The sequence below is a fragment of the Zingiber officinale genome, chromosome 4B, assembly GCF_018446385.1.
Source record: "Zingiber officinale cultivar Zhangliang chromosome 4B, Zo_v1.1, whole genome shotgun sequence".
In the NCBI taxonomy this organism is placed as follows: domain Eukaryota; kingdom Viridiplantae; phylum Streptophyta; class Magnoliopsida; order Zingiberales; family Zingiberaceae; genus Zingiber; species Zingiber officinale.
In genome coordinates, this window is record NC_055993.1 from 111,268,951 (window position 1) to 111,385,485 (window position 116,535).

The window sequence follows — 116,535 nt, forward strand, 5'->3', positions numbered from 1 at the left end:
GCGAACCTTCGGTCTTTGACTCTTCTTTCTGGTCAATAATCGTGAGCTTGGTTTGTAGAGTCTGCTCCATAGGCTCTCTCCGTCTTCGCATTCTTGCTTCATGAGCTTGTAGAGAGCTTAATAGTTCTTGCACATTCATTTCTTTCATATCTTTTGATTCTTTTATAGCCGCAACTACATAGTCATACGTTGGCTCCAACGAGCGTAGAATTTTCTCTACAACGCGACTATCTTCAATGTCATCGTCATTTCTTTTCAATTGGTTGACAATTACCAATACCCTTGTAAAATAGTCTGATACACTTTCGGACTCTTTCATCTCCAACGATTCAAATTCCCCTTTCAAGATTTGAAGGCGAATACTTTTTGCCCTTTCATCGCCTTTGTATGCTACTTGTAGGATCTTCCATGCCTTTTTGGAAGTTGTAGCTTCGGCTACTTTCTCAAAAGTAGCTTCATCAAGAGCTTTATAAATAAAGAAATAGCTTTATTATCTTTTCTCTTTTGTTCCGCCATTGCCGTCCTATGTGCCTCCGTTTGGTTGACTCATTCTTGAGGCTCTTTATAGTCTTTTTCAACAATATCCCACAAGCCTTCGCTCTCTAATAAGACATTCATTTGGATACTCCAATTACCATACTTCAAATCAACAAGATGAGGGATAGGAAGTATCGACATGACTCTGATACTATTTTGTTGGACAAGGAATTATGGGAGAAGAAATAAAAGGATTATAGAAGAAAAAATGTGGAAGAGGAGGAGAATTTTTACGTGGAAGAGAAGGAGAATAAAACAAAAAACTCAACTTCCTTCGTTCATAAAAAAAATACATATTTATAGATTTATTGGATAAACATCAATCTCAGATAATCATGACTCTTATTTTTTTTATTATTATTTTATCTCTACAAAACTCTTGTTCCTATCATGATTATCACCTGATCCATTCTATCTTTATCCACTACCATCTCATTTATTCTATTCTATCTATAATTAAGTTTATTTTTTAACATACTCTATGATATTGTCTACATTGAGGCAACTAAGTAGGACTATATTCAAGTGATTTTCGTACGACAATACCTTCCACTTGTAATTTTATAATCTGTTGCATATATTTTAAATACGAGACTTTAATTATAATTAATCATAATAATTCTCCATGTGAAATACCTAAGCATCACCTCAAGAGTTTATCAAGTTCCCCATGCGACCACATCTTAACCATAGCTCTGATATTGTTGACCGATGAAATTTATATTCGTAAAATTTCAATCTCCGTTGGTGTATCTTTTTCACTGTGTTGGGATATATAAAATAAAATTTTATCTCTTTCTGTATTTATTTTTCCAAATCAATCAGTCAGTTGGTTGTTAAGTAAAGTAATGCATGTAGTTGCAAAAAAAAAAAACACAAAAAGTTCTCTGAATAACACTTCTTGTGCAATTTAGAATTCTTTCTACTAAGATTTTTTTTACAATCATAGATCATTATCAAATATTTATTGATAGTAAATTAATTAAATGTGCATGCATAGGTGACTCATTTTCAGTGTGGTGGATTTATTGTCGGATTCAAATTCAATCACTTGGTGTTCGATGGCCTCGGTTTTGGACAATTCTTAAAAGCTATCGGTGAGATTGCTTGCGGCCAAACTCATCCCTCTGTCAATCCGATCTGGCATAGAGAGGTCTTCTCAGTCCCTCCAATGCTCTCGAAGTCAGATTCATCATTTATCACAACTAAGTTTGGCATTGTGAATTCCACATATGATTTCTCAATTCAAACAATTAGAAGACTGAAGGAACAAATCGCAAAAGAGACATCCAATATTCAATTCACCACCTTTGAAATCGTGACTGCAATTATATGGAAATGTCGAACACAAGCAATCGATGTCATAGGAGATGTTTCTCTTGGCTTTGTAGCTGACGTTCGTCATTTATTAGATCGGTTGCCAGAGGCGCGGGGCTACTATGGAAATTGCATCTATTTATTAACAGTCACAGCAACTAGTGAGCAAATCATGAAGGCATCACTTGCAGAATTGGTGAGGTTGATTAGAGATGCTAAAGAAAGTTTACCCACAAAGTTTAAGGAATGGGCTTCAGGCAACTTCAAGGAAGATCCAAATAAGATGTCAATTAGCTACAATACTTTGATTTTATCAGACTGGAGATGTATAGAGTTTTATGAAACTAACTATGGATGGGGAAGACCCCATTCTATTTGGCCTATAATACATGACTCTCCCTTTGCTAGCGGCATCATTCTAAAGCAGCCTTTGCCTAAGGACGGTGTGCGTTTTGAAGGACCATCAGTCATGAAGGAGCATGAGCAAAGATTTATGAATGAGATTAATAAATGCATAAACTTTAGCTAATGTTATGTTGGAAATTATCTCATAATTATGGACAAATAATGATTTACCACTGAGTAGTGGATCACCCTACCAAAGATTGTTGCAACTGGTTTTACTTTGAATAATGTAATAAAATGACTATCATATACATATTTGCATTCTATGTAATAAGTTACTTGAGTGTACTGTCAAAAAAATCATGTTTAGCAAAGGTAAAATGTTATGGCCATTTTTGAAATTGTTACGTGTACATTTATAACTAACACTTGCTTCTAATATTGACTCGATGGTTCCAAACTAAAGTTAGGTATTAATGTTAGTGTCATCCTACCTTGAGTAGTCGTGTTCGAGCATATTATTTGATAGGTTTGGCAAATGAGTTAAATTAGGTCTGTCTATATGTTTAATGCATGTGTGTTAAGTTGCATAAGGACTTGATAGAACAAACACAAAGCTTGTCGATCGTAACATGGCGTGGTGAGTTTGTGTGCTTCGATGGCTAAAGATATGTTAGAGATTAAAGAAGGATGGAATGATATGATGTTTTTGAGATTCAATAAATGGTACGCATGCAAGGAGCGGAAACGGAATTGAATTTGAACTTAGAAGCAAGTAACATCCTTCCTAATATTTTAAATTTATAACAATGTATGTCTAGAAGCAAGTAACATCCACTATCAAAAAAATCCGTCTTCACAACGGCGCTATTTAGTCGCTATATTGATTTAGTGATGAAATTATGATGAAAAATATGGTAGTCGAAATATATATATTATATCATAGATAGTTTTACTAACGGAATTTACATTATGTCACTATCTAATAATGGAATAAATTTTCATAACTAAATATACCGACAGAATTTAGCTACCGAATTAATTTTCCATTTATATATTTAGCTAAAGAATTAGATTTCCGTTGGTAATTATCAATGGAAGTTATAATTCCGTCGGTAATTTTTGAACAGAAACTTGTTCTGTAATGTTAATTACCAACGGAATCATAAATTTTGTTGGAAATTAGTAACGGAAACATGAATTCCGTCGATAATCTATTCTTGAAAATTTATTTTAATTACGATACTTACAGATGGAATTGTGATTTTCATCGGTACATATCGACAAAATCATGGTTTCCGTCGGTACCTATTGATGGAATTACGATTTCCTCCTGTACCTATTGACAGAATTATAGTTTTTGTCGATATTTACCGATAGAATCTTGGTTTCGATCCGTCTGTAGTTATCGATAAAATCATGGTTTTCATCAGTAAGTTATCGAAATTCTGTAGTTCCGTCGATAATTACTAACGGAAGTTATAATTCCGTCGGTAATTAGTGAACAGAAATTTGTTCTGTAATGCTAATTACCAACGGAATCATAAATTTTGTTGGAAATTAGTGACGGAAACATAAATTCCGTCGATAATCTATTCTTGAAAATTTATTTTAATTATGATACTTACCGATAGAATTGTGATTTTCGTGGGTACATATCGACAAAATCATGGTTTCCGTCAATACCTATCGACGAAATTGCAGTTTCCTCCAATACCTATCGACAGAATTATAGTTTTTGTTAATATCTACCGACGTAATCTTGATTTCCATCCGACTGTAGTTACCGATAAAATCATGGTTTTCATCAATAAGTTATCGAAATTATGTATCGATAATTATCGACGAAATCATGGTTTCCGTCGATAATTACGGCTGGAAATCAAGTTTTCCATTGGTAAAAAAAAAAGACAACTCGGTGTACGAAATTCCCGCCATGCAGGGTCCCGGGGAAAGATCCATTGTACGCAGCCTTGCCTTGCTTTTTGCAAGAGGTTGTTTATAAGATTCGAATCCGTGACCTTTTGGTCACATGACAATAACTTTACCGTTGCGTCAAGGCTCCCCTTTAAGGTTTCCATCGGTAATTATAAAAAAAATTACATAAACATTTTTATATTTAGAATTTAACCTATTTACGTTTTTCATATCAATAGAAACCATCACAAATGATAGCGATACAAACACGATCCATACATAAAATAATCAAATAAAAAATCACATACAAAGATATCCATACAAACAATTGCTATTCATACACAAACTAATCACAATCCATACAAACATTCAGAATAAATACAAACAATTGCACTTATACACAAACAAACTAATCTCATAAACATTCACGAAAGTCAATAACATACTATCCAAATATCAACAATAAAGTATCCAAATCCAATAGATATAAAAAAAAAAAATCTAAGACATTCATACCATGATAGAAATCCACTACAAACGCATCCAAGTATAATCCTATGAGATAGTATTATGAAATCCTGCAGAAAGAAAATTTACAAGTGATTATGATCAAAATTATACGATATAAATGTAATATATGTATAACTAAAAAATTGTAATGTATAACTAGTTTTTCATGTAAAAAAAATACATAGATCATATTTTGGATATCTGATGTTAATGATGATGAATATATCAATCATAGGGACAAAATCTTCCTAAGAAAATGTAATACAATTAGAAATAACCAGATTATAATATCAAATCTCAAAATAGCTAAGTTGTAGTTGAATATACCTCAGAATAAGATCATCAACATGGTCCTGTGGGTCTTGAGTCTCCTATGACTCAAGATGTTATTGTGAATTGTGATTGGGTCCATTGAGCAATGAATGCATGCATCTCGGCTAAGGCAACATCATCTCTTGCAGCCCAAGCGGGCATCGTCTACTCCATTATGGATAGTCAATCCCTCAGTTCTTGATTTTCTTATCTTAACAACTGTACCTCAGTAGAAGAAGTAGAGCTAGGATTCCCCCTAAGAGTTCTCAAATGATCATAGACCACTTTAGCCCATGAGCTAAGGTCGTAAAGGGTAGAGTTATTTATCCTTCCACCAACAACATCATAACATATGTCATTCATGGCCTAGGTTTTGCAACTTGAGTTAAAGTTCCAACTTGAACTTGGTCAGTTGATTGACTCAAGTTAATTTGCTCCTTAAGGTGATCTATTTCTTTAAGTAGTAAATTATTTTGTTCCTCGGATTTAGTTAACTTTTTAAACAAACATTTTATAATTTTAAATAAGTTGACTTGGAAGAAAATTTTACCATATCGGGACCTTCGGAAACGGATACGGATCCGTGGCTTCTCTGGGACTCGATGTCAGACTCGGACTTGTACGCTTTCTCGGACTCCGATTCTTCATTTCTTGCCATAAAACAAGATGAACCGAGTTCTTCGGTTCTTCCATTTCGAATTCTTAGGAAGATTCGTCCCAAGTTGCTTAGAGAGCTTTCTTTCTTCTTATGGATTTTGGCTTCTCCTCTTTCTGATTTGGCCACTCGTATTTGTAGTGACCCTTCTTATTGCATACATAGCACGTTGCTTCTGATTTATTTTGATTTTGGTTGATTAGTACTTTCTTAGTCTTCTTTTGAACTTCCTCTTGGTGAACATTCTTTAAATCATGTTCATCAGTTTTTTTTCGTTTGTTGAGTCTAAATCTGACTCACTTTCAGGTTCACTTTTTATTCAGGATTTTATCACCTTGCTTGGTCCTGCATACAAGGCAATTCCTTTCTCGGCTTGACTCAAGTTAAACTATTTGTGCAATTCTAATTCACAAACGAGTTCATCTAACTTAATAATTGATAGATCCCTAGAGACTTTGTAAGCATTTACTATTGATGCCCACAAAGCGTTTCGAGGAAAGATATTCAAGGCATATCTTATCGTGTCGTGGTTTTCTACGTGATGCCTGATTAAGTGGAGGTCATTGAGAATATCTTTGAGTCGTGCATGGGGTTGGGTAATAGTTTCTCCGAGAAGCATTTTGATATTGAATAAGTTATTTAGCAGGAGATTTCTTTTCGTTGCCTTGGAGTCGTCTGTTCCTTCGTGTAATTTTACCAGGAAATCCCAAAGCCCTTTTGCATTCTCATAGGTCCTACTTGGTTTAATTCCTCCATGGTTAGGCTACACTGAATGTTTTTTATGGCCTTGTAGTTCATTTATGCCTTTTTGATCATTGGGGGAGTTCAATTTTCAGACTCTATAGGCTTTCCATCTGCCATTGGTGGTGTGCATCCCTTCAATATAGTAAACCAAAGCTCGATGTCGGACTTGAGGTAGCACTCCATTCTATTCTTCTAGTAATTAAAGTTATCTCTCTTGAATAGCCGAGGATGAACTGTGTTCTAGCCCCTTGGTATGAGTTCGACATTCTTGCCAAAAAAGAATTAAAAGGTTTTTAAGAATTTTATCTTGGGATTAGCAGTGCGAGATAAAGAATAAAAATATTATTTAAGATTAAATAAAAAACATCTTTAAAGAAAAAGAAAAAGTTTTGAAATTTGTTCAAAAAATTGTTAAGTTACTCAAAGCTACCTGTCTCTAATACCAATCAAATGATCAAAAAGAAATGATAGGGGGGGGGGGGGGGGGTAAATATCGTTCATTTTAAAAACTTTTATCTTTTATCAAAGTAAGCGATTTAATAGAAAAATAAAAACAATGTAAGTGACTTATTTGGTTACTTGGTTTGGAGTCTATGTCGACTCCTTCTCTAAGATCCGTGATTCTTGATCGCATCATTGGGTAATTTACTATAATTATTCTTTTCAAAACCTTCGAAAAAAAAAGTAATTCGTACAATGAAAAGAATGATAGTAACACACTATTATCTTCTTAGAAATAATGCAAACCAAATATAAAATATACTGACAAAGAATGGTTGACGAAGCATGTCGACACTTCTCGACGTAGTAGGCTTGCACGTGAAGTTGAAGCTCAGAATAGCAGAGGCATGAGCAGAATGCGACAGAGGATTACATGGAGAAAGTTGTATCATCAGCTCAGATCTCGAGGTCCATAAGTTAAGTTCGGTCGACCGAAAAGCTCAGTCTATTGATCCTTTTGGTCGACTAATCATCCTATTGGTCAACAAAACACGCTACCTTCCTTCTTTGCTGAGATCAGATCTTCACATAATAATGAGCATTTAATGATTGATCGTCCGATAAACTTGATCGATCGACTGATCCTCTAATTTCCTTTTCCCCAAAGATCTGATCGCTTGTGCCTTCCTATTTTATATTCAGTTGACTGATCCTTGGGTTCAATCAATCGATCTACCTTGAATACCAAATGTGCTCTGCTAAATCAGAACTTTGAGCTTAGTCAACTAGGTTCGATTAGTTGATCATTTTCTTCAGTCGACCGATCCCATTAATCTCTTTAAAACAAAGTTAGTTCCATAAGTATAAAAATACTCCTACAAAATAGAGTTAGCTCAGTATAATAATGCATGAGTAAGAATAGATAGCAAAATTTATCTTGATCTCAACTTGAAAACCTCCTGGTTTCTTCAGTTGGATCAGCAACCTAGGGTTTGTCTCTTCCTAGGACACGACCTCCCTATTACTCCTCTCCAATTGCTTACCTCAACATACCTGTCAAACATCGGGTCCTCCAAACCTGCTTGGACTTCGGCTTAGCATCAGATCGACTCACTAGGGGTTTCTCTTGATATCAGGTCCTCCAAACTTATCAACTCCAACTACCATGTGTTAGGTCCTCGACCCACCTGGACTTCCTGCCTAGCTTCCATGATCTGCTAAGACTTCCTTCCTAGCTACAACTAGGGCTTTTCTGGTTGAGTAAATAGCTTGCCCACGTAGTTAATTTATCAGATCATAACAAGACTTAACTTAAACCTTTAACAACATCAAAACTTAGGTTCAATTCTGGTGCACCTTGCACCAACACATAAGTTCGATTATATGGTTCTCTGCACTAATAATCTCCTCCTTTTTGATGTTTGACAATTCAAATTCAAAGTTAAGTTAAATATTTCAGAGTTAAGAATTCAGATTCAAAGTTAAATATTTTAGAGTTAAGTTTTAAGTGAACTCCCCCTCAAATTAAATGGGACAAACCTTACTACACTCCCTCTAGAAGTTTACCTTAACTCGTCTATCAAACATTGGGTCTCTAGACCTATTTAGACTTTAACCGCTCAGCATCAGATTAGCTTGCTAAGGCTTCCACTTGATTTAATATCAGGTCCTCCAGACCTATTGAATCCATCTGCTAAATATCGGATCCACTTAATCCATCTACACTTTCTGCCTAATTCCACGACTTGCTGAGACTTTGCTTGCTTAGTATCAGGTTCAACTGACCTACTGGACTTTCCAAGTTAAGCATCCTACACACTTGTTCAATTCATCATATAACAACAAGACTTAACTTGAATCTTTGACAACATCAAAACATAGATTTGATTATAGTGCTCCCTGCACTAATAATCTCCCCTTTTCAAGGTTTGGTAATTCAGATTCAAAGTTAAGTTAAATATTTTAGAGTTAAGAATTCAGATTCAAAGTTAAGTTAAATATTTTAGAGTTAAGTTTTAAGTGAACTCCCCCTCAAATTAAACTTTCCTCCTTCGACACACATCATAAATCAGGGTCATAACATATTTTAAAATTGGTTTTGAAATGTCCTAACTATTTTGCAAAAAATAACTTTCAAAAAAATAATCTAAGTCTTAAAAGTTTAAGAAGTTTTTTAAGTTATCTTTGAAGATGTTTGAAATGAACTTTAAATAACTTTGAAAACTTCTGAAGAATCTGAGAATTAAAAATTGAATATAATTTTTTAAAAATAATAATTTTGAAAGAATTAAAAGTAATTTTAAGAAGTAGAGATAGAATTATTTGAAAGACAATATAAATATTTTGAAAATACCTTATAAAAATTTAGAAATATTTTTAAAGTATTTAAAAGAATTTTTTTAAAAAAAATAACTTAGGTTGCTCCCCCTTAATTTGACATCTATTTTAAGAAGAATTCTCAATTATTGTAACCTAGAGTCCAAGCAAGATATGATATGCATAGATTTTGAAAATATATTTAACATAAGAAAAATCTTTAAAAAATTCCTTATTTAAAATGTCTAAGTTTAGTCTTTGGCTATATATCACGACATATCAGCTTTTGACTAAGATTAGTAAATTTGAGTGTTGGGTTTAGCTTCTACTCAAATTGATTAATATTTTATTTAAAGCTCAGATTTATATCGATGCATAGATATAAGAATCTAAAATCTTAAGCTATATCGAAAGCATCTCATCCCATTCTAAGTTTCACAATACATAAACAAGGAATCCTAGTATGTTTGTGAGATGCTGGCTACCTAAAACTATAGGTTCATATTGTCTTTGGTAAGACCTAGGCTAGTTCCGTGTAAATTTAAGATTTGAAAAACATAAGTTTTGAAAAACTATAGGTAAATAATTTTTTTAAAATATAAGTTTTGAAAACAATAAGTAAATAATTTTAAAAAATGAGTTTTGAAAAATAAATCCTATTCTAGAAGACACATTCCTAATTATCATCTTAGATTACTAAATTCATATTTAGGTAATGATTTAGTAAATATATCAACTTATGCATGAGTAAAATATGATAATAATAAAAAAATAATAATAAAGTTAAGTAGAACTTATGCATGAGTAAAATAATAAAAAAAATCTCCCTTATGCTCCCCTTAATCAAAAGTTATATGTTTAATTACTTAACTTTCACTTTCCATGCTAGTGTTGCTTGCGGTGAGAGAAGATCTCCTGGTCCACAAAAAAGTGGACCAGGGGATGGTCCACTCCCAATTACGGTTAGATCGTAATTATGATTCGACCTCAATTGGTTGTGATCCCTTCATGGGCTCACCGTCCCCACCAGGTTATAATTTGAGTCAGAGCGGGCGGCCGGAGACCGCTCGGAGGCAGCCAAAAGTGGGTAAGTGTCTAGGTTGTCGGGCGTTGAGCAGGGGGCGGCCTCCAACTGTCCACTCCTACCCAAACTATAACCTAATGGAGACGGTGAACCCATGAAGAGATCGCAACCAATTACGACATGATCACAGTTACGATTTGGCCGTAATTAGGAGTGGAACATCTCCTGGTCCACTTTTTTGTGGACCAGGAGATCTGGTCTCACTTGCGGCAGCCTCCTCGTGAGCGCAGCTCGTGGCGGCCTCCTCGCGAGCATTGCTCGCAGAGGCCTCCTTGTGAGCAGTGAGGCAGCAATGTCATTTGTCGATAGTGCAAAAAAAATCACAAATAAGTATATTAATGGACAAGAAGTTTACCTGCAACTTAGAAGAGGAAAGGGAAATGTCTTTAAGGCTCGCTAAAAAGAGGCGGCAAAGAAGAAGCAGCCTTGTTTCTAGGACAAATGGGAAAAATTGCATCTTTTATATTTTAGGTCAAGTAAAACCTCAAGTTTCGACCAAGTAAGCAGGGAAAAGATTGCAAACGAAAAAAAAATTGGCCAAATAAAAAATCAACTTAGAATTTTGACTCAATAAAAAAAATCAAAAACTAATAATGACAGAGGAAAAATTCTATAGTTAAAGGTCTTGCAATAACGATGGATAGAAATTTCATCGTTAAAGATATAACATTAACAATCAAAATAAAAAAATATAGTCATTGATGATAAAATATCAACGACGAGGGAAAATACAATTGTTAATATATGATACATCAACTACAGGCACTAGATGCAGTCGTTGTTGAACCACCAATAATGACAGTATTTGATACCGTCATAATATTTCGACATTAAAAGTAACTTTTCTAGAGTATTGAAGATAATTTGAGACAAAAACTTTTTTTACTGTCCTATTTGAATGTCTTATATAATTATATTTTTAGCCGTCTTTATTAGGGGTCTTATTAAATTGAATTTGAGACAAAATCTTAAATACTGTCTTAAATTTAATGTCTTCATGTAAAATTTTGAGACAACTATTATTATTGTCTTAATTGCTTAGTATTTGAGACAAATTTTATCACTGTCTTAAAAATTTTGTCTCAAAAACCTAGTTTTCTAGTAGTGTCGCCTGGACTTCCACTGCCGAGTGTCAGGTCCTCACGACCCACCTGGACTTCCTATCTGGCTTCCACAATCTATTAAGTTTTCCCTGTCTAGTCACGACTAGGGCTTTTCCGGTTGAGTAAATAGTCTGCACGCTTAGCAAGTTTATCATATCACAACAAGACTTAATTTGAACCTTTAACGACATCAAAACTCAGGTTAGATTCTGGTGCACCCTGCACCAACTGTTGGGACCGAATTAGAAATTCGATGATCGTGTTTCTACACTCCTATGCACAGCGGAAATTTAATATTTTATTTGTGATTTAACAATTAAATCAAAGGAGTGCTTGTATGATTTTTAAAACAAACATAAGCATGATCTTTATCTAAACATGCATTACAATCTAACCGTAAAAATAAGATCCTAAAAGCAAAACAAAGATACACTATCATGTGATTGATTCATATAATGCTAATTTAATCATTTTATTTATACATGCAAAACTATCTAAAATAAACATATTAGATCATTTAAGCATAATATAAATAAAACTATTAACATGTATTAAAATACATATGAATCATAGTACAAGCATAAACATACCTTCCAAATAGCCTGTGTTTGGGGATGACTCCAACTATTCCGGTTGTAGCGAAATAGCTCCTCGTTGTTGTCACGAGCATGTACTTCCTTCGTCTAATCCGGTCCACGATCAGAATCCTCTTTCCAACACTTGATCGCACTAGAGATCAAGTGTCGTTTTTCGTTGAGACGATCAAAATGACTTTCTCGAAAATGAGGAAGGGGTTGTCCAATTACCCTTCACAAGGGGTTGTCTAATAGCCCTCAACAAGGAGCTATGCCTTCCAAAATTCTGCAAGAAGGTGGGCACCGACAATGCTTCTCGAAGAGGAGAAGTAATAAACAAGGAGATCATAGTTTTCGATGGAAGAGAGTGAAGAAGATCTCTATCTTCTTCTCTTGAAGTGGCTGCTGAAAACTCTCAAGGAAAAGAGAAAAATGCTTGTTGTCCGAATTTTTGGCAAGACTCAAAAATTGGCTTCCGAATCTCTTCTCTCCACCGAAGACACTTCACGGAAGAAGCAACCTATTCTCACTATATTCAAAATTGTTGCTGTCGTATATCTTTTCTATCAAGCAATTAGCAAGCAAAAAGAGGAAAACAAAACGTGATGGAAGTGGGCTAGTGGATGAGTGGGAGAGAATGAGTGAGTGGCATGAGTGGAGAAATAGTGAACGTGCAAATGGTGGGAAAAGGGAAAAAAAACAACATTTTCTTTTCCTTTTCATGTCACGTTGAAAACCAAATCTCATTTCCTTTTTTTTTGTTAATGCAATATTTAATGTATTGCATTTCCCGTTAGGCTTAAACTTTTAAAGCCCAATATCTCTTTCATTTTTACCTATTAGATTTTTAGAACTTTTCTAGAACTCAATAATACAAGTCCATTGTAATCATATCAACGATCTAATATCGTTGACATGACAAACGCATTTACTCTCTATTACAATAATATAAATATAATTTATAGAGTTTATGTTGAACTCTTCCACTCTTCTTATTTTCTATTGATTGGAAATCGATCTAACATTTGATCATATCAAATTTTATTTGTCAATATATTGCTTGATCACATGAAACTTTATTCGCCAAATTCAACTACTTAATTTGACTTTCTCAACGGGAAATAGGGAAACCAATACTTGTGTGACCCTCAATGGTTCAGGGATACAACCAACCATGGGTTTACAACTCTTTGTGATTCAGGACTATACTTGTCCTTTATTCAGGCATACCCTTAATAGCCTCATCCTATGATTAACTCCTTAATTATAAGACGTCAGAACTAATTCTGATTAGCGCCCAATGAATGATGGTAAGAGCGTCTAGCAGCATCGTCCCATGATTCCCAAGGTATCACTGAATAGTGCCTGCAAGAACCAGTCGATTATGGTTAATGTACAGTCCAATCCCTTCATCTCATATATCCCGGTCGAATGTACAATCATTGGTACATCGAGGATTGTATATTGATTCGACAACCATGTGATATATCTTATAGTGATATCGCATGTGCAATTAGGAAACTCCTTTCCTAAAGTACATCTTACAGCTTTGATTAGAGACTTTATTCACTATAAAATAATATATTACATAGGATATCCACACCTGTAGGTGTGTGGTGAATCCCCGACTACAATACACTGACTCATATATGTTTCGTTACTACACCTATTACTTAGAGAGTCGACCCAATAGTAGATTTGGCCTTCCTTAGACATTTTAAAGACCAACTCCTATTGTAGTAAAAAATTATGTGTTTATATTTATTTCATATATAAATCTCTATATTATATGGAGGAAGATAAATTACGAAGTCAACTTATAACCGACTGTCAAATGACTAAGGGTGCATAAGAGAAGTTTTTATGAGAACATGTACCTATCAAAAATTGATCTCAATTTCATTGTACTAAATCTATCATCTTCTAAACTGAGACATCCTATGGGAACAAAGACCAACTCCCATTATCTTGGAGATGGTTCTAAAGATTAAAAAAAATGGAACTAGAACACTAGTAAATTGGATGAAGATGATTTATTAGATGAATTTTTATTTACCCAAACAAATACAGACAAATAAAATTTTATCTACATACAAATGCAATGATAATATTTAAATTTATACCGAAAAGATTTAAATCGAACCTAGACTTGTTTCGATTTCTAGAAAAAATTAGAGTTTGGATTTTTAGGTAAATTTTGTTCTCATCTCATGTGACTTAGTTTTAAGGAATTTCAACATGACAAATAGTTAATGAACCCAAAGATAGGAAAATTTATTTTGAACAAAAGGAAGATTGTATTGTACTCTCCTTTTAAGAAAGCTTCACTCCTGGCAAAAATAATACTAGTGCTTTTGTTTACGCCCCAACGCATGTCAATGATTTGCCTAGTTCTACTAATGGTTTGAGTGCTGAAAATTAACCGTAAAGGATATCTTGAAAGAATGTAATCATCTTTTACTTAGTAAAAATGATTGATAATTAACTTACATGGAATTACATGAACTAACTTGGTCTTCCTCTATATTGATTGAGTTCAAAAAATTCATCCTCATCTAAGGATGTAATCGAGTTGAGCCGAGCCGGACTCTTGAATATTTGAGTTTGGCTCGTTTATAATCAAGCCGAGTTCGAGCTTTATTTAACGAATATATTCATGACTCATGAATTTTTCGAACTTTTATCGAGCCTAAACAAGCTTAATAAATATAAATTATAAGTTTAAATATTCATTAAAAACTAAATTATATATTTAGAAAAAATTATAATATTCTTATTAAAATTTATGATTTTATTCTAATAAATAACTTTAATATATTTATCTATATTTTTCATAAGTAGAATATAAAATCTATAAATTCAATATCAAAACTATTATTTTTTTATTTAAAAGTTGATTTATGAGCTTAACGAACATGTTCACGCGCTAACGAGCTGAATATTGTGAAGCTTGAGTTTGGTTTGTTTATCTTAACGAGTCTTATTAAACGAGCTCAAACAAGTTTTTATCGAATTGAGCTTCGAATAGCTCATGAGCAACTTGATTCATTTACACCCCTATCCTCATCTATCTCATTCACTAATACTAGGGACTTGCAAACTCTCTCAAGTAAGATATCAAAGGAACCACATGAATAGACTCATTTATGAAGTCTATAATTAAAACATTAGGTGGAATTGGATTACCTTCCAACGCCATCCACCTCCATGAATTATATATACAAATTGCTTCCAACAATTGTTCGATCAAGATCTTAGGAGGTGATCAACTAACTAATTTGAAAATATCTAAAACTCCAATGAATTTGTATCTTCCTAGGGAGGGTTTTTCATGGTGCTCTCTTAAGAAATTTAGAAAGAACTTGTTGATAGTTTTCTTATCTATCAGTAGCTATTACAATCTAGTTTCGAAGGAGATTCTCTGATACATTGTCCAAGGGTTCATGTTATTTAGGATGCCATGGTATATGCTCTCCCACAAAATTCCTACCATACAAATAATGTCCGAGACTAATTCATACTAAACCTACATCACTAAAAGATTCAATAGGGGACGAAATGAACTCTTTTAATCAATATCTCATATCGAAAGATTTGGACTAGAAGAACCTTTTGATTTTTTCCATGATACTGTTTGAAAGCGAGAAGGTGAAAAATTAGGGATGTGGTAGCTCCGCTGACCGACTGTAGACCTCGCTCCGCTTTGCAAAACAAGTAACGTCAGTGCCGAGCCAGGGAATGGGTCCCCGACGTTGACTCTCCAACGCTCAAGTCAGTCACCAGAACTATAGAAGAAGATGAGCAACAGTAGAACTAGCACAAAACAATAATCACGCGTACCTCCGCCAGTGATAGACCTCCCTTATATAGAGCATTGGTGGGCGATGTGCATGCTTCTCGAGGCATGGGCGCATTCTCCAATACATCCTATGAAAGGACCTGTTCGAAAAGTACCTTTGACATCATACCTTAATAGGGCATGTATATCCCTGACAAGACAGTAGAAGCTTCTGTCGTACGATCCACCTATCGACCATGCCTCATGTCAACGACACTATCTCCCAAAAGGATGTCAAGAGATACTGTAGTTGTCTCATTGCTTGCCCGAGTGGGATAGTCGCTCGGCCAGGACTCCGCTCCATCCATAGCCATGTCTCGTTCCTTGGCCGAGTAGCCGCTCGGCCGGGACCCCTCCGTTCTGTCGACCTAAGTTCTTTCATGCGGTGGCCATATAGTAACATGCCCTCCTCCATTAGGACAAGTTATTCGGTTTCCTTTGGCGTCTTGTTGCTCCATACTCTGCGTCGACTGTCTTACGTATCATCCCAGCTAGACAAGTGGTCGGCTCGGACATGCCTCCCACTGGTCAGGCCCTGACTGTCCCAACTGGTCGTTGCAATTGTCCTCCGTTCAACCCTTTGACACCTGGGCGTCGACCACCTTGACTTTGACCTCCACTTTGACAGTTGACCCCGTGCCAAGTGGGCCTCCCTCTATTGTCGTATCACAAGTCTCCCCCTCAAGTCTAGTCGAAGGAGGCTGTAAATCCGACTGACTGTACCAATAGAGTCTTTGGCGGCTTCCACGGTTTCGCCATTCAGCTTCATATCGCCAGGCTAGGCCCGCAACTTTCAAAGAAGATTGTGCCTCGACCGTTTAGCTATATGCTAATCCTTTATCTGTGCCTGATCGGGACAATGAACGACAACACTTAGCGAATTGTCTTCTTTCCTTGCACCTCCTCGGCTGAACGTCTTGACGTCATCCAGATTTCTTGAATATCGTGCAAATTTATGATCATTATGACTGAGCACATGATCATACCTTTTAATTAAACCTCATTAATGACTCCTTGTGATGGAATGCCACGTGCCCCCCTTTTTGTTGCTGCACATTGATGTGACAGACGAATATCTTCTAGCGATGCAACAGGCACCTTTTCAAATTCAATGGCTGGATCTTCTCCTAGTTTTTCGCAACCCTAGATCGGATGACTGAGGTCGACCGACTGTGAGGCTTTTGAAAATGATCTTGTCTAAAAGCGGGAAGGTAGAAAACTGGGGATGTGGCAGCTTCGCTGACTAACTGTAGACCTCGCTCCGCTCTGCAAAACAAGTAATGTCAGTGCCGAATCAGGGAAGGGGTCTCCGGCGTTTGCCCTCCGACGCTCAAGTCAGTCACCGAAACTGTAGAAGAAGTGGAGCAATAGTAGAACTAGCACAAAATAGTAATCATGCGTACCTCCGTCGATAATGGACCTCCCTTTATATAAAGTCCTGATAGGCGACGTGCACACTTCTTGAGGCATGGGCACGTTCTTCAATACATCCTATGAAAGGAGCTATCAAGAAAATACCTCTGACACCATACCTTAATAGGGCATGCATATCCCTGACAAGACAATAGAAGCTTCTGTCGTATAATCCACCTGTCGACCATGCCTCGTGTCTGCAATACTATATCCCAAAAGGATGTCAAGAGATACTGTAGTGGTCCCGTTGCTTGGCATAGCGGGATAGTCGCTCGGTCGGAACTCCGCTCTGTCCATAGCCAGGTCCCGTTGCTTGGCCGAGTAGGGTAGCCGCTCGACGGGGATCCCTCCGCTCTGTCAACCTCAGTTCTTCAATGCAGTGACTGTATAGTAACATACCCTCCTCCGTTCGAATGAGCTATCTAGTCTCCTCTGGCGTCCTGCTCCTCCGTACTCGGCGTCAATTGTCTTACGTATCATGCCAAGTTGAACGAGTGGTTGGCTTGGACATGCCTCCCATCGGTCGAGCCCTAACTGTCCCGATACCGACCGTATTAATTGTACTTTGTTTGGCCTTTTGACACCTGGGTGTTGACCACCTTGACTTTGACCTCCATCGTGGTAGTTGACCTTGTGCCAGGTGAGCCTCCCTCTATCGCCGCATCACAAGCCTCCTCCTTAAGTCTAGTCGAAGGAGGTTATAAGTACGACTGACTGGACCAGTAGAGTCTTTGGCGGCTTCCATGGTTTCGCCGTTCGGCTTCATATCACCATGCTGGCCTACAACTGCCACTCGGATCACGCCTTTCAAAGAAGATTGTGCCTCGGTCATTTGGTTGTGTGCTAATCCTTTATCTGTGCTTGGTCAGGACGATGAACAACAACACTTGGCAAATTTTCTTCTTTCCATGCACCTCCTCAACTGAACGTCTTGACGTCATCCGGATTTCTTGAAGATCGTGTAAATCTTCGATCATTATGACCGAGCATGTGGTCATACCTTTTAATTAAGCCTTATTAATGACTCCTGGTGATTGAACACCACGTGTCCCCCTTTCTGCCATCGTACGTTTGATGTGACAAGTGGATATCCGTTAGTGACATGACAAGCACTTTTTTAAATTCAATGGTTGGATCTTCTCCTAGTTTTTTGCAACCCTAGATTGGATGGCTCAAGTCGATCGGTAGCGAGGCTTATAAACCCACGTGTGTCATTGTCTTCTTCCTTCCTCATGCTTTCATCTTCGAGCTTTCTCTGTGATGCTTTGCTTCTTCTTCTTCTCTGGCGATTTTTCCTGTAAGCTCTTTCACTTTTTCTCATTTGAATCTGTTCGTTGTTCTTCCTCGCCTCTATTTTCAATGGCCAGTTCCTCGCAATCTCCCATCCATGTCCTTGGGCTTTGATATACTTTGACCTAGTCCAGGTTCGACGGGGATAATATTGAAAGCCTGAAATCCATCTATGAGTTTCCATCCGACTACGAAGTTGTCATTCCTTCTGCGTACGATTGGTCGCACGCACCTCCACCAAGATTTTTGTGTTTCTTTAAAGACCAGTTTATCGTCAGTCTGCAGTTCCCTGTTCATCCGTTCTTTTCCGCAATCTATAAATATTTCTGTATTTCTCTTAATTAATTAGTGTTGAACTCCTTTCGGTTACTGTACGGGGTCGTAGTTTTGTTCCGCCTGCATGACATTTCTCTGACTACTTGGCTCTTCCATTACTTCTATTATCTAAAAATGTCCGAGCCGGGACCTTTCTATTCCAAGTCCAAGTGGGCTTGGTTTTCTTTGATAAAATGTCGCCCTCCAATATGCATTGGAGGAACCACTACTGCTTCATTCGCTTTCTCGATTGGCCAGATTTTCTGACTAGCTGGTAGCTAGAAGTGACGAACCCACCACCGCCCAAGAAGTACAAAAGCTGATCGGATTATCTCCATGTAGTCTCGAGCTTGGCTGGTTAGAAGTACCACATCCATAAGTTGATGCTGGAGGGTGTCCTCTACGTATTCGGCTTGAGTTTGATCCGCACGAAGCTTCCATCTAACCTAGGTATGCTCTTTCTTTCCCTAATCTTTGAAACTAACTGATTTTTCCTCCTCTTTTGCATCTCAAATTATGTTGCGAGCACGTCTGGCCGACAAGTGCAAGCTCACGGATGCAAAGATCAATGTTGCGGTCATGGCCGAGCTGGAGAGTCTTAGCCTGTAGCCGGTCAGCTCTTACGAGGATCTGCTCGGTAAAGAAGAGGGAACATAAGTGCTCAGGAGCAGAGTTGGGAGAAGTCAAACAGCGACAAGTGACGCAGTGACTGCAACAGCTGACCTTCCTCTCGAACGACCCTCCTTGTTGTTGATTGTTGTGGCTTCTGAGTCGACCACATCCAGCGAACCCATGTAAAGGTGCAAGAGACGCCGAGAGGAAGGGTCCTCCCGATCTGCAACTTCTGCCTTGCATACCCCAACACTAGGCATCTCCCAACCCTCCTCCGAGCGGGGCAAGACCTCCATTCCTCCTCTCAAGCAGGGAGTCACAGAGCTCCCTACTTCTATATCATCCGATCGGACACTCTCATTGTCCGTGTTGCCTCAAGGGATAATTTGTGCGTCGTCGGTCGCCTTCATGCCACCATCTTTGTCGACGACCTAAGTGTCCCAGATCCAATTAGTTCCGATGTCCTGATCTTCAAGCAGGGCGACTTCAGACCCCTCTAGCCCGAGTAGCTAGAGGCAAATAACGACGATTATCCATTGCCGGCCAACGAGTAACGCAGTGCAGACGACCTGGCATCCCTCACCCCTAAGTACCAAATAAGGATCCAAGGGTCGCTCGCACAGATATGGACCGATGACCGGGCCCGTGTGGCAGTCATCTCTCCGAGAGAGCTTGCCAACAGTCATACCCAGATGTCCACTGGGGTATGTACACTACTTTTGCATTTACTTTTTATCTATTCAGCACTTTACAATTTTCCTATTATTGCAGTTCTGGGTGGAGAGTCTGGTCATGTGTCATAGGCTCCCCTATTTGGAGCACGAAGTCCAATAGCTGCATGCTCTGAGCGGTCAATCGTTTGCTTCATAGGCACGCTTAGAGTAGATGAGCACCAAAGTGGCCCAATTAAAGGCCGACTTGCAAAGGAGCTCCAAGCTGCTAGAGGTAGAAAAGGGCAAGAGTGTCGAGCATGTAATGTAGCTGGCGAGGTTCAACAAGCAAGTCACCTCCTTCGAAGCGAAGATCCACTCGGCCAACACTAGGAAGCTCCGAGCTATCGAGGATTTGGAAATCAAGAACAAAGAGTTTCGGATGTTGGCTCAGAGTCTAAAGGAGGTGAAGGCCTTCCTGAATGCCAAGTTGGAGGGTCGGTCGGTCGAACGCTCCACCATTAAGACCTAGCTTGCCGCAAAGAATGAGGAGCTCGCCACATTGAAGGCGGACCTGGAAGCATCCCGAGCAGCTCTCGAGATTTATCAGGGTGCTGAGTCCAGCCGATTCGAGCTCATGAAGCGGGACTACCTCCGCTCAGACACCTTCAATGACTAGCTCACCGATCGAGCACTCTGTCCCTTCAACCTTCCCATCGATGGGATGCTCGACCAGCTAAAGGGCGGCGACTATATATATCCCGACCGCTCTGATAAACAAGGTCATCAACAGGGACAAGATGACTGAGTCACTTCCCAACGATGTACTGGATTACCTCGAGGGAACCCGCTCCTACGAATCTTATCACATTTTGTATTGCTCCTTAGAATTTTTCTAAGTGTTAATGGAAGATCGCTCGTTCGGCATACTTTTCCTTTTATGCATTTATCTCTACTTTGCTCGAGTAGGACTATGAGCCACTTACCATTTTACGTAAAATTTCTTAAGTGTGGCTCCATGGACTACTGATCAACGATGTTATATTCGTCGATCATCTTTATTTGTAGTAGGCTTAGCTTTAGAGCGGTCGATCAGCTATTTTTCGTTGTAGCCTCGGGTTTAAAGTCGTCGCTCGACTGTTGATGAAGATCGAGGTTTAAAGTCGCCACTCAATGGTTGAAATGCGTAGACATGAGTTTAAGGTCGTCGCTCGACCGTCGATGAAGACGAGGGTTTAAGGTTGTCGCTCGACCATCGATGAAGATAAGGGTTTAAGATCGCCGCTCGACTACTGAAGTAAACTAGGGTTTAAGGTCACTGCTCGACCACTGACGTAGACGAGGGTTTAAGGTCACTGCTCGACCATTGACGTAAACGAGGATTTAAGGTTACCGCTTGACCGTTGACATAGACGAGGGTTTAAGTGTAGGACATTGCGCTAGAGGGGGGGGTGAATAGTGCTCGTGGCTAATTCATTTATTTTAAAAAAAAAATCAAAACTTAGGTTCGATCGTCTGGTGCTCCCTGCACCAATATTAAGGTCGTCGCTCGATCGTTAACGCAGACGAGGGTTTAAGGTCACCGTTCGACCGCTGATGTAGACGAGGATTTAAGGTTGCCACTCGACCACTGATGTAAATGAGGGTTTAAGGTCGTCGCTCGACCGTTGATGTAGACGAGGGTTTATGGTCGTCACTCGACCGTTGACATAGATGAGGATTTAAGGTTGTTGCTCGACCATTGACGTAGATGAGTGTTTAAGGTTGTCGCTCGACCGCTGACGTAGACAAAGGTTTAAGGTCGTCGCTTGACCATCGGTGAAAATTAGGGTTTATAGTCGCCGCTCGACTTTTAACTTGGTCGATCGGCTCAAGAGTCTGGAACACTTGTGATTTTATTCATATTTGTCCTGCATTTAGAAGACATACATGTACTTATACAGGGTCATCTATATTTATTTACGCACCTCTCACCCAACCCTATAAGTTTGGAGATGGTTCGTGCTCCACGGCTGCTCAAGCTGTCTTCCGTCTTCATCCTCCAGATAGTAGGCTCCCGAGCGAAGCTTCTGCATGATTTGATAGGGTCCCACCCATGGGGCTTCGAGTTTGGTGACGTCATCGACCGACTTTATACTCTTTCACACCAAATCGCCAACCTAGAAGGACCTCAGGATTACCCTCCAATTGTAGTTCTACTTCATCCACTACCGGTACGCCATCAGCCGAACAACAGCCCTATCACATGCCTCATCCACCAAATCAAGCTCTATAACTCTTCACTCAACGTTTCCCTCATCGTAGAGATGCACCCGATTGGATTCTACGTAGACTTCCACCGGGACTAATGCCACCGCCGTTCACCAGATAAATGGAGTTATGCCAATCGCCTCCTTTGGAGTTGTGGGAAGGGCCCACAGGATGTTGGGGAGCTCGTCGACCCTGCTGTCTCTTGCGTGGTCGAGCCAAGCTCATAGACCTCTGAGGATCTCCCGATTGGTGACTTCCTCTTGGCCGTTGTTTTAGGGGTAACCCACTGAGGTGAAGGTTTGCTGAATGTCATAGCCTTCACACCACTCCTTGGTCCAGGTCTTCCGCTTTGGTTCTGCTCGCCTTGGTCCGGGTCTTCCGCTCCGGCTCCGCTCGCTTGGATGATCTCGGCCATCCAAAATAGGGCTCACCCGAACCTAACTTCCGACCTTCAAGCAATCTTCCGCTTCGACTTCTCGTCTCTCGGAAATGTCGCGCGCCTCCTTCTCGTCCGCTCGCGTACTCTTTCGCAGCACCTGGTCCTTCAAACACACGGATCCCATCGGCTCTCTTCCGTGCCGTCCTTCTCGCTAGTTGAGTCTTTCGCTCAACTTCCTGTGCTTCTAAGTTCCTACACACTTAGACACAGGGGCTAAATATCAATAGGACCTAACCTGACTTGGTTAATCACATCAAAACTATTTTGGAGTATTAACACAACCGACACCTCCCTTCTTTTAGCCGTTTGAGCTTCTTCCACATTTATGTACTCTGTGACCTTCCTTTGTAAGTGGTCGAACTCCCTCGGCGGCTTCCAAATTAGCGATCAGAAGAACTCCCCCTCGGTGAGCCCCTAGGTGAAGGTGTTCACCAATACATCTGAGGAGACCGTTGGGATGTCCATTGCCACCTGATTGAAGCGTTGAATGTAGGCCCTCAATGTATCTCTGGGCCCTTACTTTAATGAGAACAAGTTCACTCTCGTCTTTTGGTGTCGACAGCTGCTGGCGAAATGGTGCAGGAATGCTACCCGAAAGTCCTTGAAGTTATAGATAGAACTGATCGGCAGTCTCTTGAACTAACGTTACGTTGATCCAGAGAGGGTGGTAAGGAAGATCCGACATTTCATCCCGTCGGTGTACTGGTGAAGTGTGGCCGCGTTGTCAAATTTGGCCAGATGATCATCCGGGTCAGTAGATTCGTTGTATTCTCCGATCGCTAGCGAAGTATAATGTTGGGGTTATAATGCTGGGGCAGGGGATCGTTTAGAATCCCTTGTGAAAATTGCTGATTGATTCGCTCAGGTGAATCATCGTCCCTCGGTGCCTTCCCTTTCCTCGCGTCCCGAACGGGGCGCATCATCTGATGAAGATCCCCGCTCCCTGCTCGCTCAGCCCCGTTCCTCAGATGGGTCCTGAACAACGCTCGATGGAAGGGGATGGGCGCATTGGGCGTGTCATCATACGTGTCGGTCGACTTCTTGTTATTCCCTTGAGCGGATATTTGGTCCGCTTGGTCACCACATTCAGTCGGTCGACCAATGACTGATGCTGCGGGTTCTTGTGCTTAGTGTTCGGCCATCGCCTATTGTTGTTGTTGCTGCTCCAGTATCTTAGTCGCTCAGGCTTGTACCAACATGACGAGCTCCTCTTGTGTCAGCGTCACGGTGGTGAATCGTCCAGCGTCTTCCATCTTCTCGTTCGGATGCAGGCTACGTTCCCACAGACGATGCCAAAATGATCCTATCCGAAAGTAGGAAGGTAGAAAACTAGGGATGTGGCAGCTTCGCTGACCGACTATGGACCTCGCTCCACTATGTAAAACAAGTAACGTCAGTGTCGAGCCATGGAAGGGGTTCCCGGCGTTGGCCCTCCAACGCTCAAGTTAGTCATCGGAACTATAGAAGAAGCAGAGCAACAGTAGAACTAGTACAAAACAGTAATCATGCGTACCTCTGCCGATGATGGATCCCCTTTATATAGAGCTCTGGTGGGCAACGTGCACGCTTCCTAAGGCATGAGCGCATTCTCCAATACGTTCCATTCCTCGTTCCATCTAATTTTTTCTCTTATTTTCCTTTAAGGGTAAAAAAAAAATTTAGGTTCATTCTGATTAAAAATATTCAATTAACCAAATATTATTTTTAAGAATGATACCCAAACTTATACCTATTCCATTTCATAATACTATGATACTTATTTCTATTTCGATTCTTAGGAGAGAACTAAACGTCACCTTAGTATTTGTAAAATCATAAGAGTTGAATTGTCTGGATTATAAAAAAGAATTAATTTATTTAAATAAATAATTTTATTTTTTTATTTAACTAAAAAATCACATTGTCGAGTTTTCTTTGCAAGAAAAAAAAGGAAAACAACAAAGTGTAAATGTAATTCAAGTATTTAAGCACCAAACCCTTCCCCGACCCATTTCCATTTCCATATACCTGCACTTCCGAGAATGGCTTACTGCCGCCGGAGAACCCTCACTTCTAACTACAACCTTCTCTCCCGCCGTCTAACTCCCTCCTTTGCCCACATCCGCCGGGACGATCACGAACGCAACGAGCTTCCAAACCGCGTTCCTTTCCCCACTATCCCATTCCTCCGGAGCGGCCACGCTTCCGCGTTTCCATCACCAGTTTTCCCATTCCGCGGCAGTAGAGATCTCGGATTCTCTCTTCCTCTGGGACTCAGTCCGTGCCACCTCCGGAGCTACTCCTCTAGCAACGAACCGTCCAGCGAGACCGACGGCGTCGATGATGTCGCAGTGGTTTTGTCGGACAGCAGCGTAGAAATTGCTTCCGCAGCCGCTGTGTTGCCTCCGGTTCCTGTGCCTGGTGAGGTGGCTGCTGCAGCTGCTGACTCGTTCCTCCCGGTGGCGGCTCTTCAGCATTTGATCGATGCAGTCCATAGTTTTAGCGGTCTGAACTGGTTAGGTTCCTTGTTTATGTTGGTTGCATTGACAGTTTGCTTGTTTGGATCACAAAAATGGAATTTATTTTCATGATTTTGTGCGTTCTGATGAATTCATTTTTTCATTTCACTTGGAGATGGAACTACAAAGAAATTTACATACATGATCAAACAAAGGGAAAGACCTACAACCCTCATCCAGACAGTCCAAGGTGTTCCGTTCTTTCAGTGTTTCCTAGTACTCACTCCTCAAGTTAATCTATTATTGGTATTCAACGTGGGTGAAATTACCCACTCTCCTATGAATTTGTTGGATGTGCTCGTGTATGGAGCAGGATTTAATCAGTGTGAACGGAGCATGATTCAAGGAAGTGATCGGACTACAAGAGGAAACACATGACCAAGCAGAGAGATAGTGCTGCAAAAGGGAACAACTTAAAGGTCCATGCTTTGGGGTCTATAAAAGGGGAACTTGGACCTTCGAGGGCAAAACCTCAGGATCTCTTCATCCCAAAGCTCCGCTACAACTCGGGTTCCAACCTCTGAGGCTCTAGGGATTCAACAGTAGTGTACAGAGAAGTCTGAGAGAGGTAATAACTCATAATAGCTAAACATGATAACATGAATGTTAGGTAGGGCATTCCTGAAGTTGGAGAGAGACGGTAAAATTGCCAATGTCAGAGTTGAGAGTAATGGGGATGAAGTGAAATTATAGTGTTGAAGAATAAGATATAATTTGTGTGTCTAAGCAGTGGTTGAGTGCCTAGGTGGGAACATCAAAGATTGAATATTAACGACAAAATGATCTAAGCAACCTCCATCTTTTACCAATACCTTAAAATGTTTTTAGATGCCAAAGGTGGACGCATATGACAGATGCCAAATATTGACACATATGGCAGAAGCACAGATCCTTTAGAATATGTTCACGCCTTTTGACTCCTACATGTTCTTTAACAGGTTAGTGTCTAATGCTCTGATGTTTCAGAATTTCCTAACATTAGGGGAGCAACACATACATGGTTCTCTAAGTCACCCTTATGTGGAATAACAAGTTTCAAGGAGTTGATGTGGGATTTGAAGCCTACTTTATGTGAAGCAACAACATTTTCTGAAGTTCAGATAGCTTGACCTTGAGGATGGGAGTTGACAAATCATTCTCAAAATTTTAAGAAAGTTTATAAAAATGGACGACCTGAATCCTACATCTTTAATAATAAATCAAGCATCAAGATATTTTTTAACTTATGGGATCCCTTTCTATCATTGTTGGTAAGACATACACAGAAAGAATGACTGTCTCAGAGGGAGTTTTCCGCACCAATATAGAATGATAGAATGAATTGCTTTTTTAGTCAATCTTTTATTTTAGTTGTGGATTTTTTTTCCCAAACCATGTTCTACTGTCATGCTTCTACTCATAAATTGTGTACTTGCATACTTTAATCTCCACCTGAGAAACATATTCAAGGTTGCTCAATGTAGATCCCTCGAATCATATTGCAGAAAAGGAACATTTTTTACATCCATTTGAACGCCTACCATCTTCAATTAACAAAGTTGAGATTACTAAGTTGAGCTAGAAGTTAAAAGTCTCAACACAGTCAACCCTATAGGTGGGTTTGAGTGAACTCTTTGGGCAACAAAATATTCTTTGTATTGCTTAATTGTTCTATCTGAACGATAGCTATAGTCAAAACTCATCCACAAACAACTGGTTGGGGACATATAGGAGATGAAACTAACTCTTATTTTGCAAGTGATGAGGGTATCCATTCTTATCCATCACACTCTTCCAGGAAGCACAAATATAACCTTATAAAATATGTGTATGGAACAAAATAAAGGCAAGAAAAGCAAGATACATATGGGATGACCAATTATAATAAATAAACGAGCAAGAGGGAGATAAGTAAATGACTGTTTACCTTTGTATGGAGCAATAGGTAATTCTAGATGAAATAAGGATGGGGTGGTTGATTTGTAGATGGTTTTTGTCCTGTGAACAAATGGTCGCTACGTGTGATGAGTGCACACCTACAGAGGTTGGTATTAAGGTTGTAGTGTGCCTATGACAATGGGTGGAGCATGTGGTGGCTGTGGCATTGGCCCAAGAATAATTGAAGAAGTGTGGATATTTGTGAAAAAAAGGTAACATCGTCAAAGATAAGGCTATAATGTGTGGCAAAATCGTAAACAGATAGTCATTTTGAGTCCAGGAATACTTGAAGAAAGATCATATTGAATCAAGAGAGGACTTATTCCTGATACAGTACTAAATAATGCACAAAACTTGTGGGACAACTGGAAAAGACACTAGCAAATTCATCAACAGTTAAGAGAGTTTGTTTATTATGAAAACATGGGGTGATCTAAGCACGCCATAAAAACATCTCCATTAAGTGTATGGAAATGTGTATATGACACACTATCATTAATAACAATTATGTTCAACAATCCTGTTTTGCCAATACAAATGGCTATGTGTTCTCAAGCTTTCTGATGAAGAATACGCTGATGAGACTGATAAAAAAGGTATTGAAGGCGCGTTGCATGTATAGTAAAGTAATGAGGTTTTTATGAGAGTGCAACATTTTAATAACGATATGAAGTGTTATTATTTCATGATAGAAAACCTTGAGAACAAGAAAGATGCCACAACTTTAAAGTTGATAGAGTCATTCAGATATAATAGGGAACGGCGAGTAGAAAGCATCTAAAATTAGGCATTGATAGAGATTGGACTCAATCTAAACATCAGTGTATAAGAGCAAAGAGAGAAGAACTCTGTTTATTTGCTTTTGAGGTAAACCATGATGATGCTTGCCTTACAAGTCTCACACTAACATACATGTACATATGCTCAAAAGGCAAAAAAATGTACTTTCATGAACATTGACTCAATTAGCCAAGCAGACCCAAGAGATTGAAAGAGACAACACTGGATTATTAGTGAAATAATGGCTAAGCATGAGGAACTAGAATGTCTCACAACTGATATTTAATATCAGAAATAATGTCACTGGTGGGAGGACACTCAAGTGACTTAATGACAAGAGCAATGGCAACAATGCTATGAGAGATGATTGGTTGAACCCAAATGAATACACGGGGTAGAGAATTCAATCCCAACCACTATGAGTGCTGTTTGCAATATAGAGCATCAAGAATAGAGTCCTCTCCAAATTGTGATGGCAATAGGTAAATACGCTCGCTCCCAGTGCCCCGCCAACCTGTCCCAGGGCCAACACGGAGGAGGCCTCTCCAAATTGTGATATTAAAAGAAGTGGTTGGTTGTGAGTAGCACCGGAAGAATCATCTAATATGGAAGGAAGCTTGGGACAATAAGTTCTTCAATTGGTATTTTCAATTTGGATTTTGTCACTGTATGATAAGTTAATTCATACCTCTTCCATATGAGTGATGCAGAATATTCATGCATAAGTTGGGCATCTTGTAAATGAGTAAGAGATTTTTTATGTAACGTATAAATTTGAGAAACATTCTTTTGTAAGAAAATCCAAAATTTCTTTAATAGTAGATTGGAACTTCAAAATACATCCATGGTAGTCATAAGCCAAGCACATATCATGCAAGGGAAGCACTTCCGGATTTTATAAGAGGGATTCTTTTGGGTTAGAGAAGGATGGAGTTGTCCTTGCATTTCGATGAGGAAGAGAAACATTGATCACCATGAAATTTAGTTGGAATTCTTGAGAAGAATTATTGTTCCAAAAGGAGTGACTACCAACTTACAATTGAAAGCCGAGATGGAGATCACACACTTGCAAGAGAGAGAGAAGCGATGATGGTGCCATGTATCTATGTCAGGCGCACTGAGTGGATACTAGACATTCCTATTAGTCACTGGTAATAATATTTGGTAATAGTCCTGTGACACTTAGATTCACACCAATGTTGGATACTCACACCAAAAGTTCAATTAACATTTTTAACCATAGGGCCAATGGAATTCAAATTTCATATTTATGTAATTATGTTCCAAATACAAGAATACATATTAATTCTCAATAATTAGATTTCTTTCAAGTGATTTTCATTATTTTCTTTGCAAATTGGAACCTTAGATGTTGGTGGGAAATGGAAGTTCCAAATTTGTTGTTACTTTTCAATTTCAGGTGGGCTGCTATTGTTTTGACAACTGTATTAATTAGAGTGGCGACCATCCCACTTATATTGAATCAAATGAAATCCACCGTGAAGCTTAATGTGAGTTGCTATTGGTCAATGTTTATCTTTTTTCTCATAAATTTTGTTGAATAGTTTATCTATTTGACTGATATCATTTTGGTAAAGGAGTATTCTCCATAACGCTATAATCGTATTCAATATTAAGATTTTGATATTTGGCGGACATTCGGAGTTGTTCAAATTTTGCCTATTTTAATGTTTCTACATATTTATCCTTTCAATGTGTACCTTGCTTAATTACTCACTTTGAAAATGACCTACTATAAAATATTGAAAACTTTCAATTATGTCACTGTGATGCCATAATTTATTAATTTTGTTGATCATAGGTGTTAATAATCTGAGGATAGAGTAAGTGTTAGACTATAAAGAGATTGAATGAGCTAATTTAGTGTGAGTTGTCTTGTGGAGCAAGTGCGCATGAGCTAACTATCACTATACACATAAAGGATATACGGTAAAGTAACATTAATAGTAGAAGCCCACCATCATCGAGTTGGTAAGGCATTGGTGTTCTTGTCAAAATTCCATGGTTGGATCCCAATTCTGCACATGTGTGCAATTGCCATGTATAATGGCAAATTTTTTATTGAATACACTGGCTAGTACCAATGAGGGATGTATGCATGTTAAGTTTGGAGAATGATCAAATTGAAAGCCTGATTTGTTTTGGACTCGAGCTGATTGGGTGGGGTCAAATTGGGTTCTGTTTTCACCAAGTTGAGTGTTATTAGATGTTGAATTTTAGTTTATTCAGCTGATTTGTAGGTCTTTCCGCAAAGTTTTGGATTTTTCAAGTTCTTAGACTTGTAATTTGTTTGCTACTATTCACATAGTTTTATCTTGGCTATTGCCATAGTTTTATGTTGTGTTCGCAATTAGAGTTGATGCAACTCTCTATCCTTTGAGGTCTAACCGACCCTTGAAATTAGGGGTGTCAAGTTTGACAAGTGGATAGTATCTGACTCATGTCTAGACCTAGGCCACGTGTCAGAAAGTGATTTCCTTCCCTAGAAGGATAGTGAGGATGATGCATATTATGCTAAGTGAAGGCTGTGGAGGTGAGGTGAGATGAATGTTCTGCCATTCAGCATATTTAGGGGGCGTTTGGTACGCGCATTTTCCATTTTCATTTTCTGAAAAACGCGCGTTTTCTGAAAAACGGTGTTTGGTTTGTGTTTTTCGCGCGCGTTTTCTAAAAAATTGACTATCGTTTTCTAGAAAAACAGAGAATGACAAAAAGTCATTTTCTGTTTTCTAGAAAACGCGCGTTTTCCAGAAAATGAAAATGAAAACGGTGCAAACCAAACGCACCCTTACCTTTTGTCAACTTATTTGTTATGCCAGCAGTATATTCCTTCAAGCTATTCTATTCTAGTTCTTCCACACGACAGATCTTAAGCTTCTCGTCCACTAACTCACACCTGACATCTATTACTTTGGCTGTCGGAATTTTTTGTCATGGTCAATCTAGAGGTTTAATAAGTAATACAAATTATAAAATAAGCAACACAATCAATTTCATGAATATAGTGATTATGAGAAAGTGGTAAATGCATAAAAATTGTGGTATATTGGCTTAAATTAAACAAAAGAAATTTTCAATGAGAGAATGAAAATTATTTTGTTGCAAAGTTTGTACGATGTAGTCCTCAAACATGTTGAGTCCCATTGTAAAATTCCATTCCTTGGGGAAGGGACTCAAAGGAAAATAATTTTTTTTTTCCAGTTTCTGTTACTGCAATAATAATTTATCCTTTTGGAACAGGGACTATTCTGGAATTTCTGGGTTTTCTGTAAAATGCCTAAACCTTTAATGGAGGAATAGTAATGATAAATAAGATTTTTAATTTTAAAAGTCCAAAGCAAAAGTTTATTTTGGTATTCTTTTATTCAGGAGAATTAGTCAATGAAGGTAGTTGTTGAGTTGGAGTTTTTCTCATTTTGAGAACAGGAGATTTATTTCAAATTTTGATCTAGCCTTTTTGTACAGATTATTTTTTTTCTTGAATATTTTTAGTTTATTTCTTAATTTTATTTGAGTTGGAGCTGTTAGGAGAGAATCCCTAATGTTAATCATCTTCAGTTTAATAAATTTTCCTTCACAAATTTGGTTCACTGTTTGGGATGGTGTAATTTTGATGCTACATCACAAGGGCTGATTCTGCAACATATGAGCTTATATATATCAACTTACAAGCAATGATTCGACCATGATATCCATGCAATATTCTGCTGATTTCATGGGGTAGCGACAATAGTCACTCAATCATTTCTAGAATTTTCAGGTTAGGGTATTAATTGATCAATCATACTTGTGTAGATATTCTGCAATCTTCAATACCCACTTAGAAAACCAAATTAAGAAACCATTTTGAGTGAAAATCACTTTACAATATAAACAATGATGACATTGATCTTTCTTGTACATAATGACAATTTTGATGCATCTGGAACACCCTTTACTCCGCTGCATTTGACTATGAAATTTGGAGCAAGCATGGAAATCAGTTGGACCATGGACTTTGAATCATTCTCAGGAGGATAGTAGGTGACCAAGAGCGATGATGCAAACAAAATCAATGAAGTTACTAACGACTGATGATGGATTTATAGGTTTATGTTTGGCCATGGTGAGTAATGCATAAAATAGAAAGAAGCCTTCACATTTTAGTTTATTAGGTCTGGTTAGGTAACTCCAGCGTTTAGAAGGTTAACACACTGGCTCGTGGAGATGAAAACATGCAATAGTAAAGGATATTTTGAAAGGAAAGCATGAGGTTGAAATCTTAGATCATATCTTGTTAGGTCCACTGGATGATGAATGATAGGTGGTAGCGGTGGCTTGATGGTGCCAGTTATGGTTTATGACTGATTTGACTACAGAAATGGGGTTCGAGATACTAAAGGGAAGATCATCAGAGGAATCTCAAGCTACTGGTGCAAGCTATTTTTCTTTCTCTGAGTTTTATTGTATCAATGGATATCCTAAGTATACTTATTTCGAATGACAACCTGTTTCTTATTATCTTTTCATGTTTCTGTCTTGAGTCTATCCTTGTGGTCTTGTGGGTACTGAAAACTTCGTATTTGTTTTCACCTTTCTTTCGTTCTGTTTTTTTTTTTGCAGATGATGAGGCCAGAAATAGATCAAATTAAAGAACAGATGAATGTATGTTTCTTAGATTCCTCAACATGGCCTCACTATGAAAAGAGCCACCATTTTTAGCATATTTTGTGATGAGAATAGTTTAGTCATCATTGAATACTAGATTGTCAATGTGACAAATTCTCATGGTAAATTTCAAATTTGTTTTATTATGCTTATCTTCTGTTTTGTGTTGGATTTTCTGCTGCAGCCAATGGATCCTCAATCCGTGCAGGAGGGGCAACAACAAATGAAGGCATTGTTCCTCAAGTATGTTTTCGGTTATATCAGTCCTTATTGTGTCAATTGTTCTTGCTTTTGGTTTCTCTGCTGTTAGAAGAGTTTCTCTACTTGAACCTAAGTTGTCTAAGATTCATGATGCTCAGGAATATAGAGATGACCTTTTTCTTATTGAGTTGAATTTACCCATTTAGAAAGTGGCCACAGCGTCACATTCAAAGGCATTATTAAATTGAAAAAAATCAATTGAAATGTTTACTTTGTGAGAAACAACTCTTCTTACTTTGAGTTTGGACAAGTGATAATTCTTTGTTAAACTTGCATGATGTCCTGACTAATTGTGTAAATCTGCTGTATTCTTGCTTAAAGATTTTCCATCGTTACTTGGGTAGTCAGTACACAATGGCCTAACCCACCTCCTTATCTAGGATTTGGACTAGCTATAGGTCACAGGAATGAGTTTATGAGCTGTGTACGTATACATGTATACATATGTTTTTGTTTATCTTTATCTGTCTCTAGATATTATATTACATTTTTGTTATACAAATAGATTTTGGTTTCTTCAACATGCCAATCAAAATGAAACAAAACAAATTTCAGAAAAAAATTGAAAGTACATAGGCTTTTAATGAAGCTAATTTCTTATTAGAGATGTTTCAAGCAAATGGGTTCTAAAATCGTAGCATCATATTCATTTCAATTAAAATTCAGTTTTTTTTTTTGTTACTTTGTGAAGTTTTGAGGTTTAAAAGTCTTGAGTTGTATGAGGGTTCGGTCTATGACTAGAATAATACTATATTGTTACCAGATTGTACTATTTCAATATGTTTTTGATGCTAGTATTTTAGATGTGGTTGATTTATACTCGAGTAAATCATTCATGTCTATTGGAGGGTAGCCTTGGTGCAATGGTAAAGTTGTTGTCATGTGACCATAAGGTCACGAGTTCAAGTCGCAGAAACAACTTCTTGCAAAATATAAGGTAAGGTTGTGTACAATTAACCCAATGTGGTTTGATCTTTTCCCAGGACCTTGCAGTGGTGGGAGTTTCATGTGTTGCCCTTTTTTTAAATCAATCTCGTTGATTGATTAAACAATAATTGATTATGCTATTGATAGGATTGCTCAATAAAAGAATTAGATATTTGTAAGTATATTTATATACTTTATAAATTTATTTGTTATCTACTAAAATATTTATGTTATATAATAGTTGAAGGGAAGCTTTGACATAACGGTAAAGTTGCTGAAATAACTTGTTGCAAAATAGGGTAAGACTGTATACAAGAGACCCTTCCCCGAGATCTCACATTGATGGGAGCTTCGTGCTCTGGTTGTTTTTTTAAATAGTTGTAATATAAGTTACTTATAAATGTGTAATAAATCATCATAACTTAGTATTATTATATAATTTTATAATTAAATTATCATAACTTATTTGCTAAGCTATTATAACTAAGTTACTTATTTACTAAGTTATTATAGTATTAATTAAGTTATTACTAATTAATTATAATTATATCTTATAATTATATAAGTTATGTAGTTATAATTTCTATTCTAAATTATATAACATATAATTATTATTAAGTTATGTAATTAGTGCGTCCAAATCTCTAATTAGGGGTGAATATTTGGTTAAAATCGAACCGAATTAACCGAAATTGAGATTTTTCAAAAAAAAAACTGGATAATAAAATATCAGTCAATTCGGTCGAAAATGGAATTAATCGATTTTTTCTTAACAATGATAGAATCATGAGAGATTTAATCGAAACTGGATATTTTTAACGTGAGAGATTTACTGGTTTGATTTTTTATTTCGGATTATTTGGTTTCGGTTTAGTCTAATAAGGATTTTTAAAATCGAGACCAAACCGAATTAACTATAGTTCATTTGTTTGGTTTAACCACTTTTGCTGACTCCTATCTCTAATTATGTGAATGCATGACGACTGAAATCATCATGCATGTCATCGTGCGTTCGCTCCTTGATGCCTGAATGGAAGATAAGAGAAGATGCAAAGGAGGAGGAGAAGAAGCTCGGCAGAGTCTCATTGAACCCTATTTTGTTTTGTTTTTTTGCATACTCGCATGATCTCGTCTCTCCCAATGTCTCAGAAGTTGGAGCACGAAGAAGAAACCTTGTTGGCATTGGAAACCTCTCATATGATCTTCACTGTTGCTGTAGAGTTTTGGTATTAAAGCTGTTTTATGTGACAATCCACAAACAGAATTTACCATTTTACATATGTTGATTGGCTCGACTTGGCATTTAAAACCCCCGTGAAGTATTGATGTGCAATTGCTACTATGATTAGTCAGAAAATATGCATGGATGCACATAGGTGTATCAAGGAGGAATATCTCCTTTCTTCTTAATTAAAATCTTCTAACTTAATTAAACTGAATGGTAATAATTCCTTCTCTTTTCAAGATACCAGTTCAAAACAAATTTGGTCCAATAAAATATGGATGTATATAGAGAAAGGATGGATATCTCCTTTCTTTTCAATTAAACTCTTCTAAGTTAATTCAACTGAACAGTAAGAATCCCTTCTCTTTTCAATATACCACTTAAAAACAAATTTGGTTCAATAAAGCAAACTATTCCATTGTCTAAAATGCAATTTTTTATTATTTCTACTTTTACTATTTTTGATACATCTATTTTTTCTTGAGCTTTAATGAGATTAAGTTATTTTAAAAGCCAATAAAAGAAGCTCTCATCCCCCTGTTTCTGTTATTCAAGGCTCTAGCAGTGATACAATTTCTATTGTCATAATCTTTCTTCTTTCTCTCAAGATAGCCCACAGAGGCATGCGACACAATGAAATTGTCAACTAAGGCACATCTACATGCAACACTATGAGATTGTCAACTGTGCCTTATGTATCTATCTTGTGCACACCACATATTCCTTAGCCTTTCCAAAGATGAATATTTGGAGGGAAATTTAGTCATTATTATAACAGTAAAGAATTTGGACAAAGACAGCATATCCTTGCTGTTGTTCCTAATGCTAGTTTGAATTAACCCTTTTTCTAGTTGCAGCAAAAAGGTATAGTGAGAAAAAATAGACATTCTCTCTGTATTTATTAGATAGCATATATGTAGATATTGTCTGTAAGGCTGTCAATGATTTTGTGGCAATGTATGAGCTCGCTTGATTTGCCTCAACTTGTGTTGTGAGGAATATTGGACCTCATGCCCAACATGTGTCCAAGCATGACTAACTTGTGCTGTGCCCAGGCCAGCTTGGTGGTACATTACTTCATTTAAATTAACAATATTTCCTTTTAAAAAAACTCATCTTGCATAGAATAGGTACAAATAACTTGATATAGTTTTCTAGGTTTTAGATTAGTTGATTATTTTAGAACCTGCAAATACACTAATTGTAATCCAGTATAAAGCAACCCGGTGTACAAAGCTCCTGCTATGCGGAGTCGTGGGGAAGGATTCATTGTACGTAACCTTACCCTACTTTTTTGCAAGAGGATGTTTCCAGGATTCAAACCCGTGACCTTTTGGTCACAAAACAACAACTTCACTGTTGCGCCAAGGCTCCCCTTCACTAATTGTAATCCAGTTTGAGAAAAAAAAACATTAAGTTTCTTTTAACGTGATATTAGAGCCTATCTGTCTTCTGTGACCTTCCCAACAATGCCACGCTTCTCTTTGATGGAATCTTGCCCACATCTTCTAATCAATGTTCCTTACTCTCAATACTTAGTCAACACCATCACCCTTCCCCTAATACCAAGTCAACAATACTCCCTTTCCTGCCCAGACTTAGGCAAGCAGCTCTCAACATCAAGTCAGTATCGCACCCTCCTTGCCAACCAACTACTCTTGCTCACCAATGCAATTCAAACCCACCTTCCAACATAGTCCAAACCTCTGTTATGCCTTGCCTGAGGTCGATCTACCAAATGATAGAGCTCCTCCCTCGACGAGCATCATCTAGAGCCATGTTAGAGGAAGAAATCTATACCCTGATAAGCAATAATCATCATGAATATCTAGGGCAACCAACAATTACTTGAAACTATAAGCAACATGGGGATAGTGATCACAAATGTAAAAGGTAGGCATAAAAGGCATCATGAACATATGTGTAACATACGGCTAAACAATGCAATGAAATGAAACTAACTACAAATGAAAAGGTTAACCATAATGAATACAACCTCACGACTACAATACAAGCTGCTAAGCAAACTCACAATACAAAAGTGATAAACAATACAGTGATTAATTCAAAGAATTTATTTACTAATTGCAATCCACCAATTAATGAGCATGTTTGGACCCATCCAAAGTGTGTAATCCCTTGTACTTACCCTTTCTGCAGTACAGAGTGGTGCCCATGTGTATCACAATACCTGCACGCCTACTAAAGGTAGCTTGAGCATGCTGTGTCCAACACATCACACTTGCTGCTCACTCACGGGTAAGTTAAGTTTGATCAAGGTCAAAAGAAAGTTATATAAACTGTTATATGTTCTGAGATCATCACATTCATCTACTTTACATTAATTACAAACGAAAATTAAATTTCATGATACATCTAAGATTACACATCACAAACATCACATGTTCACTGCATAAAGAGGTGCATGAATAACTAACTACACAATGGAAAGTACAATGTGTTATTACTACATAACTGCATGAAAATAAATCAATGGATTTCGCATGTATGCATATGATGAAAATCAACAACATAATGGACAGAAGGTAATAAGAGTTGAGGGGTAGTAGAACAACATGAGCAATGAGCAGATACAATAATAAACTAAGGTTCTCTCTATGATCTGACATGTCGAGACCAACCTCTTAGTTAGTATGGTTATACACATCCAAGATCACCTCTCTATTGATATCACAAATAACCTTCATAAATTGCTTCAGATCCTCAAAGTTAGAACATCATTCATAAGCTAATTTCATCCTTAATATTGATTTAATATTGATCAGATTTCATCTTAATGTCCTCACACTTAAATGTCGTTATCAATCATTTAAATGGTTAAATAATTATCCTTAAAAATCCATATCTATTCATAATCATCATTATACTATCTAAGTTAACAACACTCCATAAAAGTTCATTTGGATTGGATCAACCTTACGATCAAACCCCTTAATTTCCACCAAATCATCCCACTATTATATGTTAGCTCCTCTACAACTCAATCACCTCTCTCAATCAAATATTCAACTAATATAACTTAATGTTATTGTCAATGTATTATCATCCCAGTATTTTGTCTCTTCTACAATATAAACCTCGACTACATATCAAAGGTAGACCCGTTACCTTAGTGGCTCCCCTAGTGCCGGCCCCACGGATATAGAGGGAGGTACATGCAGGTACACAGGCCATAGGCGCATGGTGGGTAAACCCCAGGTCATTAGTTCCTAAGAATCGACCCCTGGCCATTACGCCAGAGATGTCATGTGTCCACCGTCTGAGCTACGCCTTGGGGGTAACCTCGACTACATATCAAAGCTCCTGATTCAATTTGATCATAACTCACATTCTATGGCCTCCAACCATGTGACTGCCCTCAACAAAGAAATAGGGATAAGAGTCTACCTTTTGCAGCAGAAGATGACAACCCTCGGACCACCCCATGCAATCTGGAAAGGAGGCAAATCACGGGGAGCTTCGCCCAACACAATGACCCTTTGAATAGGGTCAGGTGACCAACGATACATTTCACACACACTGGGAATCAACCCCATGACCTATTGCAGCAACACCACATGCAAGTATCAACTGTGCCAGATCATGAGGGCAGGATAAGAGTCTACCTTAATTACGAGGTTTGTTGCACAAAATCACGGTTAACTTGGTACCTTAATAACTGCTCTAAGGTCTAATCCATCTATACACATGACAACCATCAATATTTAGTAACCATGACAATTAAGGTAGTGGGTTGTGCACTGTATCTTGTCAATGACTATTCACAATAAAGTGTCTTCTTAATGATTAACATGATCGTTATAAAGTAAGAGTAGTTGCCAAGTATACCCAAACTTATAGAGAGGATTAGTTTAAGATATTTTCATTTAGTCTTGTACTTTTTCCCCTTAATAATAAATTAGAGTTTATAAATAATTTTGTTGGATGTTAAAATGCATTCTTGTAACGATCGATGACCTTTTTGAAGTTCACATGAAACTTCCTCCATGTTTCATTGCCGGGTAGACTAAAATATGCACATTCAAAAAAGTAACTTAAGGTCTCAGATAAAATCCTTAAAAGTGGAAAGGATAGGTAGGAAGTTACTTAAGTCAGTCTCTAATGGAGCAAAGTAGGCCATTCTTTTTTATTTGAGGCAGATTTAGTATCCTAATTTTGATAGATCATGTTAGTGACATTCTTGTATCAAAAAGCAATGTCCATGTTTTATAAAAAATCCTTCGTGCCAATTAATTAAAGATTTGGGAAGCCTGCATTACTTTGTTGAAGTATAAGTTTCTTATAGATCTCAAGGAACATCCTTAAAGACAATGGATCTTTTGCAAGAAGTTCACATGCTTGAATGCAAACATACTAGGATGATTTTTCTTTTTATTGAACACTAGTAGACAAACTGATATATCTCATAATCTTTTGGTTGGGTTTATCCTTTTCAAGCAGTGTTGAGTCAGATATTCAACAATCCAAGAAGTTTTGTTAAATATTCAGTATATCAAATGATATCCATACTAATGATTGCTTTTCAAGAAGCATAACCATTTAAATACTAATATCTTTTCTAATGATGATTATGCTGTTTTAAATATTGATAAAAGATCCCATTCAAGACTACCTATGTTGGAGAGATCTTTATAACATGGAAAAACTAAAGATAACATGTGGTAGTATGATCTACTTCGAGCAAAACACAGGCCAATGACACATACAACCTTTGAGATTACATGAACTGATGATATCGGCTCTAACATTACTGAATTTAGATATCAATAGTGACTATATCTACATTACCAATAATCTAGTACATCGTAAATAATTTAGTGTTCCATAAACTCACCAGACACATTGAGGTAGACTATCATTGTATTTGTGATGTAGTTTTGTCTAAGAAAATGAATGTCTTTTGAGGAAAAATTTACCAATGTATTTACCTAGCTTGTTTTTTTTTGCTCAATTTATATCTTTATATAACTAGAAGTTGGACATGATAAATATCTATTCTCTAACTTGAGGGGATGGTAGAATAACTAAAAATAACTTAGTCTTATGTTTTCTTATCTAGTTTCTTAGTTTTAGATTAGTTATTTCTCATGAGATTGTAATCCATTTTGTGAAAAATATAATACTTCAATTTCTTTATTAACTAGACATAAAAAATGAAGAAAAATGATATGTTCAAGGAAAAAATCTCAAGGAAAAGCTCAAGGATAGACACATAAAATGATAGGACCACAAAAAGTGAAATGGTGGGCCATGAATTTATGTATCTATCCTTGAACTATTTCAGAATCTTTTAAAATAATTGAAGAATTAATTGTGATTTTTATAAAATCGAAATTACATATGTTAATGGTGAAATGAATTGCGTGATTTACATGTGGGGTTGGGTTAGGAGAATTTCTAGGAATATCTAAATAGGTAGTTTAAAATTTCATGGTGATAATTTTATAGTGAAATGATCATTTATACCCTTATTTTATATTTTATTATTTTTCTAGGGATAGAGGGTTTCTTAATGGAGTTTAAAGTCAAATCTTTGGTGGAGGAACATTATGGGCCTGTGTCAGGCCATGCTTAGTCCACCCTGCCCCTTTTATGCCTTGTTCTATGTGCAACACACTGATTTAATTTGCAATGCACAACATGGATCCATTTAGGGGATTGGGCTAGGCATGACCCAACCATTTATTCCTCTATCCAAAATCAACATACATAATTGACCATGATTAGTATGGTATGATGGGCAATTCTCACAGGACAGGTAAATTCAATCTACATATAAATCCAACATGTTTAAGGAGCATATATATCAGCTATACTTGGCTTGGTGGATCAAGTGAAAAGCTATCACAAATTTTGTCCCTCGAGCCGGAGAAGTATAAGTCTATCAATAGTTTTTTCCCCTCGAAATCTGGTCCTTGGGTTTGGCCCAAACTAATACCAATAAAGATGAACTGTGACTTAGTAATATGATTGACTCTCATTATTTTTTTCAAAAAAAAAATAAAATAGTGAGAATCAATTCTGAGATTCACAACGATGAAAATCAAAGGTCGAAAGTTTCCAAAGGGTCCTAAAAGACAATCCATTTTTCTCCAAGGATTGAAGAAAAGATTGTATGAAAGAGTATCAAGAATTCCTAATTATTTTTCACTACCACTATTAAAATTGTGTTTACTAACTCTATCTAGAATTAGATTGGATAGGCTGATGGAAAATCCATTTAGAACTTCTGTAAAGGATTGAAGAAACTTTCTATCCAGACTCACGAGGGTCTCTGAGTAATCAAACATTCAATCGGGATATTGGGTCTATCAACTTGTCGAGTTGTGTTTGTCCCAACTATTTGATGTTGGTTATATGGATCTTAAATCAACATTAAGCTCTATAACATGATGTGTCAAATTACATTAGGATAAATGGTTGTGCATTCCTAGAAGTATAACCCAAATGCCAAAATGACATTTTGTGTTGATATAGTGATATGATTATTGGTTACAAATGATTGAGGTCAATACATCTGTCTGTTTTTCTTTCTTTTTTTTTTTACAAGAGTTTGAGAGAACCTATGTGGTTCACTTATATTTAGATAAGAACTTATTATGCATTACATGAGCATGATTTGAGTGTTAAAGTTACAGGTAGGAGCAAGGTTTTAAAATTCGCTAGGCGCTAGTCAAACGCCAGATTAACGCCTAACGCCTAGGTTGCTTAAGCGGGGACTAGGCGCCGCTAGGCGAATTCCAAGTGTCAACATAAATTACATAATAAATCACATTCTATAACTCCAACACAATAACATTAAATTTAAAATGAGTATAAAATTACACAACTAATAAAATATCACAAATTTATTCTACTTCTCCATAATTTTCAACAACTTGTTCTTCATCGGACACAAACTCAATATTATCATTGTGATCCTCTTCTTCTTGTGATGCAAAATCATCCTCGCGAAGTTCTCTCACTCTAGAGCTTTTTTGGGATTGTCTGATAAAATGACGTTCCAAAGGATGAGACTTTTTTCAACCTTCAATTCAATCGCGTTCAAGTCACTAGAAAAGATCAGACAATAAATATTTCTTCAAATCAATTTTTCCAGCCTTTTAACTCTCTGATTCCTCATAAATGTGGGCTTCTTCATTCGCTCTAATTTCTCTAACCACTAGGGCAAGCCAACAAATCGATTTCCTTATTGGACTAAAGTTTAGGGCTTATAAAAAAAAGTTACATTTCAGTTTTTTTTTTTAAAATTGGGTTTTAAATTTAAAACCTTAAACTAAAAAAAAATCATGAAAACCGATGATTTGACAGATTAGTCAGCGCCTAGGGCCGCCTAATCCCGCCTAGGAGCCAAGGTCGCCTAGGCTGGCCGATTAGCATGTTTTCGACGCGGCTAGTTGACTCCTAGCACCTAGGCGGTGCCTAGGCAGCTGCCTAGACCAATTTTTAGAACACCGGGTAGGAGTAGAGTAGCCTGTATCAGCTGAAATTAATTAAGTTGCCTTGAGACTAAGTTTGTATAGCTTTGTTTATACTCCTCTCTGCAGTCTCCCAGGATGCAGTAGAAATCAGACTGAAATGAACTAGGAGCTCTAACCTGCCCCAGGCAAAGTAGATCTTGCCAAGTTGTGAGTTCGTCCAGTGGATCAGAAGCAAAACTGGTCGAGCATCTGAGCCTCCAAATAACATGCAGCCATGATTGAACTAAAGTGCAGAAGATGATTCACTTCCTCCTTGTCAAGAAATCGGCCACTTCGATCCAGATGAATGCTGTTAAAAATTCTCTCCAAGGCAATCACAGTGTGACGAAGATAATTCTCCAACCAAGCAATGCATGAGGACAAAAAAAAGAATAAATGGCTGGAAGTTTCCACCTCAGATCCATCACAGTTTATGAAAGAAACATCCTCAAGCAGAAGACGCTTCCTCCAAAGCATCGACCTTGTAGTGAGCCTCTCATGGATTAGTAGCCAAGTAAATACCTTGACACTGATAGGAGCAAAAGAGTTCAGATTATAGAGTGCTATAGATCAGTCCATCCTCCCTGAACCATAATTTGATTTGTGGAGCAAGTAGTGAAGTTTCTGTCTGCCTCCTGTCTTCATAATGCATCTTATTTAGGACCAATGCTTAATAGTTTAGTGCAGGGGCATTGATATCTGGTCTGAACGAGATATGATGGTGCTGAGTCTCTGTGTTGAGCCCTACCAACAAGAGAAGAACAACGAGGAGATAATAAGAACCTGGAGAGGGAAGAAAACATGTGTCATTTACCTTGATGTTGCCCCAAATGTGCTTTGGATGGAGAGCACGAGTCTTGTGAAGAAGACGAAGTTGTTCTGGACACAAGAAGATGAGTCATGTGAAGACAGAACGAGACTTGGGTACTTTTTCAGGGTTTCAACTGTTCCATGTTCTAATCGGCTGACAGAATGAAATGTTTCAGTCATGTAAACTGACATGCAACCATGCATTATAACAGTGTTTAGGACAATGATGGGTGCTTACTATGAGTAAAGTTTGACATGATTTGGTATTAAGGAAGATAGAATAACTTGAAGTAATATGATATTAGTAACAGTGTTATGAATGCTGTAGATGGATCTAGATGTATGTTGCAATGATTTATTTGGTAGTTTTGATGAGAACCCTTTACATCATGATTCCTTTGATATACAATGAATATACTCATATGAGTGTAAATTTGGAAAAGGATGTATGTGTACACAAAAATCTTAACCAGCATAAGTTGAAAGGATGCAGATCAGGAGGCACTTTGTCAAACTTGGCCCTCTAAAATAGGCAGAAGCAGAGTGTATTACCATAACCATTGCTGAGCTCCATTTTGTTTTTACAGTTTGTTTCTATTTCTTCTTTAGTTATATATCTCGTTATCTATTTTGCTAAAAGAATGTAAAAAAACACATCAAATATAAATTGAGAACTCTCTATTATGCTATAATTTAGTCACACATTTGGCGTGGATGTTATGGAGTGTGAAAGGGTTCCATAATAACACCTGTAATATTTTCCTGGTTTATCATCCATATACAGTGTGGAGAAATTTCTATTGTCTGAGCATTTTACAATCAACTATACTTAATTCAGAAATGGGCATTGTTCCCATTCTTAAATCTTTTTTATTTGCTTACCTGGTTTTTTTATATATATTTTGTGTGTGGGTGGTTCTAGGTATGGTGTCACTCCGTTCACACCATTGAAGGGGCTTTTTATCCAAGGGCCTATTTTCATCAGTTTCTTTTTAGCTGTAAGTTCATTGTCTCATTTTAGCTAATTTTAGCTATTTGGCCACGTTGACATCAGTCAACTTCTGGATGTCTGCTGACAGAGTTAGTTTCTGTTTTTATTTTTTAGATCTCAAACATGGTTGAGAAAGTTCCATCTTTTAAAGGAGGCGGTGCTTTTTGGTTTACTGATTTGACGACTCCTGATCCCCAGTACATGCTTCCAGTACTAGCAGCACTAACCTTTCTAGCAACTGTAGAGGTAACCTTCGTAACCTTAGATAAGGCATGTCATAACTATGGTATGTGGATTAACGCAGTTAAGTGTCTTGTGTCTTTTACTCAATATCTAATTGATAAAATCTATTCTTTCAAATTGTAAGGTGGACATACATCATGATTGGTGTGAACTGGATATTAATACTTCTCATAAGCTTTCAGGTGGTAGAGGAAATGTTGCTCAAATTTCTCATTTAAATGGGCTCGAATTACGATTCAACTTTTTTTGCTGCTTGTGTTTTATTTTTCATTTTTCATAAAATTTGATTATATTTTTTAAAATTTCATTGTCAATTACTTTTTGTTTTTTAGTTAAAATCAGTTCAAATTATAGCCAAATAGAACTGGTCAGAATTATAAAGGCATTTGCGTATAAGGATATATGGTTCCATTCATCATTTGGAGCTATGCTTGCAACGTCTTATCAACTGCCTTCTAATCCTATTCAAAAAATAGCGTGAACATTCAAATAAGATACTTATTAAAATCTGTTTCTTTTACATGGTTGTCAAATTGTATCAGACAACTCAAAAGCTCAAGTATTTGTTTTTCGATCAAGTATTGTCAGATTGAGATTAGCAAGAAATTTTTTTTAAAAAAAATCTTCATTTATTATATATTATACTAGTATCACACTTCATAATTATTATTGTTTTCAATGATATGAACTTACTTTGAAATTTTAATCTGATTCATGATGTGTTCTTTTATTACTATTTTATATTTAAAATATCATCATTACGTTTAATATGTTATTATTAATGAATCACTAAATAAAAATAAATAATTCTAATAAACGGTTAAATAACTACTATAAATAAATTATATAATTTAAGTCAATCAAGTATCAGAATTAATATCATGTGATCTAATATTATGAGACAATTCAGATAGTAAATAATGTGGTATTAAATTAGATCAATAGTAATTACTATATATTAATTAGTAAATATTTAATAATGTAACCCTAATTTAGTTCATTTTCTTGTTTATGTTAATACAAAATCATGATTGCTTATTGATACTGCTATTAATTGATTAAATTAATATTGCCTATTATTAATATGTATTTTTAATAATACTAGTAATAAATAGTCTTAATTATAGTAATAGATTAACGATTCATTTCTTTAGTTTAAATTAATAATTATTAAATATCTTTCATTAATGAAGAAATTAATAATAAATAATTAAACATCATAGTTACTAGCCATACTAAAATATACACTAATATAAGGACTTAGTTGTAAACTAATAATATGGTACATATAATGATGCAAAACCATTCACCCACATTTGAAGTTGTATCTCTTCTTCCTGTGGGACATGGATTAGTGAAATAAGCTTAGGAAGTCCAACTCAGTGGCTTTTCCTCTCATGGGTAAGATTTTTCCCATGCACTTTCTCTTTGGCAGGTGACAGGTGACAGGTGACAGGTGATAACATTGTCCTATTACATTTTTAGAGCTTGACAACAGAAAACCTTGTAGTTGTGGCAGCCTTGTCTCTTTGCTACCATGATTGATGCGGCGATAGAGGAAGGCCCACTTGGCATGAGTCAACTGCCAAGGTAGAGGTTAAAGTCAAGGTGGTCAACGCTCAGGTGGGCCTAACGAAGGACATTTGCAATAGCCGGTCGGGTTAGTGAGGGTCATACCGAAGGGAGACATGTCCGAGCAGACTGCTCGTCCAGCTCGGGATGATACGTAAGACAACCGACTCTCAGTACGGAGCAGCAGGACGTCAAAGGAAACCAGATAGTTTGTCCGATCGGAGGAGTGCATGTTACTACACAGTCAGAGGTCAATAGAGCGGAGGGGTCTTGGCTTAGCGGCTACCCTGCTCGGCCAAGTAGCGGGACCTGGCCATCAACGGAGCGGAGTCCCGGCCAAGCGGTTATCCCGCTCGGCCAAGCAATGAGACCACTACAGTCTCTCTTGACATCCTTTTGGGAGATAGTGTCATTGACACGAGACATGGACGACAGGCGGATCGTACGGTGACAGCTTTTACTGTCTTGTCAAGGATATGCACGTCCTGTTAAGGTATGATGTCAGAGGTATTTTCCTGATAGGTCCTTTCATATGATGTATTGGAGAACGCACCCATGTCTTGAGAAGCGTGCATGTCGCCCACCAGGGCTCTATATAAAGGGGGGTATATCACCAGTAGAGGTACGCACGATTACTGTTTGGTGCTAGTTCTACTGTTGCTCCACTTCTTCTACAAGTTCCGGTGACTGACTTGAGCGTCGGAGGGTCAACGTCGGGACCCCTTCCTGGCTCGGCACTGACGCTACTTCTTTTGCAGAGCAGAACGAGGTCAGCGAAACACCCACATCCCCAACTTTCCACCTTCCTACTTTCGGACAGGATCATTTTGGCGCCGTCTATGAGAGCGTAGCCTGCATCTGAACGAGAAAATGGAAGATGCTGATTTGGCTAATTTGCTACATTCCTTGGTCCCCAGTTTTGTAGACACAGGGATCCTTTTGATATTATAGTTGATTTTGGACTTTCATAGAGTTGCTCAGAGATCTCGACGTGCTGATTTTCTGGTTTGTTTTACTTTTGTTTCGCTGTATTTACATTTTGCAATTTTATTACAGATGTCGTTTATCTGTATAGTAATTGTAGTTTATGAAAACTATGACATATACATATAGTTGATACATGGTTATGTTGTTTCTATTTTATGTATGTTCCAGCCGTGTGGGCTGATGAATCTGTTGTTTATGTTCATATATTGTGATGTATGTATGTATGCTTCATATTGTCACCGGTACAGGGGAGATGTTGCCGGATTTTTATCTGGCAGGGACTCTTCTGGGGGCGTGACAATTTTATTGTTATTCACTACAGTGACGCTGACACAAGAGGAGCTTGACATGCTGGTACAAGCCCGAGCGACCAAGATAGTGGAGCAGCAACAACAACAGGTGTTGGCCAAATGCCAAGCGCAAGAGCCAGCAGCATCAGCCGTTGGTCGACTGGCTGAACACGGTGACCGAGTAGACCGAATATTCGCTCAGGGTAATAGCACGAAGCCGATTGACACGTATGGGGAAGCGCCCCTTATCCCCTTTCATTGAGTGTTGTTCAAGACCCTATTGGAGGAACGGGGCCGAGCGGACAAGGACTGGGGGTCTTCTTCAGATGATGTGCCTATTCGGGACGCAGGGAAAGGGAAGGCACCAAGGGAGAGTGATTCGCCCGAGCAGATCAATTAGCAATTTTCGCAGGGGATCCTGAACGACTCTCTGCCAAGGCACTACACGCCGCTAGCGATCGGAGAGTGTAACGGAACTACCGATCCAGACGATCACTTGGCCAAGTTCGACAACACGGCCACACTTCATCAGTACACCGATAGAGTGAAGTGTCGGGTCTTCCTCACCACTCTCTCCAGGTTAGCACAACGCTGTTCAAGAGGTTGTCGGACGGATCAATTCACAATTTCCAAGGACTTCCGAGCGGCGTTCCTACACTACTTCGCCAGCAGCCGTTGCCATCAGAAGACGAGCGTGAATTTGTTCTTGCTGAAGCAGGAGTCCAGGGAAGCATTGAGGACCTATATCCAACACTTCAATTAGGTGGCCATGGACATTCCAGACATTCCAGCGGTCTCCTCAGACGTTCTGATAAACGCCTTCACCCAAGGACTCATCGAGGGGGAGTTCTTTCGATCGCTCATTCGAAAGCCGCCAAGGGACTTCGGCCGCCTGTAAAAGAAGACCACCGAATACATCAACGTGGAAGAAGCCCAGGCGCCGAGGAGGGAGACGCCTGCCGAGCCCGCATGAGCATCTGAACGACGACAGCTGAGCAGCCATCAACCCCCTAAGGGGTCTCGATCTAGAGGAGCATAGCCACACCATGAGTCCAGGACGCATGCCATGCAGCATGTGGCAACCGGTCGCCCAAAGGCTGCAAAAGGCAAAATATGGACGTCAATATTTTGTTTCTTCCATCAATTGGCAACACACAACACCCGAGACTGCTATGACATGACGCCAATAGCTAGTAGACCTACCCCATGGGGTATCGCTGTCGATCACCATCTCCTGATCAGAGACATAGGCGTTGATTAGCTGGGCGAAGGGAAGAAGAAAGGACAACAGCCAAGCCTCGACACCACTAGCCCCAGCGAAGGAACAACCCAAGCCCAGTCCGAGCATCCGTTGAGCGGGGCAGGCCTTCGGCTCGAGAGGAGAACAGGAGCAACGCTGCTTGGGAAGAAATAGGAATGATCGTCGGAGGGCCAACCGGCAGTGATTCCAATCGAGCGAGGAAGTCACACGCTAGGCGACTTGAAATTCACGCTGTCGGTTATAGCAAGGAGAGGGCCGAAGGACTCGAAATCAGCTTCGGTCCGAGGGACCTAGAGGGAGTGGAGGTCCTTCGTGATGATGCGTTGATCATCCGAGCGGTAATCGCTAACTACGTTATTCACCGAATCTTTATTGACACAAAGAGCTTGGTGAATATTATATTCAAGAAGGTGTTTGATCAACTGTAAATCGATCGGAGTGATTTGCTGCGACTCCACTATACGGCTTCATAGGCAACGAAGTGTTGCTGATCGGCTAAGTCCACCTGGCTATCTCACTCGGGGAGGAGCCGCTAAAGAGGATAAGGACCATAAATTTCATTATGGTGGACGCGCAATCATACTGGGCCGACCAGCACTCAATGAGTTCCGAGCAGCAGTATCCACGTTCTGTCAGAAGATCAAATTCTCGGTGGACGATAAGGTGGGCGAAGTCAAAGGCGATCAGTTTATTGCTCGGCGATGCTACGTCGAGATGGTCAAATCTGAAGCAAGGGCCAGTCGGAAGAACCCGCGCCTGGAGGTGAACGCTATCACAGAGAAGCCTCCTACGCTGGATTATGACGAGAAGGAGGAGGTGCAAATTCACCCAAGCCGATCAGAGACAACCACCTTTGTAACTACCGACCTGGAGAATGACAAGAAGGCAGAGTTGGTCGCATGCCTTAGACAAAACTACGATATGTTCGCCTGGTCGACACATGAACTCCCTGGTATCTCGCCGAGTGTGGCTTAACACGAGCTTCACGCCCAACCGGATGTTAGGCCCGTGAAATAGAAAAAGAGGGACTTCAGCGCGGAGCAGAATCTGATCATCTGGGCGGAGATCGAAAAATTGCTGGAGGCTAGACACATCCGGAAAGTCCAATCCTGAGTTGGCTCGCTAATGTTCTGCTGGTCTCCAAGCCGGGCAACAAATTGAGGGTCTGTATCGACTTCCGCGACTTAAATAAGGCGCGCCCAAAGGATTTCTATCCGCTGTCAAGGATCGATCAAGTGGTAGACTCTACGGCAGGCTGCGAGCTGATTAGGGATGACAATGGGTCGTGTTCGGGTCGGATTCTATATCCTCCGTCCCCATACCCATCGGGTATAGGATCTTCGATGGCTATACCCATACCCATTAAATGATCGGATATCTTCTATAGTTATAATTTTTCTTCTTTCTATCCAACTATTATCATTCAATAAAAATATATTAAAATTAACAACCTATTAAAATATATATATATATATATAATTAAAAAAATAGATTAAATATTTATATAATATCCTCCTAATATCAACAAAAATAGTAAGTTGATTTTGGAAAAAGAAAATTTTCTTTAATATATGTATATATATTATTTAATCGGGTATTCGGGTCGGGTATTGGGTATTGATAGTCCCTCTATACCCTCCTCCATTCGGGTCGGATGTCGGATCCTCCAACGGGTTCGGGTGAAATTGCCATCCCTAGAGCTGATCTGCATGCTCGGCGCGTACCAAAGGTACCACCAAGTGCCGCTCGCCCGGGAGGATCAGGAGAAGGTTAGCTTCATCACGACCGATGGAACGTATTGCTACAACATGATGCCGTTCGGATTGAAGAACGCCGGCGTCACCTACCAGAGACTGATGAATAAAGTGTTCCGTCAGCAGATCGGTCGTAACATGGAGGTATATGTCGATGACATATTAATAAAATCCCTCCGAACTATTGATCTTTGTGCAAATATCGAAGAAACATGCCAAACCTTAAGGGCATATGGGATAAAACTGAACCCATGCAAATGTCTGTTCGGCGTGAAGAGTGGCCGCTTTCTCAAATACATCGTCACCGAACGAGGTGAAGGCGCAACAAGACATGCCCCCACCCCGCAGCTTGAAAGAGGCCCAGTGATTGATCGGACGGATCACCGCGCTATCAAGGTTCTTCTCCAAGTCATCCGACCGGAGTCATTCGTTCTTCAAGGTGCTGCGCCGAGCGACGAAATTCCAATGGGACGCAGAATGTGACAAGGCAGGAAGAGCTTAAGGAATATCTCAACACCTTGCCTGTATTGGCCAAGCCAAGTGCTGGCGAGTCGCTTTGGTTCTACCTGTCATCCACCGAGTATGCGGTTGGCTCGATATTAGTAAAACAGAACGATCATGAACAACAACTCGTGTATTTTTTGAGTCATATATTGAAAACCGCAGAGACCCGCTACACCTGTCTTGAAAAATTAGCAAACGCATTGGTGCTAGCCACTCGGAGACTCCGCCCATACTTCCTGGCGCACTCGATCATCGTGATGACCAACAATGCCCTGGGAAGAGTTCTTCTAAATCCAGAGGCGTCCGGGCGGCTAATCCAGTGGACGACTGAGCTCAGTGAGTTCGATGTTTAGTACCAGCCTCGAACGACGATTAAAGCCTAAGCCTTGGTTGATTTCATCACCGAGGTCCAGAACATCGAGCCAGATGTAACTTGGAAGATATACGTCGACGACTCATCCACTCGGCAAGGCAGCGAGATTGGCATTCTGTTGATTTCACCCCGGGAGGACTGGATGCAGCTGTTTGTTCGGTTGGATTATCGGGCGACTAATAACGAAGCCGAATACGAATCCTTGATAGCCGGTCTATAGACTGCTCGGTCCGTTGGACCTACAAAAATATTCATCCACTCGGATTCCTAGTTAGCCGCTCAGCAGCTATCGGGAACGTTCGAAATAAGCAGCTCCCGATTTAAGCTGTACGCAGAAGCTTTCGAGAAGCTAAAGGCAAATTGCCAAGAAGTCATTATACAGAAGATCTCCCGATCAAACAATCAGATAGTAGATGAACTGGCTAAGTTAGCTAGTTCATTATCCCCGATCGTGATAAGCTAGCTGATCGAGCAGGTCTCACTGGTGGCGCATATCAACCGGATGGAGGGAATTTCCTTTCGAATCGATTAGAGGACGTTGTTGATCGAATTTCTCCGATCAGGAAGCACACCGTCTGATCAGGAAGCAGCTTGTCTATTGAAAAAAAGAGATGAACGATTTACGTTGATCGAGGATCAGCTTTATAAGCGGGCTTTCTCGAGGCCACTGCGCAAATGTGTTGGATCAGAAGACACATAGTGCATCCTCCAAGAGGTACATCAAGGCTCCTGCGGAAGTCATCCGGGCGGCCGCTCACTAGTCCGGAAGATCCTTTTGGTCGAATATTTTTGGCTCACACTTCAAGAGGACGCTGCCCGAACTGTAGCTACCTACTTGTCCTGCCAAAAATATCACAGTATCCTGCATCGACCGATCGAGGAAATGAAGGCGTTCACGGTGTCTTGCCCGTTCAACCAATGGGGTATGGATATCGTTGGGCCGTTTCCAATGGCGACCTGCTCGTCGTGGATTATTTTTCAAAATGGGTGGAAGTCGAGCCATTAGCAAAAATAACTGAGCAAATGGTCATCAAAGTCGTCTGGCAGAACATCTTGTGCCGGTTCGGTATCCCCTATCGGCTCGTCTCAAACAACGGGAGGCAGTTCGCCGGTCAGAAGCTCAGGGAGTGGTGTGAAGGCTATGACATTCAGTAAGCCTTCACTTCAGTGGCTTACCCAAAAGCAACGGCCAAGTGGAAGTCACTAATAAGGAGATCCTTAGAGATTTACGAGCTTGACTCGACCACGCAAGAGGCAGCTAGGTCGACGAGCTCCCCAGCGTCGTGTGGGCCCTTCGCACGATTCCAAAGGAGGCGACCGGCGTAACACCAGTTGGTGTACGACGGTGAAGCGTTAGTCCCAATGGAAGTCAGAGTGGAATTTGATCGGGTGCAGCTTTATGATGAGGGGAATGCCGAGCGAAGACTTATAAAGCTCGATTTGGTGGATGAGGCACGGGATAAGGTTGTCGTTCGGCTGATGGTGTACCGACAGCGGATGAAATAATACTACAACCGGAGGGTGATCCCGAGTCCTTCTAAGTCGGCGATATGGTGTGGGAAAGAATAAAGCCGGTCGGCGACGTCACCAAATTCGAAGCCCCCTAGTGGGACCCTACAAGATTGTGCAGAAGCTTCACTCGGGAGCTTACTATCGGAAGGATGAAGACGAAATATAGCTCGAGCGGCCTTCGAGCGCGAACCATCTACAACCCTATAGGGCCGGGTGAAAGGTGCGTGAATAAATATAGATGTACCTGTATAAGTGCATGTATGTCTTCTTGATGCAGGACAAATATGAATAAAATCACATGTGTTCTAGACTCCTGAGCCAATCGACTAAGTTAAAAGTCGAGCGGCGACTATAAATTCTAGTCTTCACCGACGGTCGAGCGGCGACCTTAAACTCTTGTCGTCATCAGCGGTCGAGCGACGACCTTAAACCCTTGTCGTTATCAACGGTCGAGCGGCGACCTTAAACCCTCGCCAGCATCCGCGGTCGAGCGGCGACCTTAAACTCTTGTCTTCATCGACGGTCGAGCGGCGACCTTAAACTCGTGTCTACACATTTCAACGGTCGAGGGGCGACCTTAAACTCGTGCCTATGCATTTCAATTGTCGAGCGACGACGTTAAACCCTGGTCTTCGTCAACGGTCGAGCGACAACTCTAAACCGAGGCTACAACGGAAAACGGCTGATCAACCGCTCTAAAGCTAAGCATACTACGTATAAAGACGATCGACGAATATAAAGTCGTCGCTCAGTAGTCCATGGAGCCACACGTAATAAATTTTTCGCAAAAACGATAAGTGGTCCTACTCGAGCAGAGCGGAAATCATTGCATAAAAGGAAATGCATGTCGAACGGGTGATCTTCCATTAACACTTAAAAAAATTCTAAGGAGCAATACAAGAAGAGGCCCAAGGAGCAATACAAAAAGGCCGACATCGCAGGAGCGGGCTCACTTGAGGTAATCCAGTACCTCGTCGGGCAACGACTCAGTCATCTTGTCGCGGCTGATGACCCTGTTTGTCGAACCGGTCGGGATATAGCCGCCACCCTTCAGTTGGTCGAGCGTTCCGTCGATGGCAAGGTTAAAGAGACAGAGCGCCCGGTCGGTGAGTTGATCATTGAAGGAGTCCGAGCGGAGGTAGTCCCTCTTCATGAGCTCGAACCAGCTAGACTCAGCATCCTCATAAACCTCGAGGGTCGCTCGGGATGCTTCCAGGTCCGCTTTCAATTTGGCCAGCTCCTCATCCTTTTCGGCAAGCTGGGTCTTTACGGCAAAGCGCTTGGCCGATCGATCCTCTCGCTCGACAGTCAAGGAGGCCTCCGCTTCCTTCAGGTTCTGAGCCAATACCCGAAACTCTTTGTTCTTGATTTCTAAATCCTCGATAACTCGGAGCTTCCTGGTGTTGGCCGAGTGGATCTTTGCTTCAAAGGAGGCAACCTGCTTGTTGAGCCTCGCCGTGTTACCTGCTCGACACTCTTCCCCTTTTCTGCCCAGTAGCTCGGAGCTCCTATGCAGATCGACCCTTAATTGGGCCACTCAGCGCCCATCTGCTCCACGCGCACCTGTGAAGCAGTCGATTGGGCGCTTAAGCATGCAACTGCTGGACTTCGTGCTCCAAATAGACAAGTCTGTGACACATGACTAGGCTCTCAACCCAGAACTGTAGCAACAAGAAATTTGTGTGTCAAACGGATAAAAAGTAAATACAAAAGCAGCGTACATACCCCAGTGGACATCTGGGTGTGACTGTTGGCGAGCTCCCCCGGAGAGATGACCACCGCACGGGCTCGGGCATCAACCCATATTTGTGCGAGCGGCCCTTGGATCCTTATCTGGTGCTCGGGGGTGAGGGACGCTGGTCGTCCGTATTGCGATACTCGTCGGTCGGCAAATGGATGATTGCCGTTATTTGCCTCTAGCTGCTCGGGCCAGAGGGGTCTAAAGTCGCCCTGCCTGAAGATCGGGACGTTGGAAACGGTCTGATGCATGACACTTGGGCCTTCGCCAAAGATGGTGGCATGAAAGCGACTGGCGGCGCGCAAATTGTCCCATGAGGCAGCACGGACAATGAGGGTGTCTGATCGGAGGACATAGAAGCCGGAAGCTCTACGACTCCCTGCTCGAGAGGAGGAATGGAGGTCTCGCTCTGCTCGGAGGAGGGTTCAGAGACGACCAGTGTTGGGGTCTTCAAGGTAGAAGTCGCAGAACGGGAGGACGCTTCCGCGCGGCGTCTTTTTCGTTGTCGCAAGGGTTCGCCGGAAGTAGCTGACTCCGAAGCGACCGCGATCGGAACGATTGACGGCCGTTCGAGCGGAAGATCCGTTGTTGCGGCAGCCAGATTAATGATTTTTTACTTCATTCAAATGATTATTCCACTGTTATTTCAGCAATTTCTGATCGTTTCTTAAATATCTGACAACCCTCAAATTAGTGACTGGCATATGCCTGAAATCTTTATCCACAATTTAATTGACTATTACTGATTCCAGCCAACTTAGTTGATCCATATCAAGATTGGCTGAGTTTGCAAACAATGCTATTTCATCTCAAAGACAATGTTCAATGCAAGCATATTTTTTGTTGTGTTTGCCATGGTACTTAAAACAGGATTATTAACGTGAAAGCTTCATCTTTGTTTCTAGTAATGTCTTAAAGTAATTCACGTTAATTGTATTTAATTATCATGTTCTTCTTTCTCTTCGACTTATTAGAATTATTTTTCTGAAATAGTTTTTTTTATTGTAATTTGATATTATTTCTAGTAAAACTAAATAGTTATTTTTTATTGTCTATTTAGCTTAACATGCAAGAAGGAATGGAAGGAAATCCGATGTTGAATACTATGAAAAACTTCTCCAGAGTTATTGCTCTTATGACTGTCCCATTTACAGCCCATTTTCCGAAGGTATTGAACTATCTGGAGCCTTTTCTTACCATTGTAGAAGTATTAGGTAACAAAATATCATTTTCTAGAAGATATTATCATTTACAAAGTTACAGAGAATGGGTGTGGCATGCGGATTTCCTATTTTTTTTTCCATTTATTTCTGTCTTCTTGCTCTTAATTTGTGAGAATGGGCGCGACTCTTATTTACCTTGTTATATAAATGGTAGGCGTCCACTATTTTCTCTGACCATTAATAATTTACTGTTGGTTACAAACAATAGTTAAGGATTTTTTCATAATCACTGCATATGATTCTGCATAGTGGTGATTTGACCACATACAATTTATTTACACAACCTGAAACATATCATTATCCTATAAAGATGATATCTTCATCGATCTCTCATTTTATTTTTTTGTTGAATACTAAAATCCAATAATGTCTCGTATAAAGTTCAATAGGGATAATATCTGTATGGTAGACACCTTAGAGTTAAGAGGATAATTTTTTTAAAAAAAATTCTCATAGGATGTACATGTTTTATAGGAAGTATTACAATCTTAGATCTTAATTTGTCATTTATGTTGTAGGCTTCTGTTTTTTTTTTAATTGTGAACAATTACTTAAGCTTACCGTTATTGATACACTTAATATCATAATTTTCAGAACAGCTGCATAGTAGCTTGCATGCCAAAATGCAATTATGATGGTTTGAGAACATGCACTTTGCATAATGATCCAATAACCATCGTATAAATTATATCTTTATCAAATTCTCTTTTAGTTGAAATTAAAAAAAAATCGCTATAGATGCTTTACATAAGAATTCAATGACAGATGCTTTACATAGATTGCAATAAGTGTAATATTATCTCTTACATTCTTGTCCATTCAACTTAAGAATCTTTTATTTTAATCTTTTTTATTACAATTGAAGTTACATTTTATTTGTTGACTCACATTCAGCAGAATCCCTTTTGTTTCTAAAGCTTATCTCCATAATTCAAAACTTCACATCTATTCTTATTGAACTCTTGTTAATTTATCCATGATCACATACAAATAACATATATGATGAAGGTATTAACTTGTTCTGGTGCTAATGAAACCTCCAGTCTATCTCTCGCATTTGTAGAAGCTCTATATGGTAACCATGTTTCTTATTTAAATTTGAATATGTTTAGGTCGTAACTTTCTTTCATTGATGTAGTAATTTGGCGAAGACATCTTATTAGGATGGCAATGTGGTGTTATTCATGTAATTATTCCCTTTAAAGTAATTTGGTTATCTATGTAGAAGTATTCAAAGGTGGATGGGTATGATGTTTCACTTTTTCCCCTGCTGATTTTACTTTTATTTGAATTTCCAGGCTATTTTCTGTTACTGGATAACATCCAACCTTTTCTCGCTTGCACATGGCTTTGGTGAGTTGTTAGATTTTAACCCTTTTACTTGTGGTGCTCATGTGTTCAGTAACAAGGATTAATGATTATGGTAGTGCATTCTTAAAGAGTATTGTATTTAACTTGTTGACAGCCATGAGACAACCCCCAGTCAGGAAGTTTTTGAAGCTACCTGATTTAGCTTCTCAACCAGCTCCTGCTGCTCAGCCAGATTTCTCTACTTTTGGTGGATCGAAGCCAATGGCACCAACTGCCCCTCCACTACCAGCTAAAGAATCCGAACAATCTAACACGCCTGGGAAGAGGCTATCGACATCAACTCTTATCAGCCTGCGGATTAGGAGCCTAGAAAAGGCTATGAAAGCTAGAAATCGACTGAAGAAAAGGAGAAATTCCTAGTGTTCAAGCGATACGATTATGGGCTATACATAGGGAAATTTACTTTTACTGAGTACTAAAATTTTTTGGAAAATAAGGTGGGTGGTGCCCAATCGGCGGTGAGTAACAAGATTTTAGATGTATTTTTGTTAGCCAAGTCAGTAATATCAAAACTGTGATATAGACACCGACATTGTGGTATAATCTTCTCCTGTAAAATTTATCTCGAATGGAACATTTTCATCCATCAGATTTATATTTCTTATTAAAGATTTTTTTTTTTAAAAAAAGATCCATTAATTATATTTTTGTATGTCAGGAGTAGAGACAGGATCTATGGTCCAGAGGATGGATCACATAAGTTGATTGATTGATGGAGAGGGATCTCATATGTTTAAATAGGTGGGATATATTTCCATCAATCAATGAATATAGTGGTCCATCTTTTGGACCACAAATCGTGATTAAGAGGATCTGTGTTCGTCAGGAGTAGATCTAGATTATATAGATGATTAATTATATATATATATATATATATATATATATATATATATATATATATATACTTTTTAATATGATGTTATTTTTGTTGAATGATAATGGTTGAATAAGAAGAAAAAAATTTATTAGTACAGAAGATATTCGATCTTTTAATTAGTCTAATACGAGGATAGATATTTGATGTCAAGTGGGTATGAAAATAGAGGAGGATATCAAGTGGGTATGAAAATAGAGGATATAAAATTTGATTCGAATTTAATTAATTATCATCGTTGATGGTTTTAGCTAGGATAATGCAAGTTTGAGCTGGAGTTGATTTTCTGTAATACGTCATCAGTGTTTGGATTGTGAGCTCCTAAACATTCTACTTGTACGAGTAAATAATTTTTCCTTTTTTTAGAGGTAATGATTAGGGCATCCACAACGGTTAGAGTTTATTGAGAGTTTCTTCGTTGTCATGTCTGTGCCACATCAAAAGTTAAAAATCTCATACTCTTTCCATTATCAAAAACCTCTCAACAACTCCTTCATGTTCCATATTTTTCACTATATATAATTCTCATTTCTCCTCCATAGTTTACATTATACACCATTAAATTTTTATAAAATTTAAATTTATAAATTGCTAACATGAAACTTTGTGATCCCATATTTTTTAAACCTCCAAACTATATATATTTCTTTCCTAATTAAAAAAATATCTCTAATATTATATTTAAATTAACAAACTTATTTTAATTACAAAAATAAAAAAAACGGTGAAGGAGCGGCTCCATCTGTATGGAGCCGCTCCTTGTCAAATGGGGAAGAAGCTCCCTCCTATAGTGGGAAGGAGCTTCTTCCGTATTGCCACATCCGTAGTGGGAGTTTCGAAAGAACTCCCACTGTGGATGCTCTTAAGTCCTTTAAGAGATTTAAAATTAAATTTTAATTATTACAGGAGATTGTTTTCCTTAGTTGAAAAACTAGTCTAAGAATGTTGGCTTCTATTATTCTTCTTGATTTATTTTTATGATTGATGGAAATTTTTATAGGGTCAAATTAGTTATCTCTCAAAATTAATCAGTTCAAAAACTTAAATTTTTGATGTCAATTAATAAAAGTATTTTTTTTAAAAAAATATTTGTAGTGTTTATTATGTTGTTTGTCACCTTACATTGATAGATAGTAGATCGAAGCCTATTTAGTTCAGTTCGTGCTCTAAAAGTTGACTAATGCTATTTATTGCTTTCAAAGTTTAATTTTACTATGTCGTATACACATTTTTTTTTAAAAAAAAAAATTAGAATGTTTAGTTACATGTTCACAAGAAAGATTTATGAGTTTAAGTATAAGAGTTTGCTTGTTTATTTATCACAGGAGTTTTATTAATAAATAACTTTACAAGTATTACTCATAATCTTTATTCATAAGCAACTAAAATGCTTTTAAGTTTATTTATTTAATTTAATAAGTTATTTAAATTTATTTATTTATTTGATGTTGTATATATTAAATGATCATAATAATTATTTATTAAATTAAATATTAAATTTATTCCTGCGCTTGGATGATATTAAGGGTGCGTTTGGTTCAAGTTATCGTGTATAGTCTTAGTTATGTGATTACCAAATAATCACATAACCAAGGTTATCGAGAATAAAACATAACCAATGTTGTTTGGTTGAGCGTAGGTTATGCTATAATCTAATTTGATATTTACTATATTACCCTTTGTTTAATTTGATATTTAATTAATTTTTAAAATTAAATTATTATTATTAATTAATAAGTTGATAATATATGTAATAAATAAATAAAATTTATTTTTAATTTTTAAAATTTAAAATAAGTATATATATATTTTAAAATATAATTTAAATAAATTTAAATATTTGATTAAAAAATTGATTCTTCCTCATGTTATTGTGCTTCTTCTACGATCGTTGCTAGCGCATCCTTCGTAAACCGTCAGCGTGCTATCTCCTCCACGAACTGCCGACTCCTCCTTTGCGAACCGTCGACTCCTCCTCTATGAACTACCGGCGCCTCCTCTGTGAACCGCCGACGCCTCCTCCTCGAACCGCCGACGCCTCCTTCGTGAACCGCCAGCACCGTCTGCCTTGGGCTGCTGCTCCCTCCTCCATGAACCACCGACACCGTGCATCTTGGGTCGTTGCTCCCTCCGGTAGTGTGTTGTCTCCTTCACAAACTGCTGGCACCGTCTCCCTCCTCTGCGAACCATCGGTGCCTCCTCAATGAACCAGCACTGTTCGTCTCAGGCCACTGCTCCCTCCTCCGTGAACCCTCGGCACAGTGCGGCTTGGGCCGTTGCTCCTTCCATCGGTGGGTCGCCTGCTCCGTGAACCACCGGTGTCGTCTCTGTCTCCCTCTGTAAACTGTTGGTGCCTCCTCTGCCGCTCTGCGAACCGCTGGCACCGTGTGCCTTAGGCCATTGCTTCCTCCTTCGCAAACTATTTAGAGGAGAATCGTGCGCCTATGACTGCTGCTCTCTCCTTCGCGAACCATCATCGTTGCTCCGTCTTAGCCATCGTTGCTCCACGGTGCCCACCTGCTCACCATTGCCGCTTGTCGCTTGGAGGATAATCTGGGAAGAAAAATTTTGTTAACCTCGGAATCGTGAAAAACCTAAAGCTTCCAAGGTTTTCCCATTCTGGGTTATATTCCCTAATTGCTGACGTGGCGAGAATATTGCATTATCAGGAATCATCAATTACTTAAACCAAACAAGGTTATCATTGATAACCAATTAAGATTATCAACGATCACCCTGAATCAAACACGCCCTAAGTATGCTTGTGCAATAGCGTCGACTAGTAGCTGTAGCTTTACTCTAATCCAACGAGAAGCCTAATGTTGCTCAAGTATATTACAGGCCGTTCGATCACGATCCTACGCTCAATAAGTGGCCCAGAATACACAAGGGCGCCCGAGGATTCTGACCGTGCGTTAGCACGGGCGAGGATTCCGGTCAAACCAAATAAAAACGGAGTCGCTGGGACCGTTTCCAACCAGTCAGCTCTCCGTCGCGTCCTCATCGATCGGACGCTGCCAGGGCAAAATATTCCACCAAAAAAGCTCCCCAAATTGGACGACATTAAGCGCGGTGTGGGAGGGAGCTTCCGATCCGTGGGAGGAGCACGGGCGTGGAATCAAGGGTTCCTGTGAGTTCGTTAATTCTCCTTCTTCGGCTCTTCCTCTCTTGTAGATTGCATCTACGGGCGGGTTGCGGTGTATTTCTTGTGGGATCAATTATGATTTGAAATTATTTTTATCAATTTTTTTGTTTGACCTCCGTTGATTCCGATGGTGTATTTATTGATTAGTTTGCGAAGGCAATATCGAATTTGGTAGGATTTTTGCTCTGACGCTAATTTGCCTCGCGTTAATTATTCCTCGTTCATTGCCTTCCACAATTGGTAGGTTATGGATGCAATGGCGTAAATCATACATCGTATCATTAGGATATGGCAGCTTTTAGTGGAAAAATGTTCATGTTGAAGTTATCTTTCTATTCAATGCTGGTGAGGTTCCTTCTTCAACCTGATAAAAAATTCTTGTAGGTTGCAGAGACGAGGGAATATTGGTTCCAACGCTTGTCTATGCCTAGGCTCGGTTTATTATCAACAGAGTATGTCGTTCAATAACTAGCTTCTCCTTTTATTCTCTGTGAACAGTCAGAATTTCTGGATACGCACGTGCTTGTATTTAGTTTTCTCCTGAATTTGCATCTTTTGTTGATGCTATTGGCTAATATTGCAGTTTTGATTGCAGAATACACACTTTTTATAGGATGGATACACTATTCTCCAATGTTTTGTAAAGCAGAATGTCTTGAAGGGTTTCCTCCTTTGGCTATTTGGTTTGCTTATAAAGGATTAGGTGAAGCAAATCTCAGAAAATAGTTTAACAAAGCTGAAAGATTGGATTTAAAGTGCTCCCGATAATATCTACCAAGTTGTGAAGAAACTATAGGCTGTCCCAGAAATAAACAAGTTTTGAGTGGGTCGCATCTAGTTTCAGATGCTGCTTTTTCTCTCCCATTATCAGATGGTTATAAATGCTAACGTAGTGAATGATTTGTGAGCATCATAGTGATACACATCTTATGCTGATGGATCGAGCAACTAACTTAAATGGAATTGAGTATGTTATTGGTATATTGGACACAAATGATGCTTCGACCTCCATCCCTGCACGAACTGATCACAGTAGCCAACATGAAACACTTAGTGAAAATCACCCTTCAACAAGCAGTCCACCTCCTGCCTCCCAATTAGCTTTGTCATCACCAAATCTATCTAATTCAACAAATTCATCTTTGACGAGAAGAACAGATAACTATGGTCATCACAACAGAAGTCCTCTGAACTCTGGTTTGTGGATTACGGTTGAGCTTGTTGCTAATGTGAGCCAAATTCTAGCAGCTGTCATTGTGTTATCATTGTCAAGACATGAGCATCCCCGGACTCCATTAACTGTGTGGATCATAGGGTATACTGCAGGCTGCGTTGTTACACTACCACATCTGTATTGGCGCTACCTTCATCGCAGTTCTCAGAGAACTGAGCAAGATCCAGCACATTCCAACCAGGAAACTACAGGGAATAACCATCATGACTCTAATGCTTATGCTGATGGCGCTGGCACACACAACCCACAGCAACAAAATATTCACAATCCTACAACCGAGCTTGAGCAAACCAGTGTAAACACTAGGCCGAGGTACTTCAAAGTAACTGATTCAGTAAACTAAATAAAGATTTTTTATTCCATTTTTTAATGTTTTGCTTAATTATTCATATTTTGAACCATTTAAAAGATAACTTTTTTGTTGATCAGTGTCAGTAGACTAAATAAAATTTTCTTATTGGGTGCAGTTTAGGTTACGTTTGGTTGGGTGTAATGTAATCAATCTTTTAATATAATCAAATTTGTAATGTAATGTAATCTTGATTATATTACTACGTTTGGTAATGTAATGTATGTAATCTTTGATTACAAGGGTGATTACATTCTTTTGTTTGGTGTCCATTATTTTTTATAAGGAATGTAAGTCGTATTATTATAAAATGACAAAAATATTCTGCAACTTCTACCGGTGGTCGTTGCGCTTCTACCGGAGCTTGTGGCAGCCACCGGCAACCAGCGGCCGCCACCGCCGGCCGCGGCGGCGGCAACCGTCGGTTGTCGCCTGCGGGTGATGACGGCAGCAGGCGGCAGGCGGCGGCCGACGGACTAGGGGTATATTCGGCATTCAAATTTTGGTTAAACGATGACCTCGTAATGCAATCGGATTACATAGTATTTGTTTTGTAATCCAGATTGCAAAACTTCACTTATCTATTGTAATCGAGATTACTTTACATTACAAGTTTAAAAGTAAACCAAACAAAATAATCAGTCTTGTAATGTAATCATAATTACATTACAAGACAAATTACACCCTACCAAACACCACCATAGTGTTTTCTTAATTACTTTCTCTCAACAATTTAAAAGGCACCTTTCTTATTGATTCTATTCCGTGCTTGATCGTGTCAACAATTTTTAGAAAATTTTGATGGACTTATTTTTACCCTAACATTATATTCTTGCACTTTTTTATTTTGTTGTATCATGATATTCTGATTGCTTTATGTTGTTCTTCTTGGATTGGATATTATTACACCATATTACAATCAATTACATTTTGAATTTTTGATGCATCAGAGAGCTTATAGAATTGTCTACATTTATAGTATTATACTTCTGATCCAAATATGCTTAAGATCCTACTATGGAAGAGCAATTTGTCAGAGTTCTTACAAATAATTGCATGAAAGTAAAATATTATGGATATGTTCATAAGGCTAATTGATTGTATTGTTTGATAAGTTGGATTAATTACTGTTGAAAATGTGTTGTTTATTGTGGTAGTATGCAAAAACAACCAAGTGTTTTCCATACTAAGTGGGGTTGGCTGTTTACTATAGTAGTATGGAGACAAAAAAACTTCTACCTGATAGCTAAAAAGGCTTTAAATCATCCATGTACTAGCAGTAATAGTCTTAGTGATTATTTGGGATATATGTAGTGTCGGAGCAATCAATGTACCCTTAGATTTTAATGTTTGGGTAAAGGGTTTGCGTTGGGATTTGCATCTGTATTTGATATGCGCAGTTGAGTGTGCAGGTGATAGGTGCAAAAGAAAGTCCAAGTGTGATCTTGGCAAAGGTAAGTCTAAGTGTGACTTGGCGAGGTTGAAGTCCCGGAGCAAGAAGCTCTTGGCAAAGGTGAAGTCCTGTAAATGAGAAGCCTCTGGGCAAAAGAAGACCATACAATAAGGACAAGGCCGAAGGAAGCTCTTGAAGGCAAGACGTGAAAGATGAGGAAGCATCTGAGGGGCGCAAGGCTGATGGAGGAGATTAGAAGACAAGGCTAAGGTTGTAAGAGTGAGTACTCAGAGCAAACCCCCAAGTTAAGGTTTTTGCTGGTCAACTGATAAAGTCATTAGTCAACTGGTATACCAGTCGACTGGTCAATCAACTAAGAGCGAACAGAATGCCTTTGTTTGCTCAGCCCATGAAGATCAGTTGATTGGTTCATGATGGGCAGTTGACTGATAGAATGCCGTAGAATCCAAGAAATCCTTGTTGTGACAATAGCCATTGCTTAAGAGTTCATCCGTCAACTGGTGATCGAGTTTTCAGGTATCTCGAAATCAGCCTCAACAACTTTATATATAAAAGGCTTTAGAACTTGGAGAGAATAATGATTTGCTTTTCAAATCTGATACATGTTATAAGCTCTCCAAGTGATTCCAAAAGAAAAAAAAGCTCTCATTCTCTCTTCTTCCTAAGCCTTACTTTCATTTTGTAAGAAGAAGAGGAGAATTCTTGTGAAGGTTTCTCCATCAAGAAGAAGGTGATAGCCGGAGTTTTTCGAAGATTGTTCCACTGACGGATTCACCTTACGAACACGCCGTGGAGTAGGAGTTTTTATCTCCGAACCACATTACATCGTTGAGTTAGCATTTGTACTCGTATTTCATTCTAGCTTGCATATTTGTTTTACCTCTGCTAATAAGTCGTAGGAAGAAATCGAAGAATGACTATTTACCCCCCAATTGATCAAAGACCAACAAGTGGTATCAGAGCGAGATTTTCCTCGGAAGAACTAACCTTCAGCTGAAGCTTCAAAATGGCATTAAAAGAGGGATATATCACCACTCGACCACCTTTCTTCGACGGCAACGACTTTGCATATTGAAAAGGTAGGATGAAGTATTACTTAATAAATGATATTGAAAATTGATTTAGTATTGTAGATGAGTTCGAAAAACCATTGGATCCACTTGGAGCACCTCTTCCAACCAAGGATTGGACGAAAGAGATTTCAAAGAAGGCTCAAGCAAATGCAAAGGCCATAACAACTCTACAATGTGGACTCTTCAAGGAGCAATTAAGCAAAGTATGACCATTCAACTCCACCAAAGAGCTATGGGAAAAGCTCATCGAGTTGAATGAAGGATCAAAAGACTCAAGGAGAGCCAAGAGGAATCTCTTGGTGGGTCAACTTCAAACTTTCACTATGAAGACAAATGAAACCATGAGTCAAATGCACATTAGATTGAAAACCGAGATCTAGTAAGGTATGTTTTTCAAGCCTTTCCTCGAAATACCTTATGGGCATCAATGGTTGATGCATATAAGGAATCTAAAGATCTATCTATAGTTAATATTGATAAATTATTTTGTGAATTTGAACTTCATGAACAAATTAACATATCTTAAAAATAGAAAAGTTTATCTCTTGTTGTAGAAAAGAAGGACAAGAAGGAGAAGAAGAAGAAGAAGAAAGAGGAGGAATTCTCATCATCTGAATCTGAACAAGAATCATCGGATAGCGATGAAGAAATGTCGGCTAGTGAAGTAGCTCAATATGTTAAGAAAATGATGAGAAAAGCAAAAAGTTTCAAAAGGAGGGATGTGAAGAAGATGTTTGAACCCTCAAAAGGTAAGAGTAGTAAAGTTCAAGTTTTAACACTAATGTCATTTGTTATGAATGCAACAAGAAAGGGCACATCAAGCCGAATTGCCCAGAATTGAAGAAAGAAGAAAAGTAGAAGAAGAAAAAGGAAAAGGAGGAGGAGGCCATGGTAGCTCAAGCTACTTGGGATACTAAAATCTTTGATGAGTCATCGGATGAGGAGGAACTATGTCATGTCACTCGACACATGACACTTATGACATTTGAAGATGACAAGGAAGCTTCAAGTCAAGAAGAAGATTTATGTGGAGAATCAAGTGATGAATTGTCATCTAGTGACGATGAGGTAAAAGAATCTCCAAAAATAGAACTTCTTTATAACACTATTGCTTATCTCAAGAATGCTCTAGTTAAGTCACAATCTAGGGTTCATGCCTTAAAAGTAGAACTTAAGTTTATTAGGAATGATGCATGTATATGCTTAAGGAAGAAAATGATGACTTGAAGAATCAAGTGATTGAATTGAGAACATGTTTAGATATGATCATTAGAGATCAAAGAGCGGTCTATAACAAGGTCGGAATAGGCTATAGACCTAAAGAAAAGGAAGTTGCCTACATTTCCCTATTAATGGAACTAGAAATGATGCATCTAGAAACCAAATCAAGAAAAACCTTAAGGGTAAGAAAAAATAAGCTTGGGTACCTAAGAAATATTTGCATGGTATTTCCGGATCAAGTGCATAGGAACAAAGAGTTGCGTTTTTCATGTTGTTTAGGTAGAAGAGAAGAAGGATTCAAGTATGTGGATTGTGGATAGCTGTTGCTCAAGATATATGACCATGTGAGCAAGTTTTCCACAATCAATTATATAAAGAAAGGAACGGTATCATTTGGGAATAGTGGGAAGCTCAAGATCATAGGTAGAGGTACAATTGAGGTATCACCTACAATCATCATTCATAGAGTCCTATTAGTTAAAAATATGGAGTTTAATTTGCTTAGTGTTAGCTAATTATGTCATGCCGGATATAATGTAGAGTTTCATTCGAATAAATGCTTGGTTAAACATAATAGCTTAGAAAATTGTGTTTGAAGGATATATGAAAACAAATCTTTATTATGTTGATCTTTCTATTAAGTGTTTAATATCAAAAGAAGAGGAGGAATGACGCATAGAAGACTTGGACATATCAACATGAAGAATATAGCCAAGATAGCAAAAATGAAGTTAGTAAAGGGACTACCAAAAATCAAGTACATTAAGGACAAAATGTGTGATGTATACCAAGAGAGCAAGCAATTTAGGTCATCACACAAAGGTAAAACTCTAATTAGTACTTCATTATAGTTAGAATTATTGCATTTAGATCTTTTTGATTGTCATAGTACTCCTTCATTGATAGGTAACAAATATTGCTTGATGATAGTTGATGATTTTTCTAAATATGCTTTCGTTTACTTCATGAAACATAAGGATGAAACCCTAGAAATAATCATAGGATTTAGCAAAAGGGTAGAAAACGAAAAGAATCTCAAAATCAATCGAATTTGGAGTGATCATGGTGGAGAGTTTGAGAATTTTAAATTTTCTAGGTTTTGTTTAGAGAATGGATATAAGCATGAATTTTCTTGTCAAGAACACCTCAACAAAATGGTGTAGTGGAAGGGAATAATCGTGCTCTACAAGAGGCGGCTAGGACTATGCTTAATATATATTCTTTACCTAGCTACTTGTGGGCGGAAGCGATAAATACCGCATTCTATATCCAAAATCATGTCTTGATTCAAGGTTATTGGGAAAAACACCTTTTGAATTATGGAGTGAGACTATTCCTATCATTCATTATTTTAAAGTTTTTGATTGCAAGGTTTATATCCTAAATACCAAAGATAACTTAGGAAAACTTGAGTCTAAGTCGGATGAAGGAATCCTCATTGGATACTCATCTACTAGTAGTGGATATAGAGTATACAATAAAAAGACTCAAACGGTTGAGGATTCATCTAATGTTGAATTTGATGAATCTACTATCACCCACCCCAGGAAATCCTCCATTGATAAGGATTTAAATGAAAGAAATCAAAATATTACCCAAGGAATTCAAAATCTACATTTAGGAGGTATTGATAAAGGGGGAGGAAGAATTGTTTCCGATGATGAAAGGACTAGTGTAAACAATAATTATCTTGAATGCGATGTACTCACAGTTCCTAGGATCTTAAGGATTCATCAAAATCATCATATTGACCAAGTAGTTGGAGATGCTTTACGAGTAAGGGCTAGATCCTACTTTAGAGATTATACTAATCAAATTGTCATAATCTCCCAAATTGAGCCAAAATGGGTTGATGAAGCCTTATTTGATACAGATTGGATCCTAGCAATGCAAGAAGAGTTGAGCCAATTTGAGAGAAGTGAAGTATGGGAGTTAGTCCTAAGATCTAATGATAGTACAATTGTTACAACAAAATGGGTCTTTAGGAACAAATTGGGTGATCAAGATAGAGTCATTAGAAATAAGGCTAGGTTAGTGGCTAGGGAGTTTAATCAAGTTGAGGGACTTGATTATGATGAAAGCTATTCTCCGCTAGCTCAGTTAGAGTCAATCCGGATCTTATTAGGATATGTCGCTCACATGGATTTTAAAAATCATCAAATAGATGGGAAATCGGCATTCCTTAATGGATTTATTAAGGAAGAAGTTTATATAGAGCAACTATCCGGATTTGAGAATGTAGATTGCCCATGCCATGTTTATAGGCTTAAGAAATCCTTGTATGGGTTAAAACAAGCTCCCCGAACTTGGTATAAAAGACTCTTAACTTTCCTAATCTCTAAAGACTTTAGAAGAGGACAAATTGACCCAACTTTATTTCTAAAGTCTAAAGACAAGGATATATTTGTTGCTCAAGTATATGTTGATGGCATTGTCTTTGGGTCAACAAATGATGAGCTCCTTAAAGACTTCATCAAACATGTTGAAAATGAATTTGAGATGAGTAATAGTATTAACCTTCTTCATAGGATTACAAGTAAAACAAACTAGTGAAGGAACTCATGTTTATCAAAGCAAGTACGCTAAGGAAATTATCAAGAAATTTGATTTGGAAAATGCTAAAATAGTGTCTAATCCTATGGGAATTAATACTAAGATAGATAGTGATCTAGAAGGAAAATTAATAGACTCAAAGCAATATAGGAGTATGATTGGTAGTTTGTTGTACCTAACTACTAGTAGATCGGATATTTAATTTGTCGTAGGTATGTGTGCAAGATATAAAATTTGTGCCAAAGAGTCTCATTTAGTAGCAATTAAAAGAATATTAAGATATATTAAAGGTACTCTTAATGTAGGTCTTTGTTATCCTAGGACTCAAAATTTTGATTTGGTAGGGTACACCGATTTCGATTATGCGGATTACAAATTGGATAGGAAAAGTACTAGTGGTAGATGTCAATTTCTTGGATCCTTCCTAGTGAGTTGGAGTAGTGGAAAGAAATTTGTGTTGCCTTGTCCACAACCGAGCCGAGTATGTGGCTATGGGTGGTTGTGTGACTCAATTGCTTTGGATGATACATATCCTAGAGGATTACACACTTCACTACTCTAAAGTCAAGATTCTGTGTGATAATGTGAGCACCATCAATTTTACCAAAAATCCGATGCATCACTCTAGGACAAAGCACATTGATGTGACAAGAGGAGACATTGAACTTATTTATGTTGATTCTAAGTTTAACTTTGTTGACACCTTTACCAAGCCTTTACCCGAAGCAAAGTTTACCTCACTTAGGAGAGGGCTTAGTATGTACCTTTGAAGTAATTGGGTAAGCCTTGTATGATCCCATAACTTAACTTTAGGTATATACCTCACAACATCTCACAAAAGCCTTAAGAATCCTTGATATTGGTATTAAGTAACTTAGATATCATGTGAGATGTTAGAGTGATGCATTTGGTTCATCATGCTAGTTATGATGCATTACCTTACCAAATTGTCATCTAGAGACATTAATCCTTTATTGGACCAATTATTGGGAAAGCTTGTGTAAAATTAATGTGCCCATAACTCCTAGAATATGATTGAAAATTTCAATCATTGAGAAGTATGTTTATTGTGGTACCAACTGTAGAAATTCACTAAGGCTTTTAGAGGGTTCCAAGTTTGTGTCGATCTAAAGCTTTAGGGGAGTTCAAAGAGTTAATTTGTGACTCTTGGTCAATTGATCTCAAGTGGATCTTACTTGGGATTCTAGATGGGTCATGAAATATGTCAAAGGGTTTAGAGATGGACTTGAGTGTCTAATCAAGTTGGTTGGCACAATTGGGATGTGAGCCTCTTGCATGAAAATATGAAATTGAGTTCATATGACATGAAAATTGGTTTTAAATGTATAGATGCTATATAAACTAATGTGAGAGATGAGTTTAGTATGGACAGATACATCAAGAGGAAGTCAAAACTAGGATTTTAAATTAAGGTTCAATTGAACCATTTAGATAGTTTTAGATTTTGTGTCTATCTTAGGATCCAGGCTATATTTATTTTTAAATATATTTTTACTAAATAGACAATGGCAAAACAGGCTTCTCCATCAAAATTTGAAAAATTTTAGAGGTCGATAGAATTTCTTATGTATTTCTGAAATTGGGTTCAGAAATGCATTTTGGGCTGAAATTGTGTACTAGTCAATTGCATCAGACACTAGTAACACTATTCATTGAAAACAGAATGCCTCTGTGAGGTTGATTCGATGAGGACAGTCGACTTATTAGTATATCAGTCAACTGGTAAGCGGGATTTTATAAAACCAACGCACTGGCAAGCGGCGACAGAAACCCTATTTTCAGTTGCCGCTCATTGCTCTCATCCCACGTAAACCCTTGCTCAACCCCTCCAGCCACCTCTAACTCCTCTAAAATCTTCGGATCAACTTCCTAACACCTTCCTCTTCAATCTTTCTTGGAAAAACTCAAGCTCCAAGGTTAAGTGTTAGGTTTTGCTTTGAGAATCGCGTCAAAACCTCATCACTTCTCAAATCCGAGTCAAATGGAACGCATCCATTTTTCCTTAATTGGTGGCTAACCCTAGTTCTTGTGCATGTTTGCCTTGCTAATCATCTTGATTGGGTCAATCTTGGGTTCATTTGTCTTGCATTTTCATGCTTTTAGAGTTAGGCAGAAACAGAGGGCAGGAGAAGGCACCTCCTAGTAATCCCCCCAAGTTCCTATGCAACCCATTTTCCCTCCGAGAAAGAACGACGAAAATTTGAGAATACTGATTTTACTGCATAATCATGCATTTTGGATTAGATAAGTTGGTCTATTGCACGCATACGGTTAATATAGAACTTTGTAAAGAGTTCTATAATAACCTACATCTTATTAGTAGCGATGGTCTAGCGTATACGACTTATGTTGGAGGGACCACCATTGAGTTCAATCCTAGTGCTCTAGGGTCATTCTTAGGATGTATAAGGTCGGATAGCATGTTCACATGCTTTTCTCATGTTATTGAGCCCCTCACTGAGTCATTTTCCCATTTGTTCATAGAGATCATACATCAACATTACTTTAATCCTCCTAGAGCCCCACTTAAGCGCATCTTTGAGGCCATACGTATAAGGTTGTTATTACATGTATCTTGCCCATTGTTACAAAAGGGCAATCCAAGATAAGGCTGCCTCATCTAGTCATGATGTATGCATTAGAGTAGAGGGTAGGCATCAACATAGCTCTACAAATCTTTTGAGTCCATCGTGTATTTTTCTGACCCTCTACAAGGGAAGTTGTACATGCGATTTTGGTATGTCCTGACCTCATTTTTCGTATCTAGAGGTATAGATGTCACTAAGGGTCAACAACATCAGTTATCTAAGGATTTTGATGAGATTGGGTCCCGACAGCTATCTCTAGCAGGGATTGAGCGCCGTCAGGGCATGATGGTATGGAGTCACAGGCGTGGACAGGCTGCGATAGACTTTGACGATAAGGAGGAGGATGATCCTGCTCCAGAGTTGGCACGTATGACATTGGGTGATCGAATGACTCATCTGGAGGAGATGGTCCGTCGAGAGATCCAGAGGATCCGTCAGGACATGGGCGTCTATTAGCAGTGTCAGATAAAAATGTATGAGATGATGTGACGCTAGGATTTGGCATACCAGGCTCCTCCCCCTCCAACTAGTGGTAATGCCTAAGAGTATTAGCTCCTCATAGATGGTGTTGAGTGTGCCTTTTTCTTAGACATGTTCCTTTTATATATCTATCTCAAACACCTTAAAAACTCTTGTAGTAACTTTGATTTTTAGTATGCGATGTTTGTTCCATCATAAGACTATGTCTATTTATCTTAGTGTGAACTTTTATGTCCTCAATTGTTTACACATTTCTGAAGTATAACTCAGAATGTTGCTAGAAGAGAAACCAAGAACCAGTCGACTGGGGTATTTGACATTCGACTGATATCACGGTTTCATGCACATAGAATGCCTCTGAGTTTCATTCACAGAATATCAGTACTGGTGTACTATTTAGTCGACTGATACACTCTGAAACTAGCTTTTAGCAATTGGAATTGGTTAACCAATGAAAGCCATCTTATGGGGGTACAAGCATGATAATTATGGTCATTGGGATATTGTTTTTTTTTGTGTGTGTGTGGCAAAAGGGGAGATGATTTTGGTTTAAGTGAGAAATCTAAATACCATTACGGAAATCCTAGCTCAAGAGGGAGCTTAAATGGAGGGGGAGCTTTTCCATTGCATATGCATGAGTAGATTACATATTCATTTGCATATTTATCGTTATATTATTGCTATATTATTTTTCTAACTTAAACGGTTGTCAAACATAAAAAAGAGAGATATTGTTGGAACAATCGATGTACTCTTAGGTTTTAATGTTTGGGTAAAGGGTTTAAGTCAGGATTTGCATCTGTATTTGATATGAGCGGTTGAGTGTGCAAGTGGTAGGTGCAAAGGAAAGTCCAAGTGTACTCTTGGCAAAGATAAATCCAAGTGTGACTTGGCAAGGTTGAAGTCTCAGAGCAAGGAGCTCTTGGCAAAGGTGAAGTCCCGGAGATGAGAAGCCTCCGGGCAAAAGAAGACCCGACAATAAGGACAAAGCCAAAGGGGCTCTTGAAGGCAAGGCGTGAAGGATGGGGAAGCATCCAAGGGATGCAAGGCTGATGGAGGAGGCTAGAAGGCAAAATCAAGGTCGTAAGGGCGAGTACTCAGGAGCAAAACCCCAAGTTAGGGTTTTTGCCTTCACCGGTTAAGTCATCAATTACCAGTCAATTGGTTAGTCAACTAAGAGCGAACAAAATACCTCTGTTTGCTCAGCCCATGAAGACTAATCGATTGGTTCATGGTGGACAGTTGATTGGTAGAATGTCGTTGGGTTGATGACGTTCAGAATCCAAGAAGTCCCGGTTGTGACAGTAGTTGTTGCTTAAGATGAGTCATCAGTTGACTGGTGATCAGGTTTCAGGTATCTCAAAATTCGCCTCAACAACTTTATATATAAAAGGTTTTAGAACTTGGAGAGAATAATGATTTTCTTTTCAAATTTGATACATGTTATAAGTTCTCGAAGTGATTCCAAAAGAAAAAAAAAACTCTCATTCTGTCATCTTCCTAAGCCGTACTTTCATTTTGTAAGAAGAAGAGGAGAATTCTTGTAAAGGTTTCTCCACCAAGGAGGTGATAGCCAAAGTTTGCTAGAAATTGATCCACTGACGGATTGAGGGATCGTCCATTTCACGGACACCTCGTGGAGTAGGAGTTTTTATTTCCGAACCACATTACATTGTTGAGTTAGCACTTGTACTCTTGTATTTCATTCTAGCTTTCATATTTGTTTTGCCTCTGCCCAAAGCCACCGCCCCCGCCCCTGCCACCGCCTTGATCAAGGATCAACACTTAAGTAGTTGGAAGTTATGTTTGTGTCTTGTTAATGATTGCTTTATTTTGTTCAATCATGATCATATTCATTCCTTCGTGAGTACCACTGATTATTCTTTTTCTCTTGCTCAATTGAGTTCTTGTGTGATGCACTCTTGTGGTTACAAAGATCCATGCTAGTAAGGGTGTAGATTTTACCCTCTTTTCCTTCATCTCATTAATTCTTGTGATTGGTAGTTTGAATTTTTCTTGATGATCTGAATAGAAAGTTTCTGTGGAAGTTTCTAGGAGCCTTATTTGAGTCATGCTTACCCAGTGTATCCCTGGTGAGTGTTTTAATTGGGTTCGAGTCACAATGCATATTCATTTGTTCAATATTGTTGAAATTGAGGTCTTAAGGAAAGACTATCCACATTTCACAACTTATGTCTGTCATTGCCTATTTTCAGTTTTAGCCATAAACCATACTAAAACACAGTAGTTTTCCACATAACTAGGTTTTCTCTAATATATGTAAAAATCTTGAAGTGGACCGTTTATCAATAAAAAGATCCAAGATATTAAAGAAATCAATATGTGATATTTCCATGTTTTTGTAAAGTAAAGTATTCCCTAGAATCTTCTTAACAGTACTTCTCAATGAAACTTTTTCAGATTTTCATAAACTGATGACACCAATGAGGATAAATGTGATCTAGTAGTAACTATGAGATAGATGAGTCCCATAAATTTTTGGTACTGAGAACAGTCTTCAAAGACATCAATTCATCTTATGATTATATAATATGGTTCTGCATAATTGGAATTTCTACATATTTACATGCCTTAAAAATGATCGGTCAACCACTTATTTAAAAAACTCAAGATATTAGCAAATAAATCAATCTATATATTTATATCTTAATGCTCCCCTTCCATATTTGGTTGGGCATAACTCATCTAAGTAATATTATTATCACAGGCAAGTTTTGAACAACGACCTCTTGCTTCTTTCTCAAATACCATTTGAAAGTTGACCGACATTATCACCTATTCCAAGATCTCAAGATATTAGGAGAGGGATCACATATCAACTTCCCTAGCATCAAAGTGATCCATAAGAATTGAGTTAGCTACATCAAGGAAGGAGCCACGTGTTAGCCTACCTGGGCTTTAGCCCGGGGACCGATGACATTGAGGAGGAACTGCTAGCCTACCTGGGCTTTAGCCTGGGGGCCGATGACGTTGAAGAGGAACTGCTGCTCGGATTTGTTGCGGGAGAAAGGAAGAACGTTATAGCAAAAGGTGATTACGTTCACTTCAGGCTCCCCCTCATAGCCCGTCCCTAGATTATATGAAGGGAGGTAAATCATAGAAAAAGAAAGAACGTGTCTTGTATGAGTGAGAGACAGAGTGTGTGTGTGTGAGAGAGAGAGAGGAGTAGATGACAATGGGCAATGTTGTTGGGAAACAGAAAAACTTCATCATGTAGGCTATAAAGACATAATCAGCTTTTTTTTCAATCAGCTTGGGTAGATTATAATTTTTGGCTCTGTCACTGAGCTAAATCATCCATTCCAATGATAAAATATTGCTGGTGTTGTGCTTAGGGTCCACTGACTTATATTCTAAGACATTGTCTTTGATTTTACAATACATTTCTTGATGATCAAATGGGTCAAAACAAGTGAAAGTCAGGAAAGTTGAATAGAGGCTTAGTGAAGTATTGATTATGGAAGCACTGGTTCTGGTATGTTTGGCATTGGTTAATTCTTCTTTTCAAAGAAACATTTGTAGAGGTGAACATTCTATGAAGCTTATACTCTTAGAAAAATTATGACTGACTTAGATTCTTAAGCTAATTTGTATTTATAACATTCTTTTGTTCACACTAATTGATGTATAATAGAATTTGGTTACCAAAATCAAGTTCACATTTTTGTTTCCAGGATAAATGCAATAGTTGACAATATGAAGATGGCCTTGGATTGCTTTTTTGCTGTGTGGTTTGTTGTTGGCAATGTGTGGGTGTTTGGCGGGCGCTCCTCTCCCCATGATGCCCCAAACTTATATAGGTATTATATAACCGCCACACGCTATTTTCTTCTTGATAATGTAGAATTTGGAGATTCACTTTTTTCACTTGTTCTCAGGTTATGTATTGTCTTCCTTGCATTCAGCTGTATAGGATATGCTTTGCCTTTCATTCTATGTGCAATGATTTGTTGTTGCTTGCCTTGCATTATATCGTTTTTGGGCATAAGAGAGGATATGATCCATGATAGAGGTGCTACCTTGGAATCAATCAATGCACTCCCTAGTTATAAGTTCAAAACTAAAAGGCGGAAGAATAGAGGGGATTCAGAAAGAAGCTTGGATGGCCATTCCACAGATGGGATATTGGCTGCTGGTACTGACAAGGAAAGAACTATTTCTGCTGAAGATGCTGTAAGAATTTTGTTTGCTATTATTTTCACTGTTATTCATTTTTTGAATGTGTTGCAGGTAATAATTCGGAAGACAGTGGCACTTTCTGAAGTTTAACTATTTGCGGCTTAGTTAGTGTATATTAAGTACAATCATTCAGTTTTCATTCTAGTTGCAACTTGGTCATATGGCCATTAAGTTAGCGCTGCAGACAGTTAGAATAATCTCTGTACATATGTAGGTTAATGGCCTTCAATCTCCAGATTCCTTGTGACCTGACACTAATGTCACTGTAAAGTCCAAACCACGTTGAACCATAAGCACCTTGAAATCATTGAAGCTAGGTCACTAGTAAGTTGGGTTGGGTGTAGTGAAGGAGCTACTATGTAGTTGCCTGTTTGTTAAACATAATTTCTACTGCAGGATCATCTGACCCCTGATGAAGATGCTAAAGGATCTTAAAATAAGTTCCTCATTTTGTTTTTTGTTTTTTTTTTTTGTTAAGACCTACAAACTAAATGTTCTTTATCAACAAATCTTAGCATCTGAAATTATTCTAAGGGTGAAAAGACAACAGTTATTTGTCATGGATTCAATCTGCTTATAGTCCTTTCCTACCCGACAAGCTAGGGATAACTTGAACAAACCCTTACTCAGCATAAAATTAGGTCTCAAGTTATTCCAACTGCTGGAGAAAGAAAATGGAGCAATCAGAAACAGCATAGCTTTCTGTTATGCTTTATTCTGGATACAAGGATGCAAAATCTTTCGATTTTACACGATGTTTCAATATGGAAGTTAATTTTTGATTTATTGTTTTGCAGTTGCTTTTTAGTTAAACCAGATCATCATCACTCTAGTGTTAGAATAATGGGATTTCATTTCGCCATGATAGCAATGTTTCAGATATAAGTACAAAGGCCATCTATAACGGACTAGAAATGCATAGGGTGGTAATTTTGGCATCACGACTGTATATTCCAAAGTTTAGGATAAATTGTTACTAGTATTTGATGTGTTTCTCTAGCTAAATGCGCATCATGACTGTATTGTTTCAGTAATCTTTGGAATGCAGAGATACATCCTCTCAGCTGAATGCTAAACTCTGCTATGCTTGCTGTAGGTTTGTTGCATTTGTCTAGCAAAATATGTGGACAATGACGAGTTGCGTGAGCTTCCGTGTACTCATTTTTTTCACAAGGAGTGTGTGGATAAGTGGCTCAAGCTAAATGCACTTTGTCCTCTTTGCAAAACTGCGGCGGGGATCACCAATTCACAACTCTCCGATACAGCGACACCGATTCATCATTCAGGAGGACTACCCGAGGTATAGATCGAGCTCTAGAGATGCAATAAATTCCTTCTCGTTGGTCATTTTTATGCAAGAAAGCCTAGAAACCCATAATGAAGAAGATGAGAAAGCCTGCGGCATTCTTGTGCACTTGAGGATTATGATCGCCAGTTGATCTTGAGGGTTTTGTATATTGTGTATGTATTCATAAAAGGTGCAGACAAATATTATTTAGAAGATATGATTCAAAACAAGTTCCTAGAGTTTGATAGGGAAGATTTTTTTTTCTTTATTTTTTTGTAGTTTTAGTAGAGGTATGATTGACCTTATATTATTTTTTTTTGATTCAAAACAATCAACCTCGTCGAGAACAAGAAAAAAAACAGCAACTCTGTTCAGATTATTCCGTTGCATAAAGAATGTTATGGGAAATTAGAACATCATGGAAAACTACGGTCGGCCGCTGGAATCCAGTTCCGCACAATCGGATGCTTGCTTATAAGTCAGGGAAGAAGTCAGCAGCTTCGAACGGGGAAGTCTCGTCGAAGCCGGCCGAGTCGAGCATGAAACCGACGTCGGAGCCGTAGTCATCCGCCGGAGCCACGGCGGAGAATAAATCCCCGATTCCGCTCATTCGCCACGGCGATAGCAAGAAGTTGCTCGACTCGGGGGTCGCGGGCGAGACGAAGGATGGCGAGAAGCCGCCGCTCACGGGCGTGGAGGCGAAGGAGAAGGAGTTGTCGGAGCTCAAGCCCTCTGTTTCCACCTTGAGGCTCGCTTGGAAGTTCAGGAGAAGCTGCTGGTCCTGAGGAGCCTCTTTCTCCTCCGCGACGCTCAGCGATCCTTGCGACGGCTTCGGCCTCTGGTTCTGGAGGCAAGTGTGCTCTCCTCGATAGGTGACGTCGACGACGGAAGGGTCGTCGTCCGCCCGCTGCACCTGCTTCATCGCAAGACATCCGGTGGCATTGCGATAGGTGCATCTGTAATAAGCTCTGTCGAAAGATCGTCGGCGACATTTAGAACATTCCTGTTAAAATTTCGATCACCCTGCTACAAAGCAAATGGCGATTTGTGATTGACCTTGGATGCTTGGCGCCGAGGATGTCCTTTTGCCCGTACTTTCGCCAGCTAAATCCGTCGTCGTGGCCATCCGATCCCGACACCCGGACACGGCTCGTCCATTTCCTCAGCGTCTTCCTGTTTCAAAGTCAGCAGCGATTTGATCAAACGCCTGCGACATTCAACTGTCGTCGTCGTCGTCGTCGTTGCTAATCGATCGATTCGCCTCTCGTTTACCTCTTCTTGCACATCTCCTTGCGCTCGTGCTCCTTGACCGCCCGCTCCGAGCTGTCGCTCTGCGGGCTGCGGCAGCTGTTGGAGCGCGGCGAGTCCGACGCCGAGGCCGACCGGAGCCGGCCGGAGTCCATCGCTTGGGCTATGCAGATGGCCTTCTTGAAGCAGGAATGCGCCCCCAGAGCGAGCTGCTTCTCTTGCTCGGCCGGAGACCGCTCAGCAATGGACGCACACAGCTGTCGCAGCTGCTCTTCCCCCTGCGTCAGCGCCGCCACCAGCGCGTCGAAATCCCAGCCATCATCTGCGGTGGCCTCCATTCCCAAACTTATTTTTTTTTCCTTTTTTTTAAACAGACCAAGAAAAAAAAAAGACAAATCAACAAGAACTACTTCAACTGGAACAGAGATTTTGGAATGATAGCGACATCTAGCCCCTCCTACCAATGGAAGAACGAGATGATGCTCGCTGGATTGGAGGATGAAGTGGCTGAATTGACGATTTTAATGAGAAGAATGGGATTCAGGTTGCTGCTACTGGAATCGAAGGGACTTTGACTGGTCAATGGTCAAAGAGTTGAGTAGAGAGACGGAAAGCATTGTGCTGACTTATTCAAAGATTGACTTCTACAGAGAGACATGGTCAATGGAGAAGAAGGGAAGCAATGACTGGGAATCTTCGAGTCAATTTCTTGCTTTCTGTGTTTCCGCGTTAGGACGAAAGGCTAATGCCCTAATGAGAGAAATGATTGAGAAAAATGAATTAAGAATCAAGACAGTTTTGTTTTTTTATTCATCGGCGATTTACCGAACAAGTTACTTGATTTTATAAATTACCCAAAAAAATATTTTGGAATTGATCAAATCATATATCAATTTTCATTTTCTTTTTCATCATACCCCTTTTCTTTTTTATTTTATTTTTTTTAAAAAAAACTTAATCTCTCATCCTTCCATTTTTTTTTATCTCTATTTCTTCTGTTCTCGTCGCACCGACGATGACGGTTACTTGTTGCAACGACGGTGACGGTTACTCTTCGCATTGACGGTGACTGTTTATCGTCATCCCTTCGCTTCCACCAAGTAACACAAAGAGATACGGTAAGTCGACGACAGTTTGAGAAGGCTGAGCTTTGGATTAATTCATGATGGCCAACTCCATCAATTTTAAAAAGGGCACCGGGCGTTATGTTTCTTCACCATTCCATCCCAACTCCATTCACTCTCTTTTCATGATCCCTACATTGTTGCATTACATTTTTAGCCGGTCATGAGAGGAGAAAAATGAGCACTTCCGAAGAAAGACTGACTTCATTGATTCTTCATAGGAGGATGACTCGGGTAACAGAAGTGCCAGTACATCTATAATGACGAAGTAAGTTTTTGATTTCGGATTAAAAATCTAAACTTTGTACGTTTTAAGGTGGTTCTATTTTGTTTACCAGTAATTGTTTGATGAAATATCACAACAGACAATGATGGAGGAAACTCATCGAGACAGAGATGAAGAAGAATGGATGATAGATTAAATTTTGTAGACAAAAAAAATAAGATTATGTATATACTTGATCAAACTTACTTAATACTATGCATACTAAATTTATACTATAAGTCCATATCATTAGTTCTCCATTAGTAATGAAGTCAGTAATTTATCATTTACAGTAAATAACTTCCACTTGTATTACCTAAAATTTATGTAATTTTTTTTTAAAAAAATATCTATTATGATATTCATAATCAATTTTTCATATGCAAATTAATATTTTTTTTTCTATTTTTTTATTTTACTTGTATTGATTATAAATCTTCTAATAAGCTATTTATAGCTTCTTTATATTTTCATTTTCTTTCTATCTTTCTAGGTATGATCTTTGGCTGCTCAATTTACAAGGGTATATTAAAGAGGATCACTTAAGGTATCTTACTATAGGAAATCATTTATGATACTTAAAAAGACTGGAAAACTTAATTTTTTATTAGATAATATGAAGAATTTTGCTCTTCTAAGTTAATATTATCGTTGTGGATCTTGAAAAGGAATATTTATAATATTTTATTGTTGTTGTATATATAATTGTTATTGATAAAGATTGCTAATTGTTGCTTTATATAAATTATTATTCTCTTTTCGTGTGTTGTTGTTGTAATGTGTATTATTGTTGTAATGTGTATTGGTATTGTAAAACTCAATAAAATAGTTATTGCTATTATTGTTGTAATGGTATAACAATTATAAATCAATATTTTTATAGTATAATAATTATTTTTATAGTCATTTGGACATCTTTATGTCATTGAGACAAAAGTGACGGATGAACCTAAACATTCTAAAAATAAAAAATTTAATTTTGTCATAAGGGAGTCTTATTTATTTATGATGTCGGATAGTGAGTATTATCGTCATACCATTTATAGTGAGCTTCCAACTTCATTTCTAGTGAGCAATATAAAGTATTGTTGACTTAAATTTTGAAAGAATATAACTTTTCACTCAGATCGATGTTAGCAATTCAAGTCGCAAAAATCACTTTTTGCATTGCGGAAACCCCGAATTCTAACCATGGATCCGTGCAAAGATATATTTAAAATTAAATCATGTACATGTTTCTACACTAGATCTATCTTAGATCTACATGAAAAGAGAGTATACCTTTGTAGCGAAACCCTTTGCTTATCCCGCTCGTCCAAAAAGATGTCGAATCTCGTAGAGTGTCAAGTGAACACTCCTCTACAAGTATCTGCACGGACAAAAGGTGGAGAAGAAACCACTTAGAGTGCTAGCACTCTTGGTGGTCACGGCAATGGAGGATGAGAGGGAGAAGAGAGAAGAGAGGAGGAAGAAGATACCTCTTGAATGAGTACACAAATGTAACTCACATCACTAAGTGGCCGGCCACTTTTAGAGGTTTTTAAACCTCCATGTAATACCAAGAGTCATGACTCTTGATCTCCCTCATGAGGTGGCACACACTTGATGTAGCCTTGATGATGTGGGTCATCATCATTGGCCGGCCCCCATGCCATGTCACAATGAAGTGGCATTTGGGCAAGTCAAACTTGACCCTTCATCTTCCCTCTCAAGTCAAGTCAAACTTGACTCATTTATCTCCCATGGTTGATCAAATCTAACCATTAATTCAAGTCAATTTGATTTAATGAATCTCTATTCATTGAATTAAATTGATTCAATATAATATAAATTAGACTTATTGGACACATGAATAAAATTGAGTCCAACTCAATTAGCCTAATTTGGATTACTCTTAATCCAATTTGGAACCTAATCCTCTTGGTTCATCATATGAACCTATTCTCCATCTAATTGTCCTTTGTGTGTGACCCTATAGGTTCTTGTAACGTTGGCAATGCTCCTAAACTCATTTAGAAGCATAACTAATGAACGGTATCTAGCAACATATCATTACTACCCAAGTTACAAGAATGTTGAGATCCAACATCACCTTTGTGACTACTAATTGTGACTCTCATAATATATGATAATGTCCTTCTATCCTTGATATCTAGATTGATTAAATTGAGGCATAGACCGTGTCATCCTCTAATCAATATATATCTTGAACTCCAAGTAGACTCACTCTAAACAAATAAGCTCAATATCTCATATTGACTCATTTGGGCATGGTCATGCACTTAGTGGTCTCACTCTATCAAGAATCATGATGTCACTCCCGTTATATAGGAGGGATAGATCCCATCTACATCGCTCACATCCTTCCGCATAATTTGTTACATACCCAGTAATCGCCTTTATAGTCAACCCAGTTACGGGTGACGTTTAACAAAGTCAAAGTATGCAACTCCTTATGTAGGGAACCATGGTGACTTCAGGTCCAAGGACTGATAGTTATACTAATAGTCACATGAGAAAGTATATGACACTCGTATACTGATCCATGATACTTTCTCATGGCGGGTCATTCAGTATACATTCTGCAATGCATACTCATGTGTCAACTTGATATCTCTATATCCATAACTTGTGAGATCAAGTCATCGAGTTGACCTACATGCTAGTCTCATCGCATTAACATTGTCCCTGAATGTAAATACTTGACTAGGAATGATTAAGAGTAGTGTTCTCTATATCATCTCACTATCAATTCAACCAATCAATTGATATAGATAAGAACCTTCTACTCAAGGACGCTATTATACTTAGTTATTTGGCACCAATACAAGTAAGTATAATAACCATAAAGAAATACCTTTATAAGTATATAGGAATATGATACATAGAGTCCATACAACAATCATCATATGATTGACTCTAGGGCTCTAACTAACAATCGAATCACGGGACGAACAATATATCAAATTAAAGGTCTCTAAATGAGCTTCAATTTAATACACTGTGTGCCTCGTGATTTAATCTAAGCCAAAAGTTTTGGTCTTTCAAAGTTTAAGTAAGCAATATATTGTTATTGATCTTAAGAAACCTGTAACAACATGCTCCCGATCTTAAGAAACCAACAACGTGTTGTTAATCTTCAGAAAACTAGCAACACGTGTTGCAGACTTAAACTTTGGGATACCATAATTTTTTACTCAGATTGAACCATGGGATGCATAATAAATTAAATCGAAGATCTTTGAACAAACTTAAATTTGATATATTGTGTCTCGTAGTTTAATTCTAGTTAAGATTTATGACCTCTCAAATTTTACAATTCAACACGTTGTTGTTGGTCTTTGTTGTTGATCTTCAGAAGATCAACATATTGAAAATACAATCAAAATTCCATATTGGAAAGACATAAAAAAGATTATGAGTTTAAAAGGGATAAATATATCTCTATTAGTATAAGACCTTTTAGATAAAGTCCAAAAATAAAACCATGAGGGCTTAAGCCCAAAGTGAATAATATCATATCATTCTATAGATATTTAAATTCCTTTGGTCCCAACAAATGGTATCAGAGTCATGGTTCAGCCGAATGTCATGTGGGGTGGCCTTGAACGAAGTTGAGAAGAGACCCAGAGTAGGTCAAGAATGACCATATGCTTGTAGGTGTTGGCGCAGCGGGGCCGGCAAGAGGGGATGAATTGCCTGAAATAGAAAAATAAAAGTCCTTCCCGATCCTGGGACTTAGACTAGAAATGCAATTAAAAACAGAATTAACACTTTAAGAAATAAGTAAAAGGTCACTATTTACTTAATTACAACCTAGTTGGTTGTTAATCCAAGGCGGTTGAAAAACTCACTAAGAATCTTCTTCTCTGAAGGTGGAGAAGCTTTTTACACACATTGAAAGCTCAGAAATAACTAGGAAAGTGATTACAGAAGTTGTTATACTATTTCCTAGCTCCAAGGGTCTTTTTATAGCTCCTGGAAATTCTATCCGTACCTTGAGGGTGCCTCTAGCGAGGTGCCAAGGGATAGAGTATTATCCCTTGGCAACAGTCAGTTTTCCTGGTCGAGGGCGCTTTTCATGCTTACGGAGGGCACATTCTATGCTCATGGGAGGCGCCTTCCACCTGAAGGTGGCAGAGGCGCGCGAGCGCTTTGGAGGCACCTTCAACTCCTGTTGAGGATGCCTCCAGCAGTTTTCATCAGCTTCTTTCTCTCTTCTGCTACTCCGATCGCCTGGGTGATTGCAGCCAACCAAAATAGGGCTCACCCGAACCCAATTTCTAGCATTCTCCTAGAGCAGGCTTCCGCTTCGGCTTCTCGTCCCTCTAACGTCGTGCACGCTCTTCTCATTCACCGGTGTACTCTTCCACAACATCTCATCCCTCGGATGCACCGAGCCCGTCGGCTCCCTTCCTGTGTCATCCTTCTCGCTAGCTGGGTCTTCCGCTCAACTTTCTGTGCTCCTAAGCTCCTGCACACTTAGACACAAGAATCAAACCAAAACAGGACATAACTTAACTTGGTTGATCACACCAAAACAACCACGGGGTCCAATAGTAGGAAGGCCCAAAGTAGGTCAAGAGTGATCAGATGCTTGTAGGAAAGCTCGAACCATGAGAGTAATGGTGGTCCTTCGTTTGAGGGAAGAATTGTTAGAAATACAATTAAAGTCCCACATTAGAAAGACATAAAAAAGATCATGAGTTTAAAAGGGATGAATATATCTCCATTGGTATGAGGCCTTTTAGGTAGAGTTCAAAAATAAAACCATGAGAGCTTAAGCCCAAAGTAGACAATATCATACCATTATTGAGATATGTGAATTCTTTTAGTCTTAATATAACAAAGATCAGTGATAATGTGTTGCAGCTATGAAATCGTAGTCGCTACAACTATAAGTTATAACTTCGAGAAGACATAACTTTTAATTTAGGTTAAACTATGGAATGCATATATATATCAAATTGAAGATTTCTAAACAAGCTTCAATTTGATATATTATGTGTCTCGTTATTCAATCCAAATCAAAAGTTATGACCTCTTAAAGTTAAACTTGTAGTTGTAATATCTACGATTTCGTAGCTGCTACAACATATATGTTGGATAAACTTTGATAAATCATAAATTTTAACTTAAATTGAACAATGAGACGCACAATATATTAAATCGAAGATCTTTGAATGAGCTTCGATTTGATATATTGTGCATCCCGTAATTCAATTATAATTAAAAGTTATGACCTCTCAAATTTATAATTTGTAGTTATAGCAACTTCGAAATTGTAGCTGCTACAACTTGTTGTTGATCATTTGAAGAACAACAACACAGTCTTCTATAGACCAGCAACTATCAACTGGTTTCATCCCAAAAGTGCTCTTCTGAACCTTATAATGTGTTTTTAACATCATTTATCATACATGAATCGAGTTGGAAAAAAAATTGATGCTCTCAATATATTATATTGAGATGGTGTTTGATGGCATGGGTATAATAAGGAGACTGAGCCGAGAAAATAGGAGTTTGTTTGAAGTGAATCAAACATCCCTAGGTCTATCAGCCACCTTTGGCATGAAACTGGTTTATGTTTGTTGATTTGTAGAAGACTGTGTTGCTAGTCTTTAGAAGGCCAGTAATAACATGTTGCTAGTTTTCTAAATATCAGCAACAGATTGTAATAGCTATGAAATCATACCTGCTATAACTATAAGTTATAATTTTTTAGAGATCATAACTTTTGTTTAGGATTGACCTATGGAACATACAATATATCAAATTGAAGCTCGTTTAAAGTTATTTATCAAATTGAAGCTCGTTTAAAGTTATTTGATATGATATATTGTGTCTTATGGTTCAATTTGAGTCAAAAGTTATCACATCATAAAGTTTAACAAGCATATACATTGTAGCATCTATGAAATCGTAGCTATTGCAACTATAAGATCAACTTTAAGCGATCATAACTTTTGATTCGGGTTAAATCATAAGATGCACAATATATCAAATTGAAACTTGTTCAAAGATCTTCTATTTGATATCCTATGTGATTTGTGAAGGATCGGAAACAAGATAGAAGGGGAGTTGAATATCGTTCGCTTTAAAAATATTTTCTTTTATAAGAAAAAGATCAAATTAGAGCAGTAAAAGAAAGATAGAAGACTCAGGTGGTTAGTTAGTTCGAAATCTATGTCGATTCCTACTCTAAGACCCGCGATCCTTGATCGCATCGTTGGAAAATTTACTATAATTCTTCTTTCCAAAACCTTCAGAATGAAGTAATTCATACAATGAAAAGAATGATAGTAACACACTACTATCTTCTTTTAATGAATGCAAGTAAAAATATAAAGTATATTGACAATTAAATGCAAGTTGAAGCTCGTCGGCATTTCTTGGCATAGTAGCTTGCATGTGAAGTAGAAGCGCTGAGCTGCAGAGGTATGAGCAAAGTGTAACAGAGGTTTGAATCGAAAGTTCTATTTTTGACGCTGATCTTGAGGTCCTTTTATAAGCCTTGTTCGGTTGATTGAAAAAAAGGGTTCGATCGACTGATCCTTTTGGTCTATCGATCACACTATCAGTTGGCGGAACACGCTCACTTCCTTCATTGATGAGATCAGATCTTTGCACAATTAATGAGCATTTATTGATTGGTCGACTGAACCTCCTGATTCCATGTTTGTTAAGATTCGATCTTGCAGCTTGTTTGCCAAAATAGGTTTGATCGACTGGTCCTTGGGTTCGGTCAACCGATCAACCTTGAATACCAAAAGTGCTCTGTTCGACTAGACTTTGTGCCATGTCAGCTTGGTTCAGTCAATCGATCCTCCTGTTCGATTGACCGATCCACCTAGATTCTGTAAAACAGAGTTAGTTTCATAGTAGCATAAAATATCCCTGTAACACAAAGTTAGCACAATAATAATGCATGAATAGGAAAGATAGTAAAACTTGTCTTGATCTCAACTTGGAAACCTACCAGTTTCTTCAGTTGGATTAGTGACCTAGTGTTTGTTCCCTCCAAGAATATGACCTTCTTGTCCTCCACTCCAGTTTCTTATCTCAACCTACTTGTCAAACATCGGGTCCTCCAGACTTTTTTGGACTTTGGCTTAGCATTGGATCGGCTCACCAGGACGTCCTCTCGATATCAGGTCCTCCAGACCTATAAACTCCAATTGCTAGGTGTCAGGTCCTCAACCCACTTAGACTTCCTGCCTGGCTTCCATGATCTGCTAAGACTTTCCTACCTAGCCACGACTAGGGATTTCCCAATTGACTAAATATCCAGCACACTTAGTTAATTTATCAGATCACAATAAGACTTAACTTGAACCTTTGACAACATCAAAATTCAGATTTGATTCTGGTGTATCCTGCACTAATAATTTTTAGTTCAACCCAAATTAAAAGTTATGACCTTTTGAAGTGATAACCTATAGTTGTAGCAGCTATAATTTCATATCTGATATAACATGTTGCTGATCTTCAGAAGATCAACAACAAAGACAAGCAACAACGTGTTAGACTTTAAATTATAAGGTCATAACTTTTGATTAGGGTTGAATAATGGGATGCATAATATATCAAACTGAAGCTTGTTTAAAGTTCTTCAATTTGATGTAATGTGTGTACCATAGTTTAAATTAAGTCAAAATTTATGATCTCACAAAGTTTACAAAATTTACAAAGTATACATGCTGTAGTTGTTATGAAACCGTAGCTACAACAACTACAAGTTCAAATTTAAGAGGTTATAACTTATAATTCGAGTTGAATCATAAAACACATAATATATCTTTGATTAGATATATTATGAATTTTATAGTTCAATCCGAATCAAAAGTTATGACGTCTAGATGTTATAACTTATAATTGTAACAACTATGATTTCATAGTTGCTACAATGTGTTGTTTATCGTCAGAAGATTAGAAACAACGTGTTGATGGCTTTAAAAATTCAGTAATAAAGACGAGCAATAAGATATTGAATCATACAATTTAAAAGGTCATAACTTTTGATTAGAATTGAATCACGAGATGCACAATATATCAAATCGAAGCTTGTTCAGAGATTTTCAATTTGATATATTATATGTTTCGTAGTTCAGCCTGAATCAAAAGTATGGTCTTTTGAAGTTATAACTTATAGTTATAGCAACTACAATTTCGTAGTTGCTGCAACGTGTTGTAAATCTTCAAAAGATTAAAAACAACATGTTGTTGGTATTAAAAAATTTAGCAATAACGACTAGTAATAACGTGTTAAATCATAAACTTTGAGAGATTATAACTTTTGATTGGAAATGAGCCATGAGACGCACAATATATCAAATTGAAACTTATTCAGGGATCTTTGATTTAATATATTATACGTTTTATAGTTCCACCTGAATCAAAAGTTATGGTCTCTCGAAGTTATATCTTATGTTGTAGCACCTAGGATTTCATAGTTGCTACAATGAGTTGTTGGTTTTTAGAAGTTCAACAACATATTGTGAAGGATCGATAGAAAGTGAGGGGGGGTGAATATCGCTCTTTAAAAACTTTCTTATCGTATTGTAAAAATAATCATAGTAAGCAACGGAAAATAAAATAGACGACTCGGGTTGTCACTTGGTTCAGAGCCTACGTCAACTCTTACTCCAAGGCTCGCAATCCTTGATCACACCGTTGGACAATTCACTATAATTCTTCTTTCCGAAACCTTCGAAATGAAGGAATTCGTACAATGAATAATATAAGATAGTAACAACCTACTATCTTATTGAAACTAAGTATAATGCAAGCAATATAAAATTATACTGATAGTAGAAAATCGATGAAGCTCGATCGACACTTGAATAAAATAGTAGCTTGCTTGAAGAAGTGTTACATAGCAGTTGCACTAAACTTTTGCACAGAGGTGAACAGAAACCTTGATTGACTTGATTGTTTTTCAGTCTTGGACCTCGAACTCCTTTTTATAAGAATCATCAACGTTCAATTGACTGATCCTTAGGTTCGGTCAACCGAACCCGCTCCCTTTCTTCTTCGCTGAGATACAATCATCGATATTGATGGCATTTAATGGCTCGGTCGACTGAACACCTTGTTCAATCGATCGAACAGTGAATTTCCCTATTCGCCGAGATTCGCACTTAATGCTTCATTAATGTAGCAATCGTTCGGTCGACCTAGTAGCAATCGTTCGGTCGACCGTTCCTCTAGTTAAGTCAACCGATCAGCCAGGCTTCCTTCTCTGCTTTGGCTTGGTGAGATCTGTGCCACATCATCAAGGTTCGGTCGACCGATCAAGCTTTGATCGGGCTCTACTTTGGTCTGAACTAGTCTCTGGTCTAACTTAATTTTGTTCAGTCGATTGATAAACTTCGGTTACTACAACACAGAATTAGAACAAGAGTTCCTGCAAAACAGAGTTAGCATTGTTGGTGGGGGAAACATCAGACGATCAAACCTGGATTTTGATTATATCAAAGGGTCCAAAGTAAGTTGTCTTGTGATCTAACAATGTTGATTGAACTTGTAGGAAAGTCCTAAGTTGTCTTAGTCAAAAGTCCTAACCGCAGTTAGGCAGATGAAAAATCCTAGGGGGAGGTAATCCTAGGTCCTAGGGGAAGGTAACCTTTGGTGATGAAAAGTCCTAGCTACGGTTAGGATGGTAAAAACCCCTAGGGGTAGGTAACCCTAGGTCCTAAGGGGTGGTAACCCTAGGTTATGGGAGAGGTAACCCTAGGTCGTAGGGGGTGGTAACCCTAGGCGAAAAGTTCAGTCGGTCTGGAGGACCGGTTTGGCAACAAGTAACTTCTCCTGAGAGGAGTGGAGAGAATGCGTTCCCCGATGAGGGAACAGTAGGCGTCGGTTCGACCAAGGGTTTCTGGAGAAAATTCGAAGTTAGAACCGAACAATTTGAAGGCTGTCAAGTTATTGATTTATATATCATTTGCTATTTTATCTAACTATATTTTGCAGGAAACTAACAATTGTGTAGGGTTAGTTTCGGTCTTGATCGGTCGATCGAACCGGGGATCGGTCGACCGAACCTCCAAAGCAAACAGATAGATTTCCAGCTAGATAAACGGATTTGACTGAAGGATCGATTGACCGAACCTAGGGTTTGGTCGACCGAACAGTGGATATACGGTGACCATGATCAGGTCAGATTGATCGGATCAGACTAGATAAGCCATCAAGGATAGCGAGATCGGTTGACCAAACGACAGGATCGGTCGACCGAATGAGGACTCATCCGAAGTTGAATCTGGATGGGAAGACGGACCGATTCAGTCAGGATTAGTTAACCGAACCAGGGGATCGGTTGACCGATTAGCGATGAGTCAAACCTAATCCCAAGATCAGTGGATCTGGATCAAACGTAGCTTGGCTATTTAAGGAGGGCTCGACCAGTTGCTTCAACAACACAATTACTGAGATCAAGAACGAACAACTGCTGCTCTCTTCAACGCTGCTCCGACAACCGAAAAATAAATTCCTAATTCCTTATTATCGGTATACTTTATTTTTTCAGTACTTGTAATTGCTTACTTGTAAAAGATTTCCTAACTATTAGTAATTACCAACCGAAAGTGATCAACGATCGCAGGTCTTGGAGTAGGAGTCGTTCAGAGCCTGTTGTTGTTGTTGCTCCACTATCTTCATTGCTCAAGCTTGTATCAGAATGTCGAGCTCCTCTTGAGTTAGCGTCACCGTCGTGAATCATCCAGCGTCTTCCATTTTCCCATTCGGATGCAAGTTGCATTTCCATAAATGACGCCAAAATGATCCTGTCCGAAACCGTGAAGTTGGAAAACTAGGAGGTGGCGATTTTGCTGACAGTGCATGGACTTCGCTCACTCTAAAAAACAAATGGCGTCAGTACCAAGACAGGCAAGGGCCCCCCGGCGTTGGCCCTTTGATGCTCAAGTCAGTCATCGGAATATGGAGAAAGGCGGAGCAATAGTATCAACAGTAGAACTCAATACTAACGCGTATCTCCACCGGCGAAAGACCCCCTTTATATAGAGTCATAGTGGGCAGCGTACACGCTTATCGAGGCATTGTCACGTTCTCCATATGTCTCATGAAAGGACCTTGTCAGGAAAGTATCCCTGATGTCATACCTTAATAGGGCATGTGATCCTGTCCGGAATCTGAGTCAGACGGACCGTCAGGTGAGGTGGATGGAATGTTAATCGAATCGTGATGTCTCGGAGGGGGGTATGTTGAGATGACTTCTATGTTGACCAAGTCGTCAAAAGTACTCTGGTCAACGCTACCTGCAGCCAACGACCGGGTCGCCTTGATCTCTGGTACCCTGATGCTCGAGGCAGATCCAACGAATATATAAGTAACAGATTAAGACGTATAATAATGAAATGAGCATAGAATAAGAATGGAGAACGTACCCTGGCCCGGGGGGCACTGTCGGGTGGATTGGTGAGCTGGTTGGGACGTTGGTCGAGTTATCGTGACCCGGAAGAGTAGATGACTCTGAACAGGCTGGAGAGTTGGATTTGACGACGCGGAGTCGGACACGGTGGCATGAAACCGGATGCGACCTTGGCACGCAGGTCGGGCTATGACATCGGCACACAAGCCGAGACATGATATCGGCACACAGGCCGAGAGATAATAACGGCACACAGGCCGAGATATGACATCGGTATATAGGCCGAGATAGGATAACAACACACAAGTCAGATAGTAGTAACGGTATGAAGGTCTAGACACAACAAATCAGATCAGAACACAATAGCAATGAGAGCTCGGAGGCCCGATCCACGATAAAGGCTCGAAGCACTAAGGGAGTGCACAGCAATGGAAGCTAGAAGGTCAAACCAGCACTGAAAGCGTACGACTTGGGCAGATTCGGACCGGCAGCGGAGGTTCTGCACCAGATCGTTGATGGAGATTGCTGGCAAGGCCGACTTAGCGTGGAAAGTGTCAGTCAGTTGGAGCAAGGGTGCTGGCCAAAAGACGAAGGTGTGACCGGTTCGGTAGTAACCGCCGAAAGCGGTGGTGGCTGCTGGAGGCGGCCACAGGGTCCTTGTGCACGAGAAGCAGTCGCCCGAAGCCGGTGGCTGTTGGAAGCGACGGGGGCGAGGAAGAGGGAGGTTGCTGCTAGCATCGACAACGTTGGGAAGCAGCGTGCGGAGGAACCGGCAGCATCTACATGGAGAGGAAGAAAAGGAAACTGCTCATGGTGGTGTCGGCGCGGAGAAGGGAGGAGGTGGCGACGCACAAGCCTCCCTCCGCTGCCTTCCCCCCTGGCGGAGGAAGGCGCAAAGAAGCGAGTGAGAGAGCGGCGTATGAGCCTCTGGTGAGGTGGCGGCGAGAACCTCCGACAAGGCGACGCCGAATGGGGGTGGCAGCATGCGCCCCTCACAGCTGTGGTCGCGGTGGAGAAGAGAACCCACGAAACCCAAAAACCCCCTATGAACAGTGCTCCCTCCCCCACTTATGTCCTAAATAGTGCTCTTATCAAAATATCTTCCCCTTTCTCCTTAATTCCACTGGGTCCTCCAGATATATTCGTATCAGCATGCATATCCCTGATGCGACAGTAGATGCTTTGATCATACAATCCGCCTGTCGACCATGCCTTCTTTCAGCGGCACTATCTCCCAAAAGGATGTCGAGAGATACTACAGTGATCTCGTTGCTGGGCCGAGCGAGGTAGCCGCTCGGCCGGAACTCCGCTCCATCTGTGATCATGTGCCGCTACCCCGCTCGGTCGGAACCCCTCCGCTCTATCAACTTTGGCGGCTCCCTATGCGATGGTTTTATAGCACCTGCCTTCTCCCCGTTCGGACAGGCTACTCGGTCTCCTTCGACGTCCTGCTACTAAGTCTCGAGCGTCGACTGTTTTGCGCATCATCCCGAGCCGAATGGGGGTCAGCTCGGACCCATCTCTTGCTAGTCGGGGCCTGACCACCCGATCGGCCATTATCCTTATCTTCCGTTCGGTCCCTTGATATTCGAGTATTGACCATCTTAATTTTGACCACCACCTTAATAATTGACCTTGTACCAAATAGACCTTCCTCTATCACCACATCAATATGATCCTGACTCAAAATCAATCCGATCGGATCACAATTCTACCAACTCAGCTCTAATAGCTTCTACTAATTTCTACTTGATAAAAACTAATAACAATAATAAATTTTCCTTATTAGGTTCAAAACTAATTTTCAGCTGTTTTTAAAAGATAAAATTTTAAAAGATAAAATTCTCTAGTCCATAATCGTTGATTTCTTTTTAGTTCATTCTATAATTTATAGATAAGATATGATTAAAATTTAGCCAAAATTAATTATATTTTTTTTAAATTTATCTTTCTATCTAAATTATAATTTTGGATCTATCGACAATGGACAAACTGTATAGTGCCAAACAGGAATGGCTCATCCATCACCGATGACTTCTCACCACTTGACTTAATCTAAAACTAAAACTGAGATGAAAAGATGAATCCAAAAATTGCAGCGATCATAATTTGATGGGTAAATTGTGCAAAGGACTAGAAAGAAATTAGAAATTACGGATCCACAAATCTGGACTCCTTCGGAAGTTTCGTATTAGTTGAGCTAGATAGGTACTTTATTAATAAATTCAGAGGCGGCAGAGTCTCTTATTATTTATCTTTTTCTAAAACGAAAAAATATTTTAAATAAGTTTCGTTAGTAGTATTGTAAAAATTGATAGGAAATTATTATTTTAAGTGTAAAATCATGATTATTTTATTCTTGGAATAAAATTGGAAGAAAAAAGTCAATAGTATTAAATTATTTGATATGACATAAATATACAACTTAGTAAAGTGATCTACCGACAAATGTATTATTATAAACTGATGAAAATGTGTCAATTCAATATACTCAATATTGCAGCACCCAACTTTTGTTATTTAATGAAATTTTAAATATAAGTCAAGATACCTATTTGGAATCAATTTTTTAGAGGAATTAATCATTTTCTTCCAGGTCTTAATTAGGTTTAAACACTTTCTAATTATTTTTTCAAGTGTATATTGTTCTCGTTAACATTTTTAGACCTCAAGCTTCGAATAATTTATTTTAGTTTAAAAGAAGTTCAAAGGTGAAAGTCATCATCTTAGCGATCCCTACAAGATGACTCTATACTTCTAAAAAAAGATAAATCACATAGAATATTTATCCTAACGCAACGATTAACTCAATGACATATTTTGACCTTACTTATATTTACTTGGGATTAACATCTCGACTATGTATTTTTTACTATGTACCTATATTTACCTCCCTCCATATCTATGAGATCGACTTAAAAATTACTGATATGACGATTCCATATTTTTTTTATATAATTGGTCCAAAAATAAACATTAATCTTACATATCACTTTACAGTAAAAAAACTTTAAGTTTTTAAATGTCTCACAAGTGTAATGTCATGATAAAACATTCAGACGAATAATATATATATATATATATATATATATATATATATATATATTATCATTCGTTTTTAAAAAATTAAACTTTAAATGTCGGTCCAACTATTTTTATGGGCTGGCATCTTAACCGGCCCGGTAGGGAACCGGGCTAATTTCAACTTAAAGAACCAGGTCAATAGGTCGGTAGTTGTTGACCCAGTTATGAGCCTAGGTTAGGTCTGATTTGGACTCAGCCCATGGTTGACCTGGTTATGGGCCCAGGTTAGATTTGGTTTGGACTTAGCCTGTGATCAGGTCTAGCGTAAGGATTATCTTTAATGCTTTAGAAATATATATCAATTTTGCATATGATTTCATTTGGAATACTAAATTGATGTATATTCCCCGAATACATGATTGGATAGGCTAGGATTGACTTCGAGTTTTCACATTATTTCGCGAAGAGATCGAACAACGATGTTGATTTAGTGTTTTGCATGTCATTTTGGGGATGAAAAATCGCATGCAAAAATGCAAGGTTTCGAGCATCAGACCAATTGACTAGTGAGTGTAAATTTGGGCACATAACTTATCCAATTTGATTGGGCAATTCAACTGATTCCATTAGTTGAACTATCACAGGTATCAATCAATAGGTGTGCCCGATGTCACAAACAGAACTCATTCCAGCTCGACTGGGCAATTCGACTTAGTCCATTAATCAAATTGCCATAGGGTTCAGTCGATTGGTGTTCATCAGTTCATCCACAGAATGCTTCCAGCTAAATTGGGTAGTTCGACTGATTCCATCTGTCAAATTGCTAGAAGGTCAAGTCAATTGGTGTGGGTGAGCTCGAGCACAGAAGCTTTTTGACTCAACTGATAAGTTTGACTGTTATCGACCAATCAACTATCCTTCACTAGCCATTGACTAGTGTATCCTGGACTTGGCACATATGGTGTACCAGTCGATTGATGAACGTGAGAGTCGATATTGTGAACAGTATCAACTGCATTTTCAATAGTTTTTTCCTATATTCTTTTCACATTTGTTGCTTAGTCGAACTAATATTATCACAAAAGCGAAAACTATTAGGGACACTTAAGGTATTTGTGTAGATGGATGCATGTCCATGCTAAAGATGGTCAGTCCAAAGGAGAGATATTCTTTATATTGGATGTATGTTTAAGGAAGGTCACAAGTTTAATTTGATTTTTAAGTCATGCACATAATATGTCTGTCCAAAGAAGACGAATGATGTGGTTAATTAGAAGTGTTGTGAGTGATGTTAGAAACATAAGCTAACTAAGAAAACTCATACAAAAGGTAATCATGTGTATGTTGTGTCAGCCCAAATGAAGGCACGTTGTATGACAAAATGAAGATGGTTATGAGTTGTTTAAAGAGTACCACTAACAAATTACATTTTAGTTCAAAATTTTAATGTAATGTTAGCCTAGGTATCTCATTGAATGCCCATAAAAATGCATGTTTGATTATTGCATTTATGTTATTGCACATCTATAAAGAACATGTCTTATTTGTTAAATTAAGTTATGTTCATTGCTTTTGTTTATGTAACACTCTCGATGTCTGCTAATCTGAACATCTTTGTACTTACTGCATAAACTTTGGTCAATGGAAAGAGCATAGTACATTACTTTTAGGCTGCATGATCTAGAATTTGCTTTTAGGCACGATCATCCTACACCTTTATCTAGTGAATCCACTACGGATCAAAAGGTGATCTATGAAAAGTGAGAGTGATTGAATTTCATGAGTCTAATAATCATGAAGATGTCCTTTCTAGAATCCATTAGGGGTTTGATAACTCATAATGAGGATGCGAAGATCTTCATTAAGGAATTAGAGGACCAATTCACCTCAAACGAAAAGATTAAGACTATCACATTTCTTACGAAGTTGGTGTCCATATGGTTCTACGAGAATGGTAGCATGAGAGAGTACATCATGGAGATGTCGAACTTGATTACAAGGCTTAGAACATTAAAGTTAGAGAAATATCATTTGAAGAAACATTGTTGATCCTAATATGGTAACTACTAATGCAGCTGATAGTGAAATAGTTAACATTCTACATATAGTTGAAACTATACAATTGGAAGGGGCAGTGGATCATTATATTTTCATGTCACCTCCAATGCAATTAAAGGTCATTTTAGATCAAATAGAAGGATTCCCTCCTACTGTTGAGTACTACTCCCAACCACCTGAAGATCAAGTGTCACTAAGGAGATTCATGAGGGAAAGGAGATCTACTATGTCATGTGATTATGTATATCTCCAAGATCATAAGTTTGACACTGGGTTGGAAGATGATTTCATATCTTTCTAAGAAGTCAAACAATGCCCTTATCAGAAAAATAGATCGAAGTCATAAAGGAAAAGATGAAGTCTATGGTAGACAACAACGTTTAGGAACTTGTTGAATTGTCTGAAAGTGTGAAACATGTTGGTTGTAAATGGATATTTAAAATAAAGTGAGATTCATATAACAATGTTGAAAAATATATGGCTCACCTAATCGTCGAGGAATTTACTCAGAAAGAGGACATTGATTACAAGAATACTTTTTAGTCAATTTCAACGAAAAACTTCCTTAGGGATTACACTTGTAGCTAAATATGACCTAGAGATATACGAAACTGACGTAAAGACTACATTTCTTAATAGAAACATTAAGGAAACTATATACATGGTAAATCCGGAGAACTTTGAGTCAAGAGATTCAAAGCATCTAATGTGTAAATTAAGAAAGTCCATTTATGGTTTAAAGCAGATATCTCATCAATAGTACCGAAAATTTGATCAAGTGATTTTTTCATATAATTTTAAAGAGAATCTAATTGATCAATGTTTGTATATCAAGTTCACTGAGAACAGATTTATTATACTTATTTTGTACGTGGACGATGATATTTTGTTGGCAAGCAATGATAATGGTCTGCTGCTAGAAACTAAATCATTTCTACTATCAAGTGAATTATAAATGAAGGATATTAGTATACATCCTTTGTCTTAGGCATACAAATTATTCGTGATCGTTCAAGGTGTACACTTAGATGATCACAAAATACCTATATAAAAAAGATATTCATTTAGTATGACATATAGAATTGTGCTCATGATGATACACAACTATTTTAAAGAGTGGTAGCCTTAGCTTGCAACAATATTCGTGCCTAGGGGTGAACACAAGTTCGATTAAATTGAACAAACAAATCGAATATACCAAGTTTAATAATTCAGTTCATTTTTTTCAAATTTTGGTTTTTTATAAAAAAAATGGTTATATCAATTAATTTACTTTGGGTCTATTTTAAAATCCCCTATTTGATTAAATTGAATAAACCAAAACAAAAAATAAATCAATAAAAAATTTATCATAAATGACTATGGTGCTGGATTTTGAAAACTAGCACCGCCATGATGCTAGATTTCGAAATATAACACCATTGTGATTTTGATGATTTTTTAGACTCTAACTAGAAAATTTTAGTTAGTTCAATTTTCAATCGAACTAACCGATATTTTATCAGTTCAATTTTTATTACAAGGTTCGGTTGGTTTAGTTAGTTCAAAAAAATTCAGTTTGTTCGATTTTAGTTCGATTTGGTTCAGTTGGGTTTTAACCAAATACTCAACTCTATCTGCGCCATGAACTTGAGATTAAAGAAATGCAACAATTTCCTTATACATCAGCAGTAGAAAGTTTAATGTATATTCAAGTATGTATGCATCCGGATCTTGCATATATTGTGAGATTGTTAGGTAGATATTTGAGTAATCTTGAACCAGAGCATTAAAAAGTTGTAAAGAGAGTTATGTGGTATTTATAAAGAACTAAGGATTACATAATCATATATCGGAGATCAAGTCATCTAAAGATCATTAGATATTCAAACTTTGATTTTTTGGATGCTTAGATAGCAGAAGGTCTACCTCAAGTTATGTCTTTATATTGGAAAGAGGGGTTATATTATGGAAAAACATCAAATAGACACTAATAGGCACTTCTACAATAAAGACGGAATTATAACATGCTACAAAGCTTCCAACCACAGGATATGGATGCAAAACATTATCATATAATTATAAATCATTAGGGGCATTGATAGACCATTGAAGTTTACCTTTGATAATAAAGCTGTGGAATTATATTCCAAGAAAAATCATAGTTCGTTAAAATCTAAATACATCGACATAAAGTTTATGATAGTTAAAAAAAATTCAGAGTGATCAAATTATCATAGAGCACATAAGGACAAATTTCATGTTAACAGATATGCTCATCAAGGGCTTGTTACTTAAGTGTTTCATCAATATATACTAAATATGGGAGTTCTTCATTTTAACGAAGTACCTATTTGATAAGAATTTGTATTTTGATTCAATGATCTATATTAATAAACACATATTTTTGGCTTATTATATGCACAAAAGTTTTTACATGTGTATGTGGTTTTAACTCATTGACATAAAGACACTATGATTTACTATTGAGGTTTTGGATATAATATTTGTAAATATGATGTAGCACTTTATTTTGAGGCACAAGGTCGAATCATAATTTACCACTATGGTTTAGCGTAAGATATTGGTAAATATGGTTTGGATATAGTTTGAGTCATAATGAGGACTTATTGAGAATGAACACGTATAGATCACATTTCATATTATTCTTATACTACACTACATTTAATCTATGATATATATTAATGAAATTAGTACCGTAATTATTGTTGAGTCTTATTATAGTTGTAGTAATTACGACTTCTTTAGCCATGTACTAATTGAATTAATAAATCAGATTGTTTAAAGGGTCGGGTATTTAACCCATAAAATTTTGGCATGTTGAGCTTAATAAGGTGTTGTGTGGTGTATACGGTATCACATATAGACCAAATGGGAGATTAAAGGATTAAGTCTTCATTAGGTGAGCTAATATGTGATTAACAACACACAACAATTGTCATTAAGGAATTAAATGATCTAATACTTGATGCATGAAGGAGTGTTTATGTTATTGGATGCAGAATAAATATGTAGATCAGTTAGCCCGTTTTGTTAATATTAATGGGATGTTAACGAATATGAGTTTTACGTGGATGATCCCTATAGGATGGACCAAAATATATAAGGGAAGAAATCTCATTCAATTCGACATCTTGATTTAGGCATCTTATTGAATTGAGATTCATCATCTTCCTCTTCCCTTCCCCATTAAGAAGGAACGCTGATTATTGCCTGATACCTACATAAGGTCATCCGCTATGCTTGCAAGAATTCATCCAACAAGAAGGAGCAATAGCTCTTGTAATAGATTCAGTTGAGCCCTCTCTTACTATTGCATTTGATTTTACAACATAGTCTTATAGATGATGATAACTAAATTCTATGATGCATCATTTGCTATTGCTTTCAATAAATTCATGTAATCAAACAACAAATGAAAATATGTCAATTGAATGTACATCAATATTGCAGCACTAACTTTTTGTTATTTAATGCAATTTTAAATATAAGTCAAGATAAGTATTTGGAATGAATATTTTAGGATGAATTAATCATTTTCTTCCCAGGTCTTAATTACGTTTAAACACTTTCTAGTTATGTTTTTAAGTGTCTAATGTTCTCGTTAACATTGTTAGACCTAATTAAAGGTTCGAGAAAACGCACCACTTTGACTAGGACCGATTCAGCTGCATGCTCGGCTTGGCCCGCCTGCCTAGCCCAACGCCTTTCATGATGAACCAGGGATGACTTGGGCCCGCACCCAAAGAGACATGTTGCAAGCCTGTGTGAAATTTGGTAGGGTAGGTGACGCGGTGAAAGCTATTAATCTTGCTGATTCAATTGTAAATATCAAAAATAATCTTTAAATCGGGTTGATTCAGCATAATACTAGGAAATTATTAAGACTCGTGCGAGCAGATGAGGTAAATAGGTCCGATCACTTTTCATCTTGATCTCGTACTTATAGTTTGAATGCGCAGATGAAACTTGAATTAATACCGATGTCACATGAACAAGTCTAGAATTAACTTGATATTTGCCTCTTAGGCAACTAATCCAAGGTCTACTTTTAGTAATCCTCTCCGCTATGAACTTCTTATTTTTGGATATCTTCCAGAGACAGAGAAGTCTCTTACAATATATTCTTACAAAATGAATACAAAGACAAATGAAATCGAAAATGGCTTTACAATGAGGAACTTGCTTTGGATACTTTCTTGTTACTTGGAAATGTTCTTTGTTGATTCAAAAATACATTAGCATTTCGCCTCAGAATCTTCAAGAATCGACGCCTTTAAATCTTCATAAAATCCTAGGATTACATTCGGGCTTATTTCTATATATCAATCGATTGGTAGACTTCACTGATCGATTGCCACGTTGGATTCGATCATTTAAACCTACAAAATGATTATTTTTTACCTTAACAATCGATTGATTAGATTTATCAATTGATTGGTTGCTTCCAGTTAATCTAGCCAATGGATTATGTGTAACGACCCACCCTTCTTACTACTACTACTCTCTAAGGATGACCGTTACTTAACTACTAACTCTACTTAACCGGTATGATTAAAAATCACATGTAAACCCTACCAAAAAATTTCGGCAGAGTCTCCCCTGTACCGGTGACCAAATCATCAATACAAACAAACTATACTCAGCCACAGGCGGCTGGAACATATATCTTCACAACCACGCAGTATAATATCACAAATAAAAGAAGGAAACTACCCTAACAATAGCAAACATCAATATCACTCCATCAATAGAACCCAACTACAAATGCGGAATAAACTTAATTACAATATTGACTCATAATAGCATTAAAAGAAAACTAAAGAACTCTAAACAGAAAAGTCTTAACAATTCCTTAGCAAACTCTTGATCTCCCCATAGTCCAGCCATCACACACCTTCATCGCCACCACCTTGTCGCCTTCCTTGCTAAATCTTTTCCTTTCCTTTATCTGCAATAGAAGGAAGTGCAGTCTATAAGCATAAAGCTTAGTGAGCGCTATCTACTCACAAAAACTCGATATGCATGTATATAAATAAAAACATGCTAAAACTGAATGCTAACATATAAAACTACTCATGCTCATATATAGCAAAGGAATCATGCTAACTGAAATACTAAACATGTATAGCTAATCATGCTCATAAGAATAAAACTATAACTGTATGCTGAAAGCAAATAAAGCTAAACATGTTGATTAATCTAATAGCAAGAAACAAATAAACTACTATTGCATGTTTCAAATAACAAGAAACTAAACTTTCTAATTCTAAACATATTTGAAGCTTGTTTCATTTGTTTCAAAACTTATACTTTAATACTTCAAAATAATAATAAACTTCTTTTGGGCTCGGCATTGTACCAATTTGCGCGCATCCTTAATAAGAGTCGAGGTAGCTAATCCCGAAACTACTAAGGTACTTCTAGGCGATCTTGTGCCTAGGGGCGATCTAGGAGCCCACCCAATGGACCTTGTGTCCTGGACCTCGTGTCTGGTACATGCCATTAAAAGTAAAATACTTTCTTTTTAACTATAACTTCTTTATACTTGCCCTTATTTGGCATTTAAGCAAACACCTTGTGTGTGCTTTTGATATTCAATCTTCTGGAATTGAAATCAAGTCTAGACCTTAGTCTTTCTTGCTTATAGTTCTTAAAGACAGAAACTCATACTTATGTAATAGCAAAGAAACTAATAATTGCATGCTCAAGATATTCTAATAGCAAAAGAGAATAGAAAGTATCACCGTGCACATCTAATGGCAAAGGGAACTGATCATGCTTAATTATTAGCAAATGGAAAATTTCTCATGCTTTACTAACAGCAAGTGAAAACTAAACAGCAAGAAAATAAATCTAAACAGCAAAGGAAAGTCTAAACGACATGCTGAATCCATTCGAACTCCTTCTCCTCTTCTTTAACAAACAGATTCAAGAATAGAAACTTCAACTCATAGCAGTAAGTAAAGGTATCTGAAACTACTCCTCACTGTGACAAATGAAATGAAGTCTACATGCTCTAAAGGACTAAACTACCTCATGCTCAGATTTAACAAAGAGATTAAATCTAAAGACATCAACAAAGTGGAGCTAAGTGAAGCCAAATGAAGCAAAGTGTAGCAAAGTGAAGTGAAATCAACCTCACGGCAGCATTAATCCAGAAAATTCTGGAAATTTGCTAGAAATAGTTTTAACTAGAAATAGTCTCTAGTACTACTACTACAGCATTTGCTAAATCTATCCTAAATGATAGTAGGGTGACCGGTACATTTTAAAAGTACCAAGAAGAAGATCTTCTGGTTTTGAAACCCTTCTTGTATTGTTCTATTCAAAATCAACCATGCAGATATTAACCGAAATCAACCAAAGACAAGTATTAAAACAGGACAATGCTACCAACTGTAAAATGCCATATTTCCTGCTATAATTAAGTAGATCCCTTTAGGTGATTCACGACAGCAAAACTAATCCCATCATAATCCACAGAAATGCAGCAGATCATTGGGCGTGTTGAAACTGAATTGCAAAGTAAATTAATTCACAGCAAAATCCTTTACTCAATGACTTACACGACATCTACACAAAAAGGAACCCAATCAGCGACTACATGGCACAAACTACCTCACGGCAGAAGCATGGATTCCCGATCATCACAAAGAATTCGAAAATTCGAAAACAAGAACAGAAACTAAATCCCTAATCAATCTCAATTCTGTACAACATGATCTGTAGGCAAGGATGAATTAAATCAAAGCTTAAAACTGATTAGATCATCTACATGTTCCGAAACAAGCAGGAAAAGAGAGTTAAATCCCTAACCACTAAATTCGGTACAAACCCAATCCAAGGCAAGGAAAAACAAATTGAAACTCGGAACAACTCCTATTGCAAGTGAGAAGCAACTCACCATGTTTTCTTGGACTTACAACCGAAGAGAAAGGGCTGCTAGGGTTCGGAGAAGTTGTTTCCTCAACGATCTCTTGGTATCTACTTGTTCTTCTCGACGAGGGGATCACGAAGGTGTGGAGATCTCGTCAGAAAAAGTCCTCGCCGGCCGCTGGATACGAGCCCTAGATTCGGCTCTGTTTCCGCCCGAGAGAGCCGGCGCCATCACGAGAGAGGAGAGGAAAAGTTTAGGTTTTTTGAAAGAGCAATGATATGCACAAGGAAAAAAACTCAATGAAAACCTCAAGGATAGACACATAAAGTCATGGCCCACCATTTCACTTTTTGTGGTCTATCCTTGAGGTTTTCATTGAGTTTTTTTTCCTTGTGCATATCATTTTTCTTTTCGAAAATCACTCAAGTCCTCTCTTTATAACCTGGGTAATTTGTTCTCTGCTAACCCTTAAATAAATTTCGTTTCCTATTTGATCAGAAAACGCCTGTTGAACAGTTGGCTAGCTGGATCCGGTTAAGGCTCGGTTCGAGTCCGAGGTCCACTGTTTGAATCTCAGCTTGGACATTATTTTTTTGAAACTTCTTTCGTTTAGTAAAAGTACCAAACGACCTCCAAAAATTACGTAAAAATACTCTAAAAATTTCTAAAAATCTCTAGAATATTTCTATAGCCTTTCTAAATATTTTTAAAGACATTTAGAACTCGAATAGGAAAAATTGGGTCGTTACATTATGTAACATTTTGTTCGCTGCTACAGTGCTACCCATCAATTGACTATAGTAGCAAAAATCCTAAATTAGACCACTATAGCAACCCCTTAAAGTTACTGGAGCAAACTTAAATTTCAACGTTGAAGGTTTGCACCCAACCCTAGATACTGTAGCAACTCTAGTTATTGTAGCAGAAATCCTACTTACTATAGCAAAGCCTAAACAACTTAAAACCTCAATTTTAGGGTTTATAGTTCATTAATGGATCGATGCGTCCTAATGCTCCTGTTTCAACCTTATCAAATTAAATTCTCATTTTTCCTGATATTCAGTTGACCTCTACCTATCAGGACTTTTTGTACTGAGTATCCAGTTAACTTGACCTGCTGAGACTTTTCGTTACCTAGGATCCGGTCAACTTTGACTTGCCAAGATTTCCTCGTTATCTGACATGCATCTGGTCAATCTTGACTTATCAAGACTTCCATCATCACCAAATGTTCGGTCCTCTATGAGTCATTTGAACTTTTCATCTCATGCTAACTCTATGTTGAACTTTCGATCGTCAAGCATCCGGTCATCCATGATTCACTTGGACTTTCCATATCTTATCAAGTATCCAATCAACTTTAACCTATTTAACGTCTCACTTTACCACTTATATATTGCTCAAACATTGAAATCCAACTCGAGACAACTCAAGCTTGGTTAAACCAGTCAACCTTGACCAGAGACTGATTGCATTAATAGAAATAGACAACCAAACTCGTTGTTTGATTAAAGAACAGCGTGACCAAATTATTATTGATGAAAGACTTTCCTAAACTAATTAAACAAATAGTTTAAATAGTCTCTAAAAATCTACTAATGTAAACAATTAAAATAATCCTCTGAAAAGAACTTAAATAATAATTTTTGGGTTGAGATTGGGTTATTACGGATTCCACCCATAATTAATCATAAATGAGTTTCGATTTAAATAGTTGAAGATTATGTCATTCAAACTGAGTTAAAATTTATAGCTGATTAAAATTTATCCAACGTCGATCAAAATATCCCCAAACTCCAAACAGGTACGACACAGTGGAACTGAGGTTTCCAAGTATCAACTTTAAACGATATATAGTAGGTTTTTGCTGTTAGATTATATAATTAATTAGAATTATTTGTTTATAGCCTTAAGGGCAATTTAGTCTTTTACCTTTTCAGTTAAGGTTTGTTTAGATTTTTTCTTTAGACTTTTTCTTGTAATTAACTATATAAGGCCTTGTACTCTTTATCTTTTGATTCATACACATAAAGATGACTACTCTTTTTCTTTGGCGTTAATTTCTACATGGTATCAGAGCCTTTATTTCTATTTTTTTGATAATTTGATCGAATCATTGTTAATTCGATCTACAATTTTCGCGGATCGTACAGTTTTGATTAGGTTCCTTTTGTTTTCGCAATACTTAGTTTTGTTTGGTGTTTTCGCAATACTCGTAGAGAAGAACAACGTCTTGTCCAGTTCTTAATGGCTCTTCACGATGACTTTGAAGGATTGCGTGGAACAATTTTACATCGTAGTCCTCTCCCTTCTGTTGATTCAGTAGTACATGAATTGCTAGCTGAGGAGATTCGCCTTAAGTCCCAGGTTGATAAGAAGACTATTGCGTCATCTACGCCATCAGTTTTTGCAACACCACAACGATCTATGCCACATAATCAAAGTAGGTTGACTTTGAAGGTTTCTATTGATGAGTGTGCCTATTGCAAAGAAAAAGGACATTGGAAGTCTCAATGTCCATTACTATTGAACAAAGGTAAACAACATCAGCAGCAAAGATCTCAGTCCCCACCATTGCTGTTAGGACCAAAAGTAGCTAGAGGGGGGAGGGGGGGTGAATAGCTTGTCTCTTTCGCTCGGTGGTCGGCGTTGCTTGTTCTTTCAAAGATGTGCAGCGGAAATACAAAGAAACACTCACACAACGCTAACACGGTTGGTTTACTTGGTATCCACCTCACAAGAGGTGACTAATCCAAAGATCCACACCAACGCACACACCCTCCACTATGAATAACACTCCTTTATGGTAACTACCAAGGGCGGAGAAGCCCTACAAGACTCAATACAAGAAGAAGAAAGGGTAGTAATGAAATACAAGCTTACAAGCTTACAATGAGTGCACAAACTCTAACCCTAGTTTCTTCTTCTTTCTTTGATCCGCCTCTTGACTTGGAAGAGCCTCCAAGAACCTTCAAGAACTGGCGATCTCGAGCTTGAGAAGAGCTGTGGAGGAGCTGGGGAAGATCTGAGTTGAATCGGTGAAGAGATGCCGAAGGAATCGTGCGCCTGCGGCCTTTATCGACGCCAACGGTCGGATCCCGATCGATTCGATTATTCCCAATCGATCGGGGAGGCTTTGGATTGATCCACGGATCGATCCAGAGCGCCTCTGTGCTCTGGAAAAATGCCTGGATCGATCCACGGATTGATCCAGCGCTTATTGCGCGAAGCAGCCGCGTCCCAATCAATCCACTGATCGATTAGGACATCTGGATCGATCCACGGATCGATTCAGACGCTCTCTGTTCGCTAGGAAAGGCCTGGATCGATCCACTGATCGATCCAGTACTTGGTTTTTGCCCAAAACCAAGTCCCAAGCCTCTCAAACCAACATCCGGTCAACCTTGACCTGTTGGTACATCATGCCTAGCATCTGGTCACTCCTTTGACCTGCTAGGACTTCCCACAAAGTGTCTGGTCAATCCCTTTGACCCACTTGGACTTTTCTATTCATGCCAAGTATCTGGTCACTCCCTTGACCTACTTGGACTTCCACCAGATGTCTGGTCAATCCCTTTGACCTATCTGTATTTCCTCGTGCCAAGTATCCAGTGAATCCTTTGACCTACTTGGACTTCCCAACACCAGATGTCCGATCATCCTTGATCCATCTGGATTTTCCCTTGCCTGGCTTCACTCACCAGGACTTTCACCTAGCTTCACTCACTAGGGTTTTCAATCTGCCTAGCTTCACTCACTAGGACTTTCCTTCTGCCTGGCTTCACTCACCAGGACTTCCATTCTACCTAACATCCCAGTTAGGACTTCCCAGTCAAGTATCCGGTCAACCTTTACCTACTTGACTCTTCTTCAATCAATTTCTTATTGTCAAAGATCTAAACTCAAACCAAGACTCAGCTTGGTCAACCAGGTCAACCTTGACCTTAGGGATGTTGCACCAACAATTGCAACATCAGAATGCTTCGTGGAAATCTAGTAATCAACCACAGTCTGGTAATGCAGTGGCTGCCCCCTCTTTAGATCCGCATGTGCTTGAGTAGTTTCAACAATTCCTTGCTTCACAGCCCTCTGCCATGTCTGCTTCTTCTCATATAGGTTTGTCATCCTCTAGTGCATCAGGTATATCTTCCTCTTTATGGATCTTAGATTCTGGAGCCTCTCATCATATGTCACCTAACTTGTCATCTTTTATCTCCTTATCTTCTAATTCATCTGTATCAGTTATGACGGCTAATGGTACTCCGATGCCATTATTAGGTGTTGGTTCTGTTGTTACAACTTGCTTATCTCTTCCCGATGTCTATTTTATTCCTAGTCTTACACTTAATCTTGTTACTGTTAGTCAATTGTCTGAGTCTAGATATTTAATATCTTTTTCCTCATCCAATTGTTATGTGCAAGACCCGCAATCTCAGAAGGTGATTGGGATAGGCCGTAGGCAAGGGGGACTCTATGTTTTGGATAAGCTTCAAGTACCAGATGTTGCAGCTTCTAGTATCGATTTGTTATCTTTCCGATTGAGTCGTTCTTCTTCTGATTTTTATTTGTGGCATACTCGTCTAGGTCATGTTTCAGCCTCTCGTTTACAATTTTTAGCTTCATCTGGAGTATTAGGAACTTTAAAAAGTCATGATATTTCAGATTGTAGTGGTTGTAAACTAGCAAAATTTTCTGCACTACCTTTCAATAGAAGTCTATCTTTTTCTCCTAATCCTTTTGATCTTATTCATTCTGATGTATGGGGGCCTTCTCCTGTTACTACAAAAGGGGGATCAAGATATTATGTTTCTTTTATTGATGATTGCACTCGCTATACTTGGGTTTACCTTATGAAACACAGATATGATTATCTTACCATCTTCAATAACTTTAAAGCTCTTGTCAAAACTCAACATTCAGCAGTTATCAAGTGTTTTCGTTGTGATTTGGGAGGTGAATACACTTCCAATACTTTTTCTCACTTACTTGCATCAGAAGGTACTATACATCAAACATCATGTCGAGAAACACCTGAACAAAATGGGATTACAGAGAGAAAACATAGACACCTTGTTGAGACAGCCCGTTCTTTCTTATTGTCTGCAGATGTTCCTAGTATTTTTTGGGGAGAAGCAGTTCTTACTACTACTCATGTAATTAATAGGATTCCAACTTCTCACAATTCGGGTTTGTCTCCTTTTAAAAAATTGTATGGTCATGCTCCTGATTATTCCTCTTTACGTGTTTTTGGTTGTACCTGTTTTGTTCTTCGACCACACATCGAGCGTGATAAATTGTCCTCTAAGTCTGCTTTATGTGTCTTCCTTGGTTATGGTGTTGGTCAAAAGGGATATCGTTGTTTTGATCCAGTCAGTAAAAAATTATATGTCTCTCGTCATGTTGTGTTTCTTGAGCATATTCCTTTCTTCTCTATACCTCTTCTATCACATGATATGACTCATGCAGATCTTATTCACATTGATCCCTTCAGTACCGACACCGACGAAGCCTCCCCCACGACTACTCTTCCACATGACAGCTTCAGTGAATCTGGTATTCTCGAGACTCCAGCTCCAGCTCCACCTCCCCCTCCTGTGCCTGTTCCATCACCTCAAGAGATTGCGGACAATCCTATTCGTCGGTCTACACGTCCTCGTAAGTCTACTAGACTACCCGATTTTGCTTATTCTTGTTATTCCACTTCCTTTGCTTCTTTTGTTACTTCTGTTCATCGTCTTTCTGAGCCTCTGTCCTATAGAGAAGCTGTTGGTAATCCTCTTTGGCAGAATGCTATGGACGAGGAATTAACTACTCTGCATCATACTCATACTTGGGATTTGGTACCTCTACCACTAGGAAAATGCGCCATTGGTTCTCGTTGGGTCTATAAGATCAAAACTAAATCTAATGGTTCTATCGAAAGGTACAAAGCTCGTCTTGTTGCTAAAGGTTACTCTCAGGAATATGGCATGGATTATGAGGAAACTTTTGCTCCTGTTGCTAAAATGACCACTGTTCGTATGTTGATTGCTGTTGCCTCTGCTCGTCAATGGAAAATATCTCAGATGGATGTCAAAAATGCTTTCTTGAATGGTGATCTTCAAGAAGAAGTGTATATGATGCCTCCTCCTGGAGTTTCTCACCGTTCTGGTGAAGTTTGCAGGCTTCGCAAAGCTCTCTATGGACTCAAACAGGCGCCACGTGCTTGGTTTGCGAAGTTCTCCATGGTGATTACCTCACTTGGCTTTCGTTCCAGTAATCATGATTTAGCTTTATTTGTCAAGAGTACGCGTACAGGTCGTATACTTTTGTCTTTATATGTGGATGACATGATTATTACCGGTGATGATTTTAATGGAATTGAGTCCTTGAAGTTTGAATTAGCTCATTGTTTCGCTATGAAAGACTTGGGATCATTACGCTATTTTCTGGGGATCGAGATTGCCTCTTCACCTAAAGGCTATCTTTTGTCTCAGTCAAAGTACATAGCTGATCTATTTGAGCGTGCACATCTCACTGACAACAGGGTAGTTGATACTCCCCTTGAGACTAATGCTAGGTACTCTCCTTCAGATGGTTCTCCTTTGCCTGATCCTAATCTCTACCGTACAGTTGTGGGAAGCTTGGTGTATCTCACTGTGACTCGTCCTGATATTGCATATGCTGTACATGTGGTTAGTCAGTTTGTCACTGCACCGACCACAGTTCATTGGGCTGCTGTTCTTCGCATTCTTCGGTATCTTCGAGGAACTCAGTTTCAGAGTCTTTTATTTCCTTCTACTTCCTCGTTAGAACTTTGTGCATATTTTGATGCTGATTGGGCGGGTGATCTTACGGATCGTAAGTCGACCACCGACTTCTGTATTTTTCTTGGAGATTCTCTTATCTCTTGGAAGAGCAAGAAGCAAGATGTTATTTCTAGATCCTCCACAGAAGCTGAGTATCGTGCCATGGCTACCGCCACTTGTGAGATTGTTTGGCTACGTTGGTTGCTTGCAGATATGGGAGTTTTTCTTCAAAAACCTACTGCTCTTCATTGTGATAATCAGAGTGTCATTCAGATTGCGCGCAATACAGTTTTTCATGAGAGAACGAAGCATATTGAGATAGATTGTCATTTTACTCGTCATCATCTACAGCTTGGCACTATCACACTACCTTTTGTTTCTTCCTCACTACAGATAGCTGATATGTTTACCAAGGCTCACTCCGCTTCACGTTTCCGGTTTTTATCTGACAAACTCTCAATGCTTCTGGCTGTAGCATCGTGAGTTTGAGGGGGGATGTTAGATTATATAATTAATTAGAATTATTTGTTTATAGCCTTGAGGGCAATTTAGTCTTTTACCTTTTCAGTTAAGGTTTGTTTAGATTTTTTTCTTTAGACTTTTTCTTGTAATTAACTATATAAGGCCTTGTACTCTTTATCTTTTGATTCATATACATAAAGATGACTACTCTTTTTCTTTGGCGTTAATTTCTACATTTGCTACAGTCCATGTGATTCAGATCCATTGACCCATTCAAAACAAATCACTTGCTTCTTAAGTCAATGAAATCAGACAATATCAACTATACAAATTTACTAACTTGATAATTAAATTTGTATAGTTGATATTGTCTGATTTCATTGACTTAAGAAGCAAGTGATTTGTTTTGAATGGGTCAATGGATATAAATCACATGGACTGTAGCAAAAACCTACTATATATCGTTTAAAGTTGATACTTGGAAACCTCAGTTCCACTGTGTCGTACCTGTTTGGAGTTTGGGGATATTTTGATCGACGTTGGATAAATTTTAATCAGCTATAAATGTTAACTCAGTTTGAATGACATAATCTTCAACTATTTAAATCGAAACTCATTTATGATTAATTATGGGTGGAATCCGTGATAACCCAATCTCAACCCAAAAATTATTATTCAAGTTCTTTTATGAGGATTAGTTTAATCATTTACATTAGTAGATTTTTGGAGACTATTTAAACTATTTGTTTAATTAGTTTAGGGAAGTCTTTCATCAATAATAATTTGGTCACGCTGTTCTTTAATCAAACAATGAGTTTGGTTGTCTATTTCTATTAATGTAATCAGTCTCTGGTCAAGCTTGACTGGGTTAACCAAGCTTGAGTTGTCTCGAGTTGGATTTCGATGTTTGAGCAATATATAAGTGGTAAAGTGAGACGTTAAATAGGTTAAAGTTGATTGGATACTTGATAAGATATGGAAAGTCCAAATGAATCATGGATGACCGGATGCTTGACGATTGAAAGTTCAACATAGAGTTAGTATGAGACGAAAAGTCCAAATGACTCATTATTTCTTATTAAAAATTTCAAATTTCAGATATTATTTCCTGAAATAGAATTATTGGTCATATTTAAATTGTTCTACTAGACCTAATTAACGACGAATGCAAGAAAAAAAAACACTTCGCTCTTTGTCGTGGAAAGATTTTATTATTTTCTTCTCTTAAATTTGCTGATCGACGTCGATCAGGTTTAATTCCCTCAGATTCGTTGACTTGATCGGCGAAAGCTTTGCTCGAAGAACTTGTCACTTCTTACTCAGGTTCTTCTCCCCGCTGGACGATGGCTTAATCTCTTCTGTAACTCGTTTCGATCGATCCTGACCTTCCGCAGTTGGCTTTGCGGAGTGAGCTTGCTGGATCTCTAGCTTCAGGTGCTCCACCATCTCCGCGAACTCTTCGAAATTGGACACTTGAACCGACATGGATGTGGACTCCTCGAAGAACTTCTTCCCATGAAACACACTCCGGACTTCCTTAAACATGTCGTAGCTCTTTTTGGCTCTTTCTTTGTCGTTCCTCAGAATGTAGATAACCGCCTGCACGCGAGCCCAACAAAAACTCCTATAAGTTAAATTTGAAAATCGCCAGTGAAATAGCTAGCGTCGACCGATCGAGATCAACTGGACTTATTCAATTCCCCACCCGATACAAAGGAGCTCGAGCGTCCGCAGAAGAAACGTCCTCTCTTTTCAGGCACTGGAAGCTCAGAGCTTTTTCGTAGTCTCCCTTTGTGAAAGAGTAATTAATGAGATTAAGGTATATACAACGCCAGAGTTAAGTATATTGAGGTGAGTGAGCGTTTATGTGTACGTATATACCGTACGTACCTTGTAGATGTACATTTCGACCAGTAAGAGCTCGAGCTCGTGCGCCTCGTGCGTGTGCTCGCATGCCTGCTGCTCCTTGGCTTTCTTTAGGGCGGCTTCGAGCAATTCGATCGCTTCCTTCTCTTTTCCGCTCAGCTCTATGATCCCCACGTTTGCCTGCGGGCCGGCGACACGCCGGGAATTTCTCAGCTGGAGATGGAGATCAGAAGGCATGCAGAAATGAGGCGGGAAATTAATTAATTAACCGACGTATAGTTTGACGAAGTCGAGGAGGGGCTGCTGGAGCTCCCGGCGCATGTCTTCGACGGCCGTACTCAGCTCGGCGGGAGAGGCGCGGTGGATGAGCTTGAACCGCCGCATCGCCTTGTCGCCGCCTTGCAGCATCGCCAGCGACATCGAGCGAGCGAGTCGTGGCTGCTGCGGCGGCGGAGTAGGGGGCGTCGAGCTCCGTGCCTTCTTTTGCTTGTACGCCAGCGCCAGGCACACCGACGTCAGGATGAGTGCGCCCCCCGCCGGGCTTTTCAGCAGGTGCAGGCAAGCGCCGCCCATTGCCCGCGCCGTCGAGGCTATCCACCCCAACAACCCCGTGCTCCCCGCCGGCTCTGTGGCGGCGGCTTGCTGCGGCTTGGGGCGATCGACGGAGGAGACGTAGATTTCCTCGGCCATGATCGATACCGATTTTGGTGTCTTCTATAAATTGAAACATGGAGGAGATCGGAATTATAAAGGATGCAGGGGATGGATGTCTTGCTTGGAGCAGGAGAAAAGAGTCAAGTGTTCAGAAGGGTTGATCATAAAGGTGTGCGTGACAGGAGAGCAACGTATCCCTAATAATTTAAGGCAGCTAATTGATCCATTTAATATTACATATCTTTAAATTAATTTCTCGTCTCAATGACTAAATTATTATCTAAATTAAATATATGCAGACCACGGATCATATATAATAGAACCAAATAATAGGTCTTAACTACTGAAAGCAAGGAATTTTTTCACACACGACCATTAAAAATAGTGTTTTCAAGCAGCTCCGCTCCTTATAAGATAGACACAAAGAAGCTAATTTGGCTCCATAGATCTTAATTCTGTTGTTTCAAATCCTAATTAACTACTTGTAGCCTGTTTTAATTTGTTGAGGATGATTCCTTCGTATTGAACTTGGAACCACTTCTTAGCATCCTCCTTAGTGAATCGGTGTTTGATGTGCCGGGACAATTTTAGTTGTCTCAGTTAATGATAATAATAAAAATTAATTTTGAATTGTTTTTATTATATTTAACATCATAATTAACATTGATATGATCCAAATAGAAAAAAAAAATATTTCTAAATATATTATATTTGATACGGTTGGTGATGGAGGGCCCTTGAAGGAAAGGGGAGAAGGGTCAAGGCCATATAGCGGTCAAAAGTCAAGAGGATGTGGCAGTCAATAGTCAAGGTGACTTGGCGGTCAATAGTCAAGCTGACTAGGCAATCAAAGGCAAGCATAGGGGGTAGTCAGAGATCAGGCAAACTGGTGGATCAAGGGGGCGAAGTCGTTGAAAGACAAAGGAAGATGACAGGCAGAACACCAGGTACAGGTCGGAAGTAGCAAAGCTGTGTAGAGACGAATCAGGTCTGCAGGCCTGCGATTCGGAGGTCCAGAAGTACAAGTCACCAGGTACAGGTCGGAAGCAGCAAAGATGTGTAGAGACGAATCAGGTCTACAGGCCTGCGATTCGAAGGCCCGGGAGTGCAAGTCACAAGGCACAGGTCGGAAGTAGCAGAGCTGTGTAAAGACGAATCAGGTCGGCAGGTCTGCAATTCGAAGGCCCGGAAAAACAAGTCACAAATCACAGGTCGGAAGTAGCAGAGCTGTGTAGAGACGGATCAAGTCTACAGGTCTGCGATTCGAAAGCCCGGAAGTGCAAGCCACAGATCATAGACCGGGATCGACAGAGCCGTTCGGAGTCAGCCCGACGGGCCGGTAACACTTAGAGGCTAGAACCGATCGAAGGATGTGAGGCAGGGGCAGGTCACAATGGATCAGATGAGCTAAACAGTGCGAGAGTCGAAGAATCACGATTGTCCGTCAAGAGATGTCCTTCACTACAAGACAAAATCCAGGTGTAAAGGCGGAGGTTCCTAAACGAGAAGATGCTTTCACAACCAATGGCAACGCGACAGATGTCCTTCACTACAAGACAAAACCCATGTGTAAAGGCGGAGGTTCCTAAACGAGAAGATGCTTTCATAACCAATGGTAGCGCGACAGGTGTCCGAGACTACGCGACAAAGCCCAGCGTCTAACGCTTTCTGACAGGCTGGTAGGTTCTAGAAGCGAGAAGGGCATAAAAAGGGGAGGCTTCTTCGTACGCAGGGACAGACACACACTCTCTCTCATCACTTTTTTTCCATAACTTTTCGCTTTCAGTCAGTTTTTTTTTCCTTCTTTTCTGCGTTTTCTGGGGAAAATGTACCTGACTTGAGTGTCGGAGGGCCTGATCCGGGGACTTTTTCCCTGGGTTCCGGTCTCTAACATGAGGAGGGGGATCGTCTGAGTGTGTGTAGGGACCTGTAGCATCGTCAGCCGCCCGTGGGGAGCCAGATCACCCACGACTTTCCGTCAACGACCAGGCCGTCGCGACCAGCCTTCGTCCGACTCAGCTTTCGGACAGGATCAATATTCATGATTATACTTATAATTATATGTCATATTTAATATTTTTATTATTATTTAGATAACTCATATAAATAAGCCTATTAACTTTAGTAATAAGATGATTGAAAAAATAAATTTTTATTCTATTTTTTTCTCTATCTATTAATTTATATATGATATTAGAGCCAACTTCTTTTCCTTCCAATTTTTCTCTTCCAAATTTTTATTACAACAACTACATGAGTTTCTATATGCTGATTTGATATCATTGTTTACAATGCGGCAACCTCGGCAACTTCAACGACAGGGACAACAGATTCGGCAGCAACAACTTTTCTTCACCTTTCATAACAACTATTTTCCGTTGACGGTAGCAACCTCGACAACGTCACTCGTAGTAAGAAAGAGTTTCTATTTGTTGGTTTTATTTTTTCTTGTTTTATTTTTTTTCTCGCGTTCTGTTAGAAAAAATAGGGAGAGAAAAAAAGAAAGTAAAGAGAAAAAATGGGGAAAAAAATTAAAGAGAGAGAGAGGGGGGAAATGGAAAAAATACTTAGAAAAAGAAAACAAAAAAATAGAGAGAAAAAAATGTCGGCTTTCAATTCTACTGAGATCTTTTCATCATCACAAAATATCACTTTCCTTATTCATACGGTACCTTCTTTTTTAGTTAAACTTGACCATGATAACTATTTACTATGGAAATTATAATTTTTTCCTTTACTTTGTGTTCCTGACTTACTTGGTCATGTTGATGGTACTTCATCACCCCATCTCAAAAAGATGATCCTTCCTATGCTATTTGGTTTAAGAAGGATCAATTAGTCTTGATTTAGTATGCTATCCTCTCATGAAAGGTTTCTACAAAAATAAACTCAAAGAATATCAGATTTTCTGTCTTTATCGGTACATATGATTAGAAAGACTTTACAACCTGATCGGATAGAGTTTCTTTTACATTCTGAAGGTTGTCTTTTCTCTCAGAGCAAATATATATTACTAGACTTTTACAATGAGCTAAAATGAATGGTGCATGTCCTATCTCCACACTAATTATTGAAGGTGATTTCACTACACCTTCATCCTTCTCTTGAATGGCTAACCCCCAGATCTACCGAAACATTGTTGCTGTTCTACAATATGTCACTATTACATGACCCAATATTGCTTTCACTATCAATCGTGTCTGTTAATTTATACATGCTTCTATTGAATACCATTGGGAAGGTGTTAAAAGAATTATTCAATATCTCAAAGATACTATTCTACATGGT

At 38.5% G+C, this 116,535-nt stretch overlaps 5 protein-coding genes across 7 annotated transcripts in view; 3 read left to right on the forward strand and 2 right to left on the reverse strand.

Annotated features, from left to right (window-relative positions):
• LOC121976057 (myricetin 3-O-glucosyl 1,2-rhamnoside 6'-O-caffeoyltransferase AT2-like) overlaps nt 1-2,525 on the forward strand; it is a 6,633-nt gene extending 4,108 nt beyond the window's left edge. The window contains exon 2 of the mRNA XM_042528044.1: nt 1,538-2,525. Coding sequence (XP_042383978.1) covers nt 1,538-2,383 — 846 coding nt within the window. The 3' untranslated portion in view covers nt 2,384-2,525. The remainder of the gene's footprint in view (nt 1-1,537) is intronic.
• Nucleotides 2,526-24,670: 22,145 nt separating this feature from the next.
• On the forward strand, nt 24,671-57,633 carry LOC121976059 (mitochondrial inner membrane protein OXA1-like). The gene is made up of 9 exons (XM_042528045.1): nt 24,671-25,157; nt 29,279-29,369; nt 32,482-32,523; nt 32,711-32,769; nt 44,153-44,228; nt 44,336-44,467; nt 55,516-55,623; nt 56,977-57,031; nt 57,144-57,633. The coding sequence occupies exons 1-9, from the start codon at nt 24,685-24,687 to the stop codon at nt 57,407-57,409; spliced, it is 1,302 nt and encodes a 433-aa protein (XP_042383979.1). The 5' UTR covers nt 24,671-24,684; the 3' UTR covers nt 57,410-57,633.
• A 3,271-nt stretch (nt 57,634-60,904) lies between these two features.
• On the forward strand, nt 60,905-77,741 carry LOC121976060 (E3 ubiquitin-protein ligase At1g63170-like). 3 transcript variants are annotated; one of them, XM_042528046.1, is made up of 6 exons: nt 60,905-61,053; nt 61,453-61,520; nt 61,664-62,614; nt 75,697-75,822; nt 75,901-76,195; nt 77,298-77,741. In XM_042528046.1, exons 3-6 carry the CDS (start codon nt 61,965-61,967, stop codon nt 77,505-77,507), a joined length of 1,281 nt encoding a protein of 426 aa, XP_042383980.1. In that variant the 5' UTR covers nt 60,905-61,053; nt 61,453-61,520; nt 61,664-61,964; the 3' UTR covers nt 77,508-77,741. The 3 variants fall into 3 exon arrangements, with proteins under 3 accessions (XP_042383980.1, XP_042383982.1, XP_042383981.1); XM_042528048.1 differs by having other exon boundaries at nt 76,012-76,195; XM_042528047.1 differs by having other exon boundaries at nt 61,460-61,520.
• Nucleotides 77,742-77,838: 97 nt separating this feature from the next.
• LOC121976061 (probable WRKY transcription factor 41) lies at nt 77,839-79,253 on the reverse strand. Its single transcript, XM_042528050.1, has 3 exons — nt 78,762-79,253; nt 78,546-78,662; nt 77,839-78,457 (listed from the first exon to the last, which is right to left on the reverse strand). The coding sequence occupies exons 1-3, from the start codon at nt 79,073-79,075 to the stop codon at nt 77,962-77,964; spliced, it is 927 nt and encodes a 308-aa protein (XP_042383984.1). The 5' UTR covers nt 79,076-79,253; the 3' UTR covers nt 77,839-77,961.
• Nucleotides 79,254-111,770: 32,517 nt separating this feature from the next.
• On the reverse strand, nt 111,771-113,306 carry LOC121977843. Its single transcript, XM_042530263.1, has 4 exons — nt 112,867-113,306; nt 112,618-112,773; nt 112,433-112,516; nt 111,771-112,326 (listed from the first exon to the last, which is right to left on the reverse strand). Exons 1-4 carry the CDS (start codon nt 113,281-113,283, stop codon nt 112,036-112,038), a joined length of 948 nt encoding a protein of 315 aa, XP_042386197.1. The 5' UTR covers nt 113,284-113,306; the 3' UTR covers nt 111,771-112,035.
• Between the last annotated feature and the right edge of the window lie 3,229 nt (nt 113,307-116,535).

Excerpts from the sequence above, each read along its gene's own strand:
- LOC121976059 (XM_042528045.1), top strand. The coding sequence starts at position 24,685 with ATGGCTTACTGCCGCCGGAGAACCCTCACTTCTAACTACAACCTTCTC. Across the intron at positions 32,524-32,710 it reads AAATTAAAGAACAGATGAAT|CCAATGGATCCTCAATCCGT; the intron begins GTATGTTTCTTA and ends TTTCTGCTGCAG. Across the intron at positions 57,032-57,143 it reads CTCGCTTGCACATGGCTTTG|CCATGAGACAACCCCCAGTC; the intron begins GTGAGTTGTTAG and ends ACTTGTTGACAG.
- LOC121976060 (XM_042528046.1), top strand. The coding sequence starts at position 61,965 with ATGATTTGTGAGCATCATAGTGATACACATCTTATGCTGATGGATCGA. Across the intron at positions 75,823-75,900 it reads GATGCCCCAAACTTATATAG|GTTATGTATTGTCTTCCTTG; the intron begins GTATTATATAAC and ends ACTTGTTCTCAG. Across the intron at positions 76,196-77,297 it reads CTATTTCTGCTGAAGATGCT|GTTTGTTGCATTTGTCTAGC; the intron begins GTAAGAATTTTG and ends TGCTTGCTGTAG.
- LOC121976061 (XM_042528050.1), bottom strand. The coding sequence starts at position 79,075 with ATGGAGGCCACCGCAGATGATGGCTGGGATTTCGACGCGCTGGTGGCG. Across the intron at positions 78,663-78,761 it reads AAGGAGATGTGCAAGAAGAG|GAAGACGCTGAGGAAATGGA; the intron begins GTAAACGAGAGG and ends ACTTTGAAACAG. Across the intron at positions 78,458-78,545 it reads CTCGGCGCCAAGCATCCAAG|AGCTTATTACAGATGCACCT; the intron begins GTCAATCACAAA and ends ATCTTTCGACAG.
- LOC121977843 (XM_042530263.1), bottom strand. The coding sequence starts at position 113,283 with ATGGCCGAGGAAATCTACGTCTCCTCCGTCGATCGCCCCAAGCCGCAG. Across the intron at positions 112,517-112,617 it reads TCGAAATGTACATCTACAAG|GGAGACTACGAAAAAGCTCT; the intron begins GTACGTACGGTA and ends TCTTTCACAAAG. Across the intron at positions 112,327-112,432 it reads CTCGAGCTCCTTTGTATCGG|GCGGTTATCTACATTCTGAG; the intron begins GTGGGGAATTGA and ends GCTCGCGTGCAG.